General features: G+C 41.1%; 13 protein-coding genes and 1 long non-coding RNA gene across 21 annotated transcripts; 3 read left to right on the top strand and 11 right to left on the bottom strand.

Moving 5' to 3' along the window:
• Positions 1-2,479: 2,479 nt before the first annotated feature.
• map1lc3cl (microtubule-associated protein 1 light chain 3 gamma, like) lies at positions 2,480-3,318 on the bottom strand. The gene is made up of 4 exons (XM_068591350.1): positions 3,261-3,318; positions 3,125-3,180; positions 2,914-3,020; positions 2,480-2,669 (listed from the first exon to the last, which is right to left on the bottom strand). The coding sequence occupies exons 1-4, from the start codon at positions 3,316-3,318 to the stop codon at positions 2,480-2,482; spliced, it is 411 nt and encodes a 136-aa protein (XP_068447451.1).
• Positions 3,319-5,856: 2,538 nt separating this feature from the next.
• On the top strand, positions 5,857-17,209 carry si:ch211-168f7.5 (nuclear pore complex protein DDB_G0274915). Its single transcript, XM_068588505.1, has 4 exons — positions 5,857-6,500; positions 12,297-12,510; positions 13,372-13,605; positions 13,720-17,209. The coding sequence occupies exons 1-4, from the start codon at positions 6,252-6,254 to the stop codon at positions 16,257-16,259; spliced, it is 3,237 nt and encodes a 1,078-aa protein (XP_068444606.1). The 5' UTR covers positions 5,857-6,251; the 3' UTR covers positions 16,260-17,209.
• A 112-nt stretch (positions 17,210-17,321) lies between these two features.
• Positions 17,322-20,135, bottom strand: ttc9c (tetratricopeptide repeat domain 9C). Of its 2 annotated transcripts, none has more exons than XM_068588531.1 (4): positions 20,002-20,135; positions 18,835-19,186; positions 18,356-18,538; positions 17,322-17,853 (listed from the first exon to the last, which is right to left on the bottom strand). In XM_068588531.1, the coding sequence occupies exons 2-4, from the start codon at positions 19,181-19,183 to the stop codon at positions 17,714-17,716; spliced, it is 672 nt and encodes a 223-aa protein (XP_068444632.1). In that variant the 5' UTR covers positions 19,184-19,186; positions 20,002-20,135; the 3' UTR covers positions 17,322-17,713. The 2 variants fall into 2 exon arrangements, with proteins under 2 accessions (XP_068444632.1, XP_068444642.1); XM_068588541.1 differs by having other exon boundaries at positions 19,777-20,089.
• A 701-nt stretch (positions 20,136-20,836) lies between these two features.
• Positions 20,837-31,727, bottom strand: LOC137791770 (high-affinity choline transporter 1-like). The gene is made up of 9 exons (XM_068586920.1): positions 31,686-31,727; positions 26,269-26,492; positions 25,031-25,144; positions 23,979-24,134; positions 23,219-23,367; positions 22,789-22,932; positions 21,825-21,978; positions 21,536-21,753; positions 20,837-21,454 (listed from the first exon to the last, which is right to left on the bottom strand). Exons 2-9 carry the CDS (start codon positions 26,453-26,455, stop codon positions 20,909-20,911), a joined length of 1,668 nt encoding a protein of 555 aa, XP_068443021.1. The 5' UTR covers positions 26,456-26,492; positions 31,686-31,727; the 3' UTR covers positions 20,837-20,908.
• Positions 31,728-32,509: 782 nt separating this feature from the next.
• On the top strand, positions 32,510-38,885 carry dpf2l (D4, zinc and double PHD fingers family 2, like). Of its 2 annotated transcripts, none has more exons than XM_068594425.1 (11): positions 32,510-32,571; positions 33,843-34,003; positions 34,095-34,202; positions 34,444-34,637; positions 35,096-35,188; positions 35,280-35,364; positions 35,782-35,919; positions 36,520-36,651; positions 36,791-36,903; positions 37,912-37,993; positions 38,474-38,885. In XM_068594425.1, the coding sequence occupies exons 1-11, from the start codon at positions 32,540-32,542 to the stop codon at positions 38,557-38,559; spliced, it is 1,224 nt and encodes a 407-aa protein (XP_068450526.1). In that variant the 5' UTR covers positions 32,510-32,539; the 3' UTR covers positions 38,560-38,885. The 2 variants fall into 2 exon arrangements, with proteins under 2 accessions (XP_068450526.1, XP_068450517.1); XM_068594416.1 differs by having other exon boundaries at positions 34,441-34,637.
• A 2,484-nt stretch (positions 38,886-41,369) lies between these two features.
• Positions 41,370-51,984, bottom strand: slc24a6a (solute carrier family 24 member 6a). 4 transcript variants are annotated; one of them, XM_068590355.1, is made up of 17 exons: positions 51,440-51,984; positions 51,156-51,242; positions 48,550-48,626; positions 48,347-48,421; positions 47,659-47,743; positions 46,783-46,886; positions 46,594-46,668; positions 46,241-46,266; positions 46,086-46,139; positions 45,831-45,967; positions 45,166-45,335; positions 43,862-44,129; positions 43,304-43,470; positions 43,094-43,208; positions 42,774-42,886; positions 42,387-42,452; positions 41,370-42,094 (listed from the first exon to the last, which is right to left on the bottom strand). In XM_068590355.1, exons 1-17 carry the CDS (start codon positions 51,558-51,560, stop codon positions 41,984-41,986), a joined length of 1,851 nt encoding a protein of 616 aa, XP_068446456.1. In that variant the 5' UTR covers positions 51,561-51,984; the 3' UTR covers positions 41,370-41,983. The 4 variants fall into 4 exon arrangements, with proteins under 4 accessions (XP_068446456.1, XP_068446466.1, XP_068446476.1 ...); XM_068590365.1 differs by having other exon boundaries at positions 51,452-51,983; XM_068590375.1 differs by having other exon boundaries at positions 45,247-45,335; positions 51,440-51,982.
• A 573-nt stretch (positions 51,985-52,557) lies between these two features.
• LOC137794498 (kinectin-like) lies at positions 52,558-56,433 on the bottom strand. Of its 3 annotated transcripts, none has more exons than XM_068591335.1 (13): positions 56,322-56,431; positions 55,948-56,015; positions 55,573-55,623; positions 55,296-55,454; positions 54,907-55,018; positions 54,170-54,220; positions 53,976-54,053; positions 53,808-53,864; positions 53,631-53,690; positions 53,450-53,514; positions 53,208-53,343; positions 52,867-52,931; positions 52,558-52,771 (listed from the first exon to the last, which is right to left on the bottom strand). In XM_068591335.1, exons 3-13 carry the CDS (start codon positions 55,593-55,595, stop codon positions 52,588-52,590), a joined length of 990 nt encoding a protein of 329 aa, XP_068447436.1. In that variant the 5' UTR covers positions 55,596-55,623; positions 55,948-56,015; positions 56,322-56,431; the 3' UTR covers positions 52,558-52,587. The 3 variants fall into 3 exon arrangements, with proteins under 3 accessions (XP_068447436.1, XP_068447418.1, XP_068447426.1); XM_068591317.1 differs by having other exon boundaries at positions 52,558-52,779; positions 56,322-56,430; XM_068591325.1 differs by lacking the exon at positions 55,948-56,015 and having other exon boundaries at positions 52,558-52,779; positions 56,322-56,433.
• A 488-nt stretch (positions 56,434-56,921) lies between these two features.
• Positions 56,922-60,827, bottom strand: zdhhc24 (zinc finger DHHC-type containing 24). The gene is made up of 3 exons (XM_068587491.1): positions 60,246-60,827; positions 59,485-59,762; positions 56,922-58,529 (listed from the first exon to the last, which is right to left on the bottom strand). Exons 1-3 carry the CDS (start codon positions 60,548-60,550, stop codon positions 58,237-58,239), a joined length of 876 nt encoding a protein of 291 aa, XP_068443592.1. The 5' UTR covers positions 60,551-60,827; the 3' UTR covers positions 56,922-58,236.
• A 4,166-nt stretch (positions 60,828-64,993) lies between these two features.
• Positions 64,994-71,441, bottom strand: pola2 (polymerase (DNA directed), alpha 2). The gene is made up of 18 exons (XM_068595399.1): positions 70,987-71,441; positions 70,396-70,520; positions 70,189-70,277; positions 70,021-70,078; positions 69,815-69,924; positions 69,225-69,424; positions 68,938-69,026; positions 68,434-68,586; positions 68,014-68,076; positions 67,805-67,856; positions 67,528-67,646; positions 67,374-67,412; positions 67,082-67,155; positions 66,864-66,972; positions 66,474-66,580; positions 66,239-66,295; positions 66,025-66,151; positions 64,994-65,705 (listed from the first exon to the last, which is right to left on the bottom strand). Exons 1-18 carry the CDS (start codon positions 71,069-71,071, stop codon positions 65,553-65,555), a joined length of 1,809 nt encoding a protein of 602 aa, XP_068451500.1. The 5' UTR covers positions 71,072-71,441; the 3' UTR covers positions 64,994-65,552.
• A 128-nt stretch (positions 71,442-71,569) lies between these two features.
• top6bl (TOP6B like initiator of meiotic double strand breaks) lies at positions 71,570-77,611 on the bottom strand. Its single transcript, XM_068595400.1, has 14 exons — positions 77,416-77,611; positions 77,083-77,206; positions 76,508-76,561; positions 76,313-76,434; positions 76,020-76,106; positions 75,874-75,929; positions 75,458-75,529; positions 75,053-75,257; positions 74,463-74,586; positions 73,072-73,224; positions 72,861-72,982; positions 72,325-72,435; positions 71,995-72,093; positions 71,570-71,880 (listed from the first exon to the last, which is right to left on the bottom strand). Exons 1-14 carry the CDS (start codon positions 77,434-77,436, stop codon positions 71,833-71,835), a joined length of 1,398 nt encoding a protein of 465 aa, XP_068451501.1. The 5' UTR covers positions 77,437-77,611; the 3' UTR covers positions 71,570-71,832.
• Positions 77,612-78,013: 402 nt separating this feature from the next.
• Positions 78,014-79,274, bottom strand: tstd1 (thiosulfate sulfurtransferase like domain containing 1). The gene is made up of 4 exons (XM_068594315.1): positions 79,218-79,274; positions 78,673-78,801; positions 78,313-78,475; positions 78,014-78,206 (listed from the first exon to the last, which is right to left on the bottom strand). Exons 1-4 carry the CDS (start codon positions 79,228-79,230, stop codon positions 78,152-78,154), a joined length of 360 nt encoding a protein of 119 aa, XP_068450416.1. The 5' UTR covers positions 79,231-79,274; the 3' UTR covers positions 78,014-78,151.
• Positions 79,275-80,166: 892 nt separating this feature from the next.
• si:ch1073-303k11.2 (LRRN4 C-terminal-like protein) lies at positions 80,167-82,394 on the bottom strand. The gene is made up of 2 exons (XM_068590841.1): positions 82,286-82,394; positions 80,167-81,504 (listed from the first exon to the last, which is right to left on the bottom strand). The coding sequence occupies exon 2, from the start codon at positions 81,500-81,502 to the stop codon at positions 80,714-80,716; it is 789 nt and encodes a 262-aa protein (XP_068446942.1). The 5' UTR covers positions 81,503-81,504; positions 82,286-82,394; the 3' UTR covers positions 80,167-80,713.
• Positions 82,395-88,291: 5,897 nt separating this feature from the next.
• Positions 88,292-110,808, top strand: slc16a2 (solute carrier family 16 member 2). The gene is made up of 7 exons (XM_068589191.1): positions 88,292-89,122; positions 99,769-99,913; positions 100,569-101,058; positions 102,420-102,563; positions 104,030-104,258; positions 106,062-106,325; positions 106,426-110,808. Exons 1-6 carry the CDS (start codon positions 88,699-88,701, stop codon positions 106,307-106,309), a joined length of 1,680 nt encoding a protein of 559 aa, XP_068445292.1. The 5' UTR covers positions 88,292-88,698; the 3' UTR covers positions 106,310-106,325; positions 106,426-110,808.
• LOC137793189 (uncharacterized) lies at positions 110,188-111,468 on the bottom strand. The gene is made up of 3 exons (XR_011078195.1): positions 111,328-111,468; positions 110,551-110,677; positions 110,188-110,381 (listed from the first exon to the last, which is right to left on the bottom strand). It is a non-coding gene; the product is annotated as an uncharacterized lncRNA (long non-coding RNA).
• Between the last annotated feature and the right edge of the window lie 2,611 nt (positions 111,469-114,079).

The following is a 114,079-nucleotide window of genomic DNA, read 5'->3' as shown; positions in this document are numbered from 1 at the left end:
ACTGCCCTCTGTAGGACAGAAAGAGTCATTGACAGCATTGTCACAGGACATATAAGACCATTTGCCTATAATACAAGTTGCCGCTGCATATTTTTGAGTGCATATTGAAACCAGCGGCAGAAACAGACACTTGTGACTTTCTCTGATTTGTAGGAACCTTGTTAATCTATGGAGTAGCATCCAGGTTATTAAAGCAAGGACACAATGTGTAGATACTCTCACACTATCGGTTTACATGTTTTCACATCTGATGGAAAGATGTGCAATAAGTTGCCCATCTTTTTCAGCCTCGACATCAAGGCGGGACTTGGTTGTTTTCTAAGTTTTTGAATGTTTCATTTTCACGTTGCACTCGGTCATGCTTCTCTCCCTCATCGCCACACTCAGCCCTCCGTGGAGGAAACTCTGCACAATGACTCACTGGATCATCAGTCAGAATCAAAAACACTGATGTTCTCCAGCTGTTCCTTTTGATAAAGTCCAAGCCTGTCTTGATAAGTTACTAGAGGTATTGTGTTTGGATCGACTCATGTTCTAACACAATAGTTACAGATTATGAAACATGTGCGACAGACTTCTATAGAGAGTGTAGTTCAGGATCATGATAGAGGTGGGATCTAAAGGATAAAATGTATCAAAGTCAGTATTCATACATTATAATAAAGATGTAAAAACAGATATAAAGTAGATTAAAAGCATCTTATTTACGCCCTACATTAAATAAATGTTTCGGTTTCTGTCAAATGTAATTACGGAGTCTCTGTTACATTAAATTGTTATCTCATGTTATGCACTTTCCAGCATTACTGTGGCTTACTAACGTAAACTTACAAGTGGTTGAAATATTGTCTTTAATGAGACAAAAAGTGAACTATTGCGTAGAAGTTCAGGCAAATTTATCATTTTGTGTGAAAAAATTATAAAAGTGTAAAATCTCATTTGAGATTGTTCTACATTTTCAGCGTAATTCAACGTTCCAAAAAATGTCGTGCTATATAACGCTAACAGTCACTTTGTAAAATCTACAGCCGCTGCAGTCTGTCTTGATGAGTACTGACAGCATTAGATAAGTCACAGTTCTGGGCTGCTCTTGTTCTGGTATGATAATTTATTGACGGAGAGCTGCTTGAATGCCCACAGTGGTGTGAAGTGACTGTACGTGCCTGTGTGTTTGGATAGCTGTCCCACTCCCCCACTGTATGTCTCTCCTATACAGGGTTTCCTTTTTCCTGTCGTCCTCTGTTCGGACGTGGCTATCTCCCCTCCATCTCTTTTCCCCTCTTTTCTTCTACGTGTTTATCTTTTTCCTAAGTTTCATTGTTTTTCATTTGTATTCCTGTCACTCTCCCCGCTTTTTTCTTCTCCCGCTTCAGTGTTTTGAGTCACATTTGGGACTTCTCCCTCTAAAAATAATCCCCTCGGCCCTCTGACACACTGACCTCTGCAGATAGTTGACTGGGTCGGGCTTATGTAGCACAGTCATGTGGAGGGAGTGCTGCTTCTCAGAAGCAGGTGAGGAATGAGGCACCTGCGTGTGTGTGTTCAGTACAATCTGAGTACACAACTGTGAGTGGAGCCTTATGAAACAATGTCTATTTTTGATGCTTTACTTTAACATGAGGGATTAAACTGTATCTCTGTGCTTTGGGAACTTGTGTAACCCTTTCAAGCTCTGCGCAATGATCTACAAGCATCTGGAGTGCAAACTAAAAACCACAGTTGTCCCTTGAAAAGTTGAGATTTTGAAGGGACTATCTTTCAAAAGCTTCACATACACTTTTACCCCACAGTATATTTTATGAACTAAAGTCAAATATCACACAAAGTCATTAGATTAAAAGGACAAGGATTTATTTGTGTGCAATGCTGGCAGTTGGATACAGAGCAGCATTCATTTGACATTCATGTTTTGAATGAGTGCATCTCAAGTGTCCGCAGGACAGTTTCACATTTTTAAGGGAAGACAAGGATGAAGAGGCAATCAAGGAAAGGAGAGGAAGAAGTGGAGATAAGTGCTGAAAAGGAGTCTGATAACCAGCAAGACATCGTCCCTGTTTGTAAAAAGCAGAGAGGGAGGAGCTGGTTTTACACTGAACTGGAATAACAGAAATGTTACAACAGGTTTGTTTGCATTGAAGCTCAATATTTCTGATGTATTTAGAGAGTAAATATTGACATTCTCAACCAGTGAAGACTTAAAGCAACAGATAATGCTTACAAACAACTGTTGCATCTGTATTGACTTGCCAATCAAACAATCAATCTGTCTACAACAAATCATCAGGGCGAGTCTGTCTGCTCCAGTCTGCTTATAGCGAGCCGAGGAGCATAAATTAACAGGGACATGCTGTGTTTGAAAGTCCAGACGGTTTCATGAGGTAGGCTGAAATGCAGTGTGTGGCTGCTTGGCTCTTTTTCCCTCCAGTTTGGTTGTTTGTTGTCACCTCCGTTGGTTCAGTTCATTTGATCTGCTTCAGACTCAGCTGGCCAACCTGGCTGCTGGCTGAGGGGCTCCGAACACGTCCTGCGAGGCATAGGTGATGTAGAGGAAGCCGTCAGTGTCGCTGTGGTGGGAATACACTTCACCCATGCTGGAAGACATGCAGGACATGCTCTTCTCTGCCACCAGGAGGAACAGAGCTTGCGTGGACTCCAATGAAATCTTATTCCTGAAAGAAATAGAGAGGCAGTTGGAGGTGGATGGAAAACAACTTATTTTTCAGCTAGAGGAGGTGGGAGGCATGCAGAGAACAGCGCCAAATCTGACAGCTTTGGTGAGAAAAGTGTAGAAAAGGGAGGGTTGGATTGAGAAGAAAAAGGCTAGAAAACTCCAAAACAAGTTGGTTGAGAAAGAAGAAGAGTCTTCAGAAAGTCTGTCGGTTCCACAAGCACAAATTGTCCCGAATCATTTACCTGAGCAGACAGAGGAACTGACCCAAGGTCAGCTCGAAGGGAACCAGGAACTTAGTTTTGTCCAGCAGGGGGAGAGTCTTTTCACGAATGTAACGTTCAACTATTACCTGAGAGCAAAACATATCTGGGGTCAGGCGGGCCCATCACATGCACAATTAAAGTGTGAAACTGATGATTAAATACATTGTGTGTGTACGGAAAACCAACTTACAGGCAGTTTGTTAGGGAATTTAGACCGTATCGTGCACACTTCATCTTTTCTTGTTTCTAAAAAGAAATAGTGTGGAGTGTTTTATGCAGCGTCATAGGGAGAGTTAAAAAACAAAACAAGAAACAAATGTACGTACCAAGGCATTTCCTCTGCTTGAAAGGCATCATCTCCATGGATTTTTCAAAAGGAGCCATGCTTGTTTGTTGTTTGGTTAGGGCGGTTTGCGTAGTCCAGCGGTGATGGAAGCGTGGTGGTAGTCTTGCCCGGGCTGACAGTGAAGTCCCCTCGGGTGGAAGTCAGCAAACCCCACTATGCTGCTCAGACATCTAGTGTTTTATAGAAGACGGAGCAGGGAGGAGTCAAAGTGTGTTTCACGCAATCAAAGACACACTCCTCGTCCTGGTGGGCAGCGTGTGTGGCGGCAGATTCGCATGTACTGGTTATCTCACTGGGCATTCTCACATCTACTGGTGATATTGGGTGCTGCTGTCAAGTACACATTCACACAGAGGGGTACAAACATGAAGACAGGAGCGTGATGAGGGCAGCACAACATGTGAGGAGCATAAACACCACATGACATTAATGATTCGGGCACACATGGACCCACATGGACACCTGTTACCACTTTGATCATGAGGTTTCTCTGACCTTTGACCTCACTGTCTGATAGCCATGTGGAGGTTTCAATGCTGGTGCAGAATGCTCAAACTGTAATAGGATGTAAATATCTTCCATTTCTGTTTTTTTTTTTAATCTACTATTATTTATTTACTGGCCCATTGTCACATTTACTTTAATTTATTTCTTCCCGAGCAGAACTTGAAGTCTGGTCTGTGGGCAGTGGTGGAAAGTAAGTAACAGACTATATACATAATACGCTGCTGCACTATACATATTTTGGATAGTAATACTTTAATTAGGTATTTTCACTGTCTTGTACTTTATCTTCTGTTCCATTTCAGAGGGACGTATGAACTAGGGAGCTACAATGATTTGGTAATATTAGTTACTTTGCAGGTTCAGATTAACAATACAAAATATAATTGTACAATAATAATCAAATAAATTCTGATGTAAAATTGTAAAGAATATAACACTTTATTGATTACTTGAAACTAACAAGCATAAAAAGTATAAATAATAATTTAAATTTAAAATATTCAATTTAAATAATTTGAATACCAGCTTCAAAAATTGTTAATAAATCTATCTTTTAAAATCCAATAACATGATACAAATTATTATAATATGGGTCATTCTGCATGAGTACTTTTAATTTGATGCTTTGATTAATATTCGTACACGAATGGAGGCAGTTTCTGCTGTCTGTTTAGGGATATAATGAGGTAAGTAAACACACATATAATTCAATTTAGTTATGTAAAACATTGTAGAAACGGATGCTCTGTTGTAGATGAAGACCGCCCTCTGCTGGTTGAAACGTGTACAGCACCGAGCACATCCACCATACAGATTCATGATTGGCTGTTTTTTTTTTTCAAATTGAAGACTCTTTACTTTTGGAGTTTTCTAAACTTTGTTGACTTTGACATGCTGGTAGTCATCAATGGAAAGAATATAAATGCAATTGCCATCAAGTTTGTATTAACCAAAATAGCAGAAATAAAGCAGAGTCGACAATAATAATAATAATAATAATAATAATAATAATAATAATAATAATAATAATAATAATAATAATAATAATAATAATAGTTTGCATTACTTTTGAGTCTTCTTACTAAAAGAATAAGAGAACATCTGCCGTTAGGCAATTAGTTTGTGGTAATTTGATTAAAAAGAGCATTATTTAGGACTGTACTCCATTTGAACACAACATAAATTTCAATAAGTTAAAACTACATTTTGACACTTGACACCGGTATGTTGTTAAAGAAAGGGCCACATGATAAAGAGAATAATAATATATTATTTAAAAAAATAAAAAATAATAATAATCATATATATATTATTTCTTTATATATATATATATATATATATATATATATATATATATATATATATATATATGTGTATATATATACATATATATATATATATATATATATATATATATATATATATATATATATATATATATATATATATATATATATATATATATATATATATATATATATATATATCCCCTGAGGGCCTTCTTTCACTGGGGACACTTAATATGCCTTCTTTCACTGGGGACACTTAACTTCATCATCAATAGAGAAAAAGTACAGGCGTTAATAAATAACACAAACATTTATTTTCAAGTGTCCCAGTAATAAATTAAAAATACTCAGTGATAAATTAAAACTATCATAACCATGACATTTTCAATTGTGTCTGACAAAATACCTTTAAAAAAGGTGCACTACCTGACTAATGTTGAATTGCTTGAGCCTTGGGGCCCTCAGGGGACATATAGTGCAGCCGGCATGTTTACAGCCCAACTGTAGTATCGCGTTCAAAAGGACATTACTCCAGAGCATGATGAGGTCACGTTGTCAACTCACTACCTTCATGGGAACACGAGAGGAATGTGAGTTATGTGTCAACTGGTATCCTGCACAGCAAAGTATGAGTCGGACAAGCGTGGGGATTTTCTTTCTATGCGTCCATTCGAAAAACTTCCCCGTCCAATCCGCGTGCAGCTCTAGTGCAGCGGCTCCTCCCCCTGCCCGCTCCCGCATGTAACGTTATCAGCTCCTTCAGTCTGTTGCATTGTCTCAGTGGGGACGCCGCGTGCAGGAGCACAGCACCATGGTAACTCCACTGGACCGGGAAGCTTATAAGTGACATCAGGGAAGGGTTGTCAACAGCAAATGAAGACGAGGCTCGTTGATGCTGCGCCAGTGTGCCGCTGGATTCATTCGTACTGGTCTCGTGCCAGTCCGCCCGAAGCTGCGGGCTGCATGGCGCGTTAGTGATGGTGGTCACATTTTGCGTATCGCGTTAAGTCAAGCGGCTACTATGTTGCTATCGCCCGTCCGGACCCGTGTTGCTCAACCTGGAGCCGCACCGTAGCTCACTCGTTCCCCCTCGTCAATTTGCACGGCAACTGAGCAACTGAGCGGCGGTCAGCGGTGCGCTCTGGTCCCGCCTGCCCGGCGGCACCCCGACGAGGATGGCCGGCAGCCGCGGCTGCGTGAACTCGCTGTGGACGGGCACCGATCGCGTCCGCATCGGAGAGCGCCTCAAAGCGACGCTCGCTGGGGTGCTGGAGCTGGAGCTGCTCAGGTGCAAACATCTGGAGATGGTGGACACCGCTCTGGAGGACCGAGCCGGAGAGCCGCGGCCGGAGGAGGCGAGCGAAACCCCGGAGAGCGCCGACTCGGAAGCCGAGCGTGGCTCTGCGACATCCCGCAGGCAACAGGTCAGTCAGTGCGTCTGTCACGCCGCTTTACATGACGGGATTATTAAATATGGATGCGGGGATGATGGTGATCTGCCAACAAGCCGGTCCCACTGCGGCTTGGTCGGCAGATTTCAGCGCTGCCCGGCGGCGCATGACTGTGCTGACGGCTGAGCACCCAACCGACTGAGATGGTGCCAGGGGCCATCCATGCTGCCTGGTCATTTTACACAGTAGTAGTGTGTGACCGTCCCATGGAGCAAATGTCATTGAGGTCAGAGTACCAGGACCAGCTCAGTCTGGCTGGCTCTGTGCCCTGCCTCAAGGTTAGAGAGGAGGATGTGGTGGGATACAGGAGCTGAAATCAGGTGCAGGTTTTAACACACAAGCCAGCCACCAGACACTGCTGCAGTTTGTTGGCTCTGGCTGGTAAGCTCATCGGCTGTAAAGGTCACTTTGGCACCCAGTTTGCATTCAAATCACAATATAAAGGTCTAGACTCCATCACAGTCTGTCATGTTGTCCTGAGCAAAAAGTGCAGTTTTTATCCTGAAATCTTGTGCGCTCCAGTGGAGTCTTCAATCTGAAAGGTTGCGATGTGTGATCTTCAAACACACAGATAAAGTAACCCATTTCCCAACCTTCCCCTGAAATGCATACGTAGGCCTTTGTGTGGTGGGAATGTGGTTGCTATGGAGGACAGGATGTGAGCAGGTCCCGTGCTGGAGGCCTGGATACTGAGGCTGTTGGTGGTCTGGTCCATTATTTGTAAACATGAACTATATTTGAAACTGTGAACTGATGTAAAATCAGTTGGAAATTAGAGTAAGTGACTGTTCGTGTACTGGTTATAAACAAAAGGTGTTATAGTTTATTTTATAGGGGCATTGGCAAGAATATATTGAACCTGGAGCTGAAAATGAGTTGATTAGTCAATTAGAGGACTGAATCTTTCAAATAATTATTCATGAAAAATGGACAGAAGCTCCATGACATGGGTGGATCGACAGAATCCACCCCTTTTTTAACCGGAAGGGAGCAACAATAACAGCACCTAACCACGACATCGACAACTTTTTAATAATCGTTTTTCGAGCCATTAAATTTCTCTTTAAATGTCATCAAAAAAGAGTTGCCTTATATTTTTCTATCCGCCTAAATCTCTGCATTACACAGAGACTGCGTTGCTGTGTGTGTTCGTCAGTCTGTCGTGGATTTTCTCCGGATCATTTCCAAACGAGTGTCATGACAGGTTTGTGTTGTGTTCAGAGTCTGCTGGTGCTGCATTAATAACATTTTATTGCTATTCTGAGAAAGTAACTGACACTTCATCCAGTTCACTTTGCACACAGTGTTGCTACACTGTGAATGTGTGTGCCTGATACTAATGAGCCGTATTAGTCAGCAGCCTGCAGCACATTAATGCATGTTCTGTCTAAAACAGGTCACAGCTGAGGTCACTTTTTGCAGAACGGTGTATTTATTTGATAAAATGATAATAAAGCACCTACAGAGTGCACTGAGGGGAGGAAGATAATAATAATCTGCTTTTATTAGTGCGAGCAACAGAAATGGCAGACCCATCGGAGGGTATCTGCATGGAAATGTGGCTCATAATGTTCCGCCTTCCTCGCCGCCCACCTCCCAACATCTTCTCTGTCGTTCCTCCCGTGGAGCTGAGATATCCTGCAGAGAGGCCGAGCAGCATTGCTCATTCTCACCTCTGAAGGGAGCTGCCAGTGTAGCAGAGCCGGCTGGCCCTCTGCCCTCCGCCCGGGCCGACCTCCGCCAACACAAACACAGCATTTGCATAAATGGAAACAAATAGTTGTACTTTGTTGTTTCAAAAGTGAGCACATCTCGTTTAAACAGCAGCCGGAGAGAAAACAAGGACGAGGGAGTAGATGTTTTGGGTTTCATACCTAAACACATTCATTTTTGACCTAAAATTCATGATTTACTGCTTTGACAAACACAGTTTGTTCTTTTAAAAATAATATTTGTAAACAGAGGATTGTATGACAACATAATGCGCTCTACCTTGAAACCCACTTAGTTTTTGTTTGTTTGTTTGTGATTTAAACTCTTGAAATGTGATTCACCATTTCTCTCAATAGTCCAGAGCGAGTAGGAGTTGGGATTATGGCTAGTTTGTGTCATCTGTGATGGGAAAAAATACAATTTAAAATCTTTTCCACAATGTTCTGGTGTTTGTGATGCACGCAGGTTCCTGAAAGAAGCAATAACACTCCCCAAGAAATACATCTTCAACATTCTTTGTGGAAAGAAAACACATTTGTTTTATTTGTCATTAACAGCATTTATTTCAAATTAAGTATTTAACATATATTTTATAAATTAGAAGAGAACTTATTTGTAACATTTTAATCTTTTCACACTTTTCAGCAACTCCTCTTGCCTTCAGAATGGTGTCAAGGCCGAGTTGTTCAAACAAGGATTGTTGCTGTTTAATGTTCAGTATTCAAAACAAAATTATTCTCGCTGAAGAAAGCACATGAGGACAGGAGTGGGGAAAACAGGGATTATGCTGGAAAGCTTCCCTTACTTTGAATTTACATTACATTAGTCAAATTAATCATGAAACAGAAAATGAATCAGCAACTATTCTGTTAATTTTCTAATGCAAAAATTACGCAAAATCCATTGGTTTCAGCTTCCAAAATGTGAAAATTGGTTGCCTCTTCTTGTACTAACATGAATAACTGTGGGTTTTGAGCTGTCGGCTGATCAAAACAAAGCATTTGATGACATTTTTTACATGTATCTGCTGTTTTATAGACCAAATGACTCATCAATGTTATCGAGAAAATCAGCTATAAAGATCACAGTTATTTGCAGCCATAATACACAGTATTTGTACAAGTCTCTACGCCATCTGCAGTGCTGCATGCACTCTTACTGAGGGCAGCCTGTCTTGAAATTAGGTTTGGTATTGGAAAGCATCATCTTACATGGAGAGCCATTACCCTGACTTGTGGAGTGAGACAGCTTTTGTTTCTTGGTTCTTGCCTCGGGATCCTTCTGAGCTCACCGAAAAAACCCTCTGTAACCCTCATGCTTTTATGTGCGAGGAAAGATTCACCTGAACGTTTTAGAAAAGCTGCAGCACATATCACTCCATCCAGCTGGTGAAGATGAAGCTGCACAGCGTGGGCTATCTTTTAATTCCAATACCACATTTATAATGCATGAAACAATAAACACTGCGCCGTGTAGAACAAGCATGTACTTCTCACCAAGCACCCGCTCCTGTTTGACCAAATGATTCTGCCTCAACATGGCAACCGCTGCCATTTGTCTCGCTGTAATGACATAAAGCACTTATTAAGAGGAGGTGTGCTGCTTGTGCAGCTGCCATTACTGTAGCATTATTGTCCAATCGACCCATATGTTTTCTTTATATCGTTCCAGTGGGGCTGAGCTGCTCCCTCACATGGAGGAATATCATGTTACAGAGCTCTGTGCAGACCCCCACCCACTTGCCTCTTATGATTTGATTATACGCTGGTCTCTGTGTAACATTATATCCTGTAATGTGCAATGCATTATATTGTTGGGGGATAATATGGAGGAGATGAAGGACGGATATATACACACATCTAACGGAAGTGAAGGGAAAAAAACTTAAGCTGAGTCCCTTACAAGTGCAGATAGACAAACATGTTCTTTTATGGCAGTAAGAAGAATTTGCAGTGAGTGGGACTTTGTGGCAGAACAGTTCGCAGTCACAGCAAGGCCGGATTGTGTGTGTGTGCTCAGGCTGAGGAAGAGTTAAATGTTTCACCGGGCCTGTTGTGCTGTTGTGGTTCTGTGTGGGAGGAGAAGCGAGCAAGAGTTAGAGAGCGAGCAGCTGTAGCTATGGTGAGCATGGGGCGGCTGGCTCGAAGGATATTACAGAAGTGGGAGCGGGAGGGGGGGGGGGGGGGGGGAGTATTTGTCAAGAGGTGTGGGGGAGGTGGGGGTCCTTCAAGATGCCCTTCTCTCTCACCCGGCAACCGCACGCCCCCTCCCCTACTCGCCTTCCCTTCAACGCCCCCACTCAGTGACTCACTCTTATTACTCTCTGTTTTTGGTCCCTCTCACTCTTTTTATAATTTTTTTTGGTCACCCACTCAGCCTCGACTCACTTCAGATTCACTGGGAAATTAAAAAAACTGGGGACCGGAGTGAGCAAAAGCTCCTAATCTCACAAACCAGAGGGGAGTTAAGTCGAAGACAGGTCAAAGTCTCAACTCTTTCTCTTTTCCTTCCTTGCCTCCTCATTCCATCCCCCCTTTCCCCTTCTGCCACTCCGGCTGCTCTTTGTTACGTCATCTGTCTTCTCCCATTATCTTCTAAACCCCCCCTCCCGCCCCTCCTCTCTCTCTCCTGTCAACCTCGGCAGTGAGTCACTACCTGTATTGTTTCCTCAGTAAGAGGAGGATTGATCAGTGCCACTCACAGTGTTTCTGTTGTCTGGGCTCGATCAGTCTAATGCAGGGGCTCCTCTTGGCTGCTGTCCTGGAGGGGTTGGGGATTTGGAGGATAATTGGAGGGGAGGGAGGGGTTCTTCACCAAGCGCTTACTAATCTAGGAAATGGAGGCACTTTGCTTTACTTAACAGGGCGGTTGTTGTTGTTGTTTGTGTGTGCCTGTGTGTGTGTGTTTGTGTGTGTGTGTGTGTGTGTGTGTGTGTGTGTGTGTGTGTGTGTGATGTCTGTGTGTGTGTGTGTGATGTCTGTGTGTGTGTGTGTCGGGGCTCATTTCATTATTCCTGACTGTTCTGGTAAGCGTTGTCACGCCACCGGAGCGCGTCTGATAAGTTATATCATGGATATTCATCCCAACATTTGTGTTTTAAGCAGCGGCCTTATTGTCAGTGGTGGAAAGAGTATACATTTACTCAAGTACGTACTTCAGTAAGTAGTAGTATTATACTCCAATACTTTTATTTGACAACTATAGTTATCAACTATTTTTTAGATTAAGATTGTACATAAAAAAACATAGACAATTTATAAAATACAATACGTTGGTAATATGTCTATTAGGGCATGGGCCAACACTTGAATTTAAATAGGAGATCTGGTAACAAGCGATGAGAAGTGAAAACAATGCTTCTTCAATATTGTTTGTGGAAATAAATGCATTTAATTAGCATAACAATCAATATCATACATAATTCACTTTGGGATCTGCAATCTGTTTTTATAAATAGAACCAGCTTTGACTTCCAAATTAAGTATTTTCCATGTGTTGTATAAACTAGAAGAGAGCTTGTTTGTAACATTTGAACTCTTCTTTCCTTCAGAAGGCGTTTCAAGGTCAACTCGTTGAAATGATTGTTGAGGCGGCTCATGATTGATGCTGCACACCTCGAGGCTGTCTTGATTTTCAAGATGAGATTCATAAGAGATGATGAGTAGCGGTATATGAGGGGCCAATCTTAGTATGTGAACATGCATGAACATCTGGAGAATTATGCTCACTATAATTTACAATCTTTCTCAGAGGGGAATTTCTGCTTAAGTGAATAAGCCGCGCACTGTGTATCATAATGAGTTATTATTCCTATTACACCGATTAGACGATCCCATCCACGTCAAAATAGACCAAATGTCCTAATTTTGATATAGCTCAGATGTTGTTTCTGAATGACGAGATGCCTTTTCCTCCATATCACTAATTATTTTGACAAATATGTTGTTTGTGTATATCATCATAGTAACAACATTTAGATATTTTATCAAAGACATTGTAATATTTGATTTTGTCAAACTTGCTCAGGTCTAACTGGTCTTGTTTTGTTTTTCTAAGGCTCCGTCTCCCTCAGATATCGTGATATTGCCCAGTCAGACCAGCCCAGAGGACTGTGGCATTAATTCAGGGGACGGGACGGTCCACTCCTCATCTTGCAAGGGGGGTAACTCACGCTGGTCCTCTCTGTCCTGGGACGTCCCTTCTGACCTGCTCTCACCCCCAGATGCCAGTGGTATGGTCCATCTAGACAGCGACTCCAGGCCTAGTTCAGGTAAAGGGACACACTTGTTTTCAGTGGCTCAGTGTTTGGTCCACAGCTCTGACCAGCTCCCCTTGTGTAAGCGAAGCACTATTAAACATTAACCGTGCTCTTTTTAACTTGTATTTACTTGTAGGGACTTGGCACTGACTCATTCACTGTCAGCTTTTCTTGCCAAACTCTTATCCACTCTCATTGTAACTGTGGTCTGTGTGTCTCTCCACCCAACTCAGACAGTCCTCTCCCTGCTATGCACTCACGCACGCCTTCTTGTTACAATTCTTTACTCTCTTGCAAAGGGTCACCTGAAACCTAAAAGGCAACTTTTCAGAATTTTAGACTTGAAGTTAGTTTCATAGCCTCTCACCTTTTTATTCCTCCAAATGTTGAATTCCAATGAGTTATTTTGTGATATTTTAGCAGCTATTGCAAAAATTGCGCTTGTGTTTTTTTGACTGCAGTACACAGAGGATCCAGTGTTGTGACGCCTTTCTACTGGAATTCATGCGACTGATGTTTGCGTTTCTATAGGCGATGTCTTTGTTTAGCTAGTTTTCATTGATCTACCTGGTTCACTTTACAGTATATACATCTGAATTACAAAACAGGATTTCACTTCTCAAGAAAGACTTAATAGACAAGGGGTATATGAAACAGCTAACACCATACTGTATGTAACAGTTAAATTAAATATTACGAGTAATGCAGTAATAAATAAAAAGAAAACCAAGTGAAAAATATAATCCCTAATTTGAATAAAATAAAGAGTATATATTACATCAGGATTACATTATTAAAATGAATCAATTGTTATCTATTGTCATTTAGATAACATAAGAAACAAACCTACTGAACCTTTCCTCACTCTTTCAGGTTTCTATTCAGTGAGCGGGAGCTCTCTCTCTGACTCTTGCTACTCGGTGTCCAGTGAGGCGGCTCAGGGGGGATCGGTGCCAGCAGCCAGACCCCTGAAGCAGTGTGAGCCGGTTCCTCTGCCCGCTGACAACACTGACGTCCTGTGGTCAGAAAGTAGTGTGCCTCAACAGCAGCCTGCACTGCAGAGCAGACCGGAAGACACGGGACCAGCAGAAGGGACACCAGCTTCAGGTGAGCTGGCAAAACGTCAACTGAAGATATTTCAAGGAGTGCTCTGGCTATAAACACCTGAAGAGCTCTAATATGAACGTTTTGTCTGAAATTCTCTTCTCTTGTCTCTTACAGTCCAAAATGTGATTGAAGCGACTGGTCTGAGCTTCCTGTCAGAACTCTGCTCAGGACTTGGTGACTCGCTGATGTCTTCCCTCCTCCCCCTTCTTGAATCCACCTCCTTCTCTTCCCTCCATCCAAGCCCCCAGACGGACCCTCGCTACTGCATAGACCTGGTGTCCCGTCGGACCAAAGAGGTGTACCCCTACCCCAGCCCGCTGCATGCCGTCGCCCTCCAGAGCCCTCTCTTCACCTCCCAGAGTCGGGAGCAATCAGCCTCTCCGAGCCCTGAAGGACCCCAAATATGTGAACCGCAAGAGTCCAACACTGACCCGACCCTGCTTCTCCAGCCTCAACAGCCCCCTGCCACTGCTTCTTTCACCCAGCTGGAGCAGTACATCTCTCGACTGGCTCGCCAGTACCAAAGTCGGGGAACCTCCTTCACCTCCGATCTCACTTCATCTGCCACCCCAGGTCAAGTCAGGCACAGAGGTTTTTGTACTCCTGGCAAAGGTCACGGCTCTACACAGTCCCTTTCTGCCTTTGAGAGCCGCAGTACACCCTCCACCCTGCCAGGAGGCAGCATCACTCCCTGTAAGTCACTGCTGGGTAACTCCGCCAGAATTAGCCTGAGCGCCACTGGGAAAAAAGCTACTAGGAATTCAATCAACCTGGGTAACCTTCCTTCAGCAACTGGGGAAGACGTGAACATAAATCTGAACCTGAACCTGAACTTAAACCTGACTCCTGGTTTAAATTCTAGCCGGGGCACGGTGGACAATCCCAAAAATGGCAGCTGTGGAGCTTTGAAGAGCGACTTTGCTTCAGCTTCCACGACCTCTGCTACATCTCTCTCCTCTGCTACACCCACCCCAGCACTTCGGGCCCGCCCTCGCATTTCAACATGTCCAAGTAGCCTGAGCCACCGCAGTTCCCTGGAGGTCACTTCCGGGTCTGGACCCAGTTCTGGATTTGGATCATCTAGCTTCTGTCGCTCATTAGACTGGAGCGGCGGTGCTCCACCTGACCCTGGACCCTCAGTGTTTGGTACAAATTCCGGATCAGCTCCGAGGTCTCAGCGCAGTAGCTACATCCAAGAGTCCAACTCCAGTCCCAAGATAAGCGAAGATTCCCCCATGGTGGAGGAGATCTCCCGCCTCTCAGGCCTCTCCAGGTCTGTCGTGGTTGGACTGATGGAACAAGGTGTGGAGCTGGATATTGACTGCTTCCAATCAGATACTGCAGGCGAGGTGAGGGGTCACAGTAAAACTCACTTGACAGCTCAGTCAGATCAGTCGCATGACTATACTCGACTGACAGACCTGAATCCCCAGAGACCAAAACAGCTGTCTCTCAGTGTCACCCATTCTCCACAGTCCCAGTCCAGCCTCACCCCTCCTCTATCACACTCTAGCAGCCCCATACACCCGTATCAGTCCATCCATATTTCCTCTCCCCACTACTCCTCACACTGCCACTACCAACAGATCCCTTCACCATCCGACCTTCCCTCCTCTACAGCCTCTTCCCCTGCCTCCCGCCCCACCACCAGGGGCCGATCCCCTCCCCGGCCTCTCCAGCCATCCCCTCTGGGTGCCACGCCGCTCTCCGTTTTCCGCCGGGATGCGCCCTTCCAGTGCTCCCTTCCTCGCACAAATACAAGGAGCTCTCCATTGGAGCATAGTGGTATCCATCCAAGGGGTGGATCACTTCGGCAGAGTGGGGGAGTAAGTGGGGGTAGTGGCGGGTGGAAGAGGGTGGAGGGGGAGGGGCTTTATAGAGGAAAGCATGCCTCCCACAAGTTGATCCGGGCATCCACAGTAAGCAGCTACGCCAAGAGAGAAGATTATAGCTCTGATTGGGCTGAGGAGCAGGAGATGGAGCGATCAGCAGCCCAGACACCCAGGAAGACCTCAAACAAACTCTGGAGGGGCTTTGAGGGACGCCTCTGGGGCAAAGAGTCTGAAAGCGAAAGAGAGGAGATGGACAGAGCTGAGTATGGCTACGGGTGGAGGAGGAACAGCGTTGGAAGTTGGAGGAGGGAGCATCGAAGGGGGAAGGCTTCATCTAGCAGCAATGATAAGAGGCCAAAAGTTGAGAACTCTCCCATCTTCTCAAAGAAAAGGGGAAAGGAAGATGGGGAGAGGCGTAGCACCAGCCTCAGGCTTTCCAGGAGAGCTTTGTTCAGAAGCGAGTCCCAAGGCTTGCTGGTGTCACGTAACCACAGCGAGGAGCAGCCAAAACGGCCACACTGGGTCTCCTCATTAGATGTCGGGCCAGGCGGCATGAGCCTCAGCAAACACGAAGGCGTCAGACGGCTGAGAGCAGAAGAAGACAAGCGCCTGTCCTCCACAGCAAGCCTCTTTAACCTCTCTCGCTCTGAGAGCCTGGAAGGCAGCTGCCTTTCCCTCTCTCCACTCTCCTCCCCTTCCTTCTCTCCATCTCCTCCTCCACGGATGCCCCTGCAGCGCTCTCGGTCACTGAGGGACTTGGGGAGGAGAATGTTTGGCTCCATGAGGTCCCTGAGTCTCAAAAGGAAGCCATCCAAGAAGTGACACTTGTACAATAAAAGAACCGTCACAGTGAATGCATCTTGTACACGTTAAGTTCAAAACACCCGTGATGGTTAGTATTATATTTCATGTAAAAGAAAATGCCATCATTTTAAAGCTTCATGACTTATGATTGATTACAGATACACTGGTTTTATGATAATGGTTATAAGATATACTAGTTATACTATAAGATATACTAGTGTACTAGTCCTTTCATCCACTGCCTGTATGATGAAAGTTTCTCTCAGGCACAGAAAGTCTGTAAAATCTGCTATTAGTTGCTCACATCCTTCAACTTGATGTTTTTGTACATTTTTAAAGAAACTTTTTATAGCATCCCAAAAAACTACAAAATGTCAAATTTTTCCATCAGCATAATTGCGATGCTTTGCAGTCAATTGATTTAATTGTCACCTAAAGTCTTTCCTCACTGACAATGTATTATTGTAAATTATACACCCTACAGTAGCAAGGGTGAGCCCTATGTCAGTGAAAAGTTGGGGAACAATTCCTTTTAGGAGCTGCAAAGAACTACAAATCTTCTTTATTAGTGTGGGTTTCAGTGGAGTTTTTAATAGTGTGAATGTCGTTTCAAAGAATTTAACACTTCAAGCCCAACTTTAAGATATTGAATATGAATTCATTAGCTACAAGCAGAACCCTCCTGTAACCATGTATGAATGTGTACCTGTATTCTTCTGCATGCTACTCTGTGACTAGTTCAGTGATTATAGCTATTGTGAGAATGTGATATTCCTTTTTTTAAGGGCAGCAGTGCCTCTAAAGTACAATCATATTGGTCAGATGATGACCAAAACCAAGCAAATACTCTTTACCTTGATATTGTGCTCAGGATTTATGAATGTGGAATGATTAAAGATATTGATGAGTTATTTGAGACAAAATGTGGCTTCTCATGGCTTATGAATAATAAAAGAACCATAACTAAACTTGCACTGTGCCTGAAATACATTATTAATCTTTTATAATCAAACTATTGTGTTAAAGAGACAGAGACCGGGTGTTATTTAGAAAACCAAATATTTTACTTAAACTCACAAAATCGCATTCACAGTACCGACCAGACAGCTGCAATCATGAATGCATAATCAGAACTTTTAGTGCATTAAGAGTGTCACTTTAGCTTTTAGAGGCATTTTTGTGAAATATCCAAACTAAATACAGCTTTGCATCCGTGTTGCTAGGAAACTAACTTCCCCATCCTCTCCTTTCTATTTTCAGCAGCGACATCTTTTGTTTCATTTTGACCGCCTCCCAGCATTCTGTGTGATTTTCAAGTCTTACTTTCCTATGCTCACCTGATCAACACCTTTAGGTAATATTAGTCAAGATGTGTTAACAATCTTTAGTTGGATTGTCATCAGTTGAGGCTGAACAGAGTCTCTCAGGATGAGGCTGGATTTGGTGGCTTTCGCTGGCCGGCTAAAACTCATTCACTGGGTTTGCTTAATCCCTTCTTCGGGGCTGCTCTTCACGCTGGGGGGAAACATGCCTCGGTACATGGCCCTCTCTTTTTGTAAATCCTGACTCAGTTTCTCCTCCACCCTCTGCAGGTGTTTCCTCACATTGGCATCTGAGACAGAAAAAGGAATGTGTTTTATTTTGTAAAAATATACTTTCCTTTATCCAAGAGCTGAGGACTAGTAAAGAATATGCAGGGTTATGCACAGGACAGACAGATTTACCAAACAAGTCTATGACAGAACCAAATGTTCTTTGAGTGAAAAAAACAGAAACTTGGCAGAGCGTCATATTTTATTTGAAAGACCTTTAATACAGGACACATTAAACATATCTTGTTTGTTTAATCAGTGACAAGATATAACGTGTAAATTAGTGACCTGAAGCAGTGCTGGTGGGTGGAAAGTTGGAGCTGACTTCATGACGAGTTAAGATAACTGGCTTTAGATTCATATTTAACTGTATGTATGTATACACTGCACTAAGAAAAGGAAGCATCACAAATGAGAACCGATTACACACTCAAGATAAGTATCCATCTTAAAAGGATTTGTGAAAACAACATGCAAGACGATAGCATAAGTGGACCCTGGTGTGCTAGCTCTTTTTCTTACCATTAGGCTGCTCTCTGCAGGCCTGGGTGAGGTACTGTTTGGCAGTGTGGGCATCTCCCATCTCCAGAGTGGCTACTCCGGCCCTGTACAGTGCTTTGATGTCACCCGGTCGCCACTGCAGCACCCGCAGGCTGTAGTCCCGCACACGAGAATAGTCAACACTCTGCTTCTGCAACAAACAGGCTGAAAGAGATATATTTATACATAAATAATATTATACATATGATAGCCGGCTGGCAATTTTCCTCATAATGCAACCAATGAAAAAGCTCCATTATAAAGAAGTCATCTCTTCGGAGCATCACTGAATTGCAGAGGGATTTGTTGGTTGGGCATTATTAGAACTTAATATAAAACTGACAACTACATGAAACTACTTAGCTGATACTCATATTTCTTTGAAGTGATACTACTTAAATAGATATGTTTAGGCCAAATATAGTACTTTTCAACACTGGCAAATGTGTGACAATATCTACCAGCTAAGTTGTTGTAGCAGTCCACTTGTGTGTTTCTCAGTGAAGCCTCCTGTTCAGGTGTAAGAGCAGGCACCTCCTGTCCAAACCCTTTGACCGACTTCATCACATCAGGGTCGAGGCCTCGGAGCACCAGCAGAGCTCGGTGATAACGGCCAATGGCTGAGCGAATGTTCTTCTCCCTGTAGAAAATATTCCCTTGTGTTTTCATTTGGGCCGCTTCCTGTAGCGAAGTCCAAACTGACTTTACAGACGTCTGTCGGTGTCTAGAAAAGCTTGATTCTGCTGCCTCCCCATACACATCCATGCTCTCATCTCCTCCTGCAGCCTCCATTTCTGCAGTTGAGCTCATCAGCTGTTGAGATTAATAAATACACATTAATCCTGGGTCTGGTTGTATGCAGCACTCAAGTGGTTCGACAGTTTTTTCTTCTTCTTTTCAGCACTGGTTATTAAATACTGCGGGAATAGAAAGAATTTAAGAAACCGGACAACATTATCGATGCGGTGAGTTTCTAGGAAAGCAGCAGGTGAGAGAAGCTTTTGGGCTCTATCAAGCAGCTGGGAAATATAGAGTTTATAGAACAATGGGCAGCAGTAGGAATGAGTCATTAAATTTAGCGAGTGGAGATGTTAGTTTAAATCCAGTAGTTGGCGGTAATACAGCATTTTAGATGTCAACCGCCATTAAAAAAACAAAGAAGAAGAACCTCTCGAACGACGAATACACGCATAGTGGCAGCTTTCTAGAATGAATTAGTCTGGCAGGTGCACGTTTTTTTAAATTGTTAAATTCACTGGTTTCACCCTGAATGGATCTGGGATCGTTGCGCCCAACTGTAGAACTATGTCAATTTTGCCAAGTAACGTTAGCTGGATATCTAATCTCTAGTGCAGCTGCGTTTGTCACACATGAGACGCCACTTTACTTTGTATTCAACCTACCTGCGTTGGCGGACTTAAACGAACGTTGGCGGACTTAAACGAACGTTGACGGGCTTAAACGAACGTTGTGAGACGTCACGTCACAGCAGAACGTTGACGGTTTGCGGCTTACAGCTAACCGAGCTAGCTAACCTTCCCACACACCAGCTAACGCTCGTTCCGTTCAGGATGTCCGCTCGTCTTGAAGGGGTTGGCGTCTTCACGTGTGACGGAAACGTTTCTCACCTTATTCGCATCCAGAACAGATAATCATCGGACAACTACTTCTGGCCGTTGCCAATCGTTCTGCGTTTGTACTGGTGGTGCTTCCTCGCTCTCTGGAGAAGAGATCAAAACTTGGACTTCTTGCAGCGTTACCGCCACAACAAGGCCAACCCAGGAATTACCAGCACATAAATACAGGAATATCTCATGCCAGTGCTATATTTAATTCATGCGTCATGCACTCTTTCCAAGTTTTTTTGTGGGTTAAAAACACCTTAATTAAAAATCTTATAATGTTAAGTGGGATAACTGTAAACTATATTACCAGATAAGGAGATGTACCATATATTATCATCATCTATTTAATTATTAAAAAATAAATGTCGCTGTTTTAATCTCCTTGTACACTTGATTTAGTTAATCTCTTTCACGATATCAAACTAGACTCATCTCTGTTTTTTCAGAAAGTGCAAAACTCAAAATGCAGTTATCCAAGATGCTGTCCTCTGATTCCGATGATTGATCAATCAATTGGAGCCATCGTATCGACATTAAACAAAGTTGATTCAAAGATGACACGGGCGTTACCAACATCAGCACAGTGCACCGATCAGCTCGCGACCATGAGCTAACCAAGATAGCACACTCACGTGCAGTAAAAGCACGCACGGCCGGTCCAGCTACTTCATCAAAGCAGGAAAAGTTTGGTAAACAACACACTTAGAGGGACTTTATTCTCTGCTCAGGAAGACATTACTCCTTTATATCTTTACATAAAAAAAATCGATGTTTGCTGCTATATTAATGCTTAGAATGTTGAATACAGCTCCTTTAAAACATTGTATTATCTCTCAAAATTCTTACACCATATATGTATTTTGTCTGTAAAAAAAAAAACCTGTCAGCATGACAGTAAATACTTTTTATTTCAATCCTGCTGATTTGTGGTCAACATGAATTCAATCTCATTATAAACTTCAGGTTTCTCCTCCTCTGCGCCATTGCTCACTAACATTATTTTTTGGGGCGTTTTTTGGATTTTCACTTTAAATACGTCCCATCTCTCAGGAATCAGTCCTATATTGAAGAGCAGTGATGCAAGGAAGGAGAACAATAAAGTAGCAAATATATTGGACAACATGCAGATCGTCTGAACAGGAGAGTGCTGGACATATACACCGTTCTCCAGTGTGCAACCTGGGAAGTGGAGAACAACAGGCAACCCTATTGTTGGCTCGCCGCTCAGCACTCTCAGCAACACTCCAATAATCAAGCCCATGGTCGAACCGTAGCCATTGGAGATGGAAAAGAAGAGGACACAGACAAGTTGAGGGAACATGATGGTGTAGGTTATACCTGACCCCAGAATCCAGAAAAACAAAATGCTGTTGTGTAAGAAGGTGAGTAGGGTGCCAGCTAAGCCCACCAACACCACGGTGGCACGGATCACCCACTGGAGCTCCCTGTCTGATGCCTGCAGAGGGGAAAAAGCCTGTAAGTTGAAACAGAAAAGGAATAACCACAAGTCTAATCTACCCCTCAGGTCTCCTCTCACCGTAGTCCTCAGTGTGTTCTTATAGATATTGGATGTGAAGATGGAGGCAGCGGACAATAAAGCCGAGTCTGTTGATGACATCACTGCAGCGGCTACAGCTCCAATACCAATGATGGAGATGTAGTGTGGGGTGAGGTGCTGCAGAGCAATAGGCAGAACCTGACTGGCCTCACCGCGCTCGTATGGGGTCGCAGAGCCGTATGCGGTTGAGTTCCAATCTGACGACAAAGATGTGTCATGAATTAGCATAGTCTCTCTACACATTTGCTATTTAATTAAATTGTTTTACCTGTTGAAGCGGCCACTGCCCCGATCAAGACGGATGGGATCCCTAGTATGAAGATGAGGGGAGCTGCAATAAAACAGGTGATCTTTGCTGTAGTTGATGAGGCAGCTGACAGCGTCCTCTGATGGAAGTCTTGATATCCAAGGTTACCCAGTGACTTTGAAAAAACAAAAGGCAAGGACCACAGTGGAAATAAGTCCGTAGTTGTTGCCTCACTTCACTTTTAATTTCCATGAAACCACAAACGGTGGAATTTAACATATTGCATAATAATTTAATTTTCAGTACAATATGTCAGATAAATGTAACTAAAATCAGCATTATATACACACTTTCCAAACAATAAGAAACCTGCTTATATACTGAAGAAAGAGATGTCCAAATTATCTTTTCCAATCTCAAAGTTTAATGCCAGGTGGGCAAGAAAACTATCATGTTCTCAGACAACCTTGTTTCATAAGGACATTTTGACTGCACGTTAAAGTAAAAAAACACTTCTGTTCTTAAAAGGTTCGCTCTGTTCCTCATTCATTTCTATCGAAGCCTTTATGGCAAATTCAAACATTTGTTTCAAATTTAGAACACAATAGAAACACGGATCCCAGTGTTTAGAAATGAAGATGTTTTGTTTTCTACCAAAATACAAACTGTAGCATCACTCTCATGCACTGGTATTGATCCCTCCGATCAATATTTATACTTTTATGAAAAATATAACACCACATTCTTTTTTGTGGCAGTTTAAGGGTACATTTTATTGAACGAAAACATCATTTGAGCCTTCCTTTGAAGTGTTACTGATGACCCTAAGAAGGGCTCTGTTCTATTCTGTTCTCAGTAAGCCATGGGGAGCCAGTGTGCACAATACCACGACTCTTAAACTGCTGAAGATAAATGGAACTCAGCCATTATTCATTTGAGTATGTACACTTATTAATTTACTGCTGTGTCAAAATGTAACCCTTACCAATATTAAGAAATTATCAATCCACCTCCATACTTTTTCTTTTTCCACCGAACCAATCCAGGGGGCCTGGTAGGTGAAGTTGAAAGCCGTCTTGGTGATGTCAGTTGAATGGGGGTTCATAAAGATGAATGGGACACAGAACCACTGCAGAAAAGACAAAGAACCACTGACTTCAACCTTTTTATAACATGTAATTTTACTCGATAATGTGTCAGTTGTACATGTGACTAGCAGATGCTTGTAGACTTTGCACAGTACCTTGGCAAAGCATCACACACTTTTTTGTTAAGTAAGAACAAGTTAGATGATGTTGTGCCTTGAGGGAAGTTTTGTTGAATCCAATAAAGTGCAAGCTAATACAAGAAAATATTTGAACAGCTCCAGGTTGTTGCAATAAAAAAAAAGTTTGTGGAGAAAGGGAGGAACTCACCAAACTGATGAATATGAGGCTTAACTGTATGATGTCTGTATAGGCGACAGAGTAGAGGCCTCCTAGCAGTGTGTAGATGATGGCTACTGTGGCAGAGATCCAAATGCAAACGGAATAGGGCAAATCCAGGATCACACTCATTGTTGCACCTAAAAAAGACAACCACACAATCACATCTAGGTGAAAATTACGATTTTATACATTTTAAAACAATTGTTCTTTCTGTTGAGTATTTTGTGCACAATATATGATTAGATGAAGTTTTGATAGATGGTTTTAACTTTAACTTCCCTTTGCTGTGTATTCTTTCATGTAGTTTCTGTGTGTAACTGACACAAAATACTTTAAACAAAGACTGTGCGTCAAATTCTAATTAAATTCAACCGTTGTCTCTTGACAGCTGTCAACTCTTTCAAGATTATGAAGTGAAAGTTTAACATTACAAAACTTATTTGTTTGAATTCTTTCCTCAGGTATTGAAACATGTTTAAACATTTGGAAATATTATACTCGCCCAAATACAAATCGCTTGTGGAAGAACAACTTCTTCAAGAGAGCCAAACTACAAAAGTGCTATAAGTAAGTGCCATCTAACTGCTACTAAAGTGCTATTGGTGCAAATGAAAGGCAGGTTTCATTCCATGTTTTAAACCAAAAGAATATTAATTCATTGGAAATCATGTACGTTCTACACGGTCCAAAAAGTAAACAATGGTTTGAAGTATAAATGATATTATTGCAAAGTGTCTGTGTGACCTACCTAAACCAATTAGAGTTCCTGTAACCCAGATGATGTCAGATATCAGCAGTGCCAGGGACAGAACTGCACTTATTACATTTCCATACTTGATCTGAAACGGGTCCATCATCGTTACATATCTTTTGTCTCTCATCCTCTCGGCGAAGAAAAGTCCACCTGAAGAATTGAATCGAACCAAAGGGTAGTGTTAGAAAAATTCACTCGACCCCTCGGAGTAAAATCATTAAAACAGGAACATTTATTCGTTGCAAGGAAGGAGCAGAGTCAGAAGTACAACGTGACAGACAAATTGCATATCCAAGACTGCTCAAAGATCTCTCAGAGAACCACCTCTTAAATACTAATCATGACCCACTAACAGAAACCCTCATGACGTCTTCGTCCTACTCGGGACCCTTTTCCCTCGTCCCATAGAGCGGTTTGTAAGAAAGGGCCATATGAGAACAAAGGAACTGCACGTGCTTTCAGACAGAAACATACAGATTCCCCTGTGTCCCTGCTATCAGGAGACATGTTGAGTTTGTGTGTAATATTAAACAGAGAGAGTAAGATGAGGAGTCTGAATATAACAGTGAAACAGTAAATTATTAAGCGTGAATATTTTTTTCTTCCAACAGGTAGACATAATTTGTTTCACAGTGCCAAACTGATTTAGAATTGTCCCCCTTGAATATTATCAGAATGATAATAGATAGTTAAGTTTTTTATTTCACACATTATTCTTTCCTGTCATTATTATTTCCTTCAGGATGAACACAGTTTGTTTGCAGTAATTTTTTTAACGTGACTTCAGTATCAGGAATGTCATTTATAGGACAGATCGGCCCAACCTAACTATACCACATACCACTGTTTATCTACTACAAGCCCTGACACAACAGTTAAATATTTCAGATGTTGCAATATTTTTTTCAGCTGTGAAATCATACTAAGTGATGTTACAAATGCCCCTTGATATGTCACTACTGGGGGGGAAAAACAATGTTTTATTTATATTTTGTAAAAACATATACACGTGATGCCATTTTAAGATGCCTGAACAACTGTCTTACCGATAATGAAAGACAGAGCGGCTGTTATCGGCATGACAGCCCACGTCAGTCCCAAAGTTGGATTGAACACTACCTCTGTCAGACCAAGAATGTAGCCACCTCCAACAAATGTAGCTGTAGGACACACACACACACATGTGCACGTGCGCGCGCACACACACACACACACACACACACACACACACACACACACACACACACACACACACACACACATATTTGTGTTACTAAAATCATCATAGTGTTTGGATGTTAATGTTGTTGTAATGCATTTGGCCTGCATTGAGGGCCAAATCAACACACTCACAAGACTGAATGTGCCATACACACACACACACACGCACACACACACACACACACACACACACACACACACACACACCACACACCACACACCACACACACACACACACACATGTGAGAAATACCAATTTTTCAAAGTAGTTGCAGCATAGAATACTGTTCCATTTAACAATTTATGTTGTTATATAAGTAGCAAAAAAAAATAAACCGTTGTAATTGCATTATACATTTTAAACACCACACTCAGCTGCCTTTCCCCAACAGAATACCAATTGTTTGAACCCCCCCGCCCCTTTAATAATGTTGGCACGTTACAACATGTTACAAAATAATCAGTGGTGGAATATAACTGACATACTGCACTTGTATCTGTATTTTACTCCACTACAGTTTTTGGACAGCTTCAGTTATGAGTTGCTTCGAATTGATGAAAACAAAACTCAAGTAATAAATGACTGTATTATTTATAGCTATTAGTAAAGTCAAGCTATCCCAGCAGTATATAAAGGAATAGCCAGAGGTTGTTGTTGTTTTTTTTTACTGTAGGAGGGAAATGCTACTTTTACTTAAGTAAAATATCAGAATATGAGTAATGCTAATCACCTGAGTTAAACACTTTAATATCCAGTAGTTATCAGTGACTATAGGCATCTATAAAGTATTAGCCCATAGGTATTTTTTGTCTTAACGGCGGCATGTGTTGGCCTAGTTGCTGAAGTAAGCATGCTTTTATGTGGGAAGTCTTTAAAAAAAGGTTTTGAAAGAGGTAGAGTTGTTGGAATAAGGCAACTATGGTTGCATTGTACTTACCATTTGGCTCATTGTGATAGCTTTAATTTAAAGAATACATTTTAAAAATCCATCCAGATGTACCCCCGAAACTACTTATTCTACTTTAATTTGCTTTTCTTTGAATTCAGCTGTGCCACACTCACCTGTCATAGTGAAGACTCCCACCACCAGGCTGATGCCCCTGTTGCCCAGCAGAGTGATCTCTGTTTGGTCACCCAGGCTGCTCTTCTGCAGCCGCTTGGTCTTCATGGAGGCCCAGATGCCGGTGCCCAGCACCAGCAAGTAGAAGAGTACCATCAGCACTAGTCCTGGCATGTTCAAGGTCATCATGCAATGACTGATCAATGGACTGTGGCTCCCACAGCCTCTGTGTGTAGAAGCAAGCAAAACTGGTTATGCTTTGGCGGCTAGCACATATAGGGCCAAGGTACTTGGCTCCACCCACTTTAAGCCAGCAAAAAAAAAAACAGTAACGGTATTAGCACTCCGCGGAAGAGGCATAAGGTTAGTTTAGGTTGTCAGACACAATCCCCCACCTGTGAGCTTTAGCGTGCGTGTGTGTATATATGTGTGTGCTTGTGTGTGTGTGTGTTTGCGCGTGTTATTACATTTTTTTTTCGATTGCTAAACGACAGTGGGCACAACTGGAGTCACATGTGCAAAACTCTAACTACAGTCTGCACTACCAACAGTCACCGGAGCTAAACAGTTCGCATCACCTGCAAAACTCATTCCAAGCAACACAACTCTTAACACATGGCTCAAAACACGCTCAGTGCAGCCAAACACTATGCACAACCCTCACTGAGATGACACACACTGTCACTCAGAACACACTGAGAGTAAAAACACAAGCATCAAACAACAATACAGAAAATACAAACTTAATTGTTTGAACAATTTCAGTGACTTCATACAAAATAATATTTTCTTCAAAGAAAAGAGTGACATTCTTTCACATGATTTATTAATTTTTTTAGAACGTAACAATTCTTTAAGATAAATCAAAATTAGCAGTTTGCTTCAATAGTCTGTAATAATTTACGGAATTATAGTAATGAGAAAAAAAAAGGTAGAAACTAAAAGTACATACTGTAATTCAAACAAATAATGAAGGGGCTAATCCTGCCTCTCTCTAGCATCAGGCCACATGTTTTCATCAACATCCCATCTAATGTTCTCTCTTGCCATGCACCTGGGGAAGAACCTTCTGGAGTGCCTTATCAATGCACCTTTCTCCCTCCATGAAATTCTCCCTCCATTTCCAAAATGAGTCTTTCTGAGATCTACCTATATACTGTAATATATATATATGTGTGTGTGTGTGTGTGTGTGTGTGTGTGTGTGTGTGTGTGTGTGTGTGTGTGTGTGTGTGTGTGTGTGTTTACTAACAAGTCTAAAACAAGACACCTGCTTATCCTTTCAGCTGAAATTGCAATCAGCAGTGTTTGAAAGGCACAAGGCTGAAATATATTCGGTTTTGAATGTGTGGTTCACAGTTTTGACAGCACTGTGTTAGCATTTGAACAAAGTGCTGTAAATCCACAGCGTTGTGCAGGTTGTGGTTAAAGTCATGGGATAAGTGTGTAGAGTTTTGAAAACTGTGTTCAAGCAATGAAAAACAAACTAGAGTTTGGTCCACATGAACTGCTGCTGTGCAGACTGTAGTTAGAGTTTTGCACATGTGACTCCAGTTGTGCCCGCTGTCGTTTAGCAATCGGGAAAAAAACTGTAACATCAGTGATTGAAGCAGAATGCATACTTTTAATCGTTCATCCTTGGGACCAACAACAATAACTTCTGTTTTATCTTTATTTAATTGGAGAAAATTCTGGCAAATCCAGATGTTGACTTCTTCAATGCATTTAGCCAGCCCTTGTATGGGATTATAGTCCCCTGGTGATATAGTTATGTAGATTTGTATGTTATCTGCATAATTATGATAACACACTTTGTTGTTTTTCATAATCTGAGCCAGTGGAAGCATATAGACGTTGAACAGAAGAGGCCCCAATATTGAGCCTTGGGGAACACCTGATGTCATACTAATCTGCTTTAATGTGTAATTAGCTACCGACACAAAGTATTGTCGGTCCTTTCAGTAGGATTCAAACCAGTTAAGTGCTGCGCCAGAGAGTCCCACCCAGACTTTCAGTCTGTCTAGTAGTATGTCATGATCGATCGTGTCGACTGCAGCACTAAGGTCTAGTAATCCTAAGACTGAAGTTCTGCCACTGTCTGTATTTATGTGGATGTCGTTAAAACCTTAACAAGAGTAGTTTCAGAACTGTGGTGCTGACGAAAGCCGGACTGCAAGACATCAAAACTGTTATTTTCAGCCAAGAAGTTGTTCAGCTGTTGAAAAAACACTTTTTCCATTATTTTACTTAAAAATGGGAGGTTTGATATTGGCCTATAGTTTTTCAATATTTCAAGGTCTAAACTAGCCTTCTTTAGGAGTGGTTTAATAACAGCAGTTTTTAGGGCTTGTGGCAAAACATCCGAGAGAAGGGATGTGTTTACAATTTATAAAAGGTCATGCAGTGTGAAATGTTTTTGAAAAAGTGTGTTAGTAGAATATCCAAGCAGCAGGAGGAGGTTTTCAGATGGTGTGTAATGTCTTCTAGGTTTCTTTGGTTAATTGAATGAATTTGTGTCATGATATTTGAATGGATGCTATTTAAAGATGTCGACAACACATATCCTGTGGTTGGTGTGGAGCCACCGACTGCCTGTCTAATTTTCTGAATTTTGTCAGCAAAATAGGAAGCAAATTGATTGCATGCCCAGGTGGATTGGAGCGTAACAGTTACCGACACCGGCGGGTTTGTTAGCCTGTCCACGGTAGCAAATAAGGCGTGTGTATTGTTATTGTTTTTGGTTATGATGTCATAGAAGAAGGACTGCCTTGCATTTCTAAGTTCCAAATTATAATTTGAAAGTCTCTCTTTATAGATACCACAGTGAACCTGGAGATTAGTTTTTTGCCACATGTGCTCAGCTTTCCGACACTCTCTTTTCTCTATTCGGACCAGCGTGGCGTTTCTCCAGGGGGGCTCTTTTATAACCCGAGACAACCTCTTAGTGAGTGCAATGGCATAAATAACATTCAAAAAGCCATCCAAAAGCTTATTGACTGAGATGCAAGAGAGGGCTGGCGTTGAGGAAAACATCTGAATAAATAGTTCACTGGTGTTTTCAGTGATACAACGCTTTGTCACAACCCCGGTTTGGACATTTGTGTGCAGGGAGATTGCACTCTCAAAGAAAACAGAAATTATTAGAGAGTGCAACATCAGTCACAGTAACTTTGGAAATGTTTAGACCTTTGGTGATGATCATGTCTAGAGTGTGCCCCTTGTTGTGGGTGGGACCAGTTACATGCTGAGTCAGATCATGGTTATCAAGGACACCACATAGCTCTATAGACCCTCTGTTCTGCGGATTATCAACATAGATATTAAAATCACCAACAATGACAACACAATCAAAATCAATACAAATGATAGACGGCAGTTCAGTAAACTCATCAAAAAAGGTTGCACAGTATTTAGGTGGTCTGTAAATGTTGAGGAATAAAACCTGAGTGGAATTCAGAGCCACATATTTAAAGGAAGTAAAATGACCAAAAGACATCTGCGACTGTTCCCGGATATAATCAGTGGTGTCAGTAGCCTTGTAGTCTAGACCCACACAAAATATCAATTCATGTATTTATCAGGTAGGGAAGATAGAGGATGGTTATGGAGCCGTTGTGGAGGCGGGGGAGGGGCACAGCGCTTTAACTTTGCTGTTAGTGTCAGAGGACTTAGAGTCAGTGGCGGAGGTCTAGCTGGAGGGGTTTTAGCACGGGAAATGACAATGCAGACAGGGTTGAATTTGGTTCCGGCACTGACCAGCTCTTCCATGCGGTCAGTGAGGAAAGGGACCTGGATGAAGTATTGGAGGTGGAAGTAGGTGAGGGGGAGGGAGGTAAAGACTCTTCCTCTCTGAGAGGAGGATCAATCCTTGATGCTGAGGGTGGAGACTCCTCCGCTTGGCTCTCCTTCGGCATCCTTCCCGTGAGGTCTCGATGGCGGTGCTGTGTGGTTATCTCTTGTTTAGACTCTTCTTGTCTCCTGTCTTTGGCAGTGGGAACAGACGGATGACGCAGGAAGAAAACTTGTTCAGGCAAACTCCATCTGCCTTAAAAAGATGTATACACTCCCAGAAAATGTTAAAAAATGTCAATACAATGTACTTTATGGTCAGTACATGCAGTTGACAGCCATCTGTTTAGTTGAAACAGCCTGCTGAATCTTTCATCTTCTCTCCTGGCTGGTGGAAGAGGGCCACTGGTAAACACCTCAGCATTGACAGAGCTGACAATAAAGTCAATAAAGTCTCTCTTCAGAACTTAAGACTCTTGTTTCACAATATCACAGCTTCCCATATGCACAATGAGGTTATTCATCGTGGGATGGTCAGCCACAATGTCCAGGATTTTGTCTCTCATGTTAGAGACCATATCCGGCGTAAAGCAAAGTATTTTGGTATTCTTGCTGCAGATCGTTCTGACGTCTTTTACAGCATGGTGACCAACAATCAGTGGCTTTTCCTGCTGCCTTTTACGTTGACATTTACTCTCAGTTCTTACCCTGCTTTGAGAAGATAGCTGCTTATCCAGGCCATCAGATTCAGGATGCTGCAACAATGGAGTAAACCTGTTTTAAAGTTGTAGGCTTGGTTGTTGTAGAGGTTCTTTTATTTTACTTTTCCCAGCTGTTTTCGGCCGTGTATACAGGGGTTAAGGAGGAATTCTGCCTGCATGGTAGTGCAGGCCAGCCAGTTGCATCAGAAATCTCAGGCGGCTGGGCTATGCCTGTGAATCGTCCTGGTCCTCCCACATCCTGAGACTGTAAATGCCTCTTCGGCTTTGCACTGAGAGAGTTCCAGGAAGGACTACCATTTGAGGTTTCGTTAACAGCTACACGGCCCTCCTGTTTCTTGGTAGGCCTGGTGGTAGTAGTTAGCTTTGTCTTAGCTTGCATTTGTACAGAATTCTGAGTCCATGGTAAAGTGGTATCATTCTGAAAACGGTCCAATTACCTCCACGTTCACTTCTAGTCGGTGGATTTTTGTTTCCAAAACTGCAATCTACTGCAAGAGTTTGTAGTAGTTGTCCATTGAAAGGGAAACGGGTGGCATCTTGCTGCTCCTCAGCTTTAGCTTAGCTGCTAAGTAGCCTTTAGCAATGTACCTTTGAACCAGCATAAGTAGGGCAATAACCAACTAAATCTGCAGAGAAATAGAGTCCCAGTGATTATTAAGTGTCCAGTAGCTGCTGCGCAAAGATTCTCACAGAAGAAAAACAAAAATATCAGAAGATATTAGCAGAAAAAGGCAAACAAAGGCAAGAGCCAGCAGAAAAACGACTGCACAGTAAAAAAGCAAGGAGCATAACGTAATACACTTTACAAAGTCGCATTCAATCGGATCAATAAAAGACACCTCTCTGTAATCCTCAGAGCTTGTATGAATCCATTAAAGTATGATAGATCCCTGTGGGTAGTATTGTTACCTGAAAAATCCAAATGCAGCCGGACTGCGGCGGCTTCTGTGGTCAGGGGATATTTCTTCAAACGTGACACAAGTCTTAAGCAAAAATGTATGCACATTGTAATACCCAGCATGCCTCAATCCGAGCATATTTAGGCATAAAGGTTATAACTTTTCCCTTTCTGAACTGAACCACACAGCTTTTTAAGTAGAATCCTTGGTAACTGTCCAATGCTTTGTTTTATTGATTGGCTTTGTTCATAGTTTCAAACGAAATATGTAATTCTTAAGGTTTTTAAATCCAGTTAAAATATATAGATAGATACTTACTTAATTAACCCTGCAAGTAGAAATTGTTTCATTACAGCAGCATTTATTTTACAGCAGCATTTGAAAAAAATTCCCCTTGAGGATTCATAAAATACATATTTATCTTATACATATAAATAAAGCAATATTAAATATAAAAATAAAAGACGAAGGGGTATTTGTAATATACAAAAAATGTGCCGGAATAGCAACCTTTTCCTAAAATACTGCCTGTCATGTGCAGTTGACCTCTAAAATCAGATGCCTGCAGTGCATCAATTGGCGTTATTTACCGCTTTCGACCCATTTGGGCCCACTAAGGGCCGTCTGTGGAAAGAAGTTATGGGATTTTAATTGAAAAAGAGGAGTTGATTACGAGGTGAAAGGTGATGGGGGGATCGTTGAGTTTGTTAAATATGGTCTGCTCAAAATAATTATCTTAGTGAAGGTGAAGCGTGTGTAGCCTGTTTAACGTGAACTTCATGTTTTCCACCTCAGGAGGCAGTAACGCTCACTAACGTTCACGCGCAGGCGCAGTGCCACTTCACACAACCGCAATAAGCAAACATGGCGGCGGCCGTCGACAGTGTTGTGAAAGTGTAAGTTTACCTTTATTTGTTGTGAGAATAAAACGAGCAGATTGACCGAGTTGAACGTATAACCGATCAATCGTCATGTTACTGCAGGTTGCCGTAAACCGTAACGTTAAACGTCGCATCCTTAATCTTCAGTACAAGATTTGTCCCGAGAGAATAACGTTACCCACTGAGCTAATGTTAGCGTGTTAGCTGTGGGCAAATATAAATGAGGCGAACCCACTGTTGAGCCGTGTTTTAGCCATTACTCTTTTCTTACACGGCCATGTCACAGGTGCTGTTTCTCGCGATGTATCCAAACTGTTGCTAACCAGCCACCTGCAGTTGAATGAGAGAGTTAATTTAGCAGTACCCTGTCAGCTTGGCGGGGGCTTTGTTGTGACGAGGGGCTCGCTAACAATCAACCTTTTGTTCTGACGTGCCTCCATCGTTACTGGCGTTGTCGAGCATTGTAGTGAAGCCAGGCTGGCCGGTGTGTGCTTTCATTTCACGTGGACATGGTGCAGTCAGAGCAGCAGCCCTAAGAGCAGACTGATGCCACAATGCGACAGATCGGCGAGAGAAGGAAGACGAGAACAGAAACGTGTTTAGAGAAGGAACGGCGCTCACTCGCTCGCCCTAGTTACGCTACAGCGAAAATGGCTGCCGTATTGGAACTGTAATAATGTTAAATGTTAGAAATATCAAAGTGGTGGACGTGAGAGTCGTGAATTATGTTTCAATTACATGCTAACAAAGTAACAATCGGTGGTGCAAAAAAAGCAATTTGGAGTGATTTCGGGAGCGTATCTATGTTCCCCAGTTCAATATTGTCTTAATAGGAGTGAACACACTGTGGAGACCTTTCAGACAGTTTTAGATTCTCAGTGACGTTTTTTCACAGGTCAAATGTTCACTTAAATGTATATTTTGCTGGATCAATGTATTTAAATGACCCGCAGTTTATAGCCTACTGGTGTTACACTCCTGACAAATATATCTGCTCGGTGGCTCAACAGACTTTTAACATTCAAAATGCATTTGAAACATCCCCCGCCCCTTATGCAATGTTTTCTTGTATAAAAAAAAATCAATGAAATCCATGTCAGAGGTTTCAGAAATAATCCATTCGTAGTTACATATATTACTTGCATACATTACATTGGTAGAGTGTTTGTCTTACACAGTTTTGTTATTTTAAAGCTACATTTTCAACATTTATCTGTCCGTGATTATTAACAGTCTATCTGAATCTCTGTTATTTAATTTATCAGTGTTCCACTTTCTCATTTCAGGCTGGGAGAGCAGTATTACAGAGATGCCATGGAGCAGTGTCATAGTTACAATGCTCGTTTGTGTGCTGAGCGCAGCATCCTCATGCCTTTCCTGGATTCTCAGACTGGAGTAGCCCAGTCCAACTGTTACATCTGGATGGAGAAGAGACACCGGAGTGCAGGTATATAATGAGCGCGGAATGATAATTTGATCTCATCAAAACATACGCCGCCTGCTGGTTCTTCTATATGTGCTCTTCTGTGTCTCATCAGGTGTAGCTCCGGGGCAGCTGTACACTTACCCAGCCCGTCGTTGGAGGAAGAAACGCCGTTCTCATCCCCCGGAGGATCCCCGCTTGGCCTTCCCCCCTCTCAAAGCAGGTAACACTTTTGAACATCTTGTCTCTTATCACAAAAACATGTCATGGTCAGTTAATTTGTCCCCGTAGAACTTTACCAGTAAAATGTTGTGTATTTAGTAAATATCTGTTCATATTCAATAGTTACAGATTGGAGGTCCTGTTCTGTGAATTAACGTGGATATGTTTCTGTGTCTGTCTGATTCTGTGTTCATGTTGTGTCAATGAATGTTTTACCGTTTCACTTGGTGTCTGTATAGCAGATTTGGAGCTTGGTCTGAAGCGTGACGCCTCAGGGCCAGTGGATGGCAGCAGTCTGGAGGCCCTATTGAAGGGGGAGCCACTTGACAGGAGGAGCGGAGTGTCGGACCTTCGGGCCCCTGAAAATGACTCGGCAGCTGTGGAGCCTCCTGCCACCTCGGCGACCACTCACACGTCCTCTGGGCGTATCCGCAAGGTGTAGCTCAAAGCTGGCTGAACCTGTTTTCTGTAGGGGTTGGGGAAAAAAACGATACAGCATAGAAGTAGTTTGCGAGGCGATATTGTATCGATACAAGGAAGCCAAGTATCAATCTTCTATGTATTTAATTATGGGGGGCATCAGAGAAATAAATTAGAAATGCACTGTCTGCGTGTAAATTAAACGTCTGGACTTCCTGTCGCCGTTGCACAATCTGCGATTGTTGTTGTCCTGTGTGTATGTTTGTGTCGGTTTAATTTATAAAAACAGGTCTTTCTTGTATGATGATGTTGTTGCTACCGCAAAGTACAACAATACAGGGATGGATTTAGATTTTGTTACAATTAAGTTCTTTCCATGAATCAAATTTAAACTCTAAATGTTAAGAAAAATAAAGTAGGGAAGCGTTCATAAATCCAATACAGTGAGATCTAACCCAGACCTTCTCACTGCAGAGAGTCCTGGACCACGATGACTATTTGGACGACCTGGATGATGACGACTTTGAGGATGAGACTCCGAAGAGACGAGGCAAGAGCAAGTCCAAGGTGAGTGCCTCGTCTTTCTCTGCAGTCAGTCCACCGTGAGATTGATGTTTCAGTAGTGTACAATGCGTCAACTGTTAAATGGGTTCCATAGGGGCGCAGTGACAAGAATGGCAAGAAAAAACAGGAGGCTGCGGCTGCAGCGCTGGAGGAGAGGGACAAGCCTTACGCCTGCGACAGTGAGTAGAAGCTTTCTTTACTAAGTCCGTGTGTGTCAGGCATGTCAGCCGGAGAGGTTTTTGCTTTGCCACCTGATAGACAAAAACAAGCCTCCTGCCATGCATGGTGTGATCTGAAAGACCCCATCTGGAACCTTTCACAGCATAGAAATTGTAAAGTACAAATGTGATTCTTTTGCTTATCCTGAGATGCTGCTCCGTGTGTGCTCTGTAACTTCCTGCTGGCAAAAAAAAATAGCGCGTCAGCCAAATGTTTACCATCTGAAAAAAAGTTTAAAAACTAAAAGATAATAAAGCTCGTTGTCAGGTGCTGATCAGCGTAGTTTTGTGGTTCCATCTTGGGCCTTTTTTGGACGGTAATTAGAATTAGCCGCCATCTCTTTAACACTTTTGTATGACCGTGTGTGTGTGTGTCAGTCTGTGGGAAGCGCTACAAGAACCGCCCTGGACTAAGCTACCACTATACACACTCTCACCTGGCCGAGGAGGAGGGCGAGGACCGCGAGGAGATCGAGGCACCACCCACTCCTCGCCGCCAGCCTGAGGAGCAGAAGAGTGAGTCACACTCTAGTGCTGAAAGAGAGACAGAGAGAGAGGGAAGGGTTTGGTTGCATGCTATGTGGCGTGTGTGTGTGTGTGTGTTTGTATAAGGGACGTCACTCTGTCATACTTTTGTCTCTTTTTTTTTCATTCTTTTTTTTTTTCATGATTTTTAAATCCAAAATTTGGGATTAGACTCAGTGTTCCTGACTGAAACATGCTTGCACAGTTGGGATCTTTTAAGCATATCATTTTTATTTTGGTATTCGCCCCCAACATATCCATCGCATTGCTATTTTTTTATGTGCACACAACATTGTGTTAGCAACTCCATTCAACAAGTGCGTTTTGTCAGTTGTCAAGTCATTCATTTGTTTGGATCATGAGTTAAGATCCATCATCAGCCAGTTACTAAGATAAAAGGGTCTTTGTTTAATATGCAGCATGAACAAGTTTGTCAGTGTTTCAACGTTTAAAATATTTCATTTATAAACTGTATTTTACTACTGTTAGACCAACATCAACATATTCATCGGGAAACAGATAGTCAAATCATCCTTCTTGATTACTCAATTGACATGGACTGAATTGTTTCTTCACTCATTCTCCCATCAGCAACTAAGAAAGGTCCCAATGGGCTGGCTTTGCCCAACGATTACTGTGACTTCTGTCTGGGAGACTCCACTATAAACCAGAAGACTGGCCAATCAGAAGGGCTCGTGTCCTGCTCAGACTGCGGACGCTCGGGTATGAACTTGACATGTTTCTCTCATTACTAATGTACTATTCACTTAGTGCCCCTTAGTTACTGTTGCTATGCCATTCAAGTTTTCTGTTCTTGCATCTTCCTTGAAAACATTTCTCCCATGTCTTTTCCTTCTGGCAGGCCACCCAACATGCTTGCAGTTCACACCAGTGATGATGGCTGCAGTGAAGACATACCGCTGGCAGTGCATAGAGTGCAAGTGCTGCAATGTGTGCGGCACCTCAGAGAATGATGTAAGACGCTCTTTATATATACACACATGACAACATTTCTCCCTTGTCCCCTCCTTCCTGCAGGTCATGTCTGTATGCATGTAGTTAACATAAAGAGAGAAAAGTGAGCCTTTGCAAATTGTTATGAACATATTTTTCTCACTTCCTTTTTTACTGATTTAGTTGTTGAAAGTCACTGGTAAACTTGATAAATATCTGGCCATGTATTTCTTGAACAGAATTGTGAGTTTGTAAGATGTGAGCAGCTCATGAGAAGAAGTAATCTTATCTGTTTTTGTTTGCCATCATCAATCCAAAATATGTCCCCATTGAGTCAAATGCGCATACGGTCGAATAATGTGACTGTTAAGCATGAAGCAAAGCTGGCAACAAGATTTCAGCAAGTTGGTTGCCAACAGAAATATGTGTGCCTCAGATGAATTGATTAAGATTAAAGATTGGTTAAAGATTGCACTATCTAGTAAAACTGCACCCAAAATTGTAAATCAGACTCGTCAAATATAATGAATTGAGTTGTTATAAGGGACAATTACGCATCTACATTTTAGAATAAAATGAAAATTTTAATCGTTAAGTAAATTGTCGGGCTGGTGGTGGTGTAGTGGCAAGCTCTGTCACCTCACAGCAAGGGGGGCACGGGTTCGATCCCCGATTCCAGGCGGTCCTTCTCTGTGGAGGTTGAATGGTGTCCCTCTGGCAGCATGGGCTTCCTCCCACAGTCCAAAGACATGAAGCTCAGGCTAATAGAAGGATCTAAATTGCCCGTTGGTGTAAATGTGAGCGTGACTGGTTGTCTGTCTCTATATGTGCCCTGAGATAAACTGATGACCTGTCCAGAGTGAACCCTGCCTTCACCCAATGTCAGCTGGGATGGAATGGAAATAAAGTGAATTGTAGCACTGCAGCTATCAGCCACAGTTTATCGTGAAACAGTCTCACTTTCTCTGCTTGTCTGATTTTCTCTTCCTGCCTAATCAGTAGACTGACCATGATGTTGTGTTTTTGTAGGACCAACTGCTGTTCTGTGATGACTGTGACCGAGGCTACCATATGTACTGTCTAAGTCCCCCGATGACTGAACCACCAGAGGGTAAGCTAATGCTGCAGACGTTAACAGACTCAAAGCACATCTTGTTATACATCCCTGATATCATCACTTGGTTGAAGGCAGGTACTGTTAGCATTGATAGTAGTGGTGTAATAGATCTTAATCCGTGTGGATCCCACCTCATGTGAACCGCGGATAAATTATTCAGTTAACCACTATACTGTGAAATATAGTTTAACTGTCTATCTTTGTCGCCTGACAAAAATATAAATAGGCGATTGAGTGATTGGCACAAATGCTGTCTAGCCGTTGCTCACTGATAATACTACATTGTGAACAACATATCCATGTTTGAAATCAACAGGAGCAGTCCTAATGTTAGTAATGTCGGCAGCACTAGTGCGAGGAGCTAACCACGGTTCAAATGCTTGACCACAGTAGGTGTAGAATGTAGAAATATACATGTGAGAAAATATCTCTTTGTTTAGGAAGCTGACCTCACTGTGTTTATATATTGTACAGGGAGCTGGAGCTGCCACCTGTGCCTGGTTCTGTTGAAGGACAAAGCATCCATATACCAGCAGAATCAGAGCTCCACCCCTGAGTGACATCATATTATCAAGTCCCGCCCTCGATGGAAACATCAGACCTCCTCTCGGTCCAGAGCACCAGGCTCTCTCCAGATGTAGCGGAGCCAGATTGCAGATCAGCTTTAGAAGTCTTAATATCTACAGTGTCGGTCAACATGGAAATCAACCTATCACTACCAACCTGCCTGCAAAACCCCTGCGGCTTGCCATCAAACACATACATTTTGTGAGTATATACAGTATAGACACACACACTCTCTTCTGGACTGTTACACACACGCATACACACACACACATGCATACACACACACACACACACACACACACACACACACACACACACACACACACATAGAGAGACTAGATACAATGACAGAGAGCATGCAACAACCACAGTAACCACTGTCTCCATGTTAGCTCTCAGGAGCAAACGGATTAGCCTCGCAGCTAATTATCTGCACGCTTTCACACTCGGACACAGTGTGGACTGTCGAGACAACACAGTTTCTTTTCTGACAAATTATCTATTTTTACTCCCTGAATTTGGGAGAGAGAAAAAAAAATCACCACTTATACGGTCAAGGAATATTATTATTATTATTATTATTATTATTATTACTACTATTGTTATTGTTCTGGTTACTAGTGGACTTTTGTAGTGGCATTTGTTTGTGTACTTTGTCTGATCCATTGGAGCGTAAATCTTTTAAAGGTGTCCCTGCGGGGAGCCGGTCAGTGCCAAGGTCCACCGTCATAAGAAATACACACAACAATTATCCATGGAGTTTATCATAACCACATCAACCATCTTTGTTTCATTTGAAATCAGTGGGACAAATATGATTAAAAAAAAAAAAGTCTTAATTTTTTCCCAACAAAAAACTTTGCCTTTGACTCGTTAAACTGTTAGCACAAACTCTTTGGCCTTGCTTCTTTAGGCTTGCACCAAAACCATCTTCGATTCGGTTAAGGTTTGATCAGTCACTTCAACCAAACACAATACAACGGAGCAAACTACTGTAAGTTGGATTCATGACGAGACAGAAACATTTTGTGAAATGCCTGTCTTCAATATTATTTCTCCATCAGACAGAGCTAACATCCTCTCATTTTAAAAAACATGACTTTTAATAAGTCAGATAATGCTGTTGTTTTTGGAAGAAATTGCCCAATACGCGAAACTAGTCATCATAAAAGTGCAACCTTTTCTGAAAGATGTTTTGTGCTAGCTTTTAAGAAACAGTTTTGCAGTGACATCACCCTTCACAAGTCAGCATCTGCTGTTGAACCGATTACACAGTATCGTTTATAGACTGTAGCTGCTTTTATCATTTGTCACACCGAGGCAGATTTGCATGCAGATTGCACCTGTATGAATGCACACACACACACCACAAATGTTTGTTTGTTTTTTGTGCTTTTTTTTTTTTTTTTTACATTTTATATTACCTGATATTTCATTGGTATTGGGAGTTTTTTCTAGTAGAATTTTGTAAAGTCTATGGTATAGCAAACACTTCAATATAGCTCCTAATGCATTCTATGTACTGTACTTTTTCTATTTTTGTTATGACTGTGACATGTTTGAATTTATTTGATTATTCTGATATGTCAGACCTCCATTATGAGTATTTGTAAAATTATGTACTTTGTTGTACTATTTTTATTTTTTACATTTCTTTGGTATCAAAGCCAATTTAGCCTGACTGAAATAAAAATCACTTTGAATTACATGCTCATTGTAATTGTTTTACATATTAATACATATACATATGTTCCTGCTGGAATTTCCAAATGTACATTTTGATTAGTTTATAGTCGAATGCACTGCAGGTTACTTGGTGTTAAGGTATTGTGTTGCTTCTGTGATGGCGGCTCGGTTTGTGCACATCCACACTACCAACTAATGTCAAGCCTTAGTCTTAAGTCTTGTGTTGTGTGTTTCCTGTGTTTCACAGGAAAATGTGACAAACGCACAAAGGGAATGGAGCGGTTTATTCACAGGTGTGAAATATTTCTCAAAAAAATATGATGGGGATTGAAAACCCTCAACAAAAACAAAAATATATTCAATCTTTTAAAAACCATCTTTAACACTGTCCACTGGTACAACACAGATTATTTCTATACAAAAAGTAAGATTGTAGTTTCATTTGAAGTAGGATGTTACATACTGTATAATGCATGCAGTGTAAGGAAATCTGGATGATTGACGTTTATGTTTGTCCAAGCTTCAGCACTTGGACAGCTCCCTGAACCAGCCAGCTGGAGGCGGTGGAGCAGACCATAGTGCTGAAGTACTAAAAGTAATAGCTCTATGTGACTGCAAACTACATTACATTAGTCTGTTATACTATGGCACCATTTCCTGCAACCACAGAACTTGTCTTTTCTTCCAATGAATTATATTAGAGCAGTGTGCCCCACGTTAGGAACAAGTATTAATAGTTGTGGTGTAACTGCACTACAATTTAGGTGGAACAGCTTATGAAAAACGAGTAGTATAGTACGCTATAATAAATGTCAACTACAAAGTCCCAGTACAGTATCTCGTAATTCTATAAAGTATTGTGAAAAGTCACAAAATGTCGAACTAAGTATAGTATAATTTAGTGTCTTTCCCAACTAAGTCAGGAGGACAGATACATGTACATATATGTACTGTGTATGCCTTATTTGGTTATTTGCTTTATTGGTGTTAAGTGTTTCAATACAAGACTCATTTTATGGTGTATGCTTTGGTTTGATTCTTCATTTGTCGTCTTATTCTTGTCACGTTTGACTTATGAGCGCAATTTGTGAAGGCAATTTACAAAAGACAAGCAAAACCTTGCAGAACATGACATTTTATTTCAACACACACTCAAGCAATCTCTCCAAACACAGACATTCAAAAACACATCGGGGGGGTGGGCAAGACAACAGTGGCTTAGTGCAATTATTTGGAGCGTGATGATCAGCCATGCTTTGCTGGTTACAACTACAGACACAAAGGCGAGTGAAAACTCAACATTATCTTTTACATAAAATAACTTCAAGCACTGAGAAGCAACTACATACATTTATAAGGGTAGTCAACTGGTCATTGAGGTTACTCGTGGCAGTCATAACATTAATAAGTAAAGTTACACACTTTGGGGTTCCTTATACAATACTTTATAAATGTGTTGTGAAACAGTGCATTACCAGTTGGGTCGGAGTACACAAACTCTGGGCTGGAGGTACTCGGTACAAAACTATGTAAAATACTTATTTATCAAAGGTAAACGATGCAGGTTTCAGGCAGCTGGTGTCGAATAAATGCTGCTCAAACATGTAAAGCCACTGTGAAGTGAAAGGAAAACGCTTCAGTCCATACATCTGATGAATAATGACAGCAGTGAAGGTGGACATCAAGTCAGCCATCTTGTTTATGCGTCCTGTTGTTTGACTGTACGTGAGTCTACAAACTCTCAAAGCCGACGGAGCAGAGGAGGAAGATGGCGTAGAGCACTAAGAGACAGAGTCCCAGCCTGCGGTCCAACTTCCAGCAGTTCAGGTGAACGCACAGGACCTGAGAGATAGAGAGATAGAGAGGGAGGGAGGGAGGGAGGGAGGGAGGGAAAGAGAGAGAGAGAGAGAGAGAGAGAGAGAGAGATTTGTTTCCTTTGCACTGTACTGAATATAATTCCCTGAGTTCGTCAAGGGCTCTCAGGCCTTGACAAGAAAAATCTACAATGAAATGATTGGTAAAGAAAAGCAGGCAGCAGATGTTGGTGCACACTTTGTTTACTCATGTTACAATTTAAGAAATAATAAAATGAACTGAATTTGAACAACAATGATCAGATGGGGATCTAACTCACAGTGAGGATGACTGAGGCCAACAGAAGGATCACTGAGTATACCAAGCCTTTGCTGTTGATTGTCACCTAAAGAAATCAAAGATGACAAAGCATTAACATGTTGATGAAGTCCATTGATAAAATCTTTGTTCATTCAAGGTGTTGTACAATACTTAAATACAGTATTTTATTTGGGCCTCCACTACATTCACTTTTAAAAACATCATCTCTTTGAAAAGAGCAATATTAAGATTTAAGATTTATTTCATAGAAGTATTTCTTAGAGGGTATCTATGAGTGGATAGTCAAGAGGGAACAAGGGGCAGAGACAGGACAACTGGTAGGATATTGTTATGTTATTAAGAGCGTGGGTCAAGTCAGCTGTATATAAAGAAAACTTTGGGTTACCACTGATCCGTAGCTGACGATGAGAGTCCTCAATGCCCAGGGGAAGCCCAGGCCCAACAGCACGTCGAAGATATTACTGCCAACGGAATTGGACACAGCCATGTCGCCCATTCCTGCAACATTTGCCGGGCACACAACAAAAATCGAAGTGTGAAGGCATTCAAATAACATCCAGTCAAAACGGCTTGACGTTTATTAGTTTTCTGTCAAAAGTGAGTAACACACTGAAATGGGGAAAAAAAGCGAAGTGTTATAAATGATTCAACCAGGAAAAATGTGTGCAGAGACGGTTTAAACACACGCGTAAACACAACACACACCTTGTCGGGCCACAATGAGGCTGGCCATACAGTCGGGGACGCTGGTGCCGGCTGCTAGAAAAGTGATGCCCATGATGACTTCTGGAATCCCAAGTGTGTAGCTGATTACAGTCACCTAGACAGAGACACAGGGAGGAGGCTGTGCATCTTTATGTGTACGTGCGAGTTAGCAAGTGCATACTTGCTAACTCGCATTACTGTGTTTCTTACCATCCAGACCATGAGGTAAGAGTAGAGGGCTATCCAGAGCGTGGCGGACAGGAAGGTGAGCAGGTACCAGTGCTCCCACTGCGGCAGGCTACAGTTGGGGACGGTGAAGTGAAGCAGGACGCTCACGGGCCAAGAGAGCAGCCACTTCAGACGCACACACCAACCATCTGGAGAAATGATGAAAACACGTGCACACAAAATTCCCCACAGGGATCATTACAGATTCACCCAAGCTTGTAAATTATTCATGTGGCCTGGCTTGATAATCTTGGTACCATAATTTTTTTATTAGCTCCATTAGCAATTAATCCATCTATAACACTGGAAAACATAAGTAGGGAAAAAAAAAGCCGGGGAGGAAGCTGTTATGTTTAATACCGGAGCTTCAAAGATGAAAGTCTGAGTTAGGATTGATAGAAATCTGCTTGTTGCTATGGCAAAAGGTCAAAATAAATGTCAGTTAGAACCTGAGAGATTTTGCGGCTTCATTTAGATATTTGACACAAGAAGACTTTGTGTGCATAATAAAAAAAGTGTCGGATTTCATTCACCCCTCACCTGGCAGGATGAAGGGCTTGAAAGGAGTGTACTCCTCCTCTCCTTCCTCTTGCTCTTCCTCTTCCTCCTCTTCCTCTTTGGGCTGCGCTCCCCCGCCCGTCTCCCCCTCTGTCTCTTTACCCCTCTCCTTCTCTTCCTCAAGCGGCTGCCTGTCTCTCTCTGACGCCGTCCCGTTCTCCCTTCCCCACAAGCCGTTAGCACCCAAACCTTCCTCCCCTGAAGCTCCCCCCTCCTCCTGACCGCCCTGGGACCGAATCAGCCTCTGCCTCTGTGGGTGTGGAGGGAGTGAGGGTTAAGTCAGAGAAAAGAAGGAATGACATTGAAAAAAAAATAATAATAACGACAAAGCAATACATGCAGGAGCCAAGGGAGAGGAAGCCGATTTGGAGATTGCGTTCTTGTCTGTTTTTTTGGTTTAACTTAGGCATTAAGCAGCAGTCTGTATGTTTGTGGCAGCAAATAGGATGTTGTTTGATAATATGACATATACAAATGTATCTCCTCATCTCTCTTTCTATCTGTAAAACTCCTGTGCACCAGCTGTTCTGTCAAGAGTATCTTGGAATCATCTTGGATAAATCCCAACCAAATTTAACATCCATATCGCAACTAAAAACATAATTACCATCTATAACACCAAGCTGAAATAGTATCCTCGAAACCCAAACAGACTTTTCTATTAGTACAAATGGAGAAAAGCCCAAAATAATTCATCATAATTGTTCTTATAATTGTGGGAGGATCAAAGTGTCCTTGAGCAAGACACTGAACCCCCAGTTGCCCCGGACGCTTCTCAGCAGCCCACTGCTCCGAAATTGCTATGAATGGGTTAAATGCAGAGAGCTAATTCCATGCGTGTATGTAAACATGTATGTAATATGAGGACGTAACAAAGTTAAAGTTTAAGTAAGAAAAAAACAATCTATATGTTTCTTTTAAGCGAAGAAAGTGACAATGGATAAACAACATTCTCACTGAGATTTATATACTGCAAACTCTGAAACACACATTCCTCAATAAAACGGTTTTTGGCAGTTATTTTACAACTTGTGATATACATTTAAATAGTGCAACACAGTTGAGGAAAGAAACTAGCAACTAGTTCATCACTACGAAGAGAGGACTTCACAAACCAATCCAGTTCAGAAGCCTGGGTGCAGTGATCCTTCATTATATACACGGTAATTTCACCGATATGACCCAGCTCATTTGATGTATTGTTTTTTAAATATATACCCACCAACCTAGCCGAAAACCCAGGAGAACTTGAAGTTATGTGAAGGGTACAAGCAAGTGCAGTGTACCTCGTTGATGACCATGCGTGCTGCCATGCGCAGGCGGGTGAAGGGGGGGAAATGCGGGGTGATGAGAAGGCGGAGGCTTGCCTCTGAGAAGGAGAGCTGGTGGGGATGCAGGTTCAGCATCTCATCCACCATCACCACTCCTGAGTCCTGGCCTGCCACCACACATGAATCTGGGGGAAGTGGAGGGGGGAATGGATGGACGTTAGCAGGAGATATCAGTGGAAAGGAGAGGATAATGTAAAAAAGAAAGATAGCAAACAATAGACAACAGACATCAAGAACACAAAGACTACATAGAGGGATAGAAAACCTTGTCCATCAATGTGGTCTACTTCTATTTCAGCCAGTTGGAAATCCTCAGGGCAACAAAAATGGGTTTGACTTTCAGTCTTAAATGTGTCACTAGGTCTGTTGAATGCTGCTTGGAGACTGAGGGAAATGTTCTCGACAGTGGCTCAGTGGACAGCATGCCCGTCTATCAATCACAGGGTCGGTGGTTTGAGTCCTGTCTCTACTAGTCCATGTCGTTGTGTCCTTGAGCAAGACACTTAACGCTGAATTGCTCCCTGTTGCTGTGTGTATAGAACAAAATGCAATTTGCTTTGGATAAAAGCGTCAGCTAAATGTGACGTAACGTTCACATGTGCATACACGAGATCCAGCACCTGGCTTCAGCGGTACCATGTCGTTGTCACAGTCTCCGACATTTCCAACAGCAGTCGTCCGTCGTAGGCTACTCAGGAATGGTTGACCTGCCCTGGTGCAGTGTCTCTCTACCAGGCTGCACAGAGATCTGTTGAACCTGCACACACACACACACACACACACACGCACACACACGTTGTGTCTTCAGTAGGTATAGAGTTTGTTGTTGCCTGATACCAACAATGATAATGTGAGAGAAATTAAAAGAGGCCCACTTCATGATGAGGATGTATATTCCGTACATGGAGATCAGGATGATGCTCTCCCACCTGAAACATACACACACACCAACAGATACTCATAAATACCACATTCGTTACACTGACAGTCAGTTATCTTGCAAACCGATATCCAATCAGCAGAGGCTTACCACACAACTTTTTCATCATAGATCACCTGAAAAAAACATTTCAAATATACTTGAGTTACATCTATATGAAGAAATACTCCATCATACCTTATCAAAGGAAATATCAAGATTGATTAGCGAAATACAGACTATTAAAGGTATTAGCTCATCACATCTTGGTTACAATTCAAAAAGTAAACAAACGAAATGGATCCTAATGAAAAAATATATAACAACTGACATGGTGTTGAATTAATATTGGCCTCACAATTCCAGTTCACTCAAGCAATAATGTTTTGTGAAGTGAGTAGTTTCTCTCTACTAGGAATTTAAAGGAGATGATGTCTGTGGGAATTCACTGGAAGATTTCTCACCATGATGAGCACCACTATGGACAGGATGTAGAAGATGGCGTCACGGAACAAAGGCCACCAGCTCAGAGTGATGGGCTGGAAAGAGACACACGCTGTACAAAAGCTTTAAAAACATCCGTTGGCTTTTCTGTCAAATTAGTGCAATTAGTTCAGAAAAAGTGATATTAGTCCCGTTAGCTGGAGCAGTACCTGTCTAGAGAAGATGGCACAGAGGCCGATGATAACCAGGATGTTAAAGACAGCTGATCCCACGATAGTTCCCACACCCACGTCTCCTTTTGTGATAAACACACCTAAAAACACAGAACAGGAAAAAAGAAGACATCTATCATCAGCAAACATGTGTTTAGTGTGGTCGGAAATTAAGAAATTATGAATTGTATCTCCACTTTAGACATAATGTCTCTCTCTAAACAGAAATATTGCCTTTTCGGTTCATAACCACAGAGGCTGAGTGAATATCTTTTATCTTATGCTCCTCATGTGGAATATTCACAGCAATATTGCCTAAAGCCATTCCAATACTTGTGAAAGCCAGCCTTTTTCTTTTGAGAATAAAATAGATTATTTAAGAGGCAATATGTGAGGAAATGTCCTCAAGCCACATGGAGTCAGATGCAAAGTTTCCATTATTATGAATTACAACAATATGCCTGCTTTAATAAACTGTATGATATGTAAACGTAGCAGTATTCAGGATATATTCCCTCCAGTGTTCCAGTTCATCACATTTCCAGAGCATGTGTGTGATGGTTTCTGTCTCTTTTTTTAAATATCTGGGCCAAAGTTTTTAAAAACATCTATCAATAATGATTTGGGAAAAAATACTTGTGAGAACATCCGGGCCACTGACCGCCCTGTGCAAAAAGAAACTCGCTCTTCTCGCCATGTTTGTTTATTTCTACTTCCCGCTTGAAACCCGTGCGTCTGTCCGCGTTCACTGGACTCCTCTCAGTCTGAAGCCGGTGAAGAGGCATGGGACTGCAGTTGATTGGAGAACCGGAGTAGCACTCATTGAACTCACCCATTAGAGTGAGTAATTGATTAGACAAGCGCCATACTGACCAATCAGAGAGGTGAAGAGCTCGGGGGCGGAGCTCCCAGCTGCCATAAAGGTTGCCCCGGCAACATCCTGACTGAGGTGCAGGTTCTGGAGGATGAAGGAAGACGAGTTTTAACAGATTGAAGGATGAACTGGTGATATTTGACATGTTAATTGTGTCAACACATCATGTTTTGATCCTAGTCGTGAGAGTATACGTCCAATGCCAGTCAGAAACACATCAATGAGCCACAATGTTGCACTGGTTGACGAGTTCCTTTGATAAGACGAACATGTCCCACATGAATAATAATCCATTTGATAATAGTCCCCAACAAATGCACTCTTTACTCATGTCTGAGTAATGTTTGATTAAAACTTTTTCTTTAAAAATAATAATGCAAATAAACACTGCATATGTGATCTGTGATGAAGGATTTGCGTCTTCAGTGAAAACGAATGTGCTTGGATAGACAGAAAGTACTGATGAAGCTGGACTAATGCCTTGAGGGTTTACTTTGTTTCGTGGGATATATGGACAGTAAGAAAATAGTTCCATCTTTATTCTTGAATTCATTTGAGGGAAAGAAAACAAACTGCCCCATGCTTTGGAAAAACTCCCAGTGACAACATCAACATATCTAACTGTAGACACACTATACAATAAATCCTACATGCTTTTCTTTATTTAGATGTGTATTTAGTTCATACCTCTGATACTTTCTCCAGTGATGGAACAAAGTAAAACTCACACACAATGGCAAGCGCATGAAACATGTAGATCGCCTGTGAAATGCAGAAGACACGTTATCGGCCACGTGACTTATACACACGTATCTGTTTCTGAGTTTAATGCAACAAATTGAAGCTTCCTTCATTTCAAATTGTGTCGTCCAGACAGAGCCGATACTCACACAGAGAACATGAAGGAGTACCGCTCCCTGTCTCCTCTGCTCAGGAGTGAAGATGTCTTCGGGGAAATCACCAATAGCTGGAGAAGAGATGGTCAGACAGGAACATAGTTATGTATAACATGAGGGAAATTCCTGAACTAGTGCTGAAACGATAAGCGGATTAATCGATTGGTTGATCACAGAAGAATCAGTTGGCGAGAATTCTCTGAATCAATTCATCGTTTCAGTCATTTTCAAAGCAAAAATGCCAAACATCTTAAAGTTCCAGCTTCTCTAATCACAAGATGTGTTGCTAATCTGTTGCTCCATGGGCTCCCTGTCCCTTCTGGGATTGAATTTAAAATGTGTACGTTTGATTATAGGGTTTTTCAATTCTATCATAGCGTTGTTTGTTGTTGTTTGTAACTCGTTCTCTGAAAACTCCTCACTCTGTTAAGCTCAGTTATAATATCGCTTGCACAGATTTCATGCGCTTCAGCCTCCTCACACTTGGGCAGCTTTCTGTGTCCTCGAAAGACATTGTTGTTTTTTGGGGAGCAATAACTCTGTCAAAGTGCCCCAACCAATGGAATACCAGGTCAAGTGTTGACCAGTTAAATATATCCCCGCCTCGTTGCTGTGTTTCATAGAGCCTCGCTGACAGGTGGTTACTAACGAGCAAACAGAAGCAGCCCAAGTGTGAGGAGATGAACACCGGGAATATATGCAAGCAATAACACACACACACACACACACACACACACACACACACACACACACACACACATATATATATAGAGATTTTGTAATGCTTTCACTCAAAACCCTGTCCTCACACTCAATAGGCCTTGCTTGCGCTTAGATTTTCTCTGCTTCTGCTCAAACTGCATGCTTGCAAGCACACAGACACAGACACACACACAGACACACACACACACACACATATATATAAATATATGGGACAGACTCTCGTCGAGCTAAAAATCAGGCCTAAAGTTGAGTGTGAACGGTACATTGTGTCATTTTAAACTGAATATCTTTGGGTTTTAGACTGTTGGTCCAATAAAACAAGCGCTTTGATGACATTGCATTGAGCTTAAAAAAATTATATGTTGCATCAACTAATGGAGAAAAATATCCAGCAGATGAATCAATAATGAAAATAATCATAGTTTGCCACTTGTGTGTCCGTGTGTGAATGACTTTGTTGAACGTGCGTCTGGTTGTATCCCCTAGCAACAAGGGCAGAAGCAACTTGAAGTCATGTGACTGCCCCCAGTTCAGCTACACGTGAGGTTTTCCAACACTTCTTTGGAAATGTCTCATCTTGTGATTTCAATCCGTCCCTCATGCCATCTGGACCCAAGTATTTGTCTGCATTCTTGTTCAGCTCGTTCATACAAACCAGCGATTTTTATAAAGTCGACCTTCAGAGGCATCTTTCAGCTGAGTTAGACAATGCATTGCAGCCACCCTCTTTCCAACTGTGAAGAGGGGTTTTGCTAGACTGCGCCGTGCTGCAAAGAAGCTCAAACAAATGCCACGACTCACTGCGCCAAAAAAAAAAGAAGCTTTTTTTTAACAAGGAAAGTTGCCTCCCAAGTGACTTTCAGGATTATTTCTGATTCAAGATTCATGAAACCGTCACTGAAAATAAAAGCAACAAACATGCGAGTGAAACAAATGTGACGAGAGTGGATGGGACCCTGCACAGAGGCAACATTGTGCCTTCATCACCAAACTTGCATCATGTCATGTAACATCAAATGATACTACGTCGCATGGTTTTGTTTCGACGCAGAGCAAACTGTATAGAGAACAAGGTTCTTGTGAACAAAAGTAATGTGGGAATAGAAAGATAATGTCTTCGAGGTCTTGAAGTTAATCAGTACTTTATTTCCCGCAGGCAGTTTTACTAGCTCAATATATGCAGCTTTATTATCTGTAATTGGCCACAACATCCCTTCATCTCTCAGATTGTAAGATGCTGTCACTCAACCTTTTAAAACAGCCGAATGGATCTAAGCACACAGGCGGTGGGAGAACTGCTGATGAGAGGCTCCTCATCAGCAGGTCATGACGACAGGGCAGAGGCACTTTGAACAGATCCAGACGAACACACGCCATCCAACCACCAATCCCGCATTCAGTTTCCTAGCAACCAGGTCCCCTCAAAGGCCTAACTGTGTTTAAACATCAAGATGTGCAGAGTTGAAGGATGAGGTGGAGCGGAGAGCTATAGATTGATGCGCAGAGGAGATAGACTTAACAGTGAACACAGCGCTTTCACCCTTCCTCTGCACACAAAACACGTGCATGCATAACCACACACACACACACACACACACACACACACACACACACACACACACACACACACACATATATAAACACACGCATGCACATATTTGTGTTACTAAAATCATCACAGTGGGTTTGGATATTAATGTTGTAATGGCCTAAAACTCTAGACCTGTTAAAAGGTCCCCAGGCCAATTTAACACACTCACAAGATTGAATGTGCTCTATTTTTGTATGAAAATTAATAAATAAATCACCTCTCCTGTCTCTCTCTCTCTCACACACACACACATACTCACACTCACACACACAGTCAAATATCTCACCAGATCTAGAAACATTCTGGTTGTCTTCTTCTTGCCGGAGGAGCTCTCTCTTGGAGATGTCATGACCCACAGTGGATGCGTGGAAACCTAAACAAATTGACATAAATACCAACAAAACGTGCCGTACCTTAACGTATTGATATCTGTCTGCTGTCCTCTCAGACATTCTATGATTGAAATGAACTGTCATGTTGCTGCAATCTAACATGTTATTTGCATAGTTATAAATCACACACAAGTAACGAATGAGCTTAGATCCGATGAAACCATGTATCTGTACATGCCTCGTGAAGCACCTGTAACATCGTTGAAGTTGAAGAGCCAGGCGACCGCGAGCAGAGTGACTCCACAGACGCAGAACCGCGGGAGGAGGCGCGTCTGTCTCGGTCTCCGCGGCGCCTTCATCCCGCCTGCCGCCCTCGCTCGCCGGCTCTCCGCTCAGAACATGTCGCCTCCGCCGCTACACAGCCCTCCTCGAGCAGCCGTTCACCAGGCTGGATCAAACTGGCCTCTCCCGTTTCCGATTGATCTCCTTTTCGGCTACTTCAGCTTTGGGCTTCATCCACGACCCAGACGTGCGCGTGATGGGTTCGGCCCGCCAGCAGCATCTCAGTGAGAGTCAGCACCGACGCAGCAGCCGCGTCAACGAGCTCAAACTCCAGCAGACACACAATGAAATCAGCAGCCAGCTCCGATGTAAAAACATCTCTCATTCTCATTCCCTCCTGCCCTACATATGGAGCGTTTCCGCTCGGGAGGGGGTGTTTTCCTCCAGTCGTGGACAAGACCACCAGGGAGCGCCTTCAGCTGGGAGGGGCGACCGGAGACTGAGAGGCTTGGGGCGTTGGGTGGAAGATGTGCACTTTAACTGGTGCATGCAATTCAAAATGTGAAAAGTAATAGGGAACATTTATAGCTATGTAGCGACACTGAGATAACCTGATAATAGTGATGACCAGATCTGCTGATATTCAGTAATTTCTTACTGGCAGACATATCTATTTCTGGTAATTGGGTTTCTATTAAATCCAATGCTGATGTCTTAATTTTCCATCATTATTTTCCATCATCACCATTCTGATTACTACTCTCATTATGTGAATAATGTATAATTTATACTGTTATGTTGTTAACGCTTTACACTTCTGTCCATCTTTTGCCATCCCTCAGGCTTCTTCTCTTTTCCTCCATGTTTAAGTCCTTTTCCTAAACCAATGCGAGGGTCCTGGGACAGAGGAGGTTGTATATGTACTTTAATGAATCTTCATACAATACTCACATATATAAGTATTTATTGAATGCTGTACCCATCTCCCCATACTTGCATGTTGTATGTTTCACTGCAAAATTATGTATATTCAACTTCATATATTTTTTGTAAAAGAACTGACTATCAGTCAAATAAAAGGAGTTAACATATTTATTATAATTCTTAGGTCAAATAGGAGGTATTGCCCCATGATGCAAACTGCAGTAGGGTTTTAAAATCAGGCGTGCAAAGCTCTGCATGGTGTTGACGGGAAAAAGGTTTCTTTGAGGCACAAAGGCCAAAACAGAGAGAATGACGACCAACACCAGAAAAACTCCTGCTGTCAGGACGGCTGCCTTCAAAACACCTGCACACCTTAAGACAATGGAGAAACCAGAGGGACGACAACAAATGAGCAAACAAAGAAAAATAAATATGTTTTTTCATTTTAATCTCAAGTACCTTTTGGTCTCAAGGTCCAGTGGGCAACTTTGTGGTTTCAGCAGCTCCTCCGTCTGAGTTTCCTCCTGTAGACACAGAACCAGACATCACTGATCTCATAACTTCTACACCTGACAGAAAGGGTTTGAATCTGGGGTTTGTAGTGGCACACTCTAGTGGTCACTTGTAGAAATACAGGACAATCAGATCACTAGATCTTCACTCAGTTGCCACTTCATAGGATTCATTACAGGACTGTGTTAAGACTGCCTCCTCTTTAGCCATGTGCACCCAATAAACTGGCAACTGATTTTACATTCTCTCCAGTTTAAAAGTTTAAGCACTGAGAGGAGGGGTCCTACATGTCTAAGATCTGTGGACCCTGACACGCTGGTTTCCACTTCAGCTGAAGAGTTCAACAGCTTAATTTCCTCTGCAAAGCACAAAGGGGGACTGAGGAATCCTTCCTTATCTCCCATCTTGTCGTTCACAATAGTTCTGGAAATCAACAGCAGAATCACAGTACAGTATGAGTTCATACAGGTGACTCAGTGTAGGTCATGGTATTATTTCAAAGCAAAAGAATATATTGCATCAGGCTCACAATAAGGCCTCATCTAGTTTGGCCTCCAACTGCTCTTTCAGCTGTGCATTTGTCAGTCTGAAACACTGGAGAAGAGAGACATGATGAGACAAGATTTTATCTGACAGCAGTTTGTAACTGAGTGAACACTGTTCTTTCTACTCTTTCTTAACTGATTTGCCATCAATGAGACCATATTTACCTCTATGGCTTGGGAGCCCTCTTCAACCCTTTCCTCCAAATGCTTTATCCGCACGTTTTTCTATCTCAAACATGCGTAAAACAAAAATGTGGAGTTCAGATAATAAAAAAAAGAGAACATTCAGAATTTTCATTACTTTGGTTGATTGCATCATTGCACTGATATCTCTGTTCCTACCTGATAAATAACCTCATCCCTATTCTGAAGCCCTAACTGAGCCTCTTCCAATCCACACTGACGAAACACATGACATAACAAATCAGCAGCTGTTTGTCACATGAGTAATTGTATCATGAAAGGAGAGAAAAGGAGTTAAATATCTCCATGTTGAATCTATGGTGTTACCTCAATGGTTTGAAGTGCAACCCTAGACTTGCTGAAGCTGATCTCGGTCTGCTCTCTCTCTTCCTGGAGGATTTTAAGCTGAAAAACACAGAATTAAATTTACATGTGCAAAGTGTTTTTTAAATGTTGGTACTACTTCTAATTGTAGTATGACAGATTTGAGTTGTTATGTGGAAAAGTAACAGACACCATGCCTCTTCAGTTAGCTTCTTATTCTGTTTCTTCATCACAGTGGCTTCCTTTTCCTGCACAAAAAACAGCATGAAGGTTTACTTTGAGATATTTAAACTGTAAACCATCTGTTCAACAATATATCTATACTATTGTGATATGTGATGAACTTCAACTGTGAATGCTCTGGTGTTGAGATCAAAATTAATGTGCAATAATTCTGTTGTATGGGTGCTGTATAACTCTAGATTGTATTACTTGATCTTGTGTTTTAAATCATCAGACGTAGTGTAATAAAATCATAGAGAATTAATTACTTTTTTTTTTTAAATGTCAGTCGGAAATGTTACATTTTGAAGATCCATGACATACTTTAGTGATATTACAGTTTCACAAGTGACATGCCACGTGGCCTGCATGGACCTGGATCAGACTACAATAAAAGACACAATTTAACACATTTTGAGGATGTTAATAATGAGAATATAACAGTTTCTGAAATATAAAAAAACATTCAATGTTTGTTAAAAGTTACTAGTAGATCTAAGCTCTGCCTGAAGTCACAATGACATAGAGCAGGGCAATTTATCAATACAATGTAAATCAAGATGTCATCAAAAATTTTGATTTACCCGATTTGCAGATTTAGCGAAAGTGTGGTCTTAAAGGCAATGTTCTATTTTTTATCGAATACGTCTAAATGTCTTTTTTGAAGACACCAGTAATACACAATGAAACACTATAATTTCTGGCAACCCACCAATTCCTGAATCTTTTTTTCCCTGCATATCTTGACAGCAAGGTCATCAGCCAGGACACCGTTGCAAGGCTCTGCTTCAACCTTCTGAGCTTCACTGATGGCTTTCTCCAGGCTGCAGATACATAAACACATACGCACAAACTTGAATGTGTTTTCACCATCCTGTTAAAGCATCGGTTCAAAAGTAGTACTAGTAACTAACAAAGATAACATGGCTGACACCTAACAATATTGAATAACAAAAAAAAGCATTGTGCTGGAGGTAAGACAACGTGTCTGTGTCAACGACATCTGGCAAGCTCCAAAAAATGAAGATGAGCTAGGATAAGTTTGATAGTCAAACGGTTCAGGCATCCTTCCGCAAAATGAGTAGAAACAATCATACTTACGCTTTAATTTTTTGTCTGAAGGTGGTGTTTTCAGAACGCAGTATTGTCATGTCATCATCTGCAACATCCAGCCAGTGCCTCATTTTAGCGATTAAGTCCGTCTTCTGGCTTAGACTATAATTCTGCTCTGCTATCTTTTCAAGCATCTCCTTATGTATCCTACACACGCGCGCACACGCACACACACACACACACACACACACACACACACACACACAACTGCTGAATAACTTAACCAAACAATTTTTATGTATGGGTTTATTCAGTGATCACTCACATATTTTCCTCAGTGACATCCATCCTGCTGGTTGACTCCTCCTCCCTGGTGCTTGAGGGCAACAAATGGTCCAAAAAGAGTGACCCACAGCTTTCACGATATATCATCCATTTTTCATCCAAATTATTTTTATTTTGTAAAATGTACAGATTTTGACTGAGCCAAACTGAATAGTGTTACTATTCCCATAACTCATGAAGGTTAGATCTAGATAACGTTAAATCTAACTGGCATAATAATCCCTGAAAGCACTTTATAAAAAGCAGAAATACCTTCAATGAGAGGCGCAAGCTTTTTTTTTTTTTAGCATTTTTCAAGTGGATTTCATCAGGTATTTAAAAAGAATAAGAAATTCAGTCATTGCAATCAACCTACTTTATCTCAGTAATTAGAGGATGAGTTGAGTCCCGAACCGCCTTTTTCTGCTAGCTAAATCTGCATCTCTTAAAGTGAACAAACGTGGAAGATAATTTTATTATAATAAAGGCAGGCTTTTAAAAGTAGTTATTGCCTTTCCATAGCTACCGTAACCTAACTTAGGTTACAGCCACATGTTGTCTAAATGTATGTAAAGTCACCATTAATTTATGTTTTAAAGACTTAAGTTAACGTTAATTAACAGCTAGCACAGCTACACGCTAGCAAAAGGAAGCTAGTTTTCTTGAGTAGCTAACTTGTTTTGATTAACTTACTGCTAAAACTATTGATTTCTACCAGTTTTCGCTCAAGAAATTAACAAAATGACTCACCAGCGAGTACATCCAAACTAAGGAGTTTAAAGCAACTCACTAAAAGTTCAGGTAGCCATAGCAAACTCAAGAGACAACTGTCAGTTACGGTACCACGTGGTCGCTATGACGTCAGACACGGCACCGCTCCGGTCCAGGATTCAGGGTCTAGAAAGTTTCCTGACTCTATAAACTATCATCACATTCATATGATAATTTCAACCGTGTGTTGTACAGTCTCTTGGTTGATTCATTCAAAATGTTTCAGGTACTTTTTGAAATTGGTTATCTGTATCAGATTGAAATCAAGAGGAATTTCCGTCAAGCATGAGATTATAAAATAATTAGATCATTGGAAAAAATAAATTATATATATATATATATATATATATATATATATATATATATATATATATATATATATATATATATTTATATATATATATATATATATATTTATATATATATATATATATATTTATATATTTATATATTTATATATATATATATATATATATATATATATAACATTTATATAAATTACCCCAAATTGCATAATACCATTACAAACTACAAAAAAATACAATATTCAGCATTGTTTAATGGTTCCATACTTCCTGTGAAACCATTTGTTTCAGCACTTTCAAATGGCAAAACCAAACATTATAGTGAAATAGCACAAAAAGGCAGACTTTAAGCAGACAATTAATAATAATAAAAAAATATGTTTGTATGTAAAGTAATAGCAGACGTCAAAAAAGGCTTGAAATTGTTCGATACATTTTAAGGCCTGCAGAATTAAGTCAACTTCTAAAGTTAACAGAAGTCCAGTTGGCATCAAGTGATGTAAGACATGCTAGCTGGGTCCCAAATCCAGACTACATTCAAAATCATACATACTAAATCAAACCAGGTTCTATATACGAGACAGTCAAGTGAAAAAGCTCGAAGACCACCGCAGAAGACTAAAAAACTACATATTTTTGAAAAACATGTATCTCAAGCTAATTGCATCAAACATATTGAGCAAATTACTGGTATTCTGTACACTTAATGCAAAAACATGATATAGACATTATAAACACTGTTTGCTGGTTCCTAGTGTGTAGTAGTGAATTGGGACACAGCAGTTGCTTGAACCAGAACATGACTCTTCATGTTGTTACACCGTGAGTTTGGTTTGTAGGAGTACTGACTGAAACATGGACAACGTAATGTGAAACATTTACATTTTTAAACCGTGTTTACACTAAATTACTTTACATTAGTATGTAAACGGCAATAGATTTCACAACGTGCAATTTTTGTTGATTGGTTTTCTTCTTGTAAACTCTCTCTCTCTCTCATGATCTAAGTTGGTGCAAAAGTATCCAGTAAAAGGCTCAATGTAATAAAAATAAGCTGAAACATAGGAGTGGATGAAGACAAGTGGAAAGCACAAGAACATCAAGATCATGGCAAATTTGGATGACCTTTAGATTTAGGAAAAATATACAAAAATAGAAAGGACAATTTAAGTGACCACCCAGGGGTAGTAGTATTAGTGCTTGTTAACAAGGATTTACAAGTATACATTTTTCACAATCAATAAAATACCTTCTCATTTCAGTGCCGTTTAAATACACTTGCAGTGCTCAGTATTCCAGACAAACATTATTCAGAGGCAAGTCTCAATAAGTGTACAGATTACCTTTAGATCAAGGTCAATGTACTTACCACAGTAGACCCATAACGTACTTGACTCAGCACAGGTAAAGGCTACGGAGCAGATACGGGTAGACAGTTATACCCAGTAACATCCTAACACCCACACACCAATCTTGATTTTTCCCATCCCAAACTGCCTCTTCTTGATCTGAGGCAATCTTCCCTGCTGCTGCTACTAATAACATTAACCATCACCAATAAAGCAAAGACACATGGCCTGTTTCAGCTGTCACTGGGAGGGTTCCAGCAATCCTGTGATCTGAAAGTTGATCCCATCTCCAGGGAGAGGTGATGGGATGAGTGGGCAGAGCCAGCAGAGGTACCAGTGAAGGCCTAGCGCATGACGCAGGTTGCCCCGTAGCCCGAGGCTGTATGGTCGGCGGGTCGAATACCACTCCCTGGTGGTCTGTCCCCGAAGCATCAATACGAGATGGAAGAAGAAGAAGGCAGACACCAGCAGGAAGCCTACAACGCATGTATCTGCGATGAAGGCGAAGGCAAAAGCTCGTGCTGAGACCTGGCCTGGGGAGAGAAAAGACAGTAGCACTGATTGATATAAATCCAAGCCTAAATTAAATTGGTACATTAAAAATATTTGGTGACATTTTTGGGATTCATCTCCAACCATTGTGTCCACAAGCATAAATACATCACCCTGCTGCATTAAAATTGAAAGAGATGTGTGAGTGTGTGCAGAAATAAGCACATACAATTTTTGCAATCAGTATTTTCCCCATTTTGGTTCTCAGTGTCACCCACATGTATTTCCGTGGAGACCACTGGAGTGGAGTAATGTAACACTTTGCTTCAAGCTTTCTCTCAAGTGGGTTTTTGCACAAAAAAATTGAGCAGACAAGAACATGAGTAGGCAGCTCAAAACATCTACTCCCTGTCTGACAATCCTGGAGGAGCAACTCCTCCTCTGTTGCTCTTCTTGAGGTTATGCCTTTATTTTTGGGAAAACTTTTTTTTTGGGGGTGGGGTCCTTATCAGAATTGATGATCTTAGCATAGTGTACTATTGAAATGATTTTAATTAAGTCAATGTCACAGCATACATATGTTTTGCTTAAGTGTGTACATTTATTCTAATGTATATAATGAGGATCTAGCAATACACCCTCAAACTCCTCCTGTGGGATTAGTCATAATGACCACACCTTGAAAAACCAGCTAGTCCTCAATGGGAGATGGTTGTCCCTTTTACACTACTGTAAGAATGGAGCGCATGGACAACTCACATGGGATGTCTGATTATAAGCGGGAACTAACACAATTTGTCAATTATAAATTAGTTAATGACCAGAAGATCATTTATATTTATTGTTTAATAAAAACTAGACTTCTTAAGAAGTCTTTCTTGTCTCTGTACAAATGTGACGGGCAATTTTAAGTAAATGTAGAAAATGTTATAGAGTACATTCTACCTATCAGTGTATATGGTATAGGTTAGGCTGGTAAGCTGCACAGTTACATACCTGAAACTAGCATAATCCAGGGAATGATCAGCAGCAGGATGCTGTGCATCGTCACACCCTCCTTCAATATGACAATGAAGACCTCTGCATTCATCAGAGTGGCGTACAGCAGCCCTGACCACATAAATAACAAGCAGCTCAGGAAGTAACGGTAGTTACGGAAGCCCACGCACTGGCCAAAAAAGACGCAGTGGTGATCTCTTCGCAGCACACACACTTTACAGTCATAGCAGTGTGAGCAACGGGGAGGAGTGTGTGTCTCACATGTGTAACAGTACCTGTGAGGGGAAAGAACAGAGAAACAACTATTATTTATTATCGCAGATGCTCCTAAATGTCTCTCAAATTTTTAAACTAACTGAAACGTAAAAACCATGACCACCAGCTGGAGCCCATAGAAATAATTCTCACGTAGTCTTAACTTAGAAGAAATCTAACTTTTCACCTGTTGAACCTGTGGAAAACTAAAGGACTGGGGTTCTTTGTGGCGTTTACACTTATGTGTAGATGTCTGACTGCTGGGATTACATATTCTCTTCTCTATTCTCTCAAATTTGGAAGAGAACTATTGTCTAAAATATATGTAATAGAAACATCTCTAACTCAGGAGGCTTGTCCCAAACCATGAAAACAGACCAAACAAGTGTAGGCAAGGATGTCTAATAGTTGTGATCGTATAGTGTTCTGTATCTCCACAAATCAAGGCTCTGTGATAAATTGCATAATTTCTGTAATAACCCCTCCAGCTGCTCCCTCCTTACCTCCACCCCTGGCCCATGCCCTCTCCGCCCAAAAACACCCCTTTGATGCTGGGGCTGGTTCTGAGGAAGAGCAGGGCGTTCCAGCAGATATTCGCCAGCATGAAGTACTGAGCCAGCAGGTGGACCGCTTTCCACCAGGCGGACCACACGGTTTTCTTCTGGTCCGCCTCCAGCGGAGCCTCGACCAGCACCAGGTAGCTCACCTCCCCGGTGATGGAGAAGACCAGAAAGGTGTTGAGGACCATGGGGAGGGGGCGACAAAACTTGTCGACCCTGGCAAAAACTTGACCGGCAAAACTCGTCATGTTTCCTGTCCGCACGCCTCCCCGCGATGTGAGCTCAGTGGAAGGACCGATTTGACTGACGAACCGTGGTAGCCGTTGATTAGCTTCGTCAGTCCAAAATAAATAAATAACCGCTCCGTTAAGCTTTTTATCCGAAGTCAAATAAACCTCATGACATCAATAAGACTTCATATAACTTCCGGACAAATTAATGTCATTTACAAGTTGAAATGTTACGCTGTCTGTCTCTTGAAGCTCTGTCCCGGTCACGATATCTGCTACTTCACACTCAACAGGATCGAGCTTCTACTTCATTTCGGGTGTCACGTGAAAATACATCCGCAATGCAACAACACACTGGTTCCGCTTGTAAAACGTCTCCTCGGTGTGCAAGGCCCGTTTTGAAATACTAATAAAAAAAGTTATGTTGATTTTATTGTGCTTTTGTATCGGATATTAGTATCAAGTATTATTTTGAAATAGATAGTTGAGCCTAAAATAGGCTGTTGCTGTTTCACTGCTCTCTTAAATGCATTTTGTTCGCTCCATCTAAACAGCATGAACTTGTTCGCTTTGCTATTGCAGGAAGAAATTGCCTTGAAATATCACCTTGCTTCGTAGAGGGTGAGAAAGATGCCTGACCAGGGTCAGTATGATATAGCCACAGGTTTTGTATATTCTTTAGTGAATAAAATATTCACACAATATAATTCATATTTGGTCATTTAATTAATAACTTAAGTGCAAAGTAATCTGATTTTGTGAGAAGTATTAGTATGTGCTTTTTATTATCGACATAACTGTGTATCAAGATATCTCATCAAGATTCTATTGAAATACTATCATATTGAATTATCGCCTCAGCCCTATATTTAAATAGATTAAGATGAAGAAGTTTCAATAACTTTGTTACCTGTGTAGCATTTAAAAAAGCTCTCACTACTGATTAACCTCATTACCACGCCCTTGAGTGGATTGGGAGCATGTGTCCAGTCCCTCCCCCCCACCCAAAGCACAGAACTTAATCCCTGATAATCTCTGCATCCACTGAACGCCTGCAGTCATGGCTGCACGGAAGGAGAATATACTGTCCCTTGAGCATCTGACCGGCCCAAAAAGAAACACTTTCACAAAACAAAAAGGGCACAGACTAAAAATCAGGTAAGATCTTTGGGTGCCGTTTTGAAGTAGAACAGTAATGTCAACTCATGGTTGTGTGTGAGGGTGAAGAAGTGTATGTATGTGTATGCATGGGTTACACGATACTTTATCTCAGTATCAAAAGATTTCTGCTGTTGAGATCTGACTTTTCAACTCCTCAGAGTCAGCAACAGATGTAGTACAAATACAAAAGGCAGCAAGATGCAACATCCTGTATGTTGATGTACATATTTTTACTAACGGACTCTGTGTGTGTTTCCTGAAGCAGGGCGATGCATCTGCAACAGCGCTGGCAGGAGCTAAAGGAGAGAGAGCTTACAGCCCAACAAAACAACAGAAAGCTGCTGCAGCAGTTTGAAGAAGCCCAGGACACACTGAAAGAGATGTCAACCCTCACTGCAGCCATGAAAACTATTCGGGTGAACAGGCGCGCACACACATACACACCTCATCTGTAATATACCCTGGCCTCTGTGAAGCTAGGTGTTGAACCCTTTTCTTGAACTTCAATCTTTCCAGATGGAGTATGAACGGTACCTGGAGGAGAGCTGCCCACGCTGGCAGCAGCAACTCAAGGAGAAAACACAGGCTGCTCAGAGGAAGGTACAAGCAAATCAGTCACAATTCACTTCATTTGGGACCAATGCATACAGCTGGTTTGATCATAAGAGCCATTCAAATATACAAATTCAGAAAAAAAGAATACTATAAATATTAAAATAGCGTACTCATTATACGTGTAAAAGGCATTTCTGTTTACCTTTACCACATGCTGTACAGCTCTACCAGTGTAAAACAATGCATTATTCACAGAGGTATTTGAGGTCATGTCTAAAGAACACAGAAGAACGAGAGACAGCATCGTCTGCAGATCAACCTTTACCGGCTCAAGGTTCGTCATCTTCACTGACTCAAAGAAATGATTTTGTCACAGACACATACACAATATTACCTAATATGCATCTTCATCTTTATTGCAGGCTCCACCATAATAAACCACAATATTGCTGCACCTCCAAAGTACTACAGTCCAAACAGCCACTTAGACTACAACCAAGATGGCCCCCCTCATCTCTCCCGTGTGCAGTCTGCCTGGCAGACCCACCCTCAATCCCAGACGGCCAGGTTTCCTATCAGAGAGGTTTATCAACCTCCGGCTTCCTCTCATGTCCCTCCATCTTTCCTCCCACCACACATCTTCACACATCCTCATTCATTGCCGCTCCACCACCCCACCGCCTCACCTGGTGATCAACACCACAGACCCAGGCAAAATCCACCAGGCTGGGCTGCCCCGCAGCCCGACCACCCCTGGGCCTGGGCTGCGGGTGCAGCTGGGATCCCTTATGGCTCTGAGGCTCTGTGGGGTCAGTTTCACACAGAAGAGCTTCTTCCTGACGTGGGGAGAGTGCAGGGGGTGAGGCAGGAGGCTGACACAAGCTCAAAGAGAGAGCGAGGTGGTGGAAGCAGGAGCAGTCGTTTATCCCAGGAGCTGGATATCAAACCAGGTGTGAGAAGAAGGAAACTCTGCCCTTTTCTTTAATGCAAATTATCTTCCTCAGCGGATATTTTCAGTCACCTCTGATATGTAATCTTTGTGTATGTATTGTGTCTAGTTCGTCTGTCCGGTGGTATCTCAGAAAGCAGTGAGAGCACCAGGGAGCCCAGCCAGGTGAGCAGAGAGAACCGAAAGAGCCAGGAGGGAGGACAATCACAGTGCTCCTCCTCAGACAGAAAAAGCAGCATTTCTCAGGAGTGAGTAGTATTCTCTTTATAGTCTCTATAATATTCTATAAGAACTCCTTTGTAACCCTTAACAAAAAATCACTTGTTTTTCCTATCACATGAATCCACTAATGCAGATTGCCCTCTTAAGTCAGTACAACTTTGTTTTTAATTCACTAATGATTTCAGCTCATCTAGGTCTTCCAGTGACATCATCATTGCTGTAGTCAAAGTGGTCCAAAGCTCAGAGAGCGATACCTCATCAGAGAAAGGCAGAACCAGCACAAGAAGGAGAATGAGGAGAAGTGGTGGACTTGCTGTTGGATCACCAAAGGATGAGAAGGTGATGAAAGGAAGTAAGGAAGACAAGCCAGGGAGTCACAAGGAGGACAGTCAGTCTACTCGTGAGGAGTTAGAGAGTCTAATGGTGGAATCCAGGAGTGAAAACGCACAGGAGCAAAACCCCGACGATAAATCAGAACGCTGTGGGGAGGAGTCTGCATCCCAGAATGAGAAAGAATCAGAAAGTGTCAGTATAAAGATTAAAGATGGAGGTAGAGATGAAATAGAACAACAGGAAAGTAGCAGCTCAGAACAAAGCAATGTCGGAGAACAGGATGAGGAAGATCAAGATGGAGAAGAAGATGAGAACAGTCAGACAGATGAAGTGCAAGAGGAGAGAGATGGAGAGGAGGATGATGAAGCTTCAGAGAGAAACAATACAACGGAGGAAGACGAGGAGACCGGAGCAGAGGATGAGGTTGAGGAGCAGGATTCAGAGGTAAAGAAAGGGTGGCTGTGAAGAAGAAATCAGCCAGGTTAAAGAATGAAGATGGTGAGAAGTGAAAAAAGGGTTCTGCATCTCCTCAGGACGAAGAGGCCAACGAGGACGAGAGTGACGGAGGTGAGGACAACATGGGGGACAAGGAGTCAGATGAAGAGGATCAGAGAGGAGACTTAGGAAGAGAACCCGAGGAGGAAAGAGACTCGGACGACAGTATCATCTCACCACAGGACAAGTAAGAGAAGTGAAGAATACATACACAATCATCATCTTAAACACAAACATCCTCCGAACTTTGTGCAATCTGTTTTCAGGTCTAAAAAGATGCACATTATTCCAGAGGAGGCAAGTGAAGACGAGGAGGAGGAAAGGGAACAGGAAGAGAGTAAAACAGGATCCTCCGTCGATGACTCGAATGAGATCAGTGACGAGGACGACGTTGAGAATCTACTTGCACCTCAAGAACTATCAGAGAAAAAAGAGTGAGTCTTTTTTTGGCATTACTGAGCAAAAACTACATCCTGGAATAAGTCTAAAAAATGTTTTCTTCTTTTTACATATTTTCAGAGAAAATGATCTGAGAGCAGATGAGCAACCCAAAGGTACAGTTTCGTATTGCCAGTGGTTATGATTAAAAGACGGGCAGGAGATCTTTTTTTTTAAAGAGAGTGATCTGTTATTTCTTTTTCAGCAATTTATGACAACGTGGAGATTTTTCAAGTGGAGCCGGAGAAATCGACAAAGTCTGATCACCCGAGTGACTCTGATGAGTTTGACAACTTTTATGGTTGAATGTTTTGTCGCAACTGCCAAAATCTGAGAACAAAGAACAAACACCTACCTCAGAATTTAGCGTTACATCAAAAAACTGTTTAATATTAGATACAACTGCTGTTAAAGGTCTGTAACGTTTTGATGTTGATAGTTTCATTTTCTGATGTCTGATAAGAGATTAATACTTAAATGTATAATTATTAACCTTCCATTACCCCACTTCATGAAACTGCATCGTTTAATTGTGTTTCTTTTCTCCTCTGAGATACAATGCTGTGACAAACAACACTAACACATCTAGGTGAAAGAAAAAATTATACTACAAAAAAAACTATACAAAAAACAATTTATTGAGAAGAGATTGTTATTGCTGTTGTGCCTGAGAGACTGATACTGTGCCCCAGTAATGACGCCACCAAACAGACATGTTTGTCATGTAAAAATAGACCAATGGAAAATGGTTTTGGTGGTGCAGTGAATTGTTGTTTTTTTAAACATATTTTACATCAGCATGCGTGGAGAGCAAACTGGTCCTAATTAAGTCAAGAAACATTCAGAGGCTTAATTTCCTTTTCAGATTCAGATTTTCACCACCTGAGCTGCCAAACAGGGGCTCACTCGGCTCCCGTCTTCCGATGCCGCTCTGCGCTGAATGAGCAACCTGCTGTAGGTCCCGCCCACTTGGCCTTTGGTCAGCCGTCCAGGATTGACACATACACAGCCGACCACGTCCTGAGGAAGAGTTGAGATGTTAAAAGACGTCACGTGTCAAATAATTTAAAAAAGAAAAAGCACATCTAAAAATGTTTAATTTAAACTTTTGTAAAAACTAAATTCTTTACTGACGTCAACATGCGGTTAAACTTTGTTTTGAATCGTTTCTTGAACTTATTGCAAAATTAAATTAACGTCCTAAAACAATTTTGTGTGCGTTATAAAACTCAACTCAAAGCCGCACTTATTGTCATATTGACGATGCGTAATATGGCTGTTGAGCCCGTAATCAATAACTGGACCAAATGTTTGTACAGAAGAAACGGGAGTTCTGTACCTTTACAAAGTAGCGCAGCTCGGAGGGAATAATGAGGACGTCAGGAGTTAGCGGCATTTGAGCGAAGCTCTGACACTTCTCATAATCCATGTTCACCTCCTCCACAGGCGGGTACAGCGGGTAGTAACTGGAGGTGGAAATACAAAACATGGCGGTCATTAATGTTGGAGCATCCTCAAAATAGAGAGAAGGGAACTTATTTTTAGGACTCTACCTTCTCTGGGTCAGCATGTGTTTCAGTATGCGTGAAAATCTGTCTGTACCAGTGCCGCTGGAACACAATGCATTTTCAGTTTCAACACAACATTGTAGTAATGCCTTTAATTAAAATATACAGAAGAAAGTGCGGCTGAGAGGTTTGAACAGTTAAGAGTCTCACTAAACACCAACACATTTTACTCTCAAATTAATTTCTAACTAATTATGTGAAAACAGGAAATCTTGCTGACCAGCTGATCTCCTCTGCGCCCATGTGGAACAAGATGTCAGTGGACGTCAAGCCCAAAGTGACTCCATCAATGAGCAAGGTGCAGGGGTCCGGGACCAGGGTGACACGCTGCAGAGTATGAAGAGAAACACCATATGAGACCAATCGGTCTGTGCATTAAACTGGGGATTTCCTCGACTCTTCTGCTTGAGCGTTGTTAACGACGAGCCTGAAAGAGGTGTCGCTATTTGATCCGATATAAGATCAGCAGCTCCACAAATGAAGGCTATACTATTAATTATAATTAACATGTTCCTGTGATTGCTCACAAGCCTGTAGCATCTGGTCCTCAGCAAATGATAAACCTTAAATGTCGTTTACGATGCTGCAGTCAGGTGCTTGTGTGTCTGACCTGGGCCTGGTCCTTGCTGAGCTTTGGCAGGGTGAAGGGAGGCTGTGGGTAGATGAAATGATGGTGGATGTCTCTTTGGGAGGGCACGAACACCAGGCGGCAGCCAACGCTGGATAAAGAAAACAGCAACTGTCATTATGGTTATTTAAACTCCTGAAGCTCCTGATAGAGCAGCATTTTCAGTGTATTTTTAGTGTAATCATAGGTATGAGACATACCTTTTGGTGCCATCCACAATGCTTTCAATACATCCTGAGAAAATGTCCTCAAATGTCTCGGTCACCTGAGCTTTCTATTCCACAAACAGGTGGGAATAAAGACGGTCACATAAAGACATGATCAACCAACTTCTTGTTTTAAAATGAATTGATATGTTGAACAAAAGTAATTCACATTGCCATGCATTGACTTTGAGGTTTAAAGTGTTAGATCGTTGTAAAATGCAAAACATTAGATCATGGAGCAGTGGGTTTATAGGAAAAAGCACAATTGCTCCACTGATAAACGTACCTCAATTTGTTCATGTTTGGAGTCCACAAACGGGCCCAGCTGGAGAAGTGAAAGGAGAATTAGAAAAGATATTAGCCTTTTGTGTCTTTTAAGACATGCATTTGCTTGTGGAAAACGAAACAATTTTGAAACAGGAAAAAATAAGTAACTATACCAGCAGGCAGACATCAGGATGGTCCTTGACAATGACATTGATTAGGTCCAGCAGAGGGTCAAAGGTCAGGCTGTCAGAGGGAGTGTAGGGTCCACATGCCACTAGTACGTTCAACGGCTCTGCAATCGCATGATACGACAAATGTGTATGCAGTTTACATGAAGGGACACCAGCAGACGGCTCACTTCTTGTATTGTGGTTGAAAGCTTTAGGAATACACATTCAATCACAATGTTTACAGAAAACGTCCCAAATATTATGAATCAAAATTACTTACCTTCATCTATCTCCACTTTCATCTCAGAAGAGTAGAAAGGAAGAGGGACTCCCTAAAAAAATAAATAAGACAAAACTATAAACAGAATGTCCCAAGTCTAAATGTTGAGACTCCAAACCACTTAATTTAGATTTTGAGGCAATATTTCAAGTAAACGTTCAAGCAATATCTCTCTTTGAGTCAATAAAACTTGTTAACTTGTCGCTGACCTCGCAGAGTTTGGAAGCCATCAGTTTTTTCCCTGTCGTGTTCATTCCCTCCAACGCCACCACCTGAGGAAGGAGCACAGAGTTTCACATACTGCAGGCAGCTGGTTATTTATTCTCATGTGGGAATTGTAGATCGGTTGTCAGAGTTCTCGGTCAGACGCTGGGTGAGTCTCCTGCCCAGGTCCTTGGCATGCTCTGTTACTCTTGGTGGCCGTGTAACCTGCCGCACACAGCTCAGTGCACAGGAAAAGGAAGGACCACCGCTCAATACTGCCTTCACAATGCCCTCTACTCTAATGACTTAGAATGGCAGAATACAAGGCTGCAGAATGTCGACACAAATAAGACAATTAGAAAGATATTTAAAGCAGACCCATCTTCAGCTTAATCTGCAACAACAAGAAGTTTCCTTCTGCTCACCTGACCAGGAAACAGGGAGTACTCCTTAAGCTCCGATAGGTCAACAGGTACTTGCTGACCGCCTTGCTCTGGCCCCGCCTCCAACAGAACCGAGTGTGCGTTCAGTTTGCCATTACTGTCGCAGCAAACCTGACCCAGCACTGTTATACTGTCCTAGAGAGATATAAAACACCATAAACGGAGCTGTAAGGAAATACTCAATTATACGAATACATTGAATAAATTGTATCTAGTTTTGAAGCGCTAAAGCAATAACTGTGGAGCACACGATGAAGCTTTCCTAGAAATAACGAGACAGGTTAAGCCTGCGGGGACGAACATGTGAATAACATTTTCCTGCATCTAAGTTCAAATATTTCAATGGCTAAATCAAATGTACAAAGCTCAGCACAAACAAGCTCTCACGTTTTTAAACAAGTAAAACAGCAGCTAGGAATAAATCTTTAAGAGTAAAATATCAGATGATAGCTATACGATATCTGTGTAATAGTAACACCTCTGTACCTGAGCCGGCAGCGAGACGGGGGCAAACTCTTCGATGTTGAAGTGAGTCCTGAGGCCGACGCCAAGCTCCTCTATCTTCTCCGTCAACACTTGAACATAGACGCAAACGTCTTTTACTTCCAACCAGCTGTAACCATGTTAACTGCCTCAAGTTTTCTGACCAGGGTGTACAGTACAAATGTATGAATGTCAGGGTTACGCCATGAGACAGCTTGTTCAAGAATACAACTTAAAGGACCCTTGATACAAAGTACTTTTATGCATTTTAGTACGGTTTTGTCTCTCACCATTTCGAACATCGCGCAGCCTCTGGAACATGTACTTGTAGCTGCAGCCGAGCGAGTCTTCGGGTCCTTCCAGGAGCTGCAGCTGGACGCCGGCACCCTGATTCTTTCTTCCAGCCCAGCGGGGGCCCTGCACGACCCCGAATGAGACCACCACCTCCCCTTTGCCTCCTCGCTGGCTGTACTTCTGCGAGGGTGTTGTGCTTACAAAGAGAGAAGGAAAGAGTCAACCTTCGCTGCGTTTCCACCAAGAAGTCGCTCGTAATTTTAGTGCCTGGGAACCCGAGGAACTACAAGTTTCCTTCAGACTATTGTTGTCTGTGTTTCCATAGCGGTCTGAAGATCTGCAAAGTTAGGTAATCGTGTCCGCTAACGTATGAAAAAGCACCTTGACATGGGATGCAGGCTGCCGGAGGTAAAGTAGACTTTGCAATGAATAAAGAAAACTACACTTGAGAACGCATACCACTTTACACACAGAGGTTGCCTTAAAGAGTCTGAAGTACAGTGTTTGTGAACAGTGGACAAACATCAAAACTAGGAGGCGTAGTGTGTTTGTGTGGATTGAGCCGGTCTGTGAAGGCGCGCAGTACCTGGGAGAAAAGCGAGCAGGAGACAGCAGCATGCTCGGGCTGGACAGCAGGGTTGCACTTCTTTTAGAGTGAGGTTGTTCAGGAGTGGTCAGTGCTCGTTTCTGTGAACCCTACACGTAAAGACAGTCAACAGGTGAGTTACAACGACTTCGCTAAGCTTAAAAAATGTCTCAAGAGAAAGTCTGGAGTCAAAAGTGACAGCTTACCTTAGCAGGAGTAGAGTATGCGTCCAGTAGATACTCCTCCTCTTCCTCAGCTTTAATTCTGAACGAATGATGTGAAGGACTGTGACACAATCGCAATACTGTCCACCCATGACAACAGATAAGAAGAGAAGGAGAAGCTGCTGGAGAAGAGTTCACTGTGAAGGATACAAGTCTTGTAACGAGTGGATGTCTCTGGTCCTGTTATGAGTTTCTTCTTTTCTGAAGCTTTTTTTGGATTTATTCTTCTTTTTTAACACCTTTAAAGAAAATTCACTCATGAGTTTTTAATCATGAATTCACTCACTCAATGAAAAAGAAAGTCTGGTGGTGTGTTGACATTCAAGTTCAAAGCAATGCTATCAGTAATGGCGGTACCTCATGCTCAAATTGGTCCAGGGTGTCAGTGGTAAGTTTTAGTCCATCTTTTGTTGTGCTGAAGGCCACCCACTCTTGCACGATCTCTTTTGCCTGAATCCTGTTACAGATACATTGCTCCACCACTGAGGCAGGAGGAGGTATGAGGGAAGGAAAGGAAGAAAGGAGAGAAAGTAAGAAAGCATTGTTCATTATCACTCTGACATTAACACATCCAAATTACAGTAATGAGTTAGATACCTCTATACAGCACAAAGATGATGCACATTAAATAATTGTATTAATGCATTTATCACTTTGATTAATTTAATAATTCATCACCAATGTGGCAGGATTATCCACCTACAATCCCAATAAATATTGATTTTAGGCTTTGAGAGAAACCAATGAGCAAGGCATGAATAATTAGCACAAGTGACTTTATTAAAACACATTGGAAAGAGACTATCAGTATGGGGACGTGATACAACATGTAGGGGTGCAATCGCGTGACGTTACACCCGGTTGACTACATGTTGGCGCGGGTAAGTTACAATTTGCTAAACAAATTGTCCTCCAAAGGGACAAAGTGAGCATTTATTCACTTCTTACTCTTGTCGAGGACGGAGTCATCTTGGCAGGGTACGTCGAAGACTCCCAGCTCTGCTTTGAGGCTTTCTCCGGTCACGAGTGCCATTGTTTTGAGCTGTATCCTTGACAGATTGTATAGTTATAGTGGAGGGTAAAACGTCAGACGATTAAGCTTTATTTTGAAACGTTGCTTGTTTACGATGAATTCATAGCAGTGCCGAAGAGCTCATCCTCTAAACGGTGTAATCTCTAAATACTCTCTCCAACAATCCCCCGACGTTACACGTTAGCTGGCGGAATAAATCATAAGAGGCTCATTTCATTTTGCCGCGAAAAAAAGTGCTGCTGGTGTTGGCGGCCGGAAGTGCGTCACTTTCAATAACAATACTAAGCGGAAGTCAGCTTCGTCACAAAAATAAAAGCCTCTAACGCCGTCTAGTGGTTACAATGTTTAGTGTGAGCCCTCGGGCTTGTCGAAATAGTTTAATGTTTAACTGGTCTGGTTATCCAGGCTTAACTTGTTTTACACACAGAAACAGTATCTTGTACTAAACTTCCTTCCAGTCCCATAAATGTACATGCTCAACCACGTATTAGACAGATGTTCACGTTATTGTACCACATGTTTAATTAAGGGTACATAATCATATTAAAAAAGCATCTCAGGGGCAAATCAGAAATTCAGTTAAATGTAAAACTTTCTCCATTTTAGAACTGTGTTTAAAAAGAACAAACAAAGTTAAAGCAATCTGTTTATAATTACATGTTAAATGGCTATTTTAATCACCACCACATTTACAACGTTCACTACTAGCACACTTGCCAAAAATATAAATTTTAGTGAAAACTGCTTCCATGTAGACATGCTCAGATTTCTGTTCTGGTGAGCTCATCACCGTCAGGATGGTCTTCAATCTGTAAAAGTAAAAAAATATCGTCAGATTGTAGATTAAAATCACATGTCTGAAACCACTGAAGTGTTGCTATAGTAATTGGTTGCTATCAGTGAAAAACAAACATCCCACTCACCTGAGCTGAGTAGCACCTGCCCCTGGGAGTGAATTTCCATGATGTCACCCTCGTCAGTGAGTCACAGAGGGACGCTGACAGTTCGTAAGTGTCCCGCACCTGAAAACACATACGTGTACATTGTGGATGCACGTCTGACTTCTGTCACATTATCCACACATGTACATGCACATCCCTGTAAGTAACAAGTGTATTAACAGGGTAGTACATTATTTAATAACATATTTACCGGTGACTAACTTTCTAAAATATGAGCTGTCGAAGTGAATAACTTTGATTTTAGAATGAACTATAAATGAATGAACATGAATAAAAATAAAAAAGTCAAACCTTCATGCTGTTCAGACAAGCGTTTCTGAAGTCCATGTTGCTGCTGCAGCTCACAATACTGATGGCTGAACTGAGAATCACCTCAGCAGCTGAATGCATCGTTTCTTGGACCTGAACACCCAAACATGTACTATTAGGGCCCAAATCAATTACTCATTTTAATTAACCATTTAATTATTTGTCCAATTAATTTGATTCAGTTTGATCTTTAAAGTGTCAGAAAATAATTAATAAAATATTTATTATAATGTTCAAAGCTCAAAGGTGACGTCTTCAAATTTAAATATGTTGCCCAAAAACAGGTCAAAAGCCAAAGGTATGACAATTTTCCGTGAAAAACAGAAAAGCAGCAACTTTTAAGATTTGAGAAGCTGAAAACTACAACTGTGTGGCATCTTTTAACAATAAACTGATTATCAAAATGTTTTTTTTTCCTGGATCGATTAGTCAATTCCTTGTTGAGGTAATACACACTATCATATACAATTCAAATTAATAATTTCCTCTCTGGTAGTGACAGTGTATACCAGACTTGCCTTTTTTCTGTGCTTTTGGGATTTCAGTGAATTCTTCAGCTCAGCGTGCAGGGCTGCTGCGACTGCCTGCTTGTTGTGGTTCAGAATAGCCTCCAGGTGGTGCTCTATCAGCACCTCTGTGGCTGCAGGAGGAGCACAGCCACAGAAAAAGAAGTAAGGAAGACCAACTTTAATGCAGCATTCTGGGATTACACGTGCAGCTGTCTCTCACCCAACATATCAGAGAGCTGGTAGGTGAAGGGGTCACTGTGCTGCAGGAAGAGGTAAAGCAGGAGACTCTGCTGCATGAGGGGAAGACTTGAAGCTTGCTCTGAATCCTCACTCTGCTCCTGCTCTACTGTGTACACAGTGCCACTCCTGTGCACTAGATCCACATAGAATGTTCAAATGTAAGTATAAAATTAAAAGGAAGTTAAAGGAAAACATGATTATTTGTGACGATATCGACTTTAAACAGATAACATTGCAAGTATACACTGGTTGACGGCACACTGGTTCAACATAGGGTTAACGATCACAACATGTTTAACATTGGGGCAATGGAAGACGCACCTTTTGGATGGATAAATAATTGTTTCAACATTTGGTTTTACAACTCTAATTTTATGTTGATTGAGTCAACAGATGTTTCCAGAAATATTTTCTTTGGTGTAAAGTAACAATTCTGACTTCAAAATGGATCCTCTTTCAAGCCAGAGTAAATCAAAGTTCACTGATGTAATATTTGTAAAACTGGATCTTCACTCTGGCAGCCAAAGATAGACCAGTTTGTATCTTGGTATGTAGACCTGTATTTTTTTGCGTGTGATTCATAGTGTAAATGTGAAAGCAAAAGAAACACTGATGCAAAGGCAGTTTCTGAGAAATCAGTCGAATTGTAGATGTGATACAAAGATTATTCAGTGATGATTAAGCTTTGTTCTACAGAAAGTGTCTCAACCACGTTCATCAAACAAAATGTATTTTGCAAAAAATGCAATGTTTTAGACATCAACATTAGTCACTAAACCCACTTAGCTAAGTTAACAAAAACATCATGGTCAAAGTTAAATGTGACAAATGTAAATACTGATGTCCAGTTTAAGATAGGACGGAAATCTCAAAACACATTCCAAACACTAGATCTCTGCTGTGAGGTTTTTGTGACACGACTGCAGAACTACTTCTTGCATCAGAACTTACTGTTCGCAGTAAACGTGCAAAGATTGGTTGCATGTGGTCATAAGTCCCAGGGGACATGTTGATAAAAGGTAACATTCATTTCGCTATGAGAGCCCAGATTAGCAGACAGTGTTGGAGCCCTTTCTCTCTAAGTACTGTCCTTTTAACGGTTTTATTACTACGTGGTATGGGTATTCTTTTTCCTACGTCCATTATTCTGTCTGGATTCACATGATTTAAATCATGGGTCTTTTCTGATCCAATAAAGTTTTTATAGGCAGCTTTAGGCCAAGGCTGTGTGCTCATTTGCTAACAAATACACACAGGTGGTTGAAATTAGTTTTCATCAAGCCATTGAGACACACTGTTCCTAGTTCCTCTTGCAAATTACATGAAATGTAAACCGGCCATGTGTGGTTCCCATCAGTGGTTGTTGTCTACCTTTGAAGGACGAGCAGTGAAGGCCATGAAGGCCTAGTTCCTGACAGTCCAGATGAGCAGGGAGGTTCCGGAGGACGCCGGAGGGGCCTGTGACAGGAACATTACTTGGGCCGCATACCAAAACCTGACTCATGTGACGTCAAGGAAGACTCATCCAAATCAGATGCCCGAAACATCTCAGTCAGAGTTCAATGTTTTGGTCATTACCTTAAGCTCCTTACTTTGGTGTAAGTTGTTGGAACGTAGCTCGGCCAAGGGAAGCGGGACTCTATCTGACCATTTTGTTTGGCCAATCACTTTATGCCGTGATTGGCCCGCTGTGCTGATGTAAGAAAATATGCTGGCTCTTGAGCATAAACTCGCAAACTATCCGAGCATAAACTTAAACCCTCACACATAAACAGGACTCCAGGATGATTTGTTTGGAGAAGTGACTCACTTTGAAGAGAGCAATGAGGGAGTTAACCCTCATCCCGGTTTACACGTCCCAAACTGTCCCAGTGTGCACTGGAAGTTATAGTCTGATGAAGACAGCTGAACCACGTCATCTGAAATGAACAGGGACGCAATCCTGAGGCCAAACAATCGGCAAAGGATATTTGTATGTCAGTGAGTTGTGTTGCCAGATTGGGGTACTGAAGCACACAAGGGCTCAGGAGGGTGACAGGATGAACGCTGAGTTCTCCAAACAGGCCATGGTTCATGGCTTCAGGTGGGATACTGAGTGGCAACTTGTCTCCAAGGACAGGGTGTCCTCCATGACACCAGCATCCTCTCTTAACGCACTCTGGAGGCCTTTAAACCCAAAGAGAGAGAAAGTCACTTTCTATAAATAACAGTAGACATGTATATTTGTTTTTATTGAATTAATAGATGAAAACAAAGTTATTTTGCTTACACATCCGTAACTACTGAGTTCTACTACTTCTCTATTGAAATTAGGACAGAATGGATCTACGAGACAACTACACGTGAAATAATGCTTGAACACTGACTGTGTTTTACATGTGACATCCAAGATCAGGGATGGTCGGTTTGCACAAGCAACTTTTCTCTCAATCTTCACTCTGCAAGAATATATTTACACACAATAATAAGCACTTAAAAAAAACTGTCCGAGCGTTTAACAAGATACTCAGCCTTATTGTTTTTTTTATTATACTCCTAAAAGCCCAAACCTTAGCAACTTGATAAAAATAACTTAATGTAATAAATACTTTATTAGACAAAGTAAATGAATTATGTGTAATACATCGTGACTAAATGAATCCTTGCAGAATTTATCACGCTGTTTTAAGTTAAAGCATGTAGCATTAAAGCATGTAGCATGTAGCCATCTAACTTTAAGGAAAAACAATAAAATCAATAAAAAAGAAAGCTTAGGCTTTGCCTGCATAGTTGTCATTCATACCTAAAGTCTCGCTGGAAGCTCTGCTGACTGAATTTGAATTTAAAGTGGATTTTGATCTGTAAAAAAGAAGGGCAGTAAAATAATTGCAGCCAATTAAAAAAAAAAAAAAACACATGGTGGATACATTTTGTGGAAACCTATCCTACCCTTGCATTAACCAAACTGAATGAGTGCAGGAACGCCTCTATACGAGCGCCGCACTCTGGAACAAAAAGCGTTGCATCTTCTTTCATCTGTACAGTGCAGAGAAATAGACAGAGATGATATTCAATCACAGGCTTACCAGGATCATGTATCAATAATCACATTTAAAGAAAATATATGAAATTGAAAGTGTAGCATAAATTATTGACATTTGGATAAGTTTGATCCAAAAAGTAATAAGTAACTTAGTTAGATGAAGAAAATTGCTAAGGCTCTCAGTAATATTAGCGTGTACCTGAAAAGACAGGAGCAATTTGAGAGAACCATGCATGTCAGTGAAGGCACACAGTTCTTCAGGATCTGGCCGAGAACACGACCGCGTACAGGCCAACATGCTCTCCTTCAAATCTGTGAGGACTGATGTGGTAAATGGAGGTGATGTACAGAAGCTGGAGGTGTGTGATTACATTAGGTACATGTGTGCACGTACCAGGTTGGAGAACTTTCATTTCAATTCCTGTGCACCAGGAACCAGCAGCTGCAACTGCACCACAAACGTGAACAATGTTATAACACTTGCTGTATAGGCTTTATGTCCGAGAAAGCTTAACAGCTGCGGGGACCAATCACATTCCTTCATTCATCCATATCAAGGTTTTCTTTTCAGCAATCACATGCAGACTGAAATTAGTATAAATGCATCCCTGCTTATGTCAACAAATGAATCGCATATTTGTATTGTGGTGATCTCTTTTTGTTTTGGGTGGATTCCACAATCAGATTTGATGTGCGTGATGTACTGGTGTGTTTTGTCTGAAATGTTAATGTATTTCATGGTGACTAACGTTAGCATTGCCATTTTTGATTGTAACTATCTCAAATATATTACACTGCTACTGGAACACTTAATTTGAAGCCATATAGCTTTTTTTCTGTCAGAATAAACAGATGTTCAAGCACATATTTGGATGACTTGAGAGCTTCTTTTTTTTTTAAATTGCACTGGTCGTTCTTCCTGATAGAGTAGCTCAGATTATGAGAATATGGTGTGATTTTTAAACTTACCCGTGCAGTTTATAGTTTGAACAGAAGCTCCCGTTTCCGTCCACAGAAGTACCAAAAGCCCTCCTGCAGTCTTTAAACAATGCTGCTGGTTCCGTTTTCCCAAAAGCATGACCAATCGCAACACCTGAAGTGGTAATTAAGCACCAAACACCTAACGTTAGCTAGTGAAAGCTACAGCTAACGTTAGCTATATATGATATTAAGCTAGCTTCAAACATGAGATACGTTTATAAATACTTACAAGCAAATTAACTGTCAATTAGACACTGTTTTTTACACGTACATAAGATATGTTTCTAGCTGGAATAGCAGTTATTCAAACCTTTACCTTACCTGCTTAATTTCCCTGAGCATTTTCAGCAAATTGAACTACGATGCGCGCGCGCTCAATCGACTTTTAGTTTGCGCACGTGCCTGTTCCCGTGCAGTCCCAGGGTAACGCCCCCTCCTACAATATACTAACTTTAAATCTTTTCTACACATAATATCACAGCTCGCAAGTGTGTGAACTTTGTGAACTCCCTCATAATACCAGAGAGGTCGTCTGTTGAATCAACAACACATTTGGGGAAATGACACCTTCAAAGTAGTCAGGAATTTAGAAATACTGAGGTCCAAAAAATGTAAAAACAACAACAAAAACCACGGCAAAACAGAAAATATGCCCATAAAAAAAAAATCAATTATAGTGCAAAGGAATAAAACAAATTGCACATTAGTTACTGCTGTGTATTTTCATAATTTTAAATATATTTTCATTACAGGATTTTTTTGGAGGACATGGTTTTTACTGGGGGCCCAGTAACAAAGTTTTCTTTTTTGAGTTTGAGTTGACTTCTGTCTACGTCTTTTTGTACACAAATTTTTAGTAGGCAGTGTATTTTCTCTCCTGTTTTTGCTATCTGAAATGATACCCACAAATACACGTTAATCTGAGAATATAACTTTATTTATTACATGTATAACTATTCATATATCTTAATACAATTAAGTATAAAAAAAACAGCATATAGGAAGAATTTGTTGGGTTTTAAAGTCACTATTTTATGAAACTTTCCTCCAACACAAATCACTTCATATCCTTTGCAGACCACTCTTTGTATCCTCCAGTATAATTGCGTGCACTGAAACAGAAGACACAGAAGTAAAAATAAGTGTTCAGGAGGCGTAAAAGCAAGACAGGCTGTGTGATGTTTGTGTGTGAACTATAGCAACCAATAACTTATTTACTTTACATATCCAAGTTCGTAGGCCTTGGTTGTGGCAGTTTTCCCTCGCAAGCCCATCATGCAGTGAAACACCAGCTCTGGCGCATCCAACAATGGCTTATTTGCTCCGTACTTGGCCTTGAATTGTTCTGGCGCCATTGCAAAAGCAGCCTCCACGGTATCAACTAAGTGAAAAGTGGCAGACAAATATTTTTAGATGAAATAGAAGATGGCACACATCCAGGAGAACTCTGGCCTGAAGGTTTATGATAGGTGGTACAAATGAAGTCAAAATAAATTCACTGATATTATGGGAGAGCGCTATTGTATATATTTAAACTTTGCTATTTGTTTCCCCTGCGTCTTATTCATATGATCTCACCTGGGATGTGAACAGATCCTGGAATGCGTCCTTTATCCACTTCTTCTTTAGAGCGAACATCCACCAGAAAGAGATTCTCGCTCTTTCCCAGGAGTGCTTTCAGATCCTCATAGGAGATTTCCTTGGTGACTGGCAATGAGAGAGTAAACACATTAAAGGCTTTGTAAGATGAGCCTTTGTTGGCACCTCCCATAAAAGTGTACCACTAACATATTTTAAATTCAGGTTAGGCGACAAGTGAGAAAACAGTCTGATACAATAATTTATTACACATTTTTTTAAATGAACATGCTTCACTGTGTGGAACTTTCCACTCTCGTACCCGTGTATGCAGGTGCACTATACCTAATGCAACCACGAGACCATATATCCCTCCACATCAACACTTAACGTTATTAACGTCACTTTACCGCGGATTGTTGTAATCTATTAGTTACTTATTCACTAGCTAAACAAGTAAACATGAGGAAAGTTTACATTTATTTCTGCACTCAGTAAAATTATTTCTGTCTCACTCTTAAGGAGTTCAGTTCAATGAGACTCACCTGAGCTCGCCATTCTGCTTATTGGTAATGCATTCCAAACGCTGTTAACATGAGATACATCTCTTCCGCGTATTGTTAGTGAGCAGTCATTGGCTTAAACGTCGAAGAAAGGCGGGACCTTCTCCAGTCATTAGCCAATAAAATCAACTTCCTACTAATGGCGCTTTTACAAAACTTTCGAAATAAAAGTTCCCAAGTTTAAGTTATTAAAAAACTCAGATCTTATGAAAGTAAGGTTAGTACAATATAAAAGTATTTTGTCGGATAAATGTCCTGCAAAATGCAACTAAAATGATCAGCGAAAAGTACTTAAAGTATAAATACTCAAAGTACTCATTCTGCAAAATGGCTCATTTCAGAATTTTATAATATAGGAGAATATACTCTATACAGCATGCCATTGAACTATTATTAAAGATTCATCCATTTGTGACGTTAATGTAAGATAGAGATCATTTTATATCAGACTGACAAGTTTTTATTCTATAAAAAGGCGAATATGACAAATCTTAATCTGCAAAGAAAAAAATAACTCAAGCTCTGAAATAAATGTAGTGGAGTGAAAAGCAAAATTTCCCTCTGAAATGTAGTGGAGAAGAACATAAAAGGAATAAAAGTAAAATTATCTTTCTTAAAGGTGGATACTTTGTGCCATTGATTACAAATATATGCCAGAGGTCAAACAAAACGATTAATGACAAATGTAGATGCTTCAATGCTGCATAAAAGGGGTAAATTAATGTTCTGAAAAGTGTTAAAAGCATCTGTTAAAATCACCAGATTTCGACCCAAATCAATGTATACATAGGATGTGGTAGGTTGGACCGACTAATGCACAGCTGTTTTATACCTTTACACAGACAGATGCTTTTTTTTTTTTTTTTAACTATTAATTAAATGTCACTTGGCTGTATGTCACAACACATAAAACAAAAAAATCAACCAAGACTTTTGACACATTGTTTTTTTATTAAAATAAGTTTCAGTTTCTTATAAAAGTCAGTAACTATATACTTACATAACATACATAGCTTAATTCGCCAGCAAATAAACCTGTAGTTAAAACCACAATGTAACAGACATACCAATTGTTAGTGTTATTCGATTATCACAATTCCTCTTTTCCCCAATATGTTTATATATTCCTTCGAAGATCAGTATGAACAATTTCCTAATGACTGTTATCTGTTTTGTCTGCGCACTTTATGTTAATTTCATATTCTATAGTAGATTTAATTGTATATTTTATCCTCCCATTTCTTGCACTCTGTTTCTTGTTTAATGTTAAGTACCTCCCACAGGATAAATTCATTGTATGTGAAAACTTACATGGCAGTAAATGGTTCTGATTCTGATTCTATAATCAATCATAACGACACCCTTTAGATGTTGAGATGTTTGCCTTTTGTTCAAAATGTCACCGTTGCTGTGCCCCCTGTCTCCAGGGGCCTGTTCAGTGTGACTGGGAGGAATTGTCTGTGCTGAACAGGTCTTGATCACAGAGTCCCCTCTGTGCTGTAAGAAGGGTTCCCTAGTCCATCAGCAGAGTCCCTCTTTGCCTTTTTACGCATTTGATGCTTCCAGAGGATCACAGCTGCTATGATGAGAAGTAGAAGGAGGGCAACTCCTCCTCCTATAACCCCGACAAACAGTTTATGGTCAGAAAATTCAGGAAGATCGTACCGCGTACAGGAGAACTCTGAGGGTACGCTATGTCCTGCATTATTCACAGCCTCCACACACACCTTCGTGCCAACTTCCAAAGATCCGACCAAACCTCGTCGTAAATCTTCCTGAAACTCCATGGCTTCACTTCCCTCTATCAACACTCTGTACACAGACACAACAGAAGATGGAGCACACCACTGGACCTCTATCTTCCCTCTGTCAGCTCCTTCACTGATTGGCTGCAGCACATGGATGCGTGGCGCAAGAGGAGGCTCATTGTCTCCGCTGATCCCTGGACAGAGGCATCCAGTCCTTGTTGAAATTTGTTTGCAGGGTTCCTGATTCTCCAAGCAGGGGTTGTACTGGCAGAGCTGTTGGTTTTGGTTAAGTACAGTAGTCTTCACAGCGTGCAGCACTTCAGGAGGAGAGCTGTGGTTGTCATTGTCACTGTATTCATCGTCATAGTTGTCATCTGAGCTGAAGTCAGTCATGAATATGATACGATGACGAGGAGGGGAAGGAGTAGAGGCAGCATGGGTGGAGAGGTGGGAGTGGAGGAAAGGCGAGGCACCCAGAAAAAGGAGAAGCACAACCAGGTTCTTACGCAGTGACGTCATCTCTGTGGACAAAAGTGACAAATGATGAGAATGAATACAAAAACATTGGAGAAAAGATATAAACAAATCCTTGACAATATGAACATTATGTTCAACCAGTCAGTCTAAGAAAGGAAATACGCCTTCATTCTTTATTGACCTTGTAAAATTTTATTATACTGAGAGGCCAGTTATGAGAAGGAATTTAAAGTGTAAATAAGTTGGAGTAAAGAAACTGAAATGTGGTCACTGCAACCAAACACAGACACCCAAATACAGAACTTGGTTACAATACCAGACACAAATAATTAATCCAACAAGGATCAAAAGTACAAAAGATAAGAGAATTTTAAAGAAAGATTTGTTGAGAGTGGTAAGTAAACTTTGGCTTGTTGACTAAGAGGCTATTTTACCAAAATGGATGGCTTGGAGAAGGATCTGTGGTTAATCAAACATTTGTGTAGTTCTAGTTTCCATCCTGTAAACAGCTTAAGATAAATACATGCTGTGTGCTGGAAGAAAGAAATACAACAATTGACGTGACCCGATGAGCATTTCTATTTTCTACTGGTATCAAGCCAAATTAGTTCTGTGTGAACCTATGACTATATTTGTACCTTTTTACCTTCTAGGTATTAATAATATATGGAAATAACCCTAATACTAGGGTCTGCTAAGGCCGGTAAACATAACGGATGACTAAATCTCTAAGAATAAGCATCCAACCATGCCAGTGTTTTGCATCCAGTGAACACACAAATCAGCATTGTGATAAATGTGACTTTAAAGTAAAGAAAAGTGTACCTGTTTGATGGTGGTGGTCGTTTCCAGTCTTTATTTTCTCTGGTTCCCACTCTGTCTGCTCTCACCGTGTGCTCACCACAGTCCTCTGCTCTCACTGTCTTAAGTTGTTTCCCTCAGACTCTCCCCTCCTCCTCAACACCCCCTCATTTTCTCCCATGAGTGCCTCTCCCTCCCATTTCACCCTTTCGTGGTCTGCCTCTCTTGTTCTCCTCTCTCTCTTTTCATGTTATTCCCCCTACTCTCTCAACTTGGAACCAGCCGCTCTTTTATTTATTTTTCGGTATTTTTGTGTGAATGTGCGTTGGGAAAGTGGAAAGGGGGGTCCAGAGCCACCATGTGCCTGTGTGCTGCTCTGCATAGTGATTTGCTGGCAGGCAGCAGGAGGCAGGCATGTGCTTGTTGCAGTATGTGTTTGTTAATCCGTAGGTGTAGTGGCCTGTTTTTGATTACTTCTTTATGAGCTAAACTTCCTGCTTAGTTTGCAGGTGTTCTTGTGGAAACTAACAGAACATTGGGTCACTGCAGTGTGTTTATGTGCCTTCGAGAGTGCGGGGTGAGGAATGCATGCATGTGTATTTATTATAGACACCCCCTCCCCCTCTTGTAGCCCCCATTGTGACAAGCTGGAGGGGAACGATAAAGGTTTTCTTCTCTCTCGTCCTTTTAAGGGGTTGAGCTGGCAAAGGGGGCATGTTCTTTCTTATTGAAAGTACCCACATGCACCGATGAGGGGAAAAGTACCACGGCAGGAGACTTCTTCTTTCTTAACTTCAAAACCTAAAAGATTTACTCAACCTGCTTTTTTTCTTGAATAAATGGTTTCATTTAAACTTAAGCTGATTTACGAGAATATATATATATATATATATATATATATATATATATATATATATATATATATATATATATATATATATATATGCTAGATAAGGAATTATTGAGGGAGCAAAACCAACAACTTAAAGCAGACCACAGCTAAGAGGGTTGTGAGACTGTCCATTTACACATATAAATCAACTTGGTTCACATGAAGGAAAAACTATTTGATATGTTCACAAGAAAACAACTGAGTGCACAGAAACAATAAATCTTTGGGAGATGAATGAACACCGAAGGCAGTCTTAAATACACTGCCACTTTAAGTGCACAGCAGGAAATGGTGTTATACAAAGTGACATTTACTTATTTGGGAGAAAATATGTTCCTATGTGTGTACATTGTGTGTACAGTTGGGGGGTACATGCTTAAATGTGTGTAGGGATGAAGATTGAATGGAAAATAATCCCAAATCATAAAACCATTTAACTTTGATCAAACTGAAGAGTATCTTACGTGTAGCTTTTGATCACACCTTAATGAAGCACGTATATTGATGACTCAGTGTTGCTCCTTTTGAACTTGCAAACATGCTGAAATAATTGTGCTTGCTTTAAGGCAATATGGGCAGGACATGAATGAAGAAGGGAGAAGTTCTCTGTAAATTGTGAAATGTGTTGTTTATGAGGGAAGTTTTGGGAGAGAGGCTGAAGCTATGTGATAATAGCCATGTGTGATTATTTGGAACATGTGAGAATTTTTAGTTGAGAGACGCATTTCCACTCCTCCACAGTTTGTGGGGGTCAGCTCGGTTCTTGGCCTCTTGGTTGTTGTTGTTGTCATACCTGGAGGGCACGTTATATCTGAATGATCTTGTCTGGACGACACACACAGCCGTGTTCTCCTGTGCCGGCTGGCTGCCTCCAGCCAGTAATCTACTAAGAAGGAAAAGGAGGGCTGAATGAAACTTCCTCGAGCAGACTAAAATGCTTAACCAATCATACTTCTCTTCATATCATAGGTCATCCTAGTTGCCAGGAATTTACAAATATTGTTGCTTGTTGAACTTTACATCTGTATGCATTGGTTAGACTGTATTTATTATAACTTATTAAATTATAATGCAAAACACTAGAGAGGACAATTCAGAAAGGCATATATGGATATATTGTTTAGATGTGAATCAAAGAGGAGGGCTTCTCAAGACTACCATCAGTTTAACCAGCTAGAAGTTTCAGGTTGTCTTGGCTGCATGAGACAACCATCTCCCTCCCCCGCCTATCCACTGGTCCTTAACGTCAGGAGCTGATAAGTCTCAAAACCTGCATATAACTAGATGGTACAAGTTTCTGTGACTCATAAGAAGAGAAGTGATGCATTTCAACATCCACTCCTGAATGAAACAATTCATTTAGAGCAGTCTTTTCTCACATATCCAAGCTATACAGCATTTCATCATTCATCATTCAACTTCTTGTAATATAATTGTTACACTCACACATAATGTGTGATGATTGAAAAATCAAATCCTGTACTTGACTAAAAGTAAAAAAACAACAAAAAAAACACACATATACACACATAACATCAGTGATTTGTGGGGATGTGGTAATGACACTCTATATGTGTGAGTGGGTGGACACAGAATTAGTCTGTGATCAATACAGCTATTAATATTGTATGAGTGAGTTAGAAAGAGTTTGACACGTTCATATGCTATTTGTATGAATGAGCTCATACTGTACTTGCGTATGGGTCAGATTACATCTGAAAATGAAAGAGTTCTTCTCTAGTTCAAATAAGGGAAAAGGACAAGAAAGAGGCAAACAAAACAAGTATGTGAAATGTTTACCGGGACAACCAACCATCTGGATTCTTAAGATCGACTTTTTTGCCTCCTGTACTTTGCCTCTACTGTCATATTCGTGTTTCTTATCCGTGGGAAAAACAAAGGAACTATTCAGTAACACTCATGATCATGGGCAGGTGAGTCAATCCCTGTTGAACGTCTTAGCTCATCTGAACTCATTTCAACTATTTCAATAGTTTTCTATAAAATAGGCAACATCACTGAGGAGACGGTGCTTTCCTGTTGCTAGTGACAGGCCAGCATGCTGAAGTTTTCTTTCAAACTGTGGCTCCAAGGCGTCAAGGAACAAAAGAAGCCGCTGAGCGTGAGTCATACTAGATAATGACTAGCCCGCCAGTGCATTTCCCATCTCTCACCACCGTAGCATGTCAGAGCATGCCGCTGGACATGTATCAGACAACCCGCACGTATCCCCGTCACCGTCATCTGATTGGAGATGGCTCCACAATTTCTGTAAAGTGCTGTTGTGTCTGTGGGAAACAATACCTTTATTTCTTATCTCATTAAGATGACAGTCTTTTAAGGCAGGAATTCCCCTCTGCCTCTTCAGCAAGTTAAAACAAATACTGTATACTTTATTTACACATTAACTCACTCAAGTCAGCCTTCAAGTCTCAAAGTATGACTTTATCAAACTCAGAAATGTGTGGGCCTCTCACAGATGCTCATTCCATCTCCTACCCACACCTCTCTAAGGAGTTGAAGTATTCCAATTTAAACAGGAAGTACTACTATTGGCTATAGACATATCCCCTTTGACCTCTACTTCATTCAAAAAGAATCCCGGGGTAGTCCTCCAAACATGACTGTTGTGTGGACGGGTATTTTTAGGTTTAAAAAACACTGTGGAGCCAGAGTGGGCAATGCAAGGAGCTAATTGGAAGCAGACATGTGATTATGTAGCAGCTCCATCTGATGACGAGGTCCCACATTCCTGCCGCCGCGGCATGTTTGGGTCATTAAAAACCATGTCAACGTAAAGGAGTGGCCTGATAATCACAGAAACTCTGCTGCCAAAGGCGGAGTTCAGCTTAAATCCACCAGACTAAAGTGAAGCTCCGTGGATGTTGATCTATATTAATCTTTGTTAGGGAGGAAAACATGCTAAAATGCCACTTTATATATTAATTAATGTCATACAAAACAACTCAAGACAACTTTGACTGCATTAAGTGGTGATGTTATGGAAACTTAATATGGTGATATGTGTTTGTGTTGTCTTATGACACACCTTAGATAAATTACACAATATAAAATATACATAGTGTGTAAAAAGTGGGCGTGTTGGCCTGCTGAGAGTCTGTGACAATGGGACTGGATCATTATCCATATTTACGATGTTGTCTTATATACGACATCGGGGTCTAACGCACACATCTCATATATTCTACAAGAAATCTTTATAGATATTATTTATTTTTCTTACTGTGACATGTCAGAATGTTACAGTGAATGACAAAAAAAGAAACGTAAAAGAGGTAAAAAAAAATTAAACACTCAAGTTTAGTTTAAAGTTTGTACTACTGTGTCATTTGCTTCAAGTGTTGATTGTAAAAAAAAATATTTTTGACAAAGATATATACGTTTTAATTTTTTTAAATTGTTTTTTGTTTTGTGTAATAGACAAAAAACAAGTTTAAATACATTTTCTACAGTAAGTTAAGGACTGTAACTTTAATTAATAAATAAAATCAAGAAACTCCCCTGAATGTTAAATATTTGGTAACTTCCAACCTAAACAAACCACTTAAAAAGAGGTATAGCGCCACTTAGTGGTAAATACTTGTACTTGTCAGCTACGATCACGTGAACACAAAGAAATAAATCCCCTGGCAAATCTGTGGCACCAATCTGACAGTCGTTCTTTCCTATTTGAGTTCATGTTATTTAATGTAGTTATTGTAAGTTTGGAAAGTAGGCTGATTGGATTCATACTTTGTGCTGGGGGGGAGGCGAAGAGAGCCAGACATGATGTCTGAAGACACAAGCTCAACATGGCGACATGGTGTTTTTGTTGCTCTCCCACTAGAGAACTCTGTTCAAGTGTGAAATTCCTTCACAATAATTATCCCGGCCTGGGGACTCTCACTCACTTTATAAAGATGAAACAGATGAGGCAGACCATATTTTGCTTGGCAGCTGTGTGGTTGACCTACATGTTCAGAGGAAAAACAAAATCATCATCACAGCCTGATCTCAACATCTATAAAACGTTTAGTTTTCAAGTGGTTTAAGAAGCATTCAGATGTTTTAGTAAAGTAAAACGTACTGAAGCACCATACTTTATGTTTTACGTGTATTTCACTTGAGTATTTATTTTCATTATACTTTATACTACATTTAGATTACAAAGACAGTTACTTCATGCTTTTCAGATTTATATTTTACAACATTATATGTATTTAGCTCCAAAGCAACTTACAATAACGACATTCAACGATTTGGATCCAAAAATTGCAATGTAGCCTAAAATAAGCTAAACTGCCAATGTTGCATTTGAAGTCAATTCTGTTTCCACATTCATCATTGAGCAATAATAATCCAATGATGTACCTAATAATAATAAAAACACACCCATAGTGACACAGCAGTAGCGTAAAGCTACTAAAATGTAAATGCTACAGTAAATGACAAATATCCTATTTGTAGGCCTACTCTCGGTCATAACCTCGTACTTGAGTAGATGTAGCCGAACGTTACGTATTAATCTTAATATTGTGAGAGTGAACACTAAACTTGAGTGAGAGCAGCAATGGGTGAAGTACAGAAACATGAGGTACAGGACACAGGGCAGCAACACATCAAACACACGCCTTAAAGAAACCACATTGAGAAAGCATTGGATGAACACCGCCTACACAAGCCTTTATATTCGTATTTGTTTTCCAAAAAAACAAACCGATGCGTTGATATAACGTCACATTCACGGCAGCGGGACTCTTTAACATCTGCTTTTTACTACAGGACGTAGTGAGTGCAGGCTGAAGGAAGTTGAGTCGGCTGCGTCGGCGTCAGAGCCGAGAGACACTCGGATCTTTACGTGAACCCGAAGCGAAAACTCGTTCCACAACTGTACCGAAGCTCCGCCATTGGTTGGAACGGCCCATCCGCCGGGGAAGGGAGGCGGGGGCGGGCCGTTGAATGACGGCCGTTGCTCTATTTACACTTACGAGAGCAGCGACAGCCTCCGGGACCTACACGGGCCTACATATATTATATGTACACCGTGGGACGGCGTCAGATCAAAGAGGAGGAGCGCACCAATCGTTTCTTTTTTATCTCTGGCGGGCGGGGGGAGGGGAGGGGGGTGGGATGTTGCGAGCGGGCTGCGTGAAGGGACGACATGGTGTCGAGACCAAGCGGACGTTTTCACAGGTTGATGATCTGTTGGGGAGCCCTGAAAAGTAGCCCACATGATTGTAGTCTATAGGCGGCTTCAACCGACACGGACATACATTCAAAGAAGGAATAGGCGGCGCCTGCTAATTCCTGGAAAAACACAGAGCTCCGACCAGAATGAGACAGTTACAGTTTCGCAGGTTGGGGTTTATTCACAGAAGTTGACGCTCAGACTTTCGCTACAAGCAGCGTGGACCGACTGTCTGGCACATTTTTGACAGATAGCCAATCAAATCTGATATTCAAATCGGCGCTCTTATGTCAGTGACCTATATCCCATGCATGTGCGCCAAAAGCCCACAGTAACCACCTCGCCAGACCAGACAGCATGGGGATCAACGGGTTAGACAACCAGGCGCAGTCGTCCAGCGGAGTGTCCCGGACAGAGGAGACAGCTGCGGATCCTCAGCAAAGAGTTGCTCCTCGAGAAGCAGACTGCGGGAAGGATGGCCAGGCGGCGGGCAGCGGGTGTAAGCTCGTGCAGGAGGAAAGCTGCGTGCAGTTGCTGGAGGCCGGCTGCAAACCGCCCCTCTCCCCGGTGTGTGACTCCGAGTCGGCGGTCCGGGTGGAGGAGCCCGGCCACGGAGACCCGTTCGTCCCACCCGAAGGAGGGTACGGCTGGCTGGTGGTTTTCGCGGCCACCTGGTGCAATGGGTCGATCTTCGGCATTCAAAACTCTTTCGGCATCCTGCACATGATGCTGATGAAGGAGCACGCAGACCCAGACGACAAGACGTCTCAGTTCAAAGTGGGTGAGTACCAGACAGTCTGCTGCGGCGAGCTCGACGACGAGATGAAACAACACATCAACTAGTGGGCATTTGACGTACATTCGTCTTGAAATGCATGCATGGGTAGTTACAATCATATCATGTCATATAAAAAGCTAAAAGGTGGAAATTGTAACATGATTTTAAAGAATATCAGCATCATCTCCTCGTGTAACAGCAGCAGTTCGGTGTGAGCCGTGTAGGTTTCGTGTGACACACATGCATCACTTCAAGACATATGGGTCATCTCAGAGTTCAACTGGGTTTTCTCTGCACTCAAAGTGGCTCGCTAAACATAGAGTGTTACGTTACATAACGTACACCGCCAATACATTTGAAATCAACATGTTTTTTTTGTTTTAAAAAGAGTGCATGCATTCAAAAAAAATTCTACTTACTCCTTGTTTGAGTTAGTCAGCTGCATGTTTTGGAGACTCATGAACAGATGTTTGGCTGAGCAGTTCTCTCCTCTATTCATTCATCATCACTGTTGTTTTAACTAGTTTTACGAGATGCAGCGAAAACATTATTGTTGGTCACAAATGGCTCTTTTGCCAGTTGGCCCGTTTAAAGACTGAAAGTTACAGACATGTACATCAGGCCTTTTAATTACTCAAAAAGTGTGACCAAGCCAACTTCCAACTTGCAAAAAGTTTCTGTTTGAAATTTGTGCACCCCCTAAATATTTTACAGAATGTCAATATCCAATATGTCATCTATTATTACATTGATTTTATGGGTTTTCTTTGTTCGGACTGTTCAGTTAAAAGACTCGAGAGATTAAGAAATTGAGTGTTGGAATGTGACGAAATGTGATGAAAATCCTATGCGAGATTCAAGACAGACATAACCACAATGCTAAATATAGTATACAAGCTAAAATACCTCGTGATAATTTAATTCTAGGAATTTATATTCATATGTGTCACAGTAAAGCTGTTGTTGGCCGCATGCCGTTCATGACCAGAATAAGGCCAATGTTCACCACTCGGTCACCCCGCATGCTCAATTAAAACCATTCTGTTATATTAATATCACACGTCTTCACTGGTGAATGTTTTCTCAAAATACTGGATGGTGCAAAACTTGACTTGGATACAGCCATATACTGTAGCAGACACATACATCTTCATATAAAAATATCTTATGTTACTTTCAAGGAACAAGACCAATCAGTCTCCAGACCAACTTTGAAAACAAAGAATATCAGTAACTGACATTGAGGTTGTTAATTACATAAATGACTACTGACTAAATTAGTCATTATTAAGGACAGAATTTTCTGATGGATGAAACTTTGAAATGGTCTGTTTTAGATTATAGTGAAATACATGTTTTTTAAGGAGGGGGAGTAGCATGTAACAAGAGTACGTATTTTCTTAACTTCCTGTCAAGATCCACAATCCACAGCAAAGGTTAAGGTCAGGATGTCGGAAGGGATTACGGCTCTAAGACTGTTCCCTGGAACAAATTTAACATTTCTCATCAGAATGAAAAACAGTTACAGAGAAATACAAAACATTAAGTGAAAAACAAAAGTGTCAGGCATGATCGGGCTCATTTAGGCACAGGTAAATTTATTTAATGACCTCTTGAACCTTGTCATCTCTAATTTATGTGAAGGAAACTAGTGCCTGGGGTAGCTCGACAAGGCATCACATTACTTTTAGCGTTTGCATGACAGCGAGTCTGAGAGTGTGTTGGGCTTAAAAACAGATTCCAGGCCAGATGTATTACTTACAGTATATCTTGCATTCAAACAGAGGGCAGTTGTTTTCCCCCTCTTTTTGGCCTGTGAAGGTTTTCATCTCCAGCCGGTCCTTGGATTTGATTTTTTGGTTATTCTCATATGAGAAAAGATTAAGCTCGTCGGCTGAGTACTGACCTTTTGCCCCCTGCAATAGAATAAAATAGGGAAACAGGTTAACAACAATATACACAGCTATAAAAGCTTCTCTTGAACAACAATCCAGTCTGAGAGATCAGTAAAAGTTACATTTACATGTGTAGAACATCCTAAAACAACATGAGGAGAGAAGGCAACGCAGTGATTACCATTAGGTCTTTTTACCCAGCTTGATTCAATGAGGTATTTATTAAGCCTTGAGGGGTAAACAACAGATTTTCAAAATAGCCTTTAAGTATCAAGGTGGGGGGGATCAAAACAGCCTTTTTTTTAAAGAAGGTAATACAGTTGGGGGTTATGAGATGCAGATGTTGGTGTTTTACTCAATGATTACAGCATGGCACGGTAAGAAGTTTAATTTCTGTTGTTACCACATGTACAACATTGCTTTCATGTAAAAGCTGTGCAACTGACACCGTTTAAAAACTGTAAAGCTTCTATAATCCGTGGAGAGTGATGAGGTGATGTGTGGTTGAGCACGGGTGAGCCACATGTGCAACAGACCAAGAAAAGTGAATGCTGCGACGTTCCTGCTGCAGCAGAGTTTGCAAAACTGGGAACTAGTCAGAGATGATGTGTGTTCAAATGTTGAGCATCTTTTAATGATGCTGTTATATTCGGCTTAGTAACTAGGCTGTGCTGTGGCTATAGGCAAAACCAACAACCGTAACAGAATGAACACACTGTTTGCAAATGATCAGATCAAATTTGTGTGTCTAACCATCCCCAACCTATCCGCATGGGCTGCTGGAGTCAGTAACTAAGTAGCTACACTGGTGACTCTCTAACGAGAAAGTGTTCACTTTTGAAACAATCACACTGTCAAGTCGATAAGAAGTGAGGGACAGCAGGTAAACGGCTGCATACAAAGTGCTGTATAAAAGTAAAACTAAATAAGTTCTATTCTATTGTCATATATTTGATGTACCTACAGAAATAGCATGTGTTGAACAATGCAATATGATAAATATGCATACTATGTTATAGCTAATTACTTATTTATTAATTTAACTTTTGCCCTGCTTCCCAGAGGAGCTACAACAGGCAATGACTACGCCTACTTACCGTTTCAAACCATTGGCGTTGCTTGTGAAGCATCATCTGTGTTAAAGAGCATTCAGCAACTTTCATAGAAATGAACGGGACAGTGCCTCCAACACTGTATCCTGTTCTCTTTATCCATGTGCTGTCGAAACAAGTTTAGAATTTCTCTTTTGAACTGCTTCCAAATGTGGTTTGGATCCAATTTGCAAAAATCACATTTCAGATTTTTTTTGCTCTCCAAACTTTCCTAAATCAATCTGGGAATACCAAAAACACATTTGAGCAGACAGTTTTAATAAGGGCTTAGTATTACAATGTAGTTAATACACATGTTTTAAGCTGCAGATAAACAGTATTTAGCAGGTGTTTATTTCCTGGGGATAATGAGCAAATCTTTAAAGGACAATGCCAAATTTTACCAATGGTCAATCTGCAGGTTACCTCGGCCTTTGTTTAAATAACATAGTAGCAGGTTTCAACAATGTATTCATTACGTCGTGTTCAGAATGTACATATTACATCAAATGTGGCCAACAATTAAATCTCAATTCTGTAAAGAGAGTAAGAAAAAAAAGATTTAACAATGGTGTCTATGCTCTCATATGAAAACATCTCCAATAATTAGTATGCTGCTGTGCTCTGTAGGGCTGTCTTGTAGTTCTGCTGCCCAGGATTTCACCAGCATCTCCAGGGCAGCTGGAAATCCCAGGTTGGCAAATCAGGGAATGCATTTTTGGCATTCCTACGAGCAGGGGAATGGGTTCGGCTTGGATTAGAATCTCTTAAAGCTCCACATACTCAGAAACAGGTACATACATACAGATGATCAAAAACAGGGATGGACTGTTTTGTTGAAAGTGGGTTGACTTTAATGTTAACAAAATTAAGGTATTTAAATACGGAACATTTTCGAGCTTTGCAGAGGCAAACTTAAATAGTTAGAACAAAACAAGGTAAACTAACAACAATTCACAACTGTGGGAAATAGGGTGTTATTCTTGATGCATCCATAAAGGTCACGTGTGCCTGTACAGAGAGACGTCACATCTTCACACACGACCCTTTGCGAGGGTTTGATGCGGCAGGCCTTTACTTGTTCTTGCACATCCAACATTTTCTAACTACGCAGATGTGGATGGGCGGAGGAAATAGTGAACTTTGGATCACAAGACTTTTCCTCGTCACAATTCAGCTTCAGCAAATGTCTGTGTGACCGTCCTTGCGGAAAGTGTAACCAAAGCTTTAGAGTGAGGCAAGGAAAGTTTATTTGTATAGCACATTTCAACAAGGCAATTTGAAGTGCTTCACAGAAAACCATTGAAAGCAAAACATGATGCAGATTTAAAAACAGAGGCGCACAACAGATTGTGTATCAGGAGGGAAGTCTGAGAGCCAAGTTGTGCCGCTACACTCACATACACTCACTGCAGACAGCTGATGGCTCACAGGCAGGAAGTCCAAATAGTGGACAGGAAACCGGCAGCCGGTACACAGCAGTGCGACTATGATGGTCTGAGAAGGGAACAAAGGAAGTGAACCGGTAAACATGGAGAGGGGTAAACAAAGGCATGGGTCGCAGGTGAGTAGGTAAGTGGGGCAGCCCAGGCAGAGCTGATTAGGGAAGTGGGAACAGGTGTGGAGGGGTGTGGCAATCAGGTGATGTGGGAAAAGGAGGGAAAGTAGCACAGCATCTGGTGAATGGATGAAAAATGGCAGTTGTTTGAATCTAGGTTAAAAAAAATGTGTTTGGAGAAGAGGGACAAAAGAGCTGACTTGTTTGAAGACACTTCTACCACGTTTGTAACAGATGGTCGCCCAAATCACTTGACCGACACTGGCAATACTTTGCAATTAGGTTAGGTACCTGATGCTAGAAGTATGAACACAACACTTATGTCAATTTACAATATCAGCTCATGTACAGCTAATTGTTGAAAGTTTTAGAAACTCTGACAACAACATAAATACCTTTTTTATTTGAATGTATTTCTTCTTATCTTCTCGGCGCATGCTTGATCCAGCTCATACCTGCTAGCACCCTTCTGTTTTTTCTTTAATGTGTTATTGTTGAGCGAATCTCTCCAACTGTAGCTTCTATCTTTGTTGTGTGATCAGAAAGTTTATACCAGCAGCTTCTTGACAGTGCACTGTCCAATAATGATGAGGTATTGACTGAAGCTAAAAAGCTAAGATAGGATTCCACCAAAATTTAATTTCTGTGGAACTTGAATGTAAGAATTAAGCGACCACTTAGCGTGCTAACCCTACAAACCTCCCCATCAAAAATTCATCATTTCATAGCTACTTGAGGTTATGGTCTTTGGCTCGTGAAATTTTGTTTTGGTAAATCCAACACAGGCCAACAAAAGTTCCATATTCAGTATGTTCACCGAATTTTCATGATGCTTTTTAGATTATTTTAGTGCCTGTGTTTTTCAGTTGAAGTGATCATGTGAGTCATACAACAACATATTGTTCAGCCCTAACCTCCCAAAGACATTCAATTGGGCATCCAGGAAATGGGCTTGTACCTCAGCCTTTCTGTTAATTTGTCAAAAATATGTATGGCGATTGTTTTCCTTAACTAAGTGTACCCAAGACAATTTTAAACACATATGCTGCATTGTTTAGTTAATAGAATAGTTCTCCTATGTGTCTCAAGATAATACTGTAAGAAGGCATTTAGATTGTTTCAGCACTCTGGATGGGAAATAAAACAGTGACAAAGAGGTGGATTTCTGGTTGTTGGTCCAGTGAAATTACGCAAAAATATTGCTTACTTGCAGTGACATTTATCTAAGCAGATATTTTTATTACATTGGACGTGGAGAACATTTAGTTGATACTGCTCAAAACAGTGACACTTTTTAAAACAGCCAGGAGCAACATGCCTTTCCAGAAACAATGTCATTGCCTCTAAGGAGAATCTAAAGAGCATGCTATGTACAGTTTCATTTTAAATAACTTCTTACGTTACTGTAACACTAAAACTGAGGAACTAAAGGTCTTTAATCCAAAGGCTGCAAATTTATTAGGAATGATAACACCCTCAAATTCAACTTAAAGTCTGTGCTTTAACCTCATTAGAGATCTTGGAGTATAAGGCAAACACAACACACTGGAGTCACTTTCCAAATAGTTTGTTATTGCACTGTAGCTGCAATTTTTTTTAGCTGCAACCTTTGTGAATTTAATTTTGGGCTTCATATTGTAACCGCTGTGTTGAGGTAATCGTTCCATCACAGCTATGAAAATACATGTGGAAATGTATGCATTGTTTTGGAGAACCCAAATGACACAAATGAGTCAATGCTGGGAGAAAAGAGGGTTTGTTTGGCATACAGGAGGATGTTTATGTAGATACTGAACTAAATTAAATAAGAACCAGTTTCAACTATACTCACATATGGCATCAGTCAAAGTAGACACTTAAGCGTATATGTAAATATTGTACATACATACTTGTTTAGTCTTAATTTGACATGATAGACATTGAAACAAATGAACATAGTTCTTAAAAATAGGAGCTGGAGCAAAGCTTAGTACTCTTGTGAAGCTCTCTTAGTACATTAAACATCCCCCAACAGTGTTTTCCTGCCAAAGAGAAGATAGCTCCTCTAATGCACAGAATGCCCATAAAGAGACTCAAGAGAGGAACGCTTGTTCAGCCTCCTCACTACCACTACACACAAACACACACGTCTTTTCATTCCACTTCAGTCTCCATTGCTGTGTCCTTTTTCTTTTGTTTGGGGCCCTAATCAACTGTAATGAGTACACTCCACTCAGTCTATTCACAGACCTTCAGCTTGTGCCAGGACGGGAAAACTGGGGCTTGGAGGTGGGGTTAATTGGAAAAGAAAGGGGAGAGTGGTGTAATAAGAGTTGTTGCTGTGGTTGAAGGTTGTTCCTTATATGTGGGATTTGTACACAGGAACTGATTGCACTTTCAAACAGGGACCGCAATCATCTTCTCCACAGTGTTTTAGTCAAGAAAGCATGTGGATGCAGGCTTGAATGAAGTAATTGCTTAATTCTAACACCACATTGAGACATACTGCTGGTGCTACTTATGGTTGCGTGTTACAATGCAGCTTCGAATTACACCATTTTCTCCTTCTGAAGTATTTTTTTTTTTTTTGGAAGTTGGGCAAATGATTGAGAATTCAAATGGTGAAAGGAGTTGATTGTGGACGGCTGACCCTTGAGTCCAGTGTAGTTGGCCTCAACAATATGCTGTCTGTTCTCTGGTCTTTCTAAGGGTTTTCCACATTACTCGACATGCTGTCATTTTGTGTCTCCTGCAATAATATAATAATAATAATAATATATTTGTTATTTGTCTCCATCCTTGATACTAAGCAGTTTTGCACGGTAGGCCTACTGTGAGTGATATGCAGTATATTTCCTTGGATTTTTGTTGTTGTTGTTGTGTTGAGCCGCGGTGGCTGCTCTTGCCCCTGGAGTACCAGAAAATGCCCTTTTATACAACGAATGTGCCAAGAAATGAAGTTGAGTAACAGAAAAGCAAACAAACAAAAAACTACAGATGGAAAGAGTATTTATCAGACTCATGACCAGACTGACCAATCAACTGTAAAACATTTTATGACAACTTCCCAGTGTGAACCGTGAAGAGAGTACGCAAAATTCAGGGCGTCTAGATGGGGCGGTTAATAATGAGTGACAGGATTCAAAATCCTGTGATGCTATTAGACAATCAATTTGGACATGAAGTAATGGACAAGGAACAGAAAGTGGTACTGGTGATAGGTTGAGCTGTTTTCAGTGACATCAATCAGAAGGAATATGAGAAGCTTGTGAAAAAACAGGCAAGGCCAGAGGGATCCCAGATAAAGAAGTTTGCAGGGCTACGGACGTACATTTCTGAGATCCGAGGCACAGAGGCAACGCAAACTAAACCTGAGCCAATTCTGTCAAGAGTTTTGGGTAATTTTTCTGGCAATTAACTTTTAGGGCTTTGTACTGTACATTTGTCATTACATTTTCAGGTTTTCAGTTCAATTTCTGACATATGCTTTGTGGCTGTGCATTCACGGTGGAGTCTGCAGGCTATTCTCATAGATCACCATCACCACTATACTGTAGTCAAGGGAGTCATTTTTATGACTGTTATAGCTTTTTTCTTTAAGCCATCATTAAACCAGACGTATCCCCTATATTTATGTAGATTTTGTGTCATCTACATTGTACAGTAGGCCTTATTGGAGATTATTGGTCAAACGTCCGATTTCAAGTTTGCTGTTTACAAAATCTGAGCATAGAGCAGTATGAATAGGTTTGCATTGTGCCGGCCTTTAATCTTGGTATTTTCATACTGGAAAGCAATATGTTTGCCTTTCAGGGCAAATATGGTGCAAGAGCAAAACAGAACACGTCTAGCAAAACATAACAGACAGTTATTACTTAACATTTAAGGGTTCATTATATTTAAAACTGCTGTAGTCAGTATTTTTAGATTAACATCAATTGGATAAAAATACTATGCGTAATGTGAAAAGGGTAGTTTGTAGCGACAAACCTTCAGAGAATTGTGAGCCAACTCTGCAGTTCCCCTCAGCTCTACGGAGCATTTAGAAATGTTCAGCTCATCAGGTTTTGTTTTTTACGACTTGTGACTTCATGTGACTTTGTTGCACTCTCACAGGTGTCACTTTCAATCTTAAAAACCCTACTGGCTGCTACCTGCTTAGCACCAAACAATGGACAAGCAACATCAGGGACTAACAGGTGAACAACCGTCATCATTTAGCGGCTAAAGAGTCAGATATGGATGGAGGTGAAAACAGATTGCCTCTGAATGATGTGTGGTAGGGTCAATCAGAAGAGCACTGAGTTTGAAGCACACTGAGTTCTACTGTATACTGAGAGTGCTGGTTAGCGCTATAAGTCAGGAGTGCATTATGGTGCAATTGTACTACTAAGGTGCTTATGGGAAGCCAAGTCCAAACTTCTCGCTTCATTAAGCAAAGACGACTAATCTGATCTCATTCATGTATGGTGTTTCAGTTGAAATAGGTTGGGAGGACAACGTACAACAGCCATTTGACATTTAATATAGCATTTGACCTACTTTACTGTTGCACCATACTGATATCCACTTATGGATACACTGCAGGCATTTGCTGTATGCCTTGAGATGTGATATGAAATGCTTTTACGAGGACTTTTTCTGTGTGTGAATGTCGCACCTCAAAGTTCAACATTTTGCAGGGAAAAGTACACAATGGTGGTAGTTCATGAAGTACATGCGACATAGGAGAATTTCCGCCGTCTTGTTCCATTTGGAAAAATAAACTATAGGAAGGCTTTGGAACGGTCCCACCCTCATACACAAAACTTACTTTGTAGTGTACACTGTGTACCGGCAGACGTGTGTTTGTACAGTACAAAATGTTTAGGTCATCCGCCATAACAAAGACTGTGACAGTGTCGTAGGCTCATGTTTCACACTGAACTCAAAGCGTGTGTATGTGTGTGTGTGTGTGTGTGTGTGTGTGTGTGTGTGTGTGTGTGTGTGTGTGTGTGTATGTGTGTGTGTGTGTGTGTGTGTGTGTGTGTGTGTGTGTGTGTGTGTATGTGTGTGTATGTGTGTGTAAGTAGGTAAATCTGTCCATCCACCTGTTTATCTCGCTCTCTTGTCTCATTCCCATTGAATCTGTTAGATCAGTTTGACCTACAGCCCAGACACCATGGTAGACATTAAAGCTACCTTTGCTCCCCGGGAGACTAGAGCCAGCCATTTGTTTGTTTGCACTTCAGGGCACTCAGTGTCTGTGCCGGATCATTCTGGTTCGTTATGTTTTAACACTGGATGAATATTACACCACAGGTCAGATCTGTCCACTTTGATCCACTTTTTGATCTGCTTAATCACCATGATAAATATAATACATGATGTACATGACGCAATTCAAGACACAATAAAGATTTGCATGCGTTCATATTAATATCAAGTCACAGCAGATAGTGGAGGGTCGCAGAGAGAGAAAGATTTCCAAGAGAAGAATAGTACATACAAAGGCTTTTTTTTTTTCAAAGCACCCGCAAATATGATATTTTCATGACATCAAGGTAATAATCCAGTCTGAGTTATGAAATGCCTACAAGGCAACGGAAGCACAAGATTCAACATGAAGCGCACGTTTACCTTAGACTGTGGCCTCCATTGAGATCACAGGTGGCACATTGTTCATACAATGACTTGCATATGCAAAATATGTGTTATAAACTTATAAAGGAGCGGTTTATTTGATTTGTTTCTCATCTTTCTACTATAACAAATTATATATTTTTATATTTCTCAACTGGGGAGCTATTTAACCTAGAGTTGTTTGACTGTAAGACAAGGTAATAGCAAAGCTGCTTTAAAGGAAATTCTCCAGCCGCATAGAATAAAATGAGCCAGAGTATTGTCGCCATGCTGGAAAGAGAAAACATTTCTACTCATTAATTTTACTACATGTCAGTTTTATTGCGTGGTATTGTATCCTTTAAATTAATTACACATTGATTTACAGCTCACATTTCATGTTACATGGACTTTGAGCCTTGCTTGGTGTACAAACAGGTATTTAGTGTAAGTGATAGCTACAACATATAGAGTATCCACATATTTCTGACAATGCATTCTCTCTCCTCTCCACTTCCTCTCCAGCATGGGTCGGGGCCCTCGCCATGGGCATGATCTTCTTCTGTTCACCTGTGGTCAGCATGTTCACAGACCGCTTCGGCTGTAGGAAGACAGCCGTCAGCGGGGCACTGCTGGCTTTTATAGGGCTGCTCAGTACATCATTTGCAAAGTAAGCTACTGTACATTCATTATTTAAGAAACTACTCAAAAAATACTCTAAGATGTTTTAAAAGCTCAACGGCCATGCAGTAAGTCATTGTAAGCATCTAAGATGCTGTTTTCTAATTCAGTATATTATATTTACACTTTATTTAGGAGCTCTTGGCTATGTTTCACTTTCTTGCACTAACTCTACTCACAGCAGCTGCACAGAGCAAGAGAAAAAAACATGAAGATAGATATAAGAATGAAAATAAAGCTAGAATACCAAATTTCACAGAAACGTTTTAGAAAAACCTTGAATTTTTTGTTACCTACAAAAATCTAAAAAGAGCAGCCAAAATTTCAATTCCTTTAAGATTTTTCAAATTTTGTATCTGGCGGTCTTTTTCTGAAAACCTCCACCTCCCGGGCCATGATATCCAATCAAAGTGTTTGCAATCTCTGGAGTCCCATTTTTCAGAAGGTGCGCTTTCAGAAGGTCTCTCCCCGCAAACAATATCTGCGGCTCTGCGGAACCTATTTATCGAGAACGATAGATACCAGTCTAATCATGAAGTCAATTATATTTATAGAGCCCTATATCACAAATCTGTAATTTGCCACATGATGCTACAACATCCATCACTCTCTGTCCTTTGACCCTCAGTTTCTTTTGATTGCAGCTCCCTGAGCCTTCGCTATTTCACATATGGCATACTGTTCGGTTGTGGCTCCTCCTTTGCCTTCCAGCCCTCGTTGGTCATCCTCGGCCACTACTTCCGCCGGCGCCTGGGCCTTGCCAACGGCGTGGTGACGGCCGGCGCCAGCCTCTTCTCCATGGGCCTCCCGGTTTTGCTCAACAAGGTGGTGGAACCTCTGGGCCTCAGCAGAACCTTTCAGATTCTCAGCCTCTTCATGTTGGTCCAGGCCCTGCTGGCGCTGCTGTACAAACCTTTACTGCCCGCTGGAGGAGGCATGGGACCTCTAGGCATGGGTCCTGGCCCTGCCGAACCCCAAATCCAGCCAGGGGCCACCGCCCAGAAGGAGAGCAGGTTTCTGGGTGAGGTCAGGAAGTACTTCAACCTGCGTGTGTTCCACATCTTGACATACCGAGTTTGGGCGTTTGGAGTTGCAACAGCTGTACTGGGCTACTTTGTGCCGTATGTCCATCTGGTAAGAACAATAATGAGAATGATTGTTGTTAAATTATAAGTGCAGATTGTGTGTTTGCTCCTGCCTTGAATTACGTTATCAAAACTAAACACTACAAATATTAAGAAAAAAGTTCTAGAAGTTTAAAACCTTCTTGGTTTCATAGTATGTGACTGTGAAAATGTAGAAAACATGATCTCTTAATGGATATTATGGAGTTATATAAATAGCATTATGGTGTTGACTAGCTACGCAGCTGAATCACATTACATAGCATGTAGACGTTCCAGAAAATGTCACGTAGGTTGTTTTTTTTCAAATGCTGGTGTGTTTTAATACCTTTGCTCACAACATAATGTCTGCCTTTGTTTTGTAAGCGCCAGCACAGGTTTGTTTACATTGTTTTTCATTCCCTGCTTGGGCTCAGCCTGCCAGCTGCTATTAATCTAACACACACACCCTCACGCCCCTCCAGTGGCTGTGAGGGAAAAGGAGCATTAATGATATTTCTCCAAAAACCTTTTTTTTCCTTTTTAATGAAAAAAGAAACAAAACAAACGGAATCTGTAAAATAACACAGTTTAATTTTGGGTGAAAAAAAACGTTATTTTCTTTTAACTTAAATAATATAATGGGAAAAAAGCATAATCGCCCTCAAGTCAAAGCATAGTAATTTAGCTTTCCAAGATGAAAACAATCCAACATTTATGAATATGTGAAAAATCTGCACAAGACCTATAGCTGACTTTGGTGTGAAATAGTGAGATAGTGAAGGAAGAGGGCGAAGAGTAACGCTGCCGCGTGTAGCTGTGAAGTTGATCTCCCTCTATCCAGATGTCGGATGTTCCAGCTCCGGCCTCCCTCCGTCAGGCCTGTTGTTTCAGGCTGGGCCCAGATGTAAACACAGCCCCGGTCTTTGTATTGGCTTGACCACCTCAGGAAACCTCTCCTGTATGGCCTCTCTGTACTCCTAAACATGCCTATCCTATGGCCATTGATGAATGTAGAGCCCTTCAAAGCAGAGCAAATATTTCACAAGTTCAGGAAAGACTTCAGAGGGCGGTTTAATGTTTTGAATCTGATTTGGGGGGTCAGGTTGAGCGAGTGGGAGGGTCTGAACTATATGCGTTGGGTCTTCCTGGTTTGCTGTTCCAAAGGTCTGTGAATAGAGACATTTTGTTATTGTTAGACATTTTTGTTGGTGTTATGGATGGACAATTCCTCCCATTTGCTGAGTTAATAGGCTTCTTAAGCCTGAAGCACATACACATGGGAAACTGGCAGGTTGTGTGAAAAATAATTGAAGCTCACCAGCTTTATGTCTCAAGCAAGCAGCCAAACCTGACGCATCACTATGTCTGCATTTATTTTTTGTGTCTCAGGTGAATTTTGTGAAGGAGCAGTTCAAGGGGACCCAGAAGGAATGGGTACTACTGGTATGCATAGGAGCATCATCTGGGGTCGGACGCCTCGCCTTCGGCAAAATCGGAGACCTAATTTCTGGTCCTCAAAAGATCTACATGCAGGTGAGGCATAAAATGTGAAAACTCTACTGGAGAAGCCAGTAAGAGTAGATTTTAAAAGTAATTAACCAATGAATGTAACTAGCAGCTCAACGAGAAAGTCACCTAGTCTGCAACACTGACAGCTCGTCCCGTCAGGCCTCCCTCCAAAGCCACTTCACTAAAATTACCAGAGCAGATTAACATCATTTTAAGAACTTCTTCTATTTCACAATCAATCAACGGTAAATGTGTTGTCTCATTTCTACTATTTGACTATTTCAAGAGCGTTGTAAGTACTACATGCATATTCCTGTGCTATAATGACCTGATGAAAAATCACCACACCAACTTTAACCCTAATTAGAAGACTGAAGGTTATCTATTAACATTTGTCTTTTGAGGTTCTTTGACAGACAATGTGAACTTGATATGCACTTTCACTTTGTTTTACTCACCCCTCCGTCACACAAAGTATCACACTGAACCAAGATGTATTTAATGGTATTCAATTAAAAGGGTTATATTATCGTGTCACTAAATTAAACAATATATATTTGTATTTGCAACCAGAGAGATTCAGTGTCTTTAATGGATTATTAGGCTGCAGATACACATGACTAAGATGCTGATTTGCACACACTTACAGTACCGGAATAGACATAAGCTGTTGTGTTGGCCAAAGATTTACTCTACTGGATACTAGCGGGGATGATTCAGTCTGGAGAAAATGGAAGCACAGCCGTTCAGAGTAGAAGTGAATAGAAACAAGATTTTTCATTGAGTGCTGGTGTATATGGAGCGCCTGCTGAATGGAAATGATCTATAGGCTCTGTTGGACAGAATCCCTACAATCTGTATGTTGTCAATCAGGTGGGTTGTTCAGCAGAGGCACACTGAGTCAGCGGTATGCATGCTATGTTAATACAATCTTTCTCCTTTTTTCTCAGGATGTTGACATCTTGCTTTTTTGTACAATCTAGTAATAAGAACTGCCAGGTTCTGCAGTAGCGTCTCCCCCCAAGCCACTAGACTCCTTGACCCTAAAAACTGTTCATATTTTGTAATTTTAAATTCAGTTTAATCAAGCACTTAAATATTTTTAACTTATAGTTTTCAGCCCATCTGTCTGTGTAGCGAGCTGTTCACAGACACATCCGTGCATCTTTACCACATTGTTTTCAACCTGAATTATGTACTTTTATTTGTTTCAAGTGCTAATCGTAGCTGGAGGGTGTGCTCTGTCGCAGAAGTAAGACAATGTTTGCAATGAAATCAAAAAGGCCTGGAGGTCTGTTCTCGATGTACAAGCACAATCAGGATAGACACTGAGCCATCTGTACAGTATATCTCCCCTCACGTACTGCCATCGGTGCACTAAAAACAAGCAAACATATACTGCAGCTATGACCTATGAAACAGGCAGCCATGTCATTTGTAAATAAAAATATAAAAGAGAGACTTACAGCTTGTTAACGTGTGTGTTTCAGGTGGTGTCCTTCATGGCTCTGGGCCTGATGTCCATGATGATCCCTCAGTGCATGGTGTTCGAGGGGCTGGTGGTTGTGTGCGTGTTCTTGGGGCTGTGTGATGGCTGCTTCCTCACCATGATGGCTCCCATAGCCTTCGAGCTGGTCGGGCCCATGCAGGCCTCGCAGGCGATAGGCTACCTTCTTGGCCTTATGTCTCTTCCCATGACTGCGGGTCCACCCATTGCTGGTGAGAAGCAAAACACAGCACTGATTTATACAGTATAACCCAGAATCAGCGCACAGGGATCTGGCTTCTTGCACTGTGTTCAGGATGTTGGCTGCAGCAGCGCAAAGCAAGCTTATTGATGTTAGCCGAGTAAAATAGTATGCAGGGAGTAAAAGGAGAGTAAGACAAATGGATAGATTGTACAGCAGATTGTATGTAGAGAGGCTTGGTCTCATGGCCAACTGTTGGCTGTCTCTGTGGATTTATCTTCAGGGAAAAGAGCACATACAGGGTCAGATCTCAGTACTCAACTCCCTGATGTCTCTTCTACCTCCTCCCTCTCTCCTCTTCTCTCTTTAAACAACAGTGTATAGAAGTGCATCGAGGGCAGACCATTAAATTGTTGACTGAGGCATCCTTGTGCTCGCTCATGCCGACCTCTTTCAGATCTCACACATACCTGGACTGCTTTTACGACAAAACACTCAGCATTCCTTTTGTGGCTTCAGCTCAGCGTAACGGAGGTTCTGATAATGGTTTCAGATATTTGTACAAATTGAATTGTAAGACTTAAAAGAATCAACCACCCAATGTCATGTTAAACGGAGTATTTCTGTTTTAGATTACATTTTTAGAGAAAGCAATATACTGATATTTATTTATGACGAAATCCCAAACTGTGCACGTGTATATCTATGATACTATTTTCAGCGTTTTGTATAAAAAAAGAAAGAAATATTTCAAGATGACACCCATTTTTTTACAAGGAACAATATTGGTTAATCAAGACAACAATCGTCTGATTACAGATCGAAAATATATTTTGTTCATTTATCTACTTCTGTGTAATATACATCTTTTTTTTGTTTGAATCTTATTCCAGCAAAATGACGAAACTGACTAGCTAGCTAAATGATTGCATGTTTTGTCTCTGCATTCAGACATAAAGTGCAGTAATGTGGCATATGGTTTTAATCATGACTAACCACAGATGAAAACCTCACCTCCTGTAGTTAAACCAAACATGACATTGACAGGACGCAGACTATAATGTGTAAAATATACTTTCAATATGTATATTCAATTACATAAGAATACATCTGCATGAATAACACAGTCATGTAACACACGTAAGCTCCTCAATAGTCTGAATGTGATAATCACTGTGTTGTTCTGTACAGTCTGTACAGTACAGGAGCAAGAATGCATACATTACAGGCAACAATGCAGGTTCACGCCCCTTCCGCTGCTCTTGTGTCATAAGCTCAGCGGTAGATTAAACATTTAGTGCAGTGGGCTGAACTCCTTGACCTTGCTTTGTCACTGTCGGTACGGTTTGTATGCCTTACTCTGCATGTGGACATGTATAGACTGGGGATATGTGCTCTCTGTAGACACGGGGAGGTTTCAGTGCTGGATTGGATCACGATAGTACAGTTTTCTTGTAGACTTCCACTGTTTTGATATATAACAGTATTTATGAGAGATTATATGCTGTGTTGCCACTAATATTAATAATATATAATTGAACTGGCACGTGCATCAATCAGCCAAAACAATTGACAGACAAATCTAAGGCCCTATGTTCAGCGCTGATGACGTCATGGTGTACTGAGACACAATGGAGCACACTTCTACATAACGGCATTTTAAAGTGAGACACTAAACCACAAGAGGTCAGCAAAAACAGGGTTTTGATCTGCTGTTATCGGTTTTTTTTTACAGGAATAGGTCATTGTTTAGTTTAAATATGCATATTTTAATTTGACTGTATATTTAAAGACATGATGACATGAACTGGGTCCCTTTGCCTCCACTGCCCAGGTCTCCTACACGATTACTTTGGGAACTACACGGTGGCCTTCTCTCTGGCTGGGGTGCCTCCTATAGTGGGGGGCGTGGTGCTGTTCTTTGTGCCGCTGATACACCGCAGGCTCCAGGCAGCTGCATCCTCGGAGGAGACGTCCACAACTGCCCACATGCTGCCCACCGCAACACCACCGGGGGAGCCCAAGAGCTGCTCCAATGGAGACATCCTGCCAGGCTACACCGACGTAGAGACACACATCTGAGTCGCACTGTTCAAAGGTTCCCTTTATTTATACATATCAAGCGTAGATCCCTGTTTGTCTCACTTTCACATATATGTATTCTTATATGTGACTCTGCTTTTGCTTTCCCTCCCCAGGGATTCAGCCCACCAGCACCTTTTCTCATCCTTAGATTTCCCTCCTCTCAGTGATGGACTTCCGGTCAGCTGACGTTTTACCCTCTCACCCTCCTAGACTCTCATGGGCTGTTTGTTATTTTCATGTGGAGATAAATCGAAAAGGGCGCTCTGGCTACAAGCGACAAGAGAGGACGGAAAGAAGGCACATCAGTGTAGGATGATGGGAATGTATGAAGGAGGAAAAGCACAACACAGTCTCAACTAGGATTGTTTAATCTGTGTGGAGTCTGTAGTAACACTTACCTCCAAGAGGAAAGAAATGAAGATATTTTAACTGACTGATTTCAAAGCATTTATTATGCTGCTTTAGCTTTTTGAAGCTCTTTCTAGATTACATTTAATCACACTATTAAGATAACAGGCATATACAATAAGAATTAGTGAGGTAATAAATTCACAATATCTTTATGTAGCTCCTTATGCGTCTACTTTTTTCTAACACAATGCCTTTTATTTAGTTTGTGTAGCTGGACCACAATCTCATCTTGAGTGATTAGCTTTATTCTATTCCGCTGTGACAGCGACAAGAGAGAACCATATACCTGTTGTGTCTCAGGATGTAACAGACAATGAGAGATCAGTCACCATCACCTCAACTCAACCGCACACTGTAATCACAACCAAGGCCCAAAATACTTCTGCAAAATTTCTTCGACTACTCTACCAGCCTGCCTGCACGGGACACAGATGTGTGAGATTGTGGCAGCTGGTGATTTCCACTTATTTATATGCTTTGGACCCAAGAGCGTTAAAGTTTTTACACAATTGGAATTTAGGTCAGTGACTTTGCAGCTTGTGGCAGGTTAACTTATGCAATCAGAAGGGGTAAGTCGTGACAGCTGTGCATCTGCTGCCTTAATTCATGACACACTACAGGTGATGAGAGGTCTTTTCACGAGTCTGTACAGCCTTAACTCTCAGCGTTTGTTTTTACAATCATCGCACTCTGCAGTTATTATTGGCCTTGAAAAGTTGAAATAGGGTGCTGGATAAATCTGCATAAAACCGTGTTTCGGACAGTTTTGAAAAATACTTCAGAGAAGTTTTTTGTAGTGTGAACACTGAAAGTGGAGAGAGTTGGAATCATGCAGTCATAGCTGTTGGTAGCATTGATTTTTGATCGAGATTCCTTTTGTTTTATTCTGAATGTGTGTGTGCATCTGCACTTATGGTAGCAGAGGCGGTTACTACGTCACAATCTGTTAATAAGAGCAGGATACTGAGATTAAAGCTGCCAAATGGCCTGAGCCCTCATTAGGCTGTCTCACAGATAAGCCAATCAATTTTCTGCTTGAGTTTAGCATTGTGTCATGAGGGCGTCGCTCATTGTGTTGGCAGTAATGAAACAAAAGGTCACAGCCTCTTTGACATGTTCCCTCAAGAGGACAGTTTTAATATGTTTCTTAACTGTTTGGACCACTTACCTCTGCACTCTTAGATTACAAGTTCTCTTGAACCATGACTTTTAATGAACAGATGTGAAGTAGAGCTGCTGTTTGAGTTACAATGTGGTTTTATGCATAACTGAGTAGCAGAGAGGGGAATTAGTACACAGTAAGGAAGGAAATGCCCCAGTGTTCAGGTGGCAGCATGTTCCTTTCTGTCAATTTCCATCTTTGCTGTCACTGACAGTACTTAGTCAGCTTCGGTGTTACAACATTTTAGAGCCTAAAAGCTACACAAACCTCATTGCTGAGTGTAGTTTTTTGGGGGTAACGCTATTGGACAAACATAAAAAACATACATCTATACCTCAGTAATCAAACAATCCTCAGCAATCCAGATGAACAACTTCTTCATTACTTTGTTATTTCCCTCTTCTGTGTTATGTTTTTTTTTGTTGGAATTTAAATCGGGTCTCAGAGCCACAAAGCTGCCCATCGGCTGTTTTCAATCACCACGACTTCCTCCGAAACCTCATTAGTGTCTCTTTAGAAACCACAAAACTTTGGAAATGTCAAACTTCCATTTCCTATAATCTATCAGTTGGTGCGTAACCCATTTAGAAATGTATCCTTCCATTTGATTTGCCGTCATACCCACTTGCTCCTTTGTTCTTGATCCTCACCATTCCTGCTCTCGCTCACCTCTACCTCCACAGCATTAGTTTGTCTTCATCACCGCCTCTTTTATCTGTCTGTGTTTGAAGAAATGCACTTATGTCAATATCTAATATCTTTAACTTAAGTTAAAGAGACACTAAACCGTCAGCAGTGGAGAACCATATAATGGTTAAAGCATGTTTGACAGAAAAAGGCCTCTAGTTTGACTGAGGTAGTGTTACATTTGATCGGCAGTGCAGTTGTTGACACGATTGCAGCTGACGAAAACAAAAGGGGGAGATACTTTAAAAAAAGTAGCGCTGCCTGAAATGTCTTCGTACCAGAGATGTAAGCAAATTAGCGTCATGAATCCATTAGGTTCATCAGCCTTCTGGCAAATTAAATCACATTAACGTGAACATGAAGCTCCTGAACACTGTGCTCAATTTAATTTTACAAATAAGGACACCTTGTACTTTTGCTTGCTAATTTTACTTGACGTGTTGCATTTAACCAAATCAATATGCTCCTGCCAGATACATTGTGATGAACATTTATGTAAGTTACTCATTACAGTTTTGTGTTATGAAGGTTGCAAGAGATTCTCATTATACTCAAAACCCAATTAGCTTTTAATGCACCAGCATTCACCCTCAATATAAACATGCCATTTTTACAGAAATAAAATAGAGACAACATTTGATGGATCGCTTCATATTTTAACTGGAAATTCTGTTACGTCTACGCTTAAAAAACACTGGCCACTTATTGAGAAGTTGCAATAATTTACTGCTTTCAAACTAGAGGCCTGCTTTACGAAAGGCATAGCTGGAGAATGAGGGCATAGAAACTACAACAGAGGACTTCATATTTCGGTTATTTTTTGGTTAACGACCTGCAAAAGGCTGATTGTGTTTTTAATGCTCAAAATATATCTCAATATGTCTCAACCACATTGCATAAAATGTTATTTTCTGTGTGTTTTTAACTGTTAATCCATGTTTTGTTGTCCATTTGTTAGCTAGCAGCTAAACATCCATGTTTTTTGTGTGTTTTTTTTAAAGAGGCGAGGACTAGAAGCAAGATGTTTGATCAGAGTTGCTAGATTTGAGATTATGAAGTGAATTTGCCAGCTCTTAATGTGACTTTTGACTCATCATTTTTCTTTTTGTGAAGTCATTGTTAATTCTCCGTCCTTTCTTCATGGCCTTCTTACCTGATTTCACCCGAGTCAGACTCACCCAGTTTCTAACCGCCGGTGTGCTCCTTTGTATTAGTAGATCAGTAGATAAAACTGACATGTATGTACCAACATATGTACTTTATACTGTACACCTTGTCATGGTTTTAATTAACCTTAAACTGTTTTATTGTTTTTAATAACATGTTTATTTGTTGGGCTTTTTAGTGATACACTTCAGTGACTACTGAATATCCTAGTTTAGAAATGATATAACAAAGTGAAGAAGATTAATGACTGAAGAATGATAAAGTACATCTGGACGTGCCTGTGGAACCAGTGTTTAGCTTTGGAAAGTGTTTTTGTCTCTGCTGCCGAGTTGACCTCCGGTGACCGCTTCACTTTCTGTCATTACGTCAAACTCTAAACAATGAATTTGATTTCCAGGACCAACTAAACCTCGAGTAGAGCCCCTTTCCTAAACGATAAACTAATAACACTAGTACATAATGCTTTTAATACTTTTTTTTAGAATTAGAACATTTTTGTTGGACATGCAGCTGTTTTCCCCGACAGTCCAAACTTGTCTTTTCTCTTCTGTGTTTGCTTTTGGTTTTCTTCTGGTGGTATGTATGCAGGTCGGAGCTCCAGAGAGACACTTTGGACTCCTTTGGTCTCCTGGCTGTTACATTCTTTAAAGATCGGTGCAAAACAGGTCAACAATAATCAAAATGTGTCAGATTTAATTACAAGGTCCGTTATTCTGCCATAGCTTGATTTCATTTAGCATTTGCTTGAGTTTACTGCTGCTATCTATCAGTCAATTGCCAGAAAACAGAACCAGGCCTCTCAGTCTCTCACCTCAATCGACTTTTCTCTGGCAGAAAAAAAGTCAAACACGACTGCAATATTGAGCCTTGTGCCATGTCTCCCCTCCTCGAAGCTCAATCTCTTGCTTGCTGTTGAACTGCTGTGCTTTGCTCTCAGTCTGAAAGTGTACAAACAACATGTGGAACAGGATAGCGGGAGGTCTATGTGTCATGGAGCTGACTCATGCCATGGACAACCTCCAGACATCCTTTTTTATTCCTTGTGAATAAAAGCTTTTATTGCTTTTGACATCTGAATAATGTCTTTTCATGCTCCATGTTGTTCGAGAAACTCTGTTCTGTGTGCATATGTTTAATTGTCTTGGCGCTGAAGGCATCATGTTTTCACAGCTATAAACACTCTCAACTATTTCTGGTGATCTATATTTCTGTATGGTGCCATGGCAGCACTTGGCTCAGGCCTTACATGACAACAAATTAGTAATATTTCAGTGCTGGGCTCAACTTTTTCCTTTTCTAAACCTCTAAGGTTGCTGCAGTTTAACCTTGATTGCCTCTCTTCACATCTTAAGGTTGTTCCCTGTCACAGGCTCTACCGTTTTATATCAATACATATTTCTGGTTTAAGCATTTTACTAAATGTTTTAACAAGGGCCAGCGAGGCCACAAGATCCGACATTAAATCATGCTGCTAGAAACATTAAGGTAATTTTTGTGTGTTTTTTTAAAAGTAATTTTGAATCAGTATCAAAAGAGGCACATTTTTCTATTAGACCAACAATAAAGATGTAATATGAAAACAACTCACGCTGTCATTGCGAGTCACTCTTTTGTTGACAGTGTGCTTTCAGTCCTCAACTGTTCCACTTTCACGCTGCAGGCAATTTATGCCGGAGATTAACCCCAAACCCTCTGAATGCATGAAGACGCACACGGCTGCTGTTCAGGGACACACTCCTTATCACCACGGCAACGTGGCTGGGTTCATTGAGGCAGCCGGTCCTCCCTTGACTCATCGTTTCCTTATTTAACCTCAGCATCTCGCAGCGAGACAGCCGACCGTGACGATCCTGAAGCTGAATCCGTTCCAAGCAGCACAGCTCTGAATGTATACACAGATCTGTTGTTGTAGATGTTGTCACAAGGCAAGAAATATGTCACATGTTGAGCCTGGGGCAATCGTTTTTTATTCTTTTTTTATATAAATAAGCATTAATCAGTGAAGTTGAATCTCGAACTGCACGGATAGAAAAACAGAATCCTATCATTAAAGCAAATTAAATCTAGGAATGAGAGAAAGGACCGATGGGGATCCTCAACGCCTGACTAGGTGCACTCATATAAAATGTGGCGATACTGACTCCATCAATTTCAGCTCTTCAGGAAGAAACCTGGGAACTAGTTCCCAACCGCACTTTACTCGGAGAAACAACTCTGAGAATACCTTCACACTGAGTAACTAAGGCCTGCCCTGATGCAGGTGACCAATTGAAAAGGTGTTCGTTAATATTTAAGTTTTACAATGCTTAAAATCACTCTAAACCAGAAAAACTGTTGAAAAGACTGTTGAAGTGTTGAAAGGGCCTGAAATGACAGCAAGTACCAAATAATGAGGCACTGCTACACCAGCAGCTACAGGGAGCCGCTGGGGGCAGACGGCCGACACATGAAGCTGACTGATGCTGCAGAGCTGTCCAGGATAACACTTGTCTTACAGTTTATTCCTTATTTTGGGGGTACAAGAAATTAGTTGGATGGGTAGAAATTGTATAAATGTAGACTGAATATTTGTATTTCTACAATCTGAGACCAGTTTCACTGCAATAACTAATGTAGTGCTGTAGATTGTCCAGTAGGGGTCCCCACTTGCTTTAATTTCTTTCTGAAAAGGATCTGAAAATACATTTAATTGCCTTTACACATGATTTATTTAATTATAGAAAATTGATCATTTTATATTATTACTTAACAATAGACCAAAAAGTACATTTTTATATTCCTGTGTTCCAAACACCTTGTCATACATATACAAAAAACTAATACAATTACATTGTAAACTACTTCTATATTCTCCTATATTCAAATTTAAAATGTAGTGTTCACTGAAATAACTAGGACACAACTACAGTTCATCCTAATGTAAAGAGCTTTTTTCTTATTTCCCAGGCAAAAAAAAAGAAGAAGAAGAAGAAGAAGAAGAAGAAGAAGAAGGAGAAGAAGAAGAAGAAGAAGAAGAAGAAGAAGAAGAAGAAGAAGAAGAAGAAGAAGAAGAAGGTTTAAGTTCTCCTTTAGTTTGTATTATCTTATAGACGGGGCCTAACAAAAAAAGCAGGAAGTGATGTAAGTGAGAGTGATAACTCTGGGATTTTTCTGTTGTGTCACTCTGTTTTCTTTCTTTCCCCCCTCATGGCACTTCCTCACTGATTGGTCAACAGATTCCTTTACACTATTAAACATTAGCAGGTGACAAAGGAAAGTGTGTACAAACTGTTTCTCAATGTTGTCATTTATTGGTAGAAGTGAGCTTTGGTTTCTGGTTTGTTGCAAACTAAAAGAAGAAAAAAGTAGAATTTGAGGGTTCTCATTTGTTACAGAACCGTTGTCTTACAACACACATTACTGCCACCCATTTTCCACCAAAAGAGCTTAGTGGCCTTCCTTCTACACTCATACACTTCCTTCCTGTTGTAACACACATTCATGACAGTCTGACAAATGTATCTTATAGAACTGATGTTTACTTGAGACAGAAAAGTAGCTGAATTTGGTTTAACAGCCAACCATCAAGTTTTAGATGTTGTTTCGTCCAAACGCATGAAGTTACGCCTGCATCTGTTAGTGCTGAAATGATTTGTTTCATTTTGGTGATTGACAAAAAGCAAATGAACAACAGCTTGTATAATCTCGCTGGTTCATGCTTGTGTTATTAGTCATAAGTGTGTTACTTTTCTTTTGTTTTTATTCCATTGTTAGTGGAGGACTTTGGGGTTTTAGTTTCTTTGAGAAAACAAGCTGTTTGGAATCCTTGCAGCTGACCTGTAATCACACCTGGGCAGCAGACCATGGCCTCTTTGGTTCAGATCCATGTGTTGTATCCATTATTCAGTTGGGCCTGTATACTAGTGCTCGGTCTGTTGCTGAGATTACAGCCGGCGTGTTATTGCTTTCAGAGAGATAGAGTGAATGTCGGGGCATGAATTTGCTGCTGCCACGTCTGTGCCAACATATGTCCTGTCCTCCAAACAAAACTAACCCTGCTAAACTTCCTGCACTGATAATGAGGTGATAATGACTGCTCTTGTTATAATTCACACAGTCTGGCCAAAATGCACAACTTAAAACAATGTGTGCACACACCTCGTTGCTCTGGCCGTTTCCCCTCCAGTCATTACGTCATTTCATCCTCGGTTGTGAACATGCTTTTCCACTTTTGCCTCTGCTTAACACGGCTGTGAATTTCAACTAGCAATGGACTAACGTTGAGCAGAAGTGGTCATTGTTTCTGCAGGGAGCTGCTGGTGGAGGGGGATAAGCCGAAATAACAACTCAGGAACACGTTG

The sequence above is a fragment of the Clinocottus analis genome, unplaced genomic scaffold, assembly GCF_023055335.1.
Source record: "Clinocottus analis isolate CAN_PGR_092001 unplaced genomic scaffold, fCliAna1.0.p SCAF_10, whole genome shotgun sequence".
In the NCBI taxonomy this organism is placed as follows: domain Eukaryota; kingdom Metazoa; phylum Chordata; class Actinopteri; order Perciformes; family Cottidae; genus Clinocottus; species Clinocottus analis.
The sequence above is the reverse complement of the archived record's forward strand: the minus strand, read 5'-3'. Positions and strand labels throughout refer to the sequence as shown.

Excerpts from the sequence above, each read along its gene's own strand:
- map1lc3cl (XM_068591350.1), bottom strand. The coding sequence starts at position 3,318 with ATGGCTCCTTTTGAAAAATCCATGGAGATGATGCCTTTCAAGCAGAGG. Across the intron at positions 3,181-3,260 it reads CAAGCAGAGGAAATGCCTTG|AAACAAGAAAAGATGAAGTG; the intron begins GTACGTACATTT and ends ATTTCTTTTTAG. Across the intron at positions 3,021-3,124 it reads AATTCCCTAACAAACTGCCT|GTAATAGTTGAACGTTACAT; the intron begins GTAAGTTGGTTT and ends TTTTGCTCTCAG.
- si:ch211-168f7.5 (XM_068588505.1), top strand. The coding sequence starts at position 6,252 with ATGGCCGGCAGCCGCGGCTGCGTGAACTCGCTGTGGACGGGCACCGAT. Across the intron at positions 12,511-13,371 it reads CGACTCCAGGCCTAGTTCAG|GTTTCTATTCAGTGAGCGGG; the intron begins GTAAAGGGACAC and ends TCACTCTTTCAG. Across the intron at positions 13,606-13,719 it reads AGAAGGGACACCAGCTTCAG|TCCAAAATGTGATTGAAGCG; the intron begins GTGAGCTGGCAA and ends TGTCTCTTACAG.
- ttc9c (XM_068588531.1), bottom strand. The coding sequence starts at position 19,183 with ATGAGCTCAACTGCAGAAATGGAGGCTGCAGGAGGAGATGAGAGCATG. Across the intron at positions 18,539-18,834 it reads CTGCTACAACAACTTAGCTG|CCTGTTTGTTGCAGAAGCAG; the intron begins GTAGATATTGTC and ends TATCTCTTTCAG. Across the intron at positions 17,854-18,355 it reads CTGCAGAGAGCAGCCTAATG|ATGCCAATGTGAGGAAACAC; the intron begins GTAAGAAAAAGA and ends TTTCTGTCTCAG.
- LOC137791770 (XM_068586920.1), bottom strand. The coding sequence starts at position 26,455 with ATGATGACCTTGAACATGCCAGGACTAGTGCTGATGGTACTCTTCTAC. Across the intron at positions 25,145-26,268 it reads GGGAGTCTTCACTATGACAG|CTACATTTGTTGGAGGTGGC; the intron begins GTGAGTGTGGCA and ends TGTGTCCTACAG. Across the intron at positions 21,979-22,788 it reads TTGATAATTTCTTAATATTG|TCACTGGGTAACCTTGGATA; the intron begins GTAAGGGTTACA and ends GTTTTTTCAAAG.
- dpf2l (XM_068594416.1), top strand. The coding sequence starts at position 32,540 with ATGGCGGCGGCCGTCGACAGTGTTGTGAAAGT. Across the intron at positions 35,189-35,279 it reads GAGGCAAGAGCAAGTCCAAG|GGGCGCAGTGACAAGAATGG; the intron begins GTGAGTGCCTCG and ends TGGGTTCCATAG. Across the intron at positions 36,904-37,911 it reads GCGGCACCTCAGAGAATGAT|GACCAACTGCTGTTCTGTGA; the intron begins GTAAGACGCTCT and ends GTGTTTTTGTAG.
- slc24a6a (XM_068590355.1), bottom strand. The coding sequence starts at position 51,560 with ATGAAGGCGCCGCGGAGACCGAGACAGACGCGCCTCCTCCCGCGGTTC. Across the intron at positions 46,669-46,782 it reads GTGCCATCTTCTCTAGACAG|CCCATCACTCTGAGCTGGTG; the intron begins GTACTGCTCCAG and ends GTCTCTTTCCAG. Across the intron at positions 45,336-45,830 it reads CATGGTACCGCTGAAGCCAG|ATTCATGTGTGGTGGCAGGC; the intron begins GTGCTGGATCTC and ends CACTTCCCCCAG.
- LOC137794498 (XM_068591325.1), bottom strand. The coding sequence starts at position 55,595 with ATGGATGTCACTGAGGAAAATAT. Across the intron at positions 55,455-55,572 it reads GATGTCACTGAGGAAAATAT|GATACATAAGGAGATGCTTG; the intron begins GTGAGTGATCAC and ends GCGCGTGTGTAG. Across the intron at positions 53,515-53,630 it reads AGGGCTCCCAAGCCATAGAG|TGTTTCAGACTGACAAATGC; the intron begins GTAAATATGGTC and ends TCTCTTCTCCAG.
- zdhhc24 (XM_068587491.1), bottom strand. The coding sequence starts at position 60,550 with ATGACGAGTTTTGCCGGTCAAGTTTTTGCCAGGGTCGACAAGTTTTGT. Across the intron at positions 59,763-60,245 it reads GGCATGGGCCAGGGGTGGAG|GTACTGTTACACATGTGAGA; the intron begins GTAAGGAGGGAG and ends TTCCCCTCACAG. Across the intron at positions 58,530-59,484 it reads CTGGATTATGCTAGTTTCAG|GCCAGGTCTCAGCACGAGCT; the intron begins GTATGTAACTGT and ends TTCTCTCCCCAG.
- pola2 (XM_068595399.1), bottom strand. The coding sequence starts at position 71,071 with ATGGCACTCGTGACCGGAGAAAGCCTCAAAGCAGAGCTGGGAGTCTTC. Across the intron at positions 70,278-70,395 it reads TGGACCAATTTGAGCATGAG|GTGTTAAAAAAGAAGAATAA; the intron begins GTACCGCCATTA and ends TTTTCTTTAAAG. Across the intron at positions 67,647-67,804 it reads GAAAGTGGAGATAGATGAAG|AGCCGTTGAACGTACTAGTG; the intron begins GTAAGTAATTTT and ends ATGCGATTGCAG.
- top6bl (XM_068595400.1), bottom strand. The coding sequence starts at position 77,436 with ATGCTCAGGGAAATTAAGCAG. Across the intron at positions 75,930-76,019 it reads TCAGTTTGGTTAATGCAAGG|ATCAAAATCCACTTTAAATT; the intron begins GTAGGATAGGTT and ends TCTTTTTTACAG. Across the intron at positions 72,436-72,860 it reads CCCAAAAGCACAGAAAAAAG|GTCCAAGAAACGATGCATTC; the intron begins GCAAGTCTGGTA and ends TTGGGTGTTCAG.
- tstd1 (XM_068594315.1), bottom strand. Across the intron at positions 78,476-78,672 it reads AGGATCTGTTCACATCCCAG|TTGATACCGTGGAGGCTGCT; the intron begins GTGAGATCATAT and ends CTTTTCACTTAG. Across the intron at positions 78,207-78,312 it reads TACGAACTTGGATATGTAAA|TGCACGCAATTATACTGGAG; the intron begins GTAAATAAGTTA and ends CTTCTGTTTCAG.
- si:ch1073-303k11.2 (XM_068590841.1), bottom strand. The coding sequence starts at position 81,502 with ATGACGTCACTGCGTAAGAACCTGGTTGTGCTTCTCCTTTTTCTGGGT.
- slc16a2 (XM_068589191.1), top strand. The coding sequence starts at position 88,699 with ATGGGGATCAACGGGTTAGACAACCAGGCGCAGTCGTCCAGCGGAGTG. Across the intron at positions 89,123-99,768 it reads GACGTCTCAGTTCAAAGTGG|CATGGGTCGGGGCCCTCGCC; the intron begins GTGAGTACCAGA and ends CTTCCTCTCCAG. Across the intron at positions 101,059-102,419 it reads TTGTGCCGTATGTCCATCTG|GTGAATTTTGTGAAGGAGCA; the intron begins GTAAGAACAATA and ends TTTGTGTCTCAG.